General features: G+C 38.2%; 4 protein-coding genes and 1 pseudogene across 10 annotated transcripts in view; 4 read left to right on the plus strand and 1 right to left on the minus strand.

Annotated features, from left to right (window-relative positions):
• Window positions 1-11,037: 11,037 nt before the first annotated feature.
• SLC24A5 (solute carrier family 24 member 5) lies at window positions 11,038-40,174 on the plus strand. Its single transcript, XM_024567510.3, has 10 exons — window positions 11,038-11,245; window positions 20,018-20,168; window positions 20,892-21,071; window positions 32,159-32,242; window positions 32,332-32,435; window positions 32,768-32,868; window positions 34,499-34,785; window positions 37,136-37,342; window positions 39,244-39,345; window positions 39,817-40,174. The coding sequence occupies exons 2-10, from the start codon at window positions 20,048-20,050 to the stop codon at window positions 40,137-40,139; spliced, it is 1,509 nt and encodes a 502-aa protein (XP_024423278.1). The 5' UTR covers window positions 11,038-11,245; window positions 20,018-20,047; the 3' UTR covers window positions 40,140-40,174.
• Window positions 38,060-70,247, minus strand: MYEF2 (myelin expression factor 2). 2 transcript variants are annotated; one of them, XM_024567507.4, is made up of 17 exons: window positions 69,985-70,247; window positions 65,530-65,738; window positions 64,242-64,294; window positions 62,993-63,000; window positions 62,794-62,887; window positions 56,135-56,326; window positions 55,282-55,435; window positions 54,690-54,739; window positions 54,507-54,570; window positions 51,966-52,067; window positions 50,415-50,465; window positions 50,049-50,117; window positions 49,661-49,759; window positions 49,295-49,366; window positions 47,313-47,521; window positions 47,182-47,233; window positions 38,060-40,881 (listed from the first exon to the last, which is right to left on the minus strand). In XM_024567507.4, the coding sequence occupies exons 1-17, from the start codon at window positions 70,143-70,145 to the stop codon at window positions 40,718-40,720; spliced, it is 1,803 nt and encodes a 600-aa protein (XP_024423275.1). In that variant the 5' UTR covers window positions 70,146-70,247; the 3' UTR covers window positions 38,060-40,717. The 2 variants fall into 2 exon arrangements, with proteins under 2 accessions (XP_024423275.1, XP_024423277.1); XM_024567509.4 differs by lacking the exon at window positions 49,295-49,366.
• Window positions 41,083-44,055, plus strand: LOC112311220 (hsc70-interacting protein pseudogene; annotated as a pseudogene).
• Window positions 70,248-83,959: 13,712 nt separating the features above from the next.
• Window positions 83,960-92,058, plus strand: CTXN2 (cortexin 2). Of its 2 annotated transcripts, none has more exons than XM_024568401.3 (2): window positions 83,960-84,158; window positions 91,614-92,058. In XM_024568401.3, exon 2 carries the CDS (start codon window positions 91,671-91,673, stop codon window positions 91,914-91,916), a length of 246 nt encoding a protein of 81 aa, XP_024424169.2. In that variant the 5' UTR covers window positions 83,960-84,158; window positions 91,614-91,670; the 3' UTR covers window positions 91,917-92,058. The 2 variants fall into 2 exon arrangements, with proteins under 2 accessions (XP_024424169.2, XP_053784681.1); XM_053928706.2 differs by lacking the exon at window positions 83,960-84,158 and adding an exon at window positions 84,450-84,770.
• An 8,374-nt stretch (window positions 92,059-100,432) lies between these two features.
• SLC12A1 (solute carrier family 12 member 1) overlaps window positions 100,433-144,179 on the plus strand; it is an 82,255-nt gene continuing 38,508 nt past the window's right edge. Inside the window, exons 1-17 of one of the 5 annotated variants that reach the window (XM_045201630.2) lie at window positions 100,433-100,583; window positions 101,631-102,270; window positions 112,522-112,656; window positions 112,814-112,889; window positions 117,213-117,308; window positions 120,422-120,561; window positions 122,280-122,390; window positions 124,251-124,362; window positions 126,098-126,225; window positions 132,086-132,170; window positions 133,577-133,728; window positions 134,898-135,005; window positions 135,312-135,435; window positions 137,199-137,300; window positions 139,286-139,441; window positions 142,007-142,106; window positions 142,797-142,908. In XM_045201630.2, coding sequence (XP_045057565.1) covers window positions 101,854-102,270; window positions 112,522-112,656; window positions 112,814-112,889; window positions 117,213-117,308; window positions 120,422-120,561; window positions 122,280-122,390; window positions 124,251-124,362; window positions 126,098-126,225; window positions 132,086-132,170; window positions 133,577-133,728; window positions 134,898-135,005; window positions 135,312-135,435; window positions 137,199-137,300; window positions 139,286-139,441; window positions 142,007-142,106; window positions 142,797-142,908 — 2,154 coding nt within the window. In that variant the 5' untranslated portion in view covers window positions 100,433-100,583; window positions 101,631-101,853. Of the gene's footprint in view, window positions 100,584-101,630; window positions 102,271-112,521; window positions 112,657-112,813; window positions 112,890-117,212; window positions 117,309-117,834; window positions 117,931-118,457; window positions 118,554-120,421; window positions 120,562-122,279; window positions 122,391-124,250; window positions 124,363-126,097; window positions 126,226-132,085; window positions 132,171-133,576; window positions 133,729-134,897; window positions 135,006-135,311; window positions 135,436-137,198; window positions 137,301-139,285; window positions 139,442-142,006; window positions 142,107-142,796; window positions 142,909-144,179 lie in introns of all 5 variants that reach the window. The other 4 variants (XM_024568069.3, XM_024568070.3, XM_053928553.1 and 1 more) reach the window with 4 other exon arrangements.

The raw sequence follows: 144,179 nt of genomic DNA on the forward strand, positions 1-144,179 counted from the left end.
TGAAAGTGGCTTTTCCCACACAAAGGGGTTGCAAACCCCTTTAATAACCACAGTCCCTAAGCATTCAGCTTCTGGCTCCAAAATTACTAATTCTTATAAAGGGAATGTAATAGTCCAATCAATCTTTTCTTATTGCCACCGAACACAGAAGCCTATATAAACCATATGCAGCATGTTGAGGAATATTGAAGGGAAACAAGGTCTTCTAAAAAAGTGTATCTGATGAACTCAGAGCCAGTGATACTAGAGCTGGAAACGGCATTATCTTTTCATAAACCTAAGTACACCCTATAGCTCATGACATTCAGGGCTGGAGATATGTGGCCCTCAGACTTTATTCCTGCCTCCAGCACTTGGAGGATTATAAGAAACTCTGAAAATAAGGGGGGGTCCTCATTTTTCTAATGGCTTCTTCTGACATCTTCAGGGTTTATGTCCACATGGTTCCCTAAAGTCTGACTGCTCCAAAGCAGAGAACCTATCCCTGCCTTGCCTGGGTGCTCCAGTGGCCTTCACCCTTGGAAGTTTTGCCCCTCCTAGAGCACTGTTAAGAACAGGGTGTGGGCCCCTACTGCTCTCCAGATCCCTCTCAATATCCAGGATTCCCCTGCTCTTACCTTGTCCTGGAAGGTGCTCCCTCTGCACCATCTTCTCTAGCACACTCAGCTCAAGCTCTATGATGAGCTCAAGATTGTATAACACACTGGAGAAACCTTTGTTCTGTTACTTCCCTCCTGTTACCTGCATAGTAAAGTATCCACATTAAAGAAATACATCCTTGTTTCCCACTGAAACAGGAAAGGAGGAGGAAAAATAGTCCACACCAATTAGTATCTCAGTCCTTTATTCTGCCATAAACAAAGACTCTGTAAGAAAGGCACAAGCAGGATGTAGATCTCACAGGGCAGACAAGACCTTTTCAGATAAGAGCACCATGAGACCTGCAGAAAAGAAGTAAGTCTGGGTCAGAACTAGTCTAACGAAAGGTTATCTACAAGTTCCTCAGTGAGGAGGGAAAAGAGAAAAGGACAGAATCTGCTGCCTATCTTTCATTTGCATCTCAAAGTCTACGCATAAGAACAGGGAGTGGTGTTTCAATTCATTCTTCACAACACATACACCATCTTCATAAAACCAGGGCACAGAATCCTTTCTAAAAATGCTAAAAATAGACAGAAGATTTGGGTGATGCACACTTGCATACCAGAGTCAAAAAAAATGGAAAAAACCAAATAAGTAACTCCTCCTAAGAGGATTGCCTTAACCCCAGATTATTTCCTTCTGTATGTGCTAAATATGAAAATCAGTTTTTGAAAGACAATCCAGGTTTCCAGGTAAGACTCTTGCTCAGCACAAATTATTTAAAAAATAACAGATGCTTTTATCCAATTTATTATCCACTCAGTTACAAAGGAAATGGAAATTTTGGAAGATGGCCAGCCATGCTTAGTCTAAAGATGTGTGTTTTTAATAAAGAAGCGGAGATAAGCCTGGCTTATCTTTCCCATCACGGACATGGCCTAAACAGGCAGAATTTTTCCAGCCATTACATATAGTCCCCAAAATTTTATATTTTCTTTTCCTCTAGTTGTTGGCCAGTCTTGAATGGAACAACAGAAGAATCTTAAATAGGTGTGGGGAACAGGCAACCAGCTGGTCTTCACCCATGTGGGGAAATAATATATAATTTTATATTGCACAAGTAACCAGGTAATACATGTTTATTATTAAACAAAACAAAAAAAAACTAGAAATTATATAAATAAACCAATAGTATAAATTAAGAATTGGCTATTATTCTACCACCCAGTCATAACCACTATTAACATTTGGTATATATTCTGACTTCTGGCCAAGATGGGGGCATAGGTAGACGCACTGTGCCTCCTCGCACAACCAAAAGAAGAACAACAAATTTAAAAACAAAACCCAACCAGAACTGTCAGAAAATCAAACTGTATGGAAGTCCAACAAGCAAGTTAAAGAAGAAACATTCACCCAGACTGGTAGGAGGGTTGGAGACAGGCAGCTGAGCGGGGAGGACTCGCAGCAAGGTGGTGGCTGGAAGGCCAGAGCAGACAAGGCGGCAGATTGCAGAGTGGGTGGTCCCACACTCGCATGCAGATAAACTGGGAGGAACAACTGGGGAGTGAGACAGACTGTGCAACCCAGGGTTCAAGTGCAGGGAAATAAAGCCTCAAATCTCTGACTGAAAACACCTGTGGGTTGAGGCAGCAGCAGGAGAAACTTCCAGTCTCACAGGAGAGTCCATTGGAGAGACCCACAGGGTCCTAGAACATACACAAGCCCACCCACCCAGGAATCAGTACCAGAAGGGCCCAATTGCTTGTGGGTAGTGGGGGAAGTGACTGAAAACCAGCAGAGAGTGGAGCAAGCGGCATTGTTCCCTCTCGGACCCCTCCCCCACATACAGCATCATAATGCAGCCACGTGGGTTTGCCCTGCCCCGGTGAACACCTAGGGCTCCACCCCTTACAACATAACAGGTGCGCTGAGACCCCCCCCCCCCCAAAAAAATGGCCCAAATGAAAGAACAAATCAAAGCTCCAGAAAAAATACAACTAAGCAATGAAGAGATTGCTAATCTGTCAGATGCACAGTTCAAAACACTGGTAATCTGGGTGCTCACAGAATTGGTTGAATATGGTCACAAATTAGATGAAAAAATGAAGGCTATGCTAAGTGAAATAAAGGAAAATGTACAGGGAAACAACAGTGAAGGGAAGGAAACTGGGAATCAAATCAACGGTGTGGACCAGAAGGAAGAAAGAAACATTCAACCAGAACAGAATGAAGGAACAAGAATCAGAAAAATGAGGAGAGGCTTAGGAACCTCCAGGATATCTCTAAACATTCCAACATTCTAATCATAGGGATGCCACAAGGAGAAGAGGAAGAACAAAAAATTGAAAACTTATTTGAACAAATAATAAAGGAGAACTTCCCCAATCTGGCAAAGGAAATAGACTTCCAGGAAGTCCAGGAAGCTCAGAGAGTCCCAAAGAAGCTGGACCCAAGGAGAAACACATCAAGGCACATCATAATTACATTACCCAAGATTAAAGAGACAGAGAGAATCTTAAAAGCAGCAAGAGAAAAGGAGACAGTTACCTACAAAGGACTTCCCATAAGGCTGTCAGCTGATTTCTCCAAAGAGACCTTACAGGCAAGCAGGGGCTGGCAAGAAGTATTCTAAGTCATGAGAGGCAAGGACCTACATCCAAGATTACTGTATCCTGCAAAGCTATCATTTAGAATGGAAAGGCAGATAAAGTGCTTCTCAGATAAGGTCAAGTAAAGGAGTTCATCATCACCAAGCCCTTAGTATATGAAATGTTAAAGGGACTTATCTAAGAAAAAGAAGATAAAAAACGTGAACAGTAAAATGACGACAAACTCGCAGTTACTAACAACCACACCTAAAACAAAAACAAAATGAGCAAACAACTACAACAGGAACAGAATCACAGAAATGGAGATCTCATGGAGGGTTATCAGCAGGGGAGTGGATGTGGAGAGAGGGGAAAAAGGTACAGAGAATAAGTAGCATAAACGGTAGGTAGAAAATAGACAGGGGGAGGGTAAGAATAGTATAGGAAATGTAGAAGCCAAAGAACTTACATATATGACCCATGGACATGAACTAAAGCAGGGGAATGCAGGTGGGAGGGGGTGTGCAGGACAGAGGGGAATAAAGGGGAAGGAATGGGACAACTGTAATAGTATAATCAATAAAATATATTTTTTTAAAAACTTAGTATATATTCTTCCAGGCTTTTTTATACATGTGAATAATTAGACTATGTATCTAAATGTTACAAGGTTAGGGTTATTGTTCATATTATTTCATAACCTATTTTTTTCATTTAGGACTATATTTCTATATGGACAAGTAACATATTTAATTATTTTAACATCTATATAACATTCCACTGTACCATAATTATTTTATTAGAAAATACAAGTCATCTAGGTTTTTTGACATTATAAACAATACTATAATGAATAAATATATGATAGATGCATTTTTGGCCATTCCCTTAGGATAGACGCTTTAAAAAGGAATTACAGGTCAATGCTGTTCAGATTTCATAGGCTGTTTTGATGTACATCGCCAAATTGCCCTTCAGAAGAGCTGCTCCAACTTACACTCCCACCTGTGTGGTGTGAGTGAATGTTCAAAGCATTCATCTTAATGTGTGCAGTAAACTTACAGACAAATTCAACCTCTGTGGCTATAAAAATCTGAAACCTTCCCTGGCAGACAAGCACACCTAAGAAACAAAATGTCTATGCTGATAAATAATATATATGCATTCAATCAAAACAAAAATCCTCAAGAGATTCTCATTTGAGAGTAACTCCTAAATCATACTCTATTTTTAAATTTCTAGTTTAACTCAATCACCATCTGAGTCTTGGGGTCTTTATTGACTAAATGTTCTCTAAGGTCCCTTTTGTTCCAAAAATCTAAAACCATAATGAGATACCATCTCACGCCTGTCAGAATGGCTGTCATCAATAAATCAACTAACAACAAGTGCTGACAAGAATGTAGGGAAAGGGGAATACTTTTGCGCTGTTGGTGGGAATGCAGATTGGTGCAGCCACTGTGGAAAGCAGTATGGAGATACCTCAAAAAATTAAAGAGACAAACTCATAGATGGAGAGCAGATGACAGCTAGTGTGGAGTGGGAGAGGTCAGGGGAAAAGAGATTGAGCAAAAGAAAAAAGGACTCATGGACATGGACAACAGTGTGGTGATTACTGGGGGGTGGGGGGTAGAAGGGGACTAACTGATAATGGAAAAACATACAATAAAGATTAAATTTTTTAAAAAAGAACACCTATACTTCCATTCCACATAGAGAAAGAAGAAGGCCCAGCCCCCTGGCCGGCAGCAGAGGCCCTTGGCCTGGCCAGCCTTCTCTTTAGTCACCCCTCCCCCATTTCTCTGCAGGGGCATCTCATATCCCCTTGCTGTTTTCCAAGTAAGTCAGGCCAAGTGTGAATTCTGTCCTTGGGCAAGCTGTTCCTTCTATCTTAGAATACTACCATTCATTCTTTCCTCCCCTGGCAAATTCTATTCATCCATCAAGGTCCACCTTCTCTGCAAAGCTTTTTTGGATCCCCCAGCAGTGTTGCTCTTTGTTTTTCCCACATCAGCCTGTTTATGCCTCTTTTAAACCACTTATAGCACTAAGTGCAACGATCTCGTTCGTGTCTGTCTCTCCATGAGAGACCATGTGCTCTCTATTTTCTGAGTCAAGAACTGTGATGTGCTTATTAAAGACATTTTATAAGTACCTGATAAATGTGCAAGTGAGCAAATGAATGGACAGGTTATAATTTTTCTGAGTCCTTCTGTGACATCTTCAAAAATGTCAGAGACTTATTCAAACCCACAGCAACTTGAAGACTGTTATTTTGCACATTTAGGGGCCAGAGTTCCCTCTGGAACTCATCCAGACCCGGGCTCTTCTCAATAGAATGGTTTTCCCTCCTACTAGTGCTCACCTCTGGACTGGAGAGAAGGTGGTTAAACCCAGTCCATGCACACAGCGCCATGGGACTGCCAGGGACTCTCACCTACACTGCGGATGCAAAGGGAGAGACAGAAAGGCTACAGGAATTCTAGCTGAACAACAGGGGGCTGGTAGTGTAGATGGTACAGAGTCTGCAGTTCCTTCCAGCAGCGACTATAGCATGACAAGGAAAATAAACGAGAGTGGATTAAAGGGGGACATGTGTTTCCACTGCTGTCAACTTTATCATGTAGGACCCAGGCTAAGGACACAACGTGGATTTCCTTCAAACATTCGGAACATTCTGCAGGTTCATCCTGACGTAGCCCTTTAGAAGTGCTAACATTGCACAAGACAGTTCCCAAAAGCACTCCCCTCCCCACTATTTCCACACAGCAAAACAGATTCCCAGCTGTTTTTCAAATCAGTGGTAATCAAAGATATGGGGGATTTTTGCTGTGAAATTGTAGCCACGCCACACTGCAGTGGCCATAGCAAGACGGCCAGACTGAGCATCAGCGAGCAGCAAGCCCTGACTCTGGAGGCTGGAATTCCAGGAGTTGACATCCCACCTTCAAAACTGCCCTCTGGGCCTGCAGTGGAATTAGCCCAGAACGTTGAGGCAGCGAAGTTAATGGTGAAAAGTGAAAGTTCCATAGTTAGATACTCTTGGACTTGAATTCCAGCTGGGCCACTTTCTATCTGTGTGACTTTGGCAAGTTAGTTAGCCTTTTTGAGCTTTTGTTACCCCTTTTGTAAAATGACACCCACTCTCTCTGCATACCAGTCCCTTCTCCAATGTCATGTCCTCAGAGAGGTCTCCCTAGACCACCCTAGGGAGGTCTAAAATGTCTAAAATGGTTTCCTGTCACTCCCCATCCAATTGTCTAACTCTACATTCTTCCTGGCATTTATTGCTATCAATATCCTGTTAGATTCTATTTTCGTTGTCCTCCGTTAGAAGCGAAACACCAAGAAAGCAGGGTCCTTGTCTTACTCATTTTAGAAGAGCTGCCAGCACATATTAAGAACTCAGTAAACCTTTCCTGATTCTGTCAATGGGAATAGTGATTGTACCCTGTCACCAAATTGTTGTGAGGATTAAATAAAGCATGAAAATGTTTAGCATGTTGTTCAACATATTGGAAGCACACAATGTATGATAGCTAGTAGTTCTGCTACTAATAATGAACAGTCCATCCCCAGAGTCGTTTTTTAAAAATCCAACAGTGAAAATACAACTTTATATAGTCTTGTTTTATGTTCTTTAATGAATAACTGAGCTTATCCCAAGAAAGGGTTGGAGGCAGCTTACAAAATATGTAAAACTAGTGCCAACATAACCTACCACTCTGGAATATTTTTACAGTTGTTGATGAAACTTTAATGGGTTTTATTTACTTATTCATGTATTTCATGGTGAATACCATTAACAACCTTTTTCTTCTCATAATCAACATTTAATAAGACTAGTGATCAAACTTTACAGAAAGCAGCATACACTTCTCCATAACCAAATTACACGCAGTGGTCTGGTCTCGCTCCCCTGACGCAAGTGCCTTTGCTGAGTTGTACCCGTGCATCACTCTTCATCCTGCGGGCTTGGCATTTCTATCTGCAGAAAACGACTCTTATAAAATATAGTAGGTGTCTCAACTAGTGTTCTGGAACAACTTTCTCATAATGATTGCATTTAATGTACCCAGTGTATTTAATGACTCTCCAATATTGCACTGCAACACACCTCCTCTTTCCTTCCCTTTCCTGTATTTATAGCCTGTAGATTTTTGTGTCTGGTATTCCTTGGTGCTTAGGCCTACAGAGTTTCATTTGTCTTCTCATTGCATTCATTCTTCTCACTCTGCAATACCTCTGTCCTTAATTGTCATCTTGATGTCTGGTCATTATTGCGTGTGCAGTTTTTCCAAGGTTCCCAGACTCCTTAGTCATGACTTAGTTCCCTTTACACTTCTTAAATTATTTCATTACACTAATATATGCTCAAAAATGCATCCGTTTCCTTAATTAAATTAATAAACTCTCAGATAGGAGCTTTTGATTTAATTGAGAAATGATCAGAAATTCATTTACATTTTGTAAGCAATTTTGTGCCTGGTATTAAATCTAAAGTAGGCAACATATTTAACACTATATGTTGCCGATTTTCTAAGTTTAACTAAAAAAAGATTAGCTCCACAAATCCTTAGAAACACATATTATTTGTGAATGGTCATAATCTGATGAATCTTTACTATTATAAAATTTATAAAATAAAGTTGATAAAGTTTATAGAATAAGAGGCTTGCTTTTCACATGATTGCCAGAATCTTGAACCAACTGAAGTGGTGGAAAGAAAATTTCATCCAGCTGAACCTTGGGGAAACACACTTTAACATTAAATATTCAAGAGGGAAACTAGAATAGAAAAAGAAATATGAGAAGAAATCACCAAGATGAGGAAATTGGAAAAACATATTCAGATAAAGGATAAAATTATTCCTAAGAAATAGATATCATATTTTTCTTCATAATTGCTAAAGCTGAGCCTGAGCCACAAATCTGGTTGAAATAGGCAAAGCAAAGAGGAAAACCTATTTTCTTATGATACTCACAAAGCATCCATTCACTTAGGAGAGTCACAAGGTCTTCCTAGCAATGAAATCCTAAAAAATTTTCCCCTGGGTCCTAATGAAGGGAATACTCCGCGAGGGAATGAATTACTGCTTCAGCAGACTCCTGTGTTAAAGTGCCATGGAGAGCGAACAAGGAGTGCTTCTTACAGCCTCCATGGCAGCAGTAAATGTCATTACCCTTGAAGCAGCTCACAAAAGCGGTCCATGAGGAGGCAAGACAATGGTGTCCCAGGGTGCAGCTCTCAACTCAAAAGTATCTTAAAAGTTTTTAAAAGAAAGGACTTATTCACTCAGTAAACAGAGAGAGAGTACTGATGGATCCGGTACTCTGCTCAGAGTCAGGAGTGGAGACAAGCCAAATGTGGTCCCTTCTTCCCTCAGACCGTGCTTGCTCGTTGGAAAGGTAGACCACAACTGCAAGACATGGGGGTATGTGCAAAAGGAGATGGCGTCTAAACTCTGGATTTCCAGCTCCTTGACCTTCTCCTCTCCAGTTGCTTTTTCCTCCACTTTATTGTAGCTGATCCAGTCTTATTATTACACACACTGCCTTGGTATTATTACAATCAGCATCACCTCCAAATCTGTTTCTCTAACCCATAACTCCTCCCCTGTCTCCAGCTCACCAACATGATTATTTGCCCTCACTGATACCTGCTAACCATCAACCCTGTTCTGATTATCCCCAAGTAAGTTCCCTCTCCAATTTCCTTCTTATTCTATTAGAGCACGTGTCTGCAATTGTAATCGCCTCTTCGAAAATTTCCTCTCTTCCTTTCTACCTCTCTCTTCTGTCACACTTCCATGGAATAACACCCAGCCTAGCTGAGTCCCATTTATCCACATTTGCATTTAAAAAATAGATACTGGAGGAAAAGCACACAGCAAAAATATAGCTGCCCAGTTTCACTTTAAATTCAGTATCAAAAGCTCAACCTCAACATATAACACTCAACTCTCTTCTTATGTTTCCCTAGCAAGCTTTTCCAGTCTCAATGATTATTATACCTTTTTACAGTCCCATTCTTCAAACATTCTCCAAATGTGAATTAAACATGGTATTTTACATTTTTTATGCTATAAAAGTAGAAGCTATCATTGCCAGAAGGGAGGGTGGTTGGGGGACTGGTGAAAAAGGTGAAGGGATTAAGAAGCACAAACTGGTAGTTACAGCATAGTCATGGGGATGTAAAGTACAGCACAGGGAATACAGTAAACGCTATAGTAATAACTGTATAGTGCCAGGTGGGCTCTGGAAACATTGGGAGGAACATTTTATAAAGTATGTGATTGTCTAACCACTGTGCTGTATACCTGAAACTAATACAAAATAACACTGAACGTGTACTGTCATTGGAAAATAAAATTAAAAAGAAAAAAATACTGTTCAAGAGAAAAAAGTTAAAACCATCAGATAAGAATGTATCTCTCTTCCTCCCCACCAAAGCTGTAAATCTCCCATTTCTATACCTATCTCTCCATTTCTCTTGTTTCAGGGGAGGAAGCCGAGCTCCTCCACCAAAGGCCCATCTCACTATCCAGAGCTCTGGAACTGACCCCAGCACCTTCTCAAAGATTCCCTGCTCTTCGCTGTATTTTCAATCTCTTGTTTGTTATTGGATCGTTCTCATCAATGCATAAACATGCTATAGAATCTCCCATGGTAAAAACAAACAAAATACCAAATCCCTCATCTAATATTTTCCTTCAGCTGCTAATTCAATTTCTCTATTCAATTTCTCTTTCGCGAACAGAAAAGAAAAAAAAAAAAAAACCTCTGCTCTTTCCTTCTCATAGTTGACTAGCATTTTACTTCTGCCATGGGACTCCAGTGAAACTTCTCTGTTAAAGTCACCCATGACCTCTGTGCTGGCAAATATAATGGACTGTTTTGATTTCACCTTGCCCTGTTATCAATTCCCTCTTGAAAACCACCCATCTTCTACCCTGCCTATACCTCATGCCTCTGGTTTTCCTCCTACCTCAGTGACCCTTCATGAAACTCAGTTGCTGACACCTCTTCTTCCACCAGGCTGCAGCTCTGAGCTGAGTACTTGTATATTCAACTGACCACTTGACACACCAGTGTCGGAAGGACAGGGGACTGCAGAGTGGCCTCGGTGACTGACAGATGTGGTCAGAGATGGGAGAAGGAGGTGTCAAGGATGATAACCAGAGTGCTGTCATTCACTGAGATCAGGAACGGGGTTGGGGGAGAGTGGGCTCCATACAACACTTCTTCTAGAAGTTTTCCAGAAATCTGGTTTCTCCCAGCCTTTCAGAAGAATGAGGCAGCAAGCAGAGGGTTGAGGCTTATTCCCCAGCAAAAAAAATCTGATATGCAAGGATTGCCCCCCAAGAACCCTATGCTGTGACCATCTCGTTCAGCACTCTACCCCCAGTACCTGCATTGCACCTGGCACACAGCTCAGTGAATAGTTATTGAGTAACTGAAAAAGAAACAGTGGTTAGTGACTCTGTCTGAACCATGAGAGACTGAACCAGAATGGATGCCTGTTTCCTGTATAAAATGGAAATATTAGTAACCACTTTCTCTTAGTTATTAAAAATTAAGTTCAATAATACCTATAAAGGCTTAGAACCTAAGATACTGTATTGCTCATAGTACATCCTCAAAAAAGTTTTTAAAAAGTTATTGATACTCCTTTTTCTAGGGAACACCTACTCTACCATGTGAAAGAGCCAAATGACTTTTGTAATTTTTTTTCAAGAAAACCATGAGTCTGAAAGATAGAACTCTGAGACTTGGCTTGACTGCCTGGGCCTAGTCAGAGTCCCCGGCACAGAAAGACCTTTACTCCGCAAGCTGCAGTCAGCTGGGGGACTACCCTCGTGGCAGCTCCCTTCCTGTTTCTCATCATGGCCCTTCTGGAAGGAATCCATGTCTGCTGAGGGGGTGCTGAGTGAATGCTAAATGCTGCAGCTAAATTCCTTTAGAAGAGAATCGAAGGCTGCTTGTCACTTGGGAATTCCCCCGGACCAGACCTTTTGGTGACACTAGTCCCCATACAAGACAAACTGATGGCTGCACTGTCATAGGCGAAGGTAAGTACAGAGGCACAGAGAAAGAGGCTACCCTTTGAAAATTAACCTGTTGCCCCCTGTGTACTTAAGAAGAAGTCCGAAATGTCTGGATTAGAGGGACACTCCAGAGCCAAGAAATAAGCACCTGAGTACAAGAAGGACAGAAAAGACAACAAAGATGGGCTGAAATTAAAATATTCTAACTAGATGAAAATAATTCCAGCCATCATGGCGCTGCCTCATCCGGTATACGCAACCTCCCAACTTATGTGGAACCGAGCTGGCTGAGGGGGGGACGGAGAGGAGGCAGCCCAGTCGTTCATGGGACTGCAGCGTGGTGGGAAGCACAGCGTCTTCGTCAGAAGAGCAGCCACCCCGGGGTTGTCTAGAGCTCTAGAGTTGACAAAGCTCTGTAACATAGATATAAGGGGCAAAATGTTTTATAAATACTTTCCAACTCTTTTTAAAAAGTATTTCTTCTTGACTTGTGGCCACCTGCCCATGGAATCAGTGGCATTCATTGCTTCAAAGAAAGGGTACGCACAACCTGGAACAAAGGAGCCATTTCTCAACTTTGAGTTCTAAATTCCATTTGTTTTTCTATCCGTGACAACAACAGTTTAAAAGCCAAGATTTGCTAAGGGAAAAAAGTGTTTTCTAAAATCTAAAAATCACTGTTTTCACATCAAGAGTAGGCTGGGGTTCTGAGCATAAAACTCTACCGAGCAGGCTAGAGTCTCTCCCAGGTAGTGCACTTGAAGCTGTTAGTAACATGGAGTCTGGGGTGTGTGATCTTTGTTCAGGCTCAGCACCTAAGAGAGGGAAGGGAGGAAGCAGAACTAGGCAGTGAAAGAACTTGAACTTCAAGCCAGGTCCCATGAAGCCTTGGCCAAGCCAGTGGGGAACTCTGAAATGAGTTGTCTGCGTTGGGTTAAAGTGGCTGGACTTCTACACCCTGCCTTGCTTAGACATGGGCTGTGGAGTGTGATACCAGGTGAGGCACCTCTGCAGCTCAGCCAGTCCCTGAAGGCCACTGCTGGCAGCACCCCCAGTGCTGGGACAAGTTTTCCCTTGAGGGGAGTCTGGGAGGCACACGTGCAGTGAGGGCACCACAGTGACTTTCCAACTTGGGGGAGAACCACGAAAAGGGGGGAAGAAGGGCAAAAGGTGAGATATGTGTGCACTTGGGTTCTAGTAAAAAGTAATATAGCTCTGGGTCCTTGGCAATATGTAGTTAAAGACAGACAGTGGTCAGGAACCCTTTTCACAGAGACTTGTGTGGACCACGCCTTCAGGAGATTGATTCACAGAGAATGACCATAGTCTCAGTCCCCAAACAGTCATGGACTGCGTGGGCATGGTACACTGAGCTACTCGTATTGCAGTAGGTGATCATTCTGGTCAACTTCCCTACTATTGCTCCAGCTTCCGTTCCTGCAACACACACAGACAGAGCTATGACAGCCTCATCTGTTCTTGGCAAGGAAGAACTTCGAAGCATGTGAAGTCCTATGAATAGCCTGTCCCAGCACAGAGAGAATTACGAAGCACTTACTGGCCTTCTCTCTCCAGGACAAGGTTCTCTTACACTCAGTCCTAAGAGCTCTAGGACTCTTGAGTTCCTAACCTCGGGGAAAAATTCTAAGGCCAGCAAACTCTGAAGAATCCCTCTGTCCCTGTCATTCAGAGCACAGGAGGCATCATTCTCTCCACGTAGACTCAGCACCTGCACAGAGCGGACTGAGTGATGATGCAAACTCAGACCCTGAGGTGGGTTATTATGTTAAAGTCAAGACAATAAACCTCCATCCTGCAGCAGGTTGCAGTCAGGGTCCCTCCTCTTCTTGTGTCACTTGCCACCCCTTCAGAACACCTCCATGAAACAGAGCTGGAAGACAAAACAACAAAGCCGGACTGAGGTGGGTCTTTTTCCAGATCATTCAGTAAACCACCACCTACTGAAGCACTCAGAGAAGACTTGTATTTAAATTCTTAGAACAAAGACAAAGCGAAGCTAGCACAAATGAACCAGGACTAACATGATCAAAAAGCAGTCTAAAGGCAAAGGCCCATTTTTTGTTAATACAGGTATTAAAAATCCTCCCCACCCAAGCTGATGGCCTGCTCAATGCCTTCAATTTCATAGACAGCCAAGGCTCTGCCAAGTGCTGGTAACATGAAGTGTGATCACATGGAGATACAACACAGAGGGGAAAGGGATGAATATTTACGTTCTAGGTCTGTAATCACGCAGGCTAAAAAGCATGTGCTGTTATCCCCAGGTGTTGTGATCACAAAAAATGAAGGAGGGGAGATTTAACTTAGGCTTCACTAATTCTAAAATTATTTCCCCTTGAAAATGCTTTATTAAATAATATTTGATCTGCAAAACTTGAGCTCCCCTTTTGTATTCAGAAAATTGGAATATGCCCTCTAGTCAAAGGGAAAAAGTATAAATTTTGAGAAGACTGTGGAGGCTTTTTGGAAATTGAAAATATTTTGAATAATTTTCACTGAGTTGGGCCCTCACAGCCATGAATGAGACCAACCTGAACTGGGTTGAAAATGGAAAGTTTTCAGTGATACTCTAAACCTGCGCTTGACCCTGATTTTTGCTGGTAAACTCACTGAGGGTGAGGGTGAGGGAGAGCCGGCAGGTACCTTGTGAATAAATCTGTGAACCATGGAGTGGAATGCTGACCAACTCACAGGCGTGGCTGAAGCTCAAGCTAGCAACTCCTGTGACAGTTAGGCAAAGTAGGAGGGAGCTCAGGGCTCTGAGAGCACACCACGGAGTCCTGAGGATTCCCAGGTTTCTCTCCTGTGTGAGCAACCTGAGGGAGAGGCAGCGACAGAGACACTGCAGGCTCCCTACAGCAACACATTCATTCAACACTCACTTTAGCCCAGCCTTCCCAGGTTGCTCTCAACGTGGTGACAAACAAACCCTCACCTGGGTAAGGGTTACCTGTGGGATAGGACTCTGCATATTTAATTTGCAAAAGGCAGTGGCAAAATATATGCACTTTTCTGCATGTATATTATATAGTTTTATTTATTATATATTATATATCATAAAATAAAAAGGTAATATCACCCTAGCCAGTGTGGTTCCGTTGGTTGGGCATCATGCCGTGAACCAAAAGGCCTCCGGTTCAATTCCCAGTGAGGGCCTGGGCCTGGATTGTGGGTTCAGTCTCTGGCCAGGGCACATACGAAAGGCAACCAATCGATGTTTCTCTCCTCTTTCTCCCTCCTTTCCCTTCTCGCCATTAAAAAGAAGAGTAATATCAACAAGCTGGGGTCAGAGCGTGGGAAGAGCCCTAGCCATCTGCATCCTTTTCCTTCCTCTGTCTTCACAGTAACAGGGACAGTTCATGGAATCTTTCATTTCCATTTTGGGGTACAGATAAAGGCTGAGAGTGGCCAATATTCCTAGCTCTCATTCCATGAGGGAGAGTCAAAATATCTTTTCAAATGACAGATTTCACAGGGCTCCTAGTAGATTATCCCATGTTTCCTCCCACTGGAAGTTGGAAATCCCAACCTTGTGTGAAGCATCAGCAGGTGGAGCTGGAGAGCTAGTTGAACCACTTAGCAAAGGGACACTTCAGACAAATGCTCAGACAATGGAGCAGATGGCATGTTGATGGGACACAGGGACCCAGTTACAAAGGTCTTGTGTATTCCTCTGAAGTTCTGTGGATGTTGTCAAGGAAAAGTCATTGTGGAACTTCTTCTTTATTCATTTAACAATATTTATCAGAGTCCCACCATGTGCCCAGCTGGCCCTGTGTTCAACACTGGAAGTTAAGATGGGATGGTTTTGCCCTCACAAAACTTACCTTCTGAGGTGTTGGCTCAGTGGACAGGTAAGGACGTTTATGCACTTTGGCGTTAGACAGACCTTTGTCTACGTGCTGGCTCTGCTACTTAGCTGAGAATGATGTAACCTTAGATCTCAGGCAATTGACTCAATCTATTATCTGTACAGCAGGGGCAGCAATATCCACCCCAGTAGTTCTCAACCTTCCTAGAATCACCTGGAAAACTTTTTAAGTATCCGTGCCTGAGCCTCCCCCATAGATTTTGATTCAACTGGTCTGCTTAATTGCTAAACCATCAGCAATTTTAAAAGCCGCTGAGTACTTCTATTGCACAGCCAGTGAGAACCACTCCTGTATCCTCTAGGACTGATGGGATAATTACACTGAATGGCACACAGGAAGACCTCCAGTTCTGCAAACACCCAATTGTTAGCTTTGATTCCCAAGCATAACAGGTGCTGTCTAACTCAGCAGAGGTCCAGGTATCTAGGAGAAAATTATTAACCTGAAGGTTGTCAGTGAGCAAGGAAGAGCTGAAGATAATTCTGATAATGTTCTTCTTTTAAAAAATGGCCACCATTCTATTACTTGATCACAGCTTCATAACCACCTTGGCGCTCACATTAATAGGTGAGTTTACTTGGCCATTTCAAGAGATGGCTTTTTCTGGAACTTCTCTGTTTATTTTAATTTCCATTTTCAGTACAAACCACCACTTAGAGTTTAATAGTGTTTAATATTGTGCCAGTAAGGAGAAAAATTAAGACCCTATCTTAGAAGCATATCTAGCCTAGCCCTTGGCATTTTACAAATAAGAACAAGGAAGCCCTAAGAAGTGAAGTGATGTTTTGTTGCTCAGCATGAAGCTATCTAACAATTTAGCTCTATGCAACTTTACATAATAGATGAGTTTCCCACTGGTTGTATGTAAAGAAAATCTTTGTAAAGTAAAGCATTTGTTCAATGTACTAGAAGAAATTTCTAGTTATAAGAATAAAATCATGAATCCTTTTGGTTGAAAGCAAAAGGTTTTTTTCAAGATAGAGACAGTAGTGGCATGGTTTCTCAATCTTTCCAAATTTCCATGTAGAAGCAGACAAAGCAACTAGAGAGCAAATCCAAAGACCCATGGGCAGCATTTTATACATTTTTTAAACATTTTAATTATTTATTTTTTAAAGAGGGGAAGGGAGGGAGAAAGAGAGGGAGAGAAACATCAATGTGTGGCTGTCTGTCATGGGCCCCCCTCCAGGGACCTGGCCCACAACCCAGGCATGTGCCCTAGACTGAGAATTGAACTGGCAACCCTTTGATTTGCAGGCCAGCACTCAACCACTGAGACACACCAGCCAGGGCAACATTGTAAATAAAATTGTGTCAAGCTATCTCCATGAACCCCAAATACAAGTGCATGGGGACAAACCACTCTCATGACATCAAACATGCATGGTATCTCCATGCATGTGGGAGAAGGCATGGGGAAAGCATAAAAAATCTGAGAACAGCAGCTCAAACTAAAGGTTTGTCACAGTTGAACAGTTGGAGAGTACTGGGGTACCAATAAGGTCTGATGTGTATGAACCCTAAAAATTGATTAATGGGGCTCCCTTCCAGGTTGAGGCCGATGCGTAGAGATTTGAAACGGCTGCTCGTGGAATAAAAGCTAAGCAGGATGGAGACAACAGAGAGTGAGGGAAAGAGAAGTTCCCAATAAAAGTAGGAGTTGAGGACAGAGCCAGTAACTCTCAGTACAAGAAAACAATAGACGAGGGATCTCTGTGAACTGAGAAAAGCTCTACTGGAAAACACCTTCTTCTAAAAGCTCAGGAAATATAATTTGTCATGGAAGTGAGGAAAAGAAAGGTGTGGAGGTCAAGTCCTACACAAAGTTGTAAGAATAAAGGACACAAAGAGGCGGAAGAGCACCCCTTCAGATAGTGGAAGCAACCCAGTAGCAGTGAGCATCCCTGGGAGCCCAGATTCTGTGATCGTGGTCTTGATACACTTTCCAATTAAAAAATAAAGAGGCATTTTGTATAAATGGCTGGTTTCATGTATAAGATGAGTCTGGAACATCTTTCTATATCAAATAGTGAGAAAACCATCAAAACCTACTAAGATCATGGCAAAGGCCTTCAGAAGACACCCTGAAGAAGCTCCTGCCAGCTAAAGAGGAGACAATTTGTGCTTCAAAAAAGATAATTGCAATTGGAACTCATCAAATATATTAAAATATATTAATTTATAATTATTTTAAAAATCTAACATTATATTCAGAAGAAAGCAAAGAACCAACAATGTTGAGAACTGATAAATAAAAAGAATCCAGCATGTATTTTGTCATTTCTGTATAAACTGGGTGTCCCTGAATACTCAAAGCGTAGATGATAGAAATCATATCATTGTAAAATATCCCAAGTAATGAATGAAGAAGAAATTATAGAATGAGAACACCACCCTTTTACACCTCTAAAGAATGAACAGATTAAAGTAATGAGCATGAAAGCTTTTTAAGATCCTTTTGCAGCCGCTAATGTCACGAGAAGAGAGATAAGCAGACAGTGTGTGCTTCTGAGGAGACATCATACCACAGCCTATAGTCTTGCCAAAGGGACAGAACTGAGAGTGATCAAACTGCTGTATCTGGCTGCCCATTAACAAAAACATAGAAAGCAGAGGGACAGAGCGAGCTGTACTATAGGACAAAATAAAAAAAACTGGGAAACTGCAGATCAAATGCCCTGGCTTGGTTTTTTCAACAGATAAATTATAAGAAAAAGAAAAGGAAGGAGGGGAGATATATATACTAAAAAAGACTTTAAAAGGATTTTTTTAAAGGCTAAACTACACTATACTAAGGATACACCCAATTGGGGATGGACGATAAACTATTAAAAATACACACACGAAATGATTACTATGAAAGTCAGGAGTCTGGTCATTTTCAGAGGAAAGGAGGAGCTGAGATTGAGGAACATGAATGGATTTCTAAAGTGGCTGGCAAAGTTGCATTTCTTAACCTGGAGTGTTCATCATAGAAGAATAACAAAGATAATAATATAGCAATACACTATAGTTATCTTGTATGGCTTCCTTCATCTGTGTTTTATTTTACAATAAAAAGCTTTTTAAGATCCTTTTGCAATATGAAGAATAAATGCACAAAGCAAATCCAATTAATTTCCTAAATTCTCTTTTCTTGGTAAATCCTTATTTTATTACATAGTTATTCAGAGCAAGTACATGTTTGTTCTTGGTATGTATTTTTAAGAATCACTACAGTGTAATTAGTAACAAATGTTTATTAAGGATCTACTATGTGCAAGACATTGCTGTCCCATTGCAATTGGATTATATATTCAAATACTTCCTCTATTTCCTAGATTAACCTCAGGTATTTGAAGTATTCACCACGGGTTTGAGTTTTTGTGTTGTTTGTTTATAATGTTTAGTTTTATTAATTGATTGAACTACCATATTTTGGAAGAAAAAAAGACTCATGAAACACTTCCACTCAACACAAAAGGAAGTGGCCTCTTCCCCCAGTCTTAGCCACGGCTGGTACTGAGCCACAGTCCAGTGGTGGCTCAGGATGCTTCCTCCTGTGGTGTCGGCATCAGGCACTCTGCTTACAGAGCATCCACTCTGTTACTGGGCTACACTTCAGTGACTCATCATCCCAGCCTCATAACCACACCACGCATCTGGAAAGCCAGTTCCTCGAAATGACAGTTTCAGAGAGGTTTATAGTAGGTACCAATTCCCAGCAAAACTAAAGGGTGTTTGAGAATTGTTACCCCAACTGACATCACAAACATCCAGAAGCAACTGTTTTCCAGAAAAACTGATTTTCTAAATCTAAAAGTTAGCAGGCATCTGCTTTTTCTGAAAAGCTAAGGATCTGTGAGAATCGCAAAGCTATAAAATTGCTTTAAGGCCAAGAAGCTTCTACCTCAATCAAGAGTTATATGATGATGATGATGATGATGATGATGATGATACTAATAATATAGATCAATGATAGAGAGATAACATTGACCACGTGGAAGAGGCTGTTCTGAGCAGAGTGCATGCATTCATTTATGCAATTTTCACCACAACCCAAATAGACGTGGTACTGTAACATTCCCATTTTATAGCTAATAGAACCAAGGAGCACAGAGGTTAAATAACCTGACCAAGGTCACATAGCTAGTAAGTAGCAATGCTAGGACTCAAACCAAGTGGTCTGGCAGCAGAGCCTGTAATACCGCCACAAGTCCTTAATGCCTTGGCAAGCCCAGTAAATAATAGGTAAGGGAAGATAATGGTCTCTATTTGAACACTCCTTGCCTTGTTGAATTTGCACTTTAGATAACAATTCTGGCACAGAACACAGCCAATCAATGATCAAATAGCATCCACTCTGTCTCCTTAATAATTCTTGAAGCTGTCAATTCCTCTCCATCCCCATTACTGCTGCTTGGGGTTCAAACCACTATCATAGCTCCACCAAAGCCACCTTCCTGCCTCCAGCCCTAATCAGAGATAAGGATGAATGGCAAAAACAGAAATATAGAAGGTGCCACTAAGCTAGCCAAAGAATACACGTATGCCAGCCCCCAAAATATCTAGAATCAAGAGCTGGAGAGAAGTGGAAGTGGTTGCAAAAATCAGATCCTTACAAATCTAGAGAAAGAGGAAGGCAGAGCCCGTATGAAGACGTTAAATAAAATAACATGCAAGCCTCTGGGATCTGCTTTCAGGGACTAGGGCACAGAGCAGCTGTAGATGAGGATTGTCTGCTTTCCTCCTGCCTCTTCCAGCCTCTCTGGGGCTTGGGCCTCCTGATCAGAGAAGCTTGGCTGGCTCCAATCACCCTCCCTCCTATGCTGGCCTTGCTGAAATGTGCCCTGGGCAGGGCATTGGGCAGGAAAGAGACTCCTCACATGATCCCGCTTAATCCTCCTTTCCTCTCTTCCTCAAGCTACACACTGCAGTTAAGAGCACAGCAGAAATGCAGACAAAAGGGAGTCTACGGTGGACAAGGAGGGCCCTGCTCCTCGGCATCCTCTGGGCTACTGCACACCTGCCTCCCCCAGGTGCTTCCCTGACCCAGCGTGCCCCAAGGGCCACAGGTAGGTGGACACTGGGATCAGCTACCCCTGCTGCTACCGCTGCCACATGTAGATAAAGGGACAAAGAGAGGGAAATTCTCATTCGACTCTCTTTTGCTTATGCTTCCTTCTGTATTTGCTCTGATTTTTAGCATTTGGAAGGATTTGAAACACTTTTGATGCCTCAAATAAGTTCTCAAAGACAGCGCTGAAATAATTCATAGATATCATGAAGCAGGAGAGCCTCCAGTTTTTATTGTTGGAGACTTCATGAAAAAAACCTTTCATCCCAGAAATTCACTCTACCCACAGTAGATGATTCTTTGCTGGCCTGTGAACAACTTGGGCTCTGAAATGGGAAAATGAAATTGTGCAGACACCAGAAATCTTTATAATCGGGAATATAGTTTCCACTGGAGGAGGAAGAGGGGTTCAGAACTCCCTTTTAGAAATTAAGCAGACAGGAGAGAGTGATTTCATGATTTCCTCTTTTTAATTCTCCTACTATCATCAGCTTAGTTCATTAAAGTACCTCTTTCGGGTCCCAAAAAGGCTAATCTTTTTTTTTCTTTGAGGATCCACAGCTATATCATATTCAAAAGTACTTTATACATTTTCACGAGGGTTCTTAAAATTCCACCAAGGAACCCCCCACTTTACAGTTTTCTTAAGCAGTTTCCCTGTGTGGGCTTGGAATGTGTGACTCCAACATCCTTCAAATTTTCACCTCCTTTTCCTTACCAGCAAATAGCACCCAGTGTGTTATTTCTCCATCATCGGAGTTTCCAGAAGGGTTTTTCACAAAACAGGAGCGTGCAGATGGAGGCATCGTAATCTACTTCCTAATTATCCTTTACATGTTCATGGCCGTGTCTATTGTCTGTGATGAGTACTTCCTACCCTCCTTGGAAATCATCAGTGAATGTAAGTGACTGGACATCTCCCCCGTGACCTTCCAGAATAGCTGTGCCACATACATAGAGGCCTATCTTTGAAATAGCTCAGCACAATCACCGCTCAACTGGTTGCAGCATTTCACTATTAGAAATTAAGCTCCCAGGTTACTGGTTACTGGTTTCTGAAAATACGATCTACCAGTTCAAGCCCATTGGTTATATCCCTTCGGTCACGGATATCACCCAGGATTCTGAGCACAGGTATTTCACTGGTGCCCTGGTCCCAAAAATCAAGGTATTAATGGTGTTTTCTGCCACATAATCAAACATACCAAGTAGGAGTCTCCATCTCCTACTTGGTTAGTGTCATTATTTGAGCAGGCTCCCCTCAGAGGAAGTCAAAATTAAGGGTTAGGTTGCCTGTTAGACAGAAACAGCATCCCCCACCCCACCCAAACAGCTAGCATTTCTTCACCGAGGGGAAGAGCAGGAACACAAACTCTCCTTTACCCATGGCCCCAGCCCCACCCCCACTGAAATTCACGGCAGGTTTTCTTCTCTCTTATTCACTACGGTACAGCAGTATCCTCAGGACCCAAGACAAGGCCTGGAGATAGTGAGGACACTCAACACATTTAACAACAACAAAATTATAGACTAAGTCAGCATAAGTGTATTATAATTATTATTTAACTGAGTAGACATAAATGTGTACATTTTTACACCAATGTTATTTTACATTTCCGCCACCCAGAGGCCCCCAGTTACCCTTTGGTGTGTGTGCTTTCAGTCTTGTGGATCTTGCTACCAATAGAGTTTAAGGTCTTTTCTTTTTTGTCCTATAATATTGTGTACATTTTCCCATATTATTAAGTGTTCTTCAAAAGCATGATTTTTAATGGTAGCATGACAGTTTAGGGTTCTGTAAATGATTGGACCACCTAATTCTGATTTTATATACATAGTAGGCACCATAGAGAAATTTGTAATTGTTTAAATTATTCACTTAGTGAGACATTTGTTTTTTAATTTTGTTTGTTTTAAATAATGTTGTGCCTCCACTAGTACAAAATCTTTGCAGACTTTTCTGGTCATGTCCTGATAAAGACGCGGAGCCATGCGTATTTTAAGCTTTATCTTACACATTGTCAAAAGCATTTCACAAGGGGGAGTGAACTTCAACCTCCAGGATGTGTGGTAGCTTCCAGTCCAGGAAACCATGAACAATATCATTCTCAATGTCTTCGCTGATTGATTTTAAAGTGGAACTTCATTTGATAAAATTTGCATTTACTGTTTACCTTCTTCGTGAAGTTGAACTTTTTATAATTTTATTGGAATTTTGATTTTTTCTTTTGTATCTTACTGCCCATGTTCTAATTGGGGTGGTGGGTATAATTTGTATTTTTCTTATTGATCTCCAGGGCTTTTTTAAAATATAGGGACATTAACCCTTTTTATAATATATTTTTACATGATTTTTTTTGTATTTTGTGTATTTATCATGTTGCAATTTTACATGTTTTAAGTAAATTTATAGATAGTTTATGATTCTCCTTTTGGTTATATACTCAGACTTTTTTATCCCTAGGTCAGAAAAATTGTCATATTTTATTTACTTATAGTTGTTTTTTACATTTATTTATTTCTTCCCCTAAGAATTAGTTTTGCTATAGGATACAATGACTTTGTCTCAAAATTTGATCCATCTTTATATACTAAATTCTTATATATATGTATGTTTCTATACTCTCAACTCTGTTGTAGTAATTGCATTTTTTCATCCTCATTTGTTAATCTTATTTGTAGTAATCTTATTTGTCCATCCTTGTGGAAAGAACCATACTTTTAAATAGAGAACCTAAAATAGATCATGTTAATTATATAAATCCAAGAAACTTAAAATTCAAGGTATGATATCCCACCTAGAATCTTTCTCTTTCAGGAAAGTAAAATAATCACTTTGTAAAAACTTTTTGCTTTCACATTTCCAAATAATGACGTGGCTGAAAAACTAAATACATCAAAAAATGTTCATAAAAAAATTTCCTTCAGAGTTGTAAATAAATAAATACCTTGTCCAGCCCTGCAGAAAGACACTACTACATTAAAGTCGAGATTGCTACTCGAAAACAACCCTCACTAAGCGACTTCACAGCATATCTATAGCAATCACTTCTACCGTGCCACTTGGGCAACTACTCCGAAACATCGCCGACAGCACGCACTTCTCAAGTGCACTGACTCTGGCTCTGAAACAGAACACAGTAGCTGTTACGGATGCGTGGCTGATGGATGTCACGCCACGGCCAATCTTCCTCAACCACTGAGACTGACCTGGTCTTCAGTACTGAAAATACCGGCAACAAAGTGAGATAGAAATAGTGCGAGCTCAATTCATTTCTAAATATCTGTCAATACTGTCATTTCTCTTTTCGAGGAAGGTCTAGCATGGCCTCATCCAAATGAGAACATGAGCAATAACAAACAACCTCCCTGGAATTTATTTATATCCACAGAAAAGTCTGCAAATGCTTTACATTTCTCCATGGTTGTTTGCTGAGCACTGAGTTACAATAGTTCCGCCCACCCTGTCAACGGATAAATAGCATTTCAAAACAGTTTACTGAAGCATTCCACAGAGTACTGGAGTGTTATTTATTTATTCATTTGTTAGTTATCCTAGAAACAATTATGGAAGACAAAGCAGGGTTCTAAATTACATATATATGATTTTATTTAGTCTTCACAAAAAAATATATATGAAGTAGGGACTATCAGATGGTTTTCCTCAAGAGAAAACTGAGTTGAGAAGATATGTAATTTTCCAAGGCTTCGCTGTCAGTATACGGCAAAGCTCTGCTCTCTCTAGTGGCAAAGCGCAAGAATGTTCTCAATTGCAATATGATATAATTTTACACATCCTTGTTTGAGATTAGTTGCCATAACATGATTGTTTCAGAAGAACTTTTCTATATGAACAATCTTAAAAGATGTTTTCTTCCCAAGGGCATTGAAAATTTTGACCACCCCCAAAACCCTACCCAATACCCACTGTGATGATAAAGGAAATATTCTACAAAATGAAGATAATCCACTTAAAAAATAAGCTTAGTGTTTTAGCAACCTATTGGAGGCTGTAAACTAATGTAATAAACATTTGCCCAGAATAATGAAACCCTGAGGTCTACATTTGTGTGTAGGATGTGCAGGAGAGCACAGTATATCAAATGATCAGGGATGATGCAATGGCTTTCTTTGCCGTGCATGTTAAGTGTCCCATCCTACAATACAATGGTAGAATTGGCAGGCTCCTGGCCCACCCCAGCCCCATCACCCCATTACCCCTCTTCAAATCACCAGCAGAAGGGGCCTCAGCAAGATGAAGACTAGAAGAGGCTCAGGAGTGGGATCTCTAAGCAGGGGACAGAGGAAGTGGAGAGCAGAGCCTCTTGCTGACACCCTGGCCCAGCACCAGCTCAGGCAAGCAAGTGCTCTTTGTCTGTAGCTGTCTATGCTGGAATGGCAATTTCCCCCAGGGCTGCCACAACCTGAGGCTTCCAACAAGGATCTTTCCCTTCTCCTTGTTCTACTCCTAATCAGAAAAGGCACACAACCTCTCTTCCCCGACTTGACCCTGGAAAAGCAAGCACATACCTGTGTTGGACAGCCTGAGACATTGTGCTGTCATCCTAACAAAATGCTATTGCTATACCCCCTTCCTCTAGTCCTATTGCTTTTTTGTCCATTTAGCTTCTACAGAAAAAGAGGCTAATGATGATTTTTTGAGCACAGAAGGCTGAAGTTAAATTAATCCACATTATTAGAGGAAATAAAAAAAGTCACATTCTAGCTGTCCAGGGCATATTACCTTTGCAGATAAAACCTGGTTTCTGTAGTGGGAAGGTGGTCAGGGGTTCATGAAAAGGGGTTAAAAGATGTCATCGGAGTGGGAATATTACCTGAGAGATGTTAGAGCACAGGGTAGTGGGGTAAGGAAAATAGTTAAGGAGAGCTCCCTCATTCCCATCAGCTGTGCTGCTCCAGGCTGCTGCTTGGGCGGATGCTCTCTGGATTGTGTGCCTGTGTGTGTGTGTGTGTGTGCATGAGAGACAGAGAGATAGACAAAGAGACAGAATCAGAGAGGATTCCAAACAACAACAAGGAAGAAAGGGGAGCCTCGGTGGTTTCTGGTCATCCATGTAAGCCTGACTTATGAAACTTTGTCTGAATTCCCATGCTGGGTTTGTGAAGTTTGTGAAGGTAATCCTTGTGCTCGTATCTGGTTTCCTTTGCTTGGGGCTTTGCCCACTTTGCTCCCTATCTCTATGCTATACTTTCCAATGGGTCTCCGACAGTGCTAAGAATCTTTGGAGGTGCTGGAGGGGAGAATGCTGTTCCATGCTATAGGGCCATGTATTGAGATGGTTGAAAGTGTCCACCCTGGAGCCTGACACAGCTTGGTTCAAATCGCAGCCCCACCATTTGCTAGATCTGACTTTGGGCAAAGTGCTGAATGTCTCGCTGCCCAAGCCATCTCAGTTGTGCAGCAAGGATAACTAGAGCTCTAAGTTCACAGAGCTGTGTGCCAAGCACACGAGGAAATACAACTGCTCACACAAGGACCAGGTGCGCGGCAGGCACTCACTAAATGTTCGTGGTTACTTAAGAACAAACTACCAAGATTAGAATCCGTTACCCAGGAAAGATGAAGGTGAAGAAGGTGAATGATCAAAGTCAATATAAGTATGGTTGGGGCACATACCAAATCTAGGGTGCGTATGCTACAACTTGGAAACTAAGTTTAAGGTAAAAAAAAAAAAAAAAAAAAAAGCAACTACTGCTTCACAAGGTAGGAAGTAGGTTTATGATATCCATTCTTTGATCTGATCCAATAACCCATTGGGCAACTTTAATGATACCTTAAACATCTCTAGGATATTGTTTAGAGTTCCTTTTACTTCTTTTACATTAAATCCATGCCACTTTATTCCATCTTTAGCAATCTTTTATTGCTTAAAGAATATTTTATAGTATATTTAATTTAAATATAAATCAACCTAAAAATATAATATAAACTATGTTAACTTATAGCCCAAATAGGAATATTATCTCTCAGATCATTTTTAGAAACACAAAAGTTTAGTATAAAGCCAAAAAAATCCTTTTTACATATTTTTTTATTTGTAATGGGGACCTCTTAGAATTACTAAAACACTGTTCAGAGTAGCCTTTCTTGAAACTATTTCCTATGAAACTTCGTTTTATTTATTTTTTACTTTATTTAATCTTTATTGTATTTTTCCATTACCATTTAGTCCCCTTATACCCACCTCCACCCAGCAATCACCCCACTGTCGTCCATGCCCGTGAGTCCTTTTTCCTTTCTGCTCATTTTAAACGTTACACTGATATACTACTCAATTGGAAATTCTAATCCCTCCACCATACTGATCCTTTGAGGAATAACACATTTTAAGTGAAAATGACCTTAATAAGGTATGGAGAAACATAATTAAATATTTACTTTTGTATTACAAATTTTGCTTATTCACTCTGCTTTGAACTAACATTTGCCCATGTTCTACGTTATGTTTCAGAAATAGAAAATAAGAAAGGAATGCAAGTGGTAATTCCAGGTAGATTTGGTTCTAAATGATAGGATTTAAAAGGAGTCGAGTAATTCTGTGAGTACGGAATTCGGCCAGCCTACAGTTTCAGGGACTGTTTGACTCTTAGTCCTCAGGAAACTTACCGAGGCACCGCCGCCCCACAGAACAAGGAATCGAGGAGCAGTGCTTCCTCCCTGCCACGCTGGCACTCGTCCTCCTCTCAAGGGCATTTTCATCCTCTTTGTTTGGCCTTTCTCTCTGCTCTAAATTGTGGCCCCCTTGGATTGCATCTAAATCTCACCCAGGTGCAGGGATCTAAACAAGCATCAAGTCATCCGGATATTACCAAGATGCTACCGCAGGAACAGGTGGTGGTGATGATGATGATGATACAGTTATGTATTAACCTCCTCACTTTACCTACATGGACAACTGAGAGAGCAGCTTTTTAAGGTAAAAAAGATCTAGGGGCCCATCCCATCTCTACAATTATTATGTGACCTTGGCAAATTGTGGAGCTTAAACTCAGGTAATCGTGAGGTTTGGTGATAAATGCCTTGCACGTGCATTATGTGACAGGCTTAGGGCAGGCGGACATTCATTGTAGTATCACAGCTATTAGGTTGCGGGTTAGGAGAGTTCTTTTTTCAGTGGAATCAGGCATTTAAAACCATTGTACAGGGTTTCAGAATTATTCCATCCCAGCTCGGGTAAAATAGAAGGTGGTAACTGTAAAGTTCTCAGAATGGTTTTACTTATTGGTAAGAACGGTGAATATGCTCATAGAGCATACACATGCAGTTGTGCACTAAGAGGCAGGCATTCATTCCAATGATGTTACATTTGCTCAAAATTTTCTTAAAAATTTTGAAATTAACATCAGACCAACTTTTGCAAAGCATAAAAAACTTTGGTTTGCTGTCACACTTCATTCTGCTCTCTAAATAGAATTACTCAGCATGACTACCCTCCCGGTCACTAGAGTTGGATCTGAATGACTTTTGATTGCTTCCAAAATTTGAATTCATTCACAAAGCATGAAAGTTTGCAATTGTTGAGGACTTTTAAAAGTCATGCCAGAGGATACCCAATTGCATACAGCCTATAGTTGTTACCTCCATTAAAATCTGAAAAGAACTGGAAATACATTAAAATGATACCTGTGGTTAAATACTACGTAAGAGTATAAGTGACTCCTCCCCCTCTATTTTCCTCCATCACCTAAATTTTCAAAAACATAAGGTTTTTTTCTTTTATTACAGTAAAGGAGTTTATTTAACATGAAAACTGGTGCAGAGTCAAGAGCGTAGAATCTATACTCGAAATTTTGAGTAAAAATTTATAAAAGAATTAGAAGATACCTTAAAGACTGTGTAGTCCAGCCCTGTCCCCGCAATGTACAGATGGCAAAGCGCAAGCCTTGCCTGAACGACTTGTCTGAAACCTCGTATTAAGGTCCTTACTGGCAGGGCCAGCATCCGGGTCTCCATTTGAGTTCAAACCTCTTCCTACTATATTTCCAGAAGCGGATTTTTATTTATATATTTATTTATTTATTTTTCATTCTTTAAATTATTTTATTGTTGTTCAGTTACAGTTGTCTGCATTTTCTCCCCATCCCTCTACCAGCACCCCCAGCCAAACCCACCTCCCTCCCCTGCTTCCACCCTCCCCCTTGGTTTTGTCCATGTGTCCTTTATAGTAGTTCCTGAAAACCCGTCTCCCCACTGTCCCTTCCCCACTCCCCTCTGGCTATTGTTAGATTGTTCTTAACTTCAATGTCTCTTTTATTTTTAAATCTGTTATAAACTTCCCAACATAGATCCCAGAAGAGAACACACCTAAGAAAAAGTGTGACGAGTTTTAATAATCCGGTCACTATCATAAAGGTTCACTCTATATAAACAATGTGATGGTATCTAAACTTATAAAGCAAACCCACCTTAGACATTCCTACTCTATCCTGATGGGAAATGTGATTATTCATTTAGAATAATAGAGAGGAAAGAAAGTAATAGCTCTAGGGAACATAAAAACCTGAACAATTTATCTTTAATAATAAACTATAGCAGAGAGAAATGCTACCCAAAGGTCAGCAAAGACAAAACCAGTCTATTCTAAAGTTCAGATGTATAAACTATTTCCACAAAATATGCTTATAACCTTAAGATATAACTTGTTAAAATATCTTTGAAGGTTTACACATCCATCGATATGAAGGGTTCTTTTCCTTTCATAACTCAGTTAGAGCCCGTGAACAGCAACATGCTTTACTGTTACTGCCCTTCGCCCGTGAGAGTGTTCGAAAGGGCCCCCCACGTCCCCACCTGGCAGCAACCCAGTGGGTCACACTTGAGGCTGATCTTTTCGAGTGAAGCATCTTCAGCTAAACGAAGATGTGTCATTAACTCTTCAGCTGCACCGAGTTTGGACATTAACTTCGAGATAAAGCATTTTATTCTGTCCCAATTTCCTCCATATATTATCTAGCCCCGATTTGATTTGAGAATTCATGAAAAATATTACTAAAATATTTTTAGTAATATTTAGTAATATTACTATTATCCAATATTACTAAATTCATACGTTCTCTGGAATGAGCTGGGAAACTTCCAAAGTGTCCCTGACTCCAAGTAACTATTGTTTCCCCCAAGGAATGAGCAGGGGGCATTTATGTGCCAGTGCCATGAGGCAGAGAAGCTAACGGCTCCGTCAGGTTCCAGTTGGCCCGCCTAACTGCCAGTCTTATATTCGGTTTCTGTCATGACACTGAAATAGCACCGGACTTAGGGCCAATATACCATACTTGGGGCTTATGTAGGAACCTCTCACATTTAAGATCCTTGCTATCCATGGAACTTCGAGTTGCTTAACCTCCTGAACCTATTTCTTTATCTGTAAAATGGAAATACCACCACTCATATTTGAAGACGGTTTAGATTAATAAATTATGTGAGAGTGAACTGCATACCATCAATGTAATTTATTATGTATTTCACACCTCAAATGAGAAAAAGTTAATCACAGAGTAATAATCTTTATCTTGTTCCATTTTGCTTTAGGGTCAATTGATCTTAGAGTTGTAAAGAAAGAGTATGCATATATGTATAAATTATATATCAAATTATATAATTGTCATATGTTACATAGAGTGATACATATCACTCTAACCAGTAAAAGAAATGCTATGAAATATAACCTTCATAAGTCATTACTTCTCTCCATTCATTAGCCACTGAGGGTACATGTTCACCCAATGATACTACCAAGGGCAAAGAGTGAGGAACAGGACAGAGGGCCTGGACCGGATCATCCCGGCTATCCTCAGAGGGCTGTCCACAAGGCTTAGCAGTAAACCCCTAAGTCCTTACTAGGATCCACAAGGCCTTACATGATCTGGCCACCTACTACCTTTGACCTTGTCATCTACTGCTCTCCACTCACACACTTAATTCCAGACAAGCTAGCCTTCTGTTTCTTTAATACATAAGCTAGCTTCCACACCAGAACCTTGGCACACGCTCCTTCTGCCTGGAACTCTTACCGCACGTATACATATGGCTGGCTCCCTCCCTTCGAAGTCTTTGTTAAGTCACCATATCTTAGCAAAGTCCTTCCTGGTAGCCCTGTCTAAAATTACAATCTTTCCATCATGGAATTTCATATTCCTCCTCTGTGAATTTGTCCCTTGCTATTTCTAACATAACAGTGTGTTATCTTGCCTGTTTTCTCTCACTAGCACTAAAGCTCCACAAAAACAGAAACATTGTTACATTACTGCCATATTCCCAGCACATGAAAAAGCATCTGACATAATAGGTTGTCAGTAAATGCAACAAATAAATGAACAATAGCCAGGAGTTCCTATTATCCAGGGATGCTTAACAGAACACCCCCAAAATGGGTCCAGCTAGGTGGTTCTTGCTCAAGGTCAGAGGAGAGGGTGGGATCATCTGAAATTCCCTCCCTAGCATGGCGGGTGCCTGGGATGGGGAAGATTCAAAACAGCGGGGGTTCCTCAAGCATCTCTGCTTCTTTAAGGGCTCTTCAGGAGGTCTCTCCAGTATGGGGGGTCCAAGGCAGATGTTTTATGGGAGACTTATGGTTCTAAAGCAAGTGCTCTTAGAGAGAAAACACAGGGAAGTTGGTCACCTTTTGTCCTAGCCTTACAAATATTACAGCACTGCCATATTCTGTTAGTCAAAGCATTAATCACAAAGGCTCGTCTGGGTCCAGGAGGAGACATAAACTGCCCCCCTGCCTTTTTTGATAGGGAGTGTAAAGGTTCTGGGAAATCATGTGGGCAGAAATATTGTAGGCATTTTTGTAAAATACAACCTACCACACCAAGAAAAAAAAATCAGTAAAGTCAAAGGCAGATGTCCCAGCAGGGAAGTAGAACATGTGGAAGACCTGAGAATGAGCAACATATAATGGTCCCCGCAGGCAAGAATGAGGAAAAATTGACCCCAAGTGACAGAGACTCAACCAAGCACACCAGAATTTAAGGGGCCCAGAAGACTGAAGAGTCAAGAATCAATATTTATAATAAACAATAAACATCAGCAAAGGATTGCTATCAAGAGCCTTGCAAACCTGAATTTTAGTCCTGACTTTGCGACCTAGGGTAAACAAAACCCACTCTGCTACCTCCATCAGCTATTTTCTTTATTCTACCAGGAAAGCCTCAAGGGGGGTTTCTGATACAATGTCGACTCAGCCTTCTCAAAGCAGGGTGGTTTCTTCAACTGGGCTCTCTTTCCTTCCCATAGTAGACCCCTTAGCTCCAAAATGTAAGGGATAAAAAATGTTGAGACTCTCATCGCATCCATCACCGAGGATAGTGGATTTGCATGCTTGTGAACGTGGGGGACACACATTAATTTGAACAGTGGTATTTTCTTGTATTTCCTACTCTAGAGCAGTTTTCTCATGGCTCCATGATTTAAATCAATAGTTATTACACAATAGTCAATCCTGCTTATAGTTAATTTTCTCTCATTTGTATTTAGAAAAGGTTCAAATTGCCAAGTTGCAAATGTGCTCCTTAATACACTTCATTTATAGATCTTAAAAACTACCAATATTCACTTTCTCTTCTTCCAAGTTGGATTAGGATTCCTGAATTCCCTTGATTTTTCTCAGCTATGGGAGCATTGAAGTTTTCTAAGTCATACTGTTGCTGCACACCTGAAAAAGCAAGCAACCTTTTACGGATCCCAAACATCCCACCCTTTGCACACAGAATACTGAGCGGCAGCGTAGTTTCAATATATTTCTGGCCTTACCTCCCTTTACTTTTACAGAAGCTTTTAAGTCATTAAGTTATAAAGAAAGCAAGACACTGGATTCCTCTATTTCTTAACCTGCATATTCCACTTTTCTAGTTGCAGTCAGTATTAGTTCTTTTCTGTGAAGCTGTGGCCCTGAGTACCTACGTAGTTATAGACACACTCTTCACTTGCCACTTTCCCAGGCATAACATAATTGCTCTTGTCTCCAGCCCTTGGACTGTCTCAGGACGTGGCAGGTGCGACTTTCATGGCAGCCGGCAGTTCAGCTCCGGAATTAGTTACTGCTTTCCTAGGTAAACACCTCACCTCATATTTCTTGCTAACCCAGTGTGATTTTATCTATTTCAAATCAACTCCAACTTACCTCCTACCTTGCTCACAGGTGCATTTGTCACAAAGGGAGATATTGGCATTAGCACCATTCTCGGGTCTGCACTTTATAATCTGCTGGGAATCAGTGCTGCCTGTGGCTTGCTGTCTAACAGGGTATGTACCAGGACTGTATTCAACAGAATGTATTGTCTCAACAAATTAAAGAACTGTTTACAGTTTAGAACAAACAAGGCACGCGGAATGTGTTCAAATTTATTAATCAGTAGAAAAACCAGCAAGTACTCAATTTTAAGTTAACCAACAAATAGCTCTTGGTCAAACTTATGAAAATCAGTGTTTTAGAAACAATTTTCCTTAAAAGTTCCTTTTTCTCTAAGCAATATGCAAAAGATCCTATTTCGCTATAAATACACAAACAATTTTCTTACATCAAGCTTGCACGGGAAGTCACAGTGTAACAGAAGCGGTGAATTGCCATCTTACAGGCGTCGACACTGCCGTGCTGGCCCCTCCTCAGAGACTGTGCGGCGTATGCGGTTAGTGCAGCGGCGGTCCTTGGCATAATACTCGACAACCGAGTGTACTGGTGAGCTCGAAGGAATCATTACTCTTATGTAAAACACAATTACAGAGACTTTATGAAATTCTAATGGTTCTTTCAAAAAGTTACTTCAGTCACTTCTCAAATATCTGCCACTTTCACCCCATTTTCCAGTGGGCTTCTGACCTAAAGCTCATCATAATTGGTGGTTGCATTTTTCTCCCTTCTTTGCAATTCTTCCTTCTCCACTGACTTAACTCCCAACTTTTGTTGTCCCTTAAAGTCCTAACAGTTGGTGTTTTCATCTACTGGGTTATTCACCTTACCGCAGAAGTGGTCATGGTCACCAGATTGGAGAGAGAGGACGCTGGCAGAAGTACAAGTCCCTCTGAATCCCTGCAACTTTCTCTGGTGTTACTTTGGAAGAGGAACTATATATAGCCTTCTTCCTCTAAGATTCCAAAATATTTAGGTTTCAATGTTAAAAATTGCTTGCTTTCTTTATAATCTCCCTATGCCTTTCTGTTCCAATTTAAAAAAAGGGGGGGAGTAGCATAGTGGACAGATAACTTTTTCAGCTAACATGCATCAGGTATCTACTGGGTATTTATCAGTACGCTAGGAATCATAAGGGATAAGCAAATATAAAGCCCACAGCTGCACAGGTTGTGACTTACACATGGCCAGAGGACACCAGAAAGAAAGAAAGAAAGAAAAAAAAAAACAGTATAAATGGCTTCCCCCTGCAGTTTAACAGTTCTGTGTAATACCTGCTATCAAGAAACTTAAAATCTAGCAGGGAGCAAAATTTCTCAATAAATTATTCTGAAATCTAGTCTGACTCCCAAAGAAAAACTATGGGGTACAGTTGGGCTCTTTCTGGGACACAGGCACTGTCTATAAGGGCACAACGACTGTGGGAGCACCCCTGCACGAGAGAAATCAAGGCCCCAGTGCTTTCGGCTGTAGCAGCGGTTCACTAGCTATAAAACAAAAGGTAAATGCAAGGTATGCGAAGGTATTCTTTAAATAGGAAGCCACAGTGTAGGGAAATATAGTTCTCAGTGTCTACATTACAATTTTATTTTTGAGACTATCTCGTTTTCTTGTTAATTCAGTTACATTAATACTACATTTTAAACCCTTGTATAGGAAACAGTGTTTCCTATACGTTTTGTTAGGCTTTGGCTGGGAAAAGCCCCAGCCAAAGCCTAACATATTCCAAATATTTTACACAAAGTTCTTATATCAGCGAATTTGAACACAGTAAAATGAACTAACACATGCTATATTCTTTTATAATTATTATGTATTTTCGGGAATGGTTTCTGCCAATGAACTGAGAGATGAAGAATGCCCATTACTATCCATTAGCTTTAATTTTGAGAATCTGTAATTATTATTTTCTAAGCATTTCTATGCCTACTATCTTGAAGGAATCTATAAATGAAGGTCAATTTTCCAATCTTTTTTCAATGTAAAAGACATTTAAGATGCTATCAATAAATTTATAACCATGCTTTAACACATCCACAAAACCAAAATATATCTAGATATATTTGATTGCTCTATTGCTGCATTAAAAATTAAGCAGATACTGCCCAAAAGCTATTAACTCTCAAATAACTTTCATTGTTTATTTAAACATGCACACACAAATTTCTCTAATTTACAGGTATGAAGGAACTTTACTCCTCTTGATATACGGATTGTATGTTTTGGTGCTCTGCTTTGACAGTAAAGTGAGCCACTACATTACAAATAAGTGCAGTCCTTGCTGTGCCCGTCTTGCCAAAGCAATGGAGGAGAGAGACGAACAGCAGTCACTGACGATGGGCTGGGAAGATGAGGCCCAACCATTCATCCGGAGGCAGTCAAGAAACGACAGTGGAATATTCCATGAAGATTCTGGTTACTCGCAGCTTTCTATGAATCTACATGGTCTTAATCAGGTTTCTGAAGGTAACAACCACATCCTGCCCCCTATTAAAGTCGATTCACTAATGAAACTTAACCTCATCTCAACCCAGCAAGTATCATACACTTATTATATAAAAGACACTGGAGATTCAGAGATGAAGAGGTTAGGCCATATCCTTAAGAAGCTTCCAATACTGTAAGAAAATAAAAAACCAAAATAGCTAAAATATGAAGGTTTAAGTACTTAGAGAAAGAAAGTGTAACTGTGTTTCCTTAAATGGGATAGATGATTGAAAATTTGATGGGGATGGTTAGATCGAAAGAACCACCACACATGGGATTTACACTGAGCCTTGGAGCATAGGTTAAGATTTTAATTGATGACCTGATTTGAAACCAGTAAGTAACAGCTACTGAAGTCTTCATTAGGTAATGATGCAGAGGTAAGAATAAAGTATATTCCATGGATGGACACCAAGGAAATACATGAGCTTGTTCAAGAACTAGTGTAACTGAGCGCAAAACGTGCATGGTAAGAAAGAGGAAAGGTGGATAGAAAGGAACGGGGTATAAGAGACTTAAGTGTTTGTTTAAGCGTCTTTGCAAGTTTGTGAGCAGGTAAACCATTAGAACTGAAAACATGTGCCAGAAGACACGGAAGTCTGTTAGAGGCTACTAAAGCAGCTGATGTGTTTTTTTTTTAATTTTTTATTGTTATTCAATTACAGTTGTGTGCCTTTTAATAGATGACTAGACAGAGCAGAGGCCTTGGGAATGAAACAGAACAGACGTGAGACCATGCAGAGAAAGCATCACAAAGGCGAGGCAATTAAAGGGCTATATGGGGCCAGAAAAGGGAGCAGAGAAATTCTGAAGCTTTGACCATAATTGACTAAGAAAAGGGAACACTGCTTACAAAAACTAGGAATTTAAGGAAAAGGGCTGGTGAGAAAAGGAAAAAAGCAGTTGAGTTTTAAATACGTCACTTGAAGCAGTAACAAAACATTTGGGTACAAATGTTTAGGAGAAAGTCAAATTCAATTATGGTCAGAAACATAAAAGTATGGGTTATGTTTTTATAAAATGGTTGTATACAACAGAGTCTAAATTTAATTTAGTACATTAGGAAGGGAACTTATCCTAACTTACTATCTAAAAAAGTTACAACATGACTTCCTCTTTTACAAAAATTAGTTTCTAGTCTTTCAAGTAAAGAGTTATAGATTTCTAAGTTAAATTTTATAACAAGAAGTCAAAAGAATCAGTCCCAAATCACTATTACAGCCCTGGCCGGTTGGCTCCGTGGTTGAAGCATCACCCCATAACTGAAGGGTTGTGGGTTCGATTCCTGGTCAGGGCACACGCCTAGGTTGCAGGCTCATCACCAGCACGTGCCACCCCCAGTCCTGACACGTACAGTCCCCAGTCCCGGGTGTGTGCAAAGGCAACCAGTCAATGCTTCTCATGCATCAATGTTTCTCTCCAAAAAAGCAAATGAAAATGTCCTCATGTGAGGATTAAAAAAATGTTATAGTTATTATTACACCAAAATTATATCTAATATTAGTGGCTCATTGGCTTAGGCGTGGCAAATTTTTTATGAGTTATTTTACCAGCAGTAGTTGTAATGTGATTTGATCAAACATATGGGTATATTATTTTGTAAATGCCATACAAATTTTAGACAATTTTAAAGTGAATTCTCATTTTTATCCAATATATTATTTATTGTCAACTGACTTCATAAAAAAATTGAATAAAGAACATATTCAAGTTTTATAAATGATACTGTATGTTCTATACAAGTTCCTATTTTCTTAAGGTTCTTTCTACAAATTATGGTGAATTCTGAAGTTAGTAATAAAAAAATGAAATAAGCCACTCAAAAATCACTTACAATGAGAATTAGATCAGAATATTCAACTTAATAAAGATTATGTTCTAATTATTTTATAATCCCTAAGTATACACTGTCTGACACAGAGGGCAGGGCTGCGGCATCATCAGTTTGGGAAGTGGAGGCAACTAGAATAGCTAAGGCAGAAGCCAGGTTAATCCCCTAGGGAGAAAACAATTACTGAAGACCATCCACACTGTAGAAAACCGAGAGATGTTAACTGCACTTCCTAAGCGTTATTTCTAACACATTTAGTGAACTATGGGTGTAAGGCCCCGAACTGAGAAATGCTGAGTGTTGCATTTTACAGTCTGCCCTACAGTCTCAATTAGTGTCTTTTTTGCCAGCAGTATCAGTAATGAGGTATTCAAATGTTTTAAATAGCCTTTTAAACCTAATACAGCTAATTTATTTCAATATAGCTTTCTAAATGGACATTTCTAACTTAATTGGCCATTTGAGAAAACTCACAACCATTTACTTTTTCCTCAACAGATCCACCAAGTGTTTTCAACATGCCTGAAGCAGATTTAAAACGAATTTTTTGGGTACTCTCCCTTCCTATTATTACATTACTTTTTCTAACCACACCAGATTGTAGAAGAAAGTTTTGGAAAAATTATTTTGTGATAACCTTTTTAATGTCAGCACTATGGATATCTGCATTTACATATATCCTGGTTTGGATGGTCACGATAACTGGTATGTATCTTAAGTACAAGAGCACAGTTTTAAAAGCAAATAATCAGTTTCACATAAGAACTGCATATATTCACTAAAGGTAATCCAGCTAAGGAGAAAATTTCTTTTTCAGCGAAGATTGAAGAATGCTGTTTACCAAAATATTAATATACCAATCATCCAGGTGTTGTGAGTTGCATATTACTTATCAGCTATAGTCTCACAGTTATACAGCCCAGAGATAAGAAAAGGGATCATCTTATAAATGAAATCAAATTCACAGGATGACTTTCTATAAGGCTAATAATTAAATCACATCACATGGGGTCCATAATACACTGTTTATATTGAGTTCAATTACATAATAAAAAGAAATAGCAAGATGCCAGTGTTCTGGGAAGACAATGGGTGCTCACTGTTTAACTGGAATACATTTTATTTTGCTCATTACTATGGCAATACAAACATACTATGAAATGAGTAAAAAGGATATAAAATAAAGTTTCGTTTTAGGTTTCTACTACCTTCATGATTGAGATTTAATTATTACTGCTTGGCCGGAATCAGCTCTAGTCCTACAGTATTCCTAGTCCAGAAGGAGAAACTGAATATAAACACAGAACAAAAAATTCAGAAATTTCTCCCCAGAGGTTAACCTAAATGAACTAGTTTCAGAGGTGAGCAAACAACCTCCCGTGTGCACAAAATCACTGGGCCTCCTGTTTTTGCTAAATGAGGTCCATTTACTTACATCAAACCTATGGATATTTTCATACTACATTGGCAGAGCTGAAGAATTGCCACAGAGACCATAGTCTGCAAAGCCTAAAATCATTACTATCTGGCCCTTTATAAAATAGTTTGCTGATCTCTAACTTTTTCCAAATTAATATATGACTTAGAATAGTACGCTAGCAAAAAGCAGAATATTTCTTTTTCTTTTTTTAATGAAGAAGATGAAAAAGTCCAATTAGCTTGCAAAGTAAATCTCTCCAAACTTTCTCAGCCAGAACATATTTGACATTAGGAAAACAAGAAAAGAGCAAATCACGTAACAGATCAGAGCCCCGCACCCCCAGAGTGATAAATATTAGTGTTATGTATGTACATACAAACTCTGGCCAATCAGTAACAAAAACTATCCATCAATAACAATTCCAGTATCAATATATAAGCATGCAATAAATAGACTAAAGTTTTTTTTTTTAATTGCTACTTGAAAGAAAGAAAGAAGAATGATTTTAAAGCAAGTTTTCAATTATAACGATAAAACAGTTACATGTACTTTTTTTTAAATTCCCACTGGTTCTGTTTCCTGAAATGAATACATTTCTGAAAAATGTGGAGCTGACATCAAATTTAACAGAAGCTTAATAAATTGGGACTATGATGTTAGAAAGACTCAAAAAGAACCCTATTTTGTTTTCCTCAGATTTACGGTACTTTCTCAAAGAAAACACTAAAGTAAGGTGTATCACTAAAGTTTGACTTAAAAATATATACCATGTTAACACATTTAAAATTTAAAAGTAGCTATAAATAATTTGCTTGACACTGAGTACATTAAGAAAATGCTTTTAAAGAGAAAAAAACAACCAATCTCAGCATACGTTAAGCACAGCCTTGATGACATAAAACAGTGATGACATCCAAAACTTCTGTAAACACACTGGAGAGGAGATTACTCCTCGGTAGAACTTTGTCTACTAAATATCTGTCATGAAACATCTGTCCTACCCAGGCACTCAGTTTACCAATCTTATCCAAGTGTTCTGTCAGCTAAAATCTAAGTACATACATACTGACTCTGAAATCTAAGTGTGTCATTTTCTTTTTGTTCACAAAGGAAATACCTGAAATATCGGCAGAGGATGGTTAGTGCACCTATGAGGTTTGTAACTCACGATGTCTATGTTTCACAGGGGAGACACTGGAAATCCCAGACACAGTAATGGGCCTTACTTTACTAGCAGCAGGAACGAGCACACCAGACACGATTGCAAGTGTCCTGGTTGCAAGAAAAGGTAAGAATTAGGTCCCTCAGCTGCAATGCCCATTCTTCAAGCCTGGCTGACCACTAAGCAAAGTTACCTTTAAAAATATTTATTTCCTCAGTAACATACTGAAAAAAAATAACTCAAGAGGAAGGATTTACTGTTTAATAACAGATTAATTTCATTAAATCTAATTTCCCAAATAAAATTCATCTGAAATGAGCATTACATTGTAATTAAACATGTTAAATTAGAATGAAAAGAAGTGATCTACACCTTATTGAAAAATGGTTTAATAGAGATAACTATTAGATAAATAAATGTTAATACTTTAAATACTAAACTCACAAAATTACAAAATACAAATTCAGTAAGACTTTTGCTCTAATACACTCTTCCAAACCCAACAAACAAAAACAGTATCCAGTGTCTTTTCTTTGAAGCTCATTAAGAAAATACAGTATTGGTATGCACATTTTAACCACAGGGTTTGTTTTGCAGGCAAAGGAGATATGGCTATGTCTAACATCGTGGGGTCGAACGTGTTTGACGTGCTGTGCCTAGGTGTTCCGTGGTTGATTAAAACTGTCTTTATAAATACATCAGCTCCTGTAGAAGTGAACAGCAGAGGACTAACTTACACAACCATCTCTCTCAACATTTCAATTATTTTTCTTTTTTTATCAGCCCACTTCAATGGCTGGAAACTAGACAAAAAGTTGGGCCTAGCCTGCCTATTACTATACTTGGGGCTTGCTACATTATCAGTTCTATATGAACTTGGAATTGTTGGAAATAACAAAGTAAGTGGCTGTGGAGATTAATATTAATAGCGATAGGTAGAAAATGTGAATGACAGAAAGGGGCAGAGAAGAAGTACTCCATTTCTTCATTTAAGCCAAATAAAAAACATCCTGAACTTTAGACTCTAAAACTTACTCAGAGTAATTCTTTATCACCGAAGAAAACTAATTTAAAAATCAACCAAAATCACATCTTAATTTGTCTTGAGTCCTTTCTTATCAAGAACAATTACACAGAGATAACAGAAGTTTGAAAAAAGATCTATGCTTTACCTCACAATAAATAAGTTGATAAAAGCTGGAGAAACCTGAACAAATCCCACTATGTAGTACTGAAAATAACAAGGAAATGGCTTATTTTATTAAAAAACAGTATAACCATTCATTTAAACTGAATGACCAGACTTGCTGTCTTTAAAAACCCAAACTTGAGATTAACAAAAATCACAGTATATTTAACACTATACTGTTAAAAGCTGGTGGAAGTTTCAAAAGTTCATATTTACAGCTTTTTTAAGCATACAGTGTTACTTTTAAAATGACTTTCACTAGAAGATTCAGCAAAACAGATACAGGAATGTTCCGACCGTGGTTTGAAATTATGCATTACGATCCAAGCGAACATCAATTTCTCTGCCACTGATTTTTATGCCATTCATTATTCTGCAGGCTTTTTCGGCTGATTCTGGGGAGTCAAATCTGACCGTTCCACAGCCTTTTGACTTTCCGTTCTCCATTTTAATTTCTGCAAACATTACATGACCTGTGAAAGAAAAATTATAGAATTACTACACCAGCCTGTTTAAATAGGTTCCATATTTCACTACACAGGTTTGAAATTTCTCATTGCCAATGAAGCAATTAGTAACTTGACTAAAAATATCAACATCAATGATTGAAAAATAATATATACAAGCATTTTTCACATTTTATATTCTGAATATAATGCAATTCATATAAAATAATGAACATACAGGTAAGAATATACAAAGCTGGACTCAAATTTGCTTAAGATTTACTATTTTAATAGAACAAAAATTTTACTTATGTTAAACCCTTAGTTTCTGAAGTAAATTTTATAGCAGTAAGGCAAGCTAGCACAAAATGCCACTACGTCATCATGCCCGATGACAAACTACAAATTAAAACAAAATTACTTTTAGACAAAATTGTTGCTTTCTTCCCAATCCTCTCTTCCTTCCCTTTTATCCTCCATTTTAATCCTTCATCCCTGAAAATAGTAGCAAGTGCCCCCAAATTTAATTTTTGCCAGGTCCCAAAGGGCTAGTTCTGCTTTGCAACCATAGTGCCAAAGTCATTTATTCAATATCACAATCTGAACTCCAACCTAAGAAAAGAATGGCACCGAACATGTTACGGAAATAGGCACAGGAGGGACAGTGCAGATGTAAATCAATGAAGGTAAAAGCAGTTACTATCAGAGCACAAAGAACTTCAGAGAAGTCTCCAGAAAGAGGAGAAAACTAGACAGTTATTCCATATACAGTTAATATCACTGCTGACCCTAGAGACTGATATTTGAAGTAGATAGATGATAATTTGTTAAAATACAAAGAGGCCATAAAAACCTGTGACCCAAACCAGAGCTATTGATCATTACATCCATGTAACGTATGTAAAGTGGGCCTATTCCCAGGCACACCCGGAGGTATGATCACTGGATGCACAAAGATTTAAGTGGGAGGTGTGTGACTACTTCCCATAATATTTCCCTCCCCTTGAAATATTGTAGTTTCCAGATCACTGTGGGCTAATTTTAGTCTGGCAACAAAATCAGAGTGCCAAGCATACTTAGTTCACATTTCATTCTTTAAAGGGAGAAAAAGGAAGAATGGGGGAGGTAAAAGCAAAGAGCTTGGCAAAAATTTCCACAAGCTCTTTTCAGGCAATGGGAACAATTTTTAATGTCAATGCATGAGTAAGATTTTTTTCTTTTTAAATACTGATCTGATTGATTTCCTATCTAAAACATCCTGGACTAGTTTTCTACTGTTTTTCCATCTATCCTCCCTCCTGTATGTATTTTTTTTTAAACTGATATGGGTCTATCACTCACTCAAAACCAATTAAATGGTCCAAGTTAATAAATGTCATGTTGAGCTAAAACCATGATTTTATAACCCAGACCAGGAAATCTTTAACTGTTCTCCAAAAATTATAAAACAGGCTAATTCCCAGAGAAATTACAATGGTTAAAATAAACCCAAACAATATTCACCCTACAAGTGGTTAAAAAACACACACACACAGAGACACAGGGACACACAGAGGAACCACATTTTCTAATATTTCATAAAATAAAACTGGAAAATTTTAGAAAAAATTTAAAGATAGATACAGAGCAATTTCCAGAGTCTTCTTACTATCTTGAATGCTGGGATCTGAAAAAAAGCAAGTTTAATTAAAGAAACATACCTTGGTAAATGGCAACACTTTACATTTATTTTAAAGGGAACTGTGGGTAATTTTGAAGGGCTTTTAAGGTTAAAAGTTCATCCTTATTCTAATTTTACCTAAAAACTTAGGGTTTTTCTTAACATTAAGTGTCCCATCATAGGTGTATTAGCAATAGTCAAGCAAGTAATTTTTAAAATTTCAAAGGAAAATAAGTAATTATCTCTTGCAAAATCTGTCTCTCAGTCATTCAGGACAAGTTTCTATTTTGTTTTCCTCTTAAATTTTGTCTCTCGGTTCAGGGACCATCACTCAGAACCCCAAATTGCTGAGCTCACAATGATCTCAAGGATTTTCTAGCTGACAGGGTCTCTTAGCAAAGATACAACATACAGACAGACGAGCCATCAAGTGAGGAAAGTGATCTAGAACCTGACAATGAGGGTGTGACTGAAGCAGACACTAACACCCCTCAGGAACTAGGATGAAAATGTAGAGATAACTGAGATGATGGATCAGGCAAACGATAAAAAAGTGGCTGCCATTGATGCCCTAAATTATGGTGAACGACAGAAAAGCCATTGAATTGTTCACAGATGCCATCAAGCTGAATTCTTGCTTGGCCATTCTGTATGCCAAGAGAGCCAGTGTCTTCATCAAATTACAGAAGCCAAATACTGCCATCCGAGATTGTGACAGAGCTATTGAAATAAACCCTGATTCAGCTCAGCCTTATAAATGGCGAGGGAAAGCACACAGACTTCTGGGCCATTGGGAAGAAGGAGCCCATGATCTTGCCCTTGAACGTAAACTGGATTATGATGAAGATGCTAGTGCAATGCCGAAAGAAGTTCAACCAAGGGCCCAGAAAATTGCGGAACATCAGAGAAAGTATGAGCGGAAACATGAAGAGCGAGAGATCAAAGAAAGAATGGGAAGGGTTAAGGCGGCTCGTGAAGAACCTGAGAGCCCAGAGGGAAGAAGCCAGACAATCAGGAGCTCAGTATGGCTCTTCTCCAGGTGGCTTTCCTAGGAGAATGCTTGGTAATTTTCCTGGAGGAATGCCTGGACTGGCAGGAATGCCTGGGCTCAGTGAAATTCTCAGTGATCCAGAGGTTCTTGCAGCCATGCAGGATCCAGAAGTTATGGCGGCCTTCCAGGATGTGGCTCAAAACCCGGCAAATATGTCAAAATATCAAAACAACCCAAAGGTTATGAATCTAATCAGTAAATTTTCGGCCAAATTTGGAGGAAAAGCATAATGCCCTTCTGACAGATAAAGCCCTTGCTGAAGGAAAAGCAACTTGGATCACCCAATGGATGTCACAGTAACACAAACCAGTGTACCTCTGACCTTCTCGTGAAGAAAGCTGGGGTATGTTGAAGAGAATCCCTCCCCCTCTGCCCCACATGCAGCTGTAACATGTGACAGCATTTGTCATTATGGTATTCTTTCAGACAATGTTTTCCTACTAGGAATTACCAAGTTTAAACACTTTTAAATCTTAAAAATATTTAAAAACAAATTAAAAGGGTGTGTTAAACCCTACGTTTTTCTTTACTAATCAAAAAAAAAAAAAAAAAAAAAAAGAGTGGGCACTGTAGTTCTAAAATGTTATGGCCCTGCATCACACTAAGCCAGAAAGCCAGAGTACAGCTAAAGTGTGTAGACAAAAACGGAGCAAATTTAAAGGACTATGCCCATTTGACTTCATTAGTACAACCTGAATTATTCTGGGGTCCAACTCCAAATGGGTCAGTTAATTTACTTCCTCAGCTTTCTTAAAAATTCATGTCAATGCGGAATTACATAAGGCAGGATAAAAGACCTATTTAATTATACTCACTTATTACTTACCCTTTTATATTTGGGGATATATGAAATCCTTTTTTTCTAAATTATAAAGGCTGAGAAAGTGTTGGTTGTATTGAGGGTAATATAACCAACCCATAATACATTTCTTAGCCTTTGTAATTATCCCACCAAGGACAATTAACCACTGTAGAAATGTAACAACCAGAAGGCTTGCTGGCAGGCCATTTCCTGGCACATAATGTCTGGGGGAGGTACATGGAGTACCACTAGACTCTTACTAGGAAGCAACCAAGAGAAAACAGGGTCCGGCAGAAGTTAACACCTGCTTGAGTGTGGTTGGTAGGGTAATAATATGGGTGTAATAATTTATAGTTTTAATTTGAACATTTCACCTAAAATGTTACATGGTGTACTTGAATGTGATATTTTTATGTTACAGAATTTCATGTTTACAATTTTATAAAAATGGGGAGTTATCTATGCCGAACCCTGCATACTTACACACCCTGGGCTCAGGAGGCAAAACAAACAAAACAAAACCTTGCCTTTACTGCAAAAGAAGTTACTGCTGCTGGCCTGTAGCAGGTTAAAAAGAAATTTCCCATACTAAGAAAGAAAAACTCTTAAGATTTAATAACAAAATGATGGGGCAGAAAAATAAATGGTTCAGTTCATACAAACCAGGTAATTTCAACAGTTGTCAACTGCTGGCCACAATTCTCTATTACTATATAACTTATTTTCTTTCCCATCAATGCAGTTCAAGATTGAAAACAGGAAGATGGTAGGCAATTATTTAAGTATGTTATTACCTTAATATAAATCTAAAAGCCAGAAGCTTTTACAATTAGAATTGAAAAACAAAACAAAACAAAACAAAAATCATTACTCTTGTGATAAGAGTATAGACTGATCAAAAAGGGACATGAGAATAGAGCTAAAATAACAAAGAATAATTTAACCACTTTTTATTGTCTAAAATGCTGTATAAATTTTTTAAATGTAGATTTGGATACTAATATTTCCTTTCAGAAAATGTCTTTGAATTGCTGATGTCCTTCTGTGAAAACGATACCACTCCAGCTAGACACCCACCAAAAAACCCTCAAATTTGTTGCAAGTCTTGTTCACACCAGACATCAAAAAAAAAAAAAAATCTGCCTACATAGGATAAAGAACAGTCAACTCAATATTAGTCACATTTTCATTAATGCCATTTTTGTTTGCCTTGCTCTGTTCTTTTTATCTTATTTCATTTCTACCTTTTAAAGTAATATATCATATCTGGAGATTTCTTTTTTCACTGAAACTGCAACAGAGATTATCTATACTTGCTGCCATTGCTCCTCATTTTATGTACTGCAGTAAGGCCCTAATGTGTCCATTCCTCTGTAATCTATGGCTGGCCCGATGCTGCTTACTCATTCTGGTAGATACTCTTACTCCTACTGAAGACTACCAACACCTCAAAACAACTTTATAATGCTGCCTTCTTAGTGGTAACTGTTTACTAGTTGACTCACTTTCAACACATTTTTTTTATCAAAGTAAAGGATGAGTTTCTCTTCTTTGAATAAAACATTTTAAAAAGATAATCAACAAAAGAGGACAAAAGAACATAATGGTAACAAACTGCCAAAATACAGTATTAGTAGATTTAATGAATGAGTAAATAAATAAAGATCTGCTCAGAATGTTTAACTCACCCAAAAGTATTTAATAAACTCTTACTATATATGTATCAAGGCAATAAAAGGTGCTATGATAAAAGACAGTTCTCACCCTCAACAGCCTCCATCTAGGAGGGGAAAAAACACGTGAACAGTTTATTTCAATAGAGTTTCATGTAAAGGACTCTGAGAACACAGTAGATAATAGATTCCACAGTGACCACTTTGATCATAAATGATCTATCACTTTTTGATAAGAGGCTACATAGGCTACTTTTGTGGGAGAACATTAGATTTAGCCTCTTTATGATCTCAAAAAATTAAAGATATATTCCAAATGCTCCTAACTTTTCATTAACTCTCAAAGATTGAATGTACCATTTTTAGCCCCTTTTCAACATTATATGCCACCCATATAGCTTACTTGGTGATTATAGTCTCTGGGACATCACCCAATAGCAGAAAAATACTAGCAGGAAACCTGTTATTTTGTTCCACTCACACTAATTCTCTCATCATCATACACAGAAAAAGGGTCCTTTTTTTAAAAGGACTAAAACACCTAATCTTCTACAGACCTAATAAATATATTAAGGTAGTATCATTATAGCCAAGAATAGTTTACAAAAGAATCAGAAGGGCCAGCAGAATGTACCTACATCTACAGAGTTCCGGGCAGGGGGCGCTATGCTAGTAGGTTAGCTTCCTGTGCTGTGTAGGCAATGGGGTATATAGAATGGGGTCATCTATTAACTCCACATCATTTGGAGTTAATATCATTGGGTCATGCTGACAATGTACTGCACTATATTAGGAACAAGGAACTAAACATACCAATTTTAGTACTTCCCAGAAGAAAAAGAATATTTTTAAATATGAACAATCATGACATTATCAACCTTTTAATAATCAGATAGTAGACCAAGCATATTCTTTAGCACCAGTAGACAATGACAGGCTCCACACTACATCATGTTATTTAGTAGTAATTTGCACTGCTCTTGGTCAGAAAAATAATTCATTTATTTGAAGTAAAATTAGACCTGTCATACAGCTCAGGAATAAGCATCTGGACAGGTAAAGGTCCAAAGACAATCTTAAAAAGTTTAAATTTTCCCTCCAAAATCACTATTAACATATCTGCAATAATTGGCATACTCACCACACTGACTGAATTTCTCTTTTAGTTTCTGCCAAGTCAAGTCAAAAGGCAGCTAGAATGAAAAAAGGTATTAGTAACAGATACAGGAGGCAAAAAATAACTTTAAGTACCCTTTACATTTAGTTGCTTACATTTCTGACAAATATCTGGTTGCCTTTGGAGCCTATTCTGTCTCTCATTCCGCTTCCCATCGGACCCGATAAAAATCCTCGATCCATATCGATGCTCCTTTCCAGTATAGCTCCTATACCTGGTCCCATTCTATCAAAGCTGGAACTCATCCGATCCAGTCCCATCCCCATTCCTCCAGTCACACTGTTCATGCCACCCATTCCACCACCTGGATTTTCAGGAAGGGACAAGAGGGTTTGGGAGTTTGGTGTTTTTGTTTTAAAAGCAGGAAAAGGAGAAGGAAGAAAAAAGGGATAAAGAGGAGGGATAATCATTTTTGAGAAAGAAAGGGAGAGAAAAATTAATTCATTTATGTAATTAGATTATATGTAAGCATAAAATTAATTTCATACATGCAATATAACAACCTTCCAAGGAACAGAATTTAATTTGATATACATTTGGTTAGTTGAATGTTAATGGCTAACTGAATGTTAATTTTAGCCACTATATAACACATTATATACATATACTTCTATAAAATCTCACTCTAATCATAATACCCATCATATATGTTATATAAATCTTCTACCAATTACTTTATCCAATAATGTTAAGAGTAGTTTTTATCCTCACTTTTATTTTCTAATAACACACTAACCTTAATAATTGCTACAGCAAAGGTATGTGGGGCAAATTCAAATTATTACAATAACAGTACACCAACTGTTGCTCTCATCCTACTCTCCTACATAATATTCTTTTCCTAGCTTCCCTTTTACCTGTGTCTTCTGTGTCACATATAATTTCTCTTTTTGTGTAAGTTCAATTTTCAATAACCACAGAAACACAAGTAAGTTTAACCTCAGTGTTATCCAAAACTTGCAAAGGTAGTAACAACAAATGAACTCACAACCCTTTGGCCAGAGCTTGAGAACTTATCTCAGAGAGCACATCCACTTCATTCCAATCCTACTCATTCCCAACATGTATGCTTTTTTCTCATACCTAAAACCCTCAGACATAGAAATCCTAAAAATTAACATTACCCTCAAGTTGGCTTTCTGTGAGTAACAAATATAAAATCAGGGAAACAGAAGTGTAAACTCTGAGGTGAAAAATGAAAGGAAGGGAAGTTACCATCAATAGGAAAAATGGCCAAGACTGGAAAAGATGATGAAAAGAAGGAATAAAATGAGAGGCAAGGAACAATGGAAAGAGGGTATCTTCAGCTGACAGGATTTTTTAATTCATTCTTAGAATAGTTCAAATAGATTGTGTTTCCTACTTGTGAGATTTCAATCGATTTAAGGAAGTCAATAAAGTATGGAGAACTCAGAGAGACATGGCTGAGGAAGGAACAGAGGTCAATAACTAAGCCATGTGTTAAGCCTTTAGGCCTAAAATGTGGTAGTGGAAACAGGTGGAAGAGATTCAGCATTCCCCAGTGTTTCAGCTACTCTTGATTCTATCAGAGGAAAGGTTAAAAAGGAAATAAACATCTCCTTCAACCTAGCCCTCAACCTCAGGAGGTCTCTTTAGAAGTGTGTATCTGGGGCAATTCACCTGAACCTTCCAAAAGGTATTCACAGATGAAATAAGCTAGTAGCCAATAACAGTTGGAAACAAAGCTGGTGCTAATGCAAAAGTTGTTCTTCTTTTTATTTTTACATTTTTACTCTTTATGCAAAAGTTGTTCTGAACACATGATCAGAGAAATCCCCAGATTTCTTAGTTGGAAAGGAGATTCTTGGACTGGCTGACAGTTAACACATACTCTTGTATTAGTTTAGAAATATCAAAAAAGTAAAATTCAAAGTTAGTTTAGAAATTTCAGTGATCACACAGAAAAGCTCAATAACTATGGAAGTTTCTGTACATTATAACATGACATTATTAACATATAAGAACAAAGTATTGCTATACTACAATAACTACTCTTGCAAGTCTTTTGCAAGCACACAAATATTACTGAATAAATTCTAGTAAAATTTAAACCTACTTATTCCAGATCCCACTGGACCCATGTTAGAAGCTCCTATTCTTCCTGCAAACCCTCCAATCATTGCACTGCCTAAACAAGGATGGAGAGATAATATACTAATTAATTTAAATAATCATACTTTAAAAGTCCCAACGTACGATGCTCTCAAAAGATGTACAGTAACTGAAAAGTACAGTCTTCAAGAAATAGGGTTCACATATTTACTGCAAAAGACAGCTAGTACATTAAAAATTATAAAGTGTTTTCTTCTAGTAAAAAATTTAGTGAAACATTACAAATTTCCAATTTTTCACACAAAAAGGAGAGAAACAAACTTGGAAAAATATAACCTGTGAAAAGAAAAGAAGTATGTAGCCAGCCTACCAAGTCTACCAAAGGAATCGCCAAAGCCTCGATTTATTCCAATATCACCACGTCCAAAATCTCTCTCCATGCTACTAGTCATCGCACCACGGTATAGCTCTGAAAAAGTTATGCAATAAATTAGCCCTTTTTCAAGTGTTTCAGTACACAGGAATCCATTTAGGAACATGTTGAAACTAAAGAGATAGCCAAAGTCACAAATACAAAAAAGGTCTGTTATTTACCCAACCTCATATGCCACATATATACCAATTCACCATGCCTGTCCCTAACACCAAGTGCCCACACTCTAAAGACCTCTACAGTCACATCCCTAAGTAGGGGGAACATTTTACATATAAGGTAAACTAAATGTAGCATACACGTCCCGCTACATACATTTACCTACCTCCCATTCGACCAACTCCTCCAAATCCTCCCATGCTATTAATTGCTTCCAGACCACCAAACCCAATGCCTATGAAATAAAGATTAATTTTGAGATTTGACTGTCCATTGTATAGCTGAAAGGTACATTTTATAAACGTTGAGTCTCACCAGTAAGCTCTTCATCTACCCTACCTCACGCAGCTGCTTCTTAACATATCACCTTCCATATTTCTTATGTACCAGACTCAATTTCTGCTAGCATCTTTCAGGAAGTGAGCCAACAAAAAAAATCCATGACTTGTTTGCCCTTGGAACTGTCCATACAGTTCCTCATTTACTAAAAATGGCGGTGGGTACACACAAAAAAACAAGTGCTTATACATACCTCCTCCAATTCTATTCATTCCTCCAAAACCTGGACCATCCATTCCCATACCTCAAATAAAAACACAGTATACACTTTGAGTAAATCTTATTTTTATGACTAAAGAACAACAAAACACAAAACAGCAAACAGATACTGTTGGGTTAGTCACAATGGGACACTAGAGAAGCAGGGGGCACAGGTGGAATGGTTCAAAGCACTATGCCACACCTATGGTCTAATCACGAATATTCAAAAAGGCTTCACTGAATAATTATTAGACAAGGAAAGTCACTGGTCACACTCACATTCTGTTAGAAAATATCTAGGACAAGAAAATCATTCTTTTTTTTCAGAGCAGACATAAAATACCACTCTCACTGATTTCTTTTTCAGACAAACAGGAGTATCACCATAGCAGATCTGAACATCAGGTGAGAAAGTTAAAGAGCATGTCATCACTCTACACATGACAGCCGAGAGAGTAGCGAGAAGTTAAAGAATAAAAACAGTATATGTTTAGGAGGATAGAGGGTCTAAGAGTAAGGAAGAAAATCTCCTTTTGTTTGGATCAGAATGATTACAATAACTACCCTCATAATTTAAAGTGTAGCTTAGCATCTCAAAAAAAGTAAAAATCCGATCACATTTATTAATCCATCAATTAAAACAGTTCTCAAAGTGTGGTCTTGGGGACCCTTGAGGATCCAATAGGTCAAAACTATTTCATTCATACTAATGACTGTTTTACTCTCATTCTCTGAGTTACAATGTGGAATTTTCCATAAACCACTACACGATGTGTGATAGTGTAACAAATTAAAAGCTGAAGATACAACAGCATCGCTGTCTTGCATTAAGCCAAACATTAAAGAGATGTACCAAAAGGTAAAACAATGCCGCCCTTCTTCTCACTAATTCTTTTGTATGGAAAATATAATTTATTTTGTAAACAGTATATTTATGTTAACACAATGGGCTTACTCTTTTTAAATAAATTTATAAATATGTTTCAAATTCTAATATAGTGAATACTGATAAAGATAACCATACAAACAAAAGTATTTTGGAGTCCTCAACATATTTTAAGAGTATAAAAGGGTTCTGAAACCAAAAAGTTTTAAAAAACCAGTATTAAAAAAATAAACTAAGTTAGGTCTAGGTGAAGAGCCAAACAGCTACCTAAAAATACTACTACCCATGTAGATATGCAAATTTAAACTGCTCATGATACGGTGGCCTTTCAGCCATCCCACAAATACCATACATCCATGATACACAAGGGGCCGTGTTGAACGTTCCCCTTCTGTCACAAAGCCATTCCGAAAGCCCACAGAGCTAACAGGCTAGCTGCAGCACGGCTGGCCTCAGAGGGACCCTCCTCACGTTTGCCCATTCCCTTTCATGTTCTCTGCTCTCCGAGACTTCATTCCTTTTTCTAACTGAACTGACATCCTAAATACCCAACTATAAAATGCAGTCCTTTAAACATTATTACAAACTACTCAATGTGAATTTTATGACCTAGCAAATGTATCATTTAAAAAGAAATAAGCAAGTTATAATGCTCACCACTTGGACCTAAATTTCCCATTACACCACCTATGTTCAACTGACTGGCACTGATAGGCTGTCCACCTGGACCGAGTCCCATTCCAATGCCTCCAAGACCACCTGAAACACAAATAATAATATTACCAACCCATATATGATTACATAACTGGCACTACAATTTTTTAAGCTATAAACCTACAGTAGTATCTCTACAATTTTGCATATATCTAAATGAGACCACTGGTTCTTGTTTTCATTGGGTGCAGCACACTGAACCTTCAGTACAATATCATTTATAAGTAATGAGAACTGTCTTATAAAGCAGATCCATCTTATATTCCAGTTAAAGGCATATTGAGAAGGACTAATAAAATACTAAGAGGATTTTAAAAATTGTATCACCTTATAAATGGCATAAGTATCTGAAAATGAGACTTTCTCAAATTTGTAGAACCACTTAAAATCTAAGAACTACTTTTAAAGTGGTTCAAATCAAACTAAAAAGTCAACTACCATGAAAACAATACTAAATAAAGCAAATATTGCATTACCTACTTTTATCATAAATATTTATTTATATTTACATGGTACCTTAAGTGTTTTCACATATATTATCCATAGACAAGGAAATTTTTGAGACCTGAAGTTATTTGCACAATGCCATTTAACTATGAGATTAAGACTAGAATTTAAGTTTTCTGTCTCTAAATCCAATATTCTTATTACTTCTCTTAAAATAGACTTCAAGAAGATAATCTGATGACCTTAAAGGCAGAACTAATTAATATTTGAATAGATATTGTTTTATTCTACTTTTAAAGTTCTTGCTAGTTAATGTATCAATTAGAGGCTAAAAAAAACCTATATGTCTGTGTGTGTGTGTTTGTGTGTGTGTGTGTGTGTGTGTGTTTTAAAGGTAGAATAGAAGCATGTTGTGTTAAATCAGAAAGAGGAATGTGACCTGGTAAAGGAAATATCTTTTCTCAGCTCAGTCCCTAAAAATGGTCCAACTGAAAGCAGCAGCATGTTTGTACATCAACAATGCTCATGTCTACACTTAGCACTATCATTCTTCACGAACGGAACTGGGATTCCCTGAAAGTGGGTCAGTTCTTTGTATTCAAACAGAAAAAATCTTCATGGTTCTGGGAAATCCTGTTTCTACCAAAAAGAATATCAGAGACATGAGAAATGAGGAGGCTCCCACATGCCAAGTTATAATTTGAGCAAAGAAAGGGAGGGAAGGAGAAGAAATATGGGGAGGTTAAAAATAATTAGCATAACTACAACAAACTGATTCTGTCAAAGTCTATGAGATCATATATCAATACATCAATAGAGAAGAGTATATAAAAATGAAAATCTTAAAAGCAACATAATATAAAGTAAAAATGTAATATAAGATTTACTTTGTATCTAAATAAATAAAAGATTACTAATAGTTGAAAGTAAACTGGGATAGCCTGCATAATAAGGCCAGGATCTTGAAGGATGACTCTCTGAGTAATAAGGTAAACTTGGTGGAGAAAGAACTGCTCTATAAAAGAAGAGGCAATATCGAAAGACACACGTGCTGAGAATATTCTATTTTATCCTTAAAAAATGAGTATCCAGATTATGAAAGTCCAACCAATAGTAATTCACACTCATGCTGTAGTAAAACTGCACACCAAAGACAAAGATCTTAAAATTAGCGACATAAAGAACACAGCCTACCTATAAAAAAAAAAAAAAAGCAATTCAACAAATAGCTGACTTAATATCAACAATGGAAGCCAGACAACTCTGGAATATTTTCAAAGTGCCAAGAGAAAAGAAGCCTCCATCTTAAACTATATAACCAGTGAAACTACCGTATCTTTCAAGATATAAAAAAACCACAGTTGAGAGAATTTACAAACAACAGGTCCTCCTGAGAGAACTTTTAAAATATATGCTTCAGCCCTGGCTGATATGGCTCTACTTTAAGGAAATAACCAAAAACATAGCAAAGATTTGTATACAAAAGGACATGAACTACTCTGGTGGTGATTAAAGGGAAAAAAGAACACCTAAATATACATAACAGTGAAATAGTTATGGAGCATCCATATAAGACTATTATATAACCAATGAACATATTTGAAAAGAATTTTCAACACAGATAATACTTATATTCTATGTTAAATAAAAAGAAATAAAATTATTATATGGTAATTCTCAACTATGTAAAATATATTATGTAGGAGGCAAGACTGGAAAAAATACCAAAAAAGTGTTATAATGGAGGTTACTTGTGGTAAAATTACAAAGACTTTTTCTCCCCTCACCAAAATTTTTCTAATGGGGAAATTTTTAGTATACGTTTTTATAATGGGGAAAACCTACCAAAAGGAGAAAAAATGGCACATTTATCTTCTCAATCATCCTAATCCATCATGATAAACTATCTCTGTAACTCCAAACTAACTCCAAACTTTGGGCAACTTGGGCTACAGGCACGAAAACAAAAAGTTCTGCTTAGCACACAGTGAGGCGGAAACACAATGCCCTGCACTGTTTCTGAAGGCTTTTACTTACGTGGCAACTGTGGCGTTTTACTGTCATGTGAACGGTAGTCTTCGTGAGGGACAGACTTGTCATCCTAATTGCAAAAAAGTTTATTATAAGCTTAATATATAACTAAAAAGATCTGTAACGTAGAGGAGAGCAGAGAAAAGATTTAAAACGTTTGGAGAGATGAAGTGATACAGAGGAACTCACCATTTTCACATGCATAGGTCTATCAAACAAAAACTGCCCATTGAACATAGCTGTTGGTTCAGTCAAGGAAAGCCAGTTACGACAACTATAAAATTACACTTGAATACAAACACATTTTTAATAACCTTAGAGTCAGACTATCCTTACTATTTTAATCATCTTTAATATTTTACTTATTTGTATTAGTTTCTTCCAATACTCAAAGAGAAACTTTCATTCTTTGCTTTGTAGTTTGATTTTATGTATAAAATGTAAGCTTTTAATTCAACCACTGAATAAAGAAAATTAACAAAGACTTTATTTGAAGCAATTGTAATACATAATTGGATTTTATAACTTTCAGGAGCATGTATACATACAATTAATTGTGGCAGGAAGAGAAAGTAGAAAAAGGTTCATACCAGGCCTGTACAATGGCCAATTCAAGTTTTAAGAGTGACTTTAGTACTTGGACAGAAAAGGCTTTATGTGCTGGAGACTAAAGTCTAACACACATTTCAAAGCCAGGCAATCTTAAATTCCGGAACTTTCACAAAATGATAATAAGCTTCTTCACCCCTATTAAATAATCCTAACGTGTTAATGAGGATACAAATTGCTTGAACTGCTTCAATTGCTTGTTCAAAAGTGACAGTGCCCATTCCTCTGCTCTTGCCATCTTTGTCTTCTTTAATATCTGCCCGCTTTACAGTTCCAGCTATGCTGAACACTTCCTTTAGCTTCTTCCAACCAACTTTGAAATCAAGCTTAACATAAAATTATATAAAGTTATGTACCTAATAACCCCTCCCCCATTTAACAAATCCCATTTGTAAACAAATCTTTTATAAACTCTCAAAGCTATAAAGAACTATTATTCTTGTTAAATAGTGTATCAAATAATATTCAAATAAAATATTAGGTTGTCTGAAATTAGTTAAGCTACATCTGCATTACTCCTTATCCCTAATTTTTTAAAAGTTCACAAAATAGTCTCTCACCAATTCAATCCTGTTTTGTACATTTGAAACTTGCACACCTATTTTTTACTAGGAGAAATTCAGACTTTGTCAATTATTGTTGACATCACTGATTTTCAAAAGCTAAGAACAAATGACAAACCAACTATAACATGCAAATTCACAAATATCAAATATTAAAGCTAAAGAAATCCATTTACCAATATAAAAAATCACATAAAATAAAAGTAAATAATTCCAAGAACAGCTAAGTGTTTATAAATTCCACAGTTCTTTTTTTGAAAAATTCGAAATACTTGTATATACACTCTAACCTTATATATGAAAACTTAAATTAGGTTTGAGTTTAAAATAATTTATCTTTGGCTTACTTTAGTTAAAAATAAAATGTTCTATAAACTTATAACCCATTTATCTAATCAAATAATCTCATAATTAGAACTAGTTATCTGAATGACAAAATTTTAGACTAAAGCTTAAACTTACATTAGCAACAAAAATTGTGGAACCAAGTCTACCAGCCTGCAAATTACTGATAACTTCAGGAGGAATGTTGGGATTATTGAGAATGGAAGGTGGTAAATTCATCAGCCCTGATCCCATATCAGGTACATGTCCTCCTGGAAATGATCCTCCTGTTCGTTGCAACGCCCTACGAGCATTTTCTCCATCAGGATCCTATAACACACATTGAATGTTAAATGCCACTAGATACATTAGAAAGTCTATATAATTAAAACAACAACTTCATGTTCTACAGTAGGTATCCCATCTGGGTCAAATTATTGGCTCTGTTGAAGAGTGAGCTTTTTTCTTCACCCAGAAAATTCACTCCCATAAAAACCTGTGGACAAACAAAAGATTAGTCTCCAGGGATGTCAAATAAAAATACCTCTTTCCAATCACTAAAGTCACTTAAGAACTTGAAATTAATTTACTTTTGCCCTTGGACTAGTGTACAAGTATATGGAACATGCACACACATACACACAACTCAAAGAGGAACAAAATACTTACTGCAACTCTTCTGTTTCCCAAATGCACTAATAGTGAATTGTCACTACTAGATGACCAATGCAAGGCCAGATTAAGACTAATTCAAAGCTTTTAACAGCAGAACAGATTGTTAAAAACCCAGAATACTGGGTGAGAGGAGAATATAATAATGTGTAAATTTCATTCCTGAACAAACAAAATATAATTATCCACCTTCCAACTTCTTTCTGTCCTCAATATAATTATGATCTAAGATTGGAGGGAGGGCAAGAATAAAGAGTGTCCAAATGAAGACTGATACTAAACATTGCTTTATTTCTTTAGTTCATTAACTTCATAAATATTCTATTTTTAAACCAAAGAAAAGCAAGTTTAAATGTACTTCTCACTCATCTCACTAGGTGGAATGCAAAAAACAAACAAAAAAACCCCACATAAACACAGTAATAGCCTATCATCTGCAATACCAAATAATTAGGATATATGTAACCATAAACTCTACTCCACTGGCCTGTCTAGGAATACCAAAAAAAAAAAAGAGAGAGAGAAAACTTGGTAACTTTAATAAATTCTCTAGGAAGGCTGGGAGAATAGAAGGTAAAGAAGTGAATGCAAGGATAAAAGCATTCTGGCTTCCAATGTATTTCTTTACCATGAAGAATAAAAAGAAATAAGAAGAAATCAATGTTTCTAAAGAATGCTATAAAATCATAAAGGCTTCAGGTCTAACGTTTCAGAATCCTGCACAAATATAAAATTTAGGATTGTGGTCACCTATGGAGGAGGACACAGTAGAATAAATGCTTCATGAACTATTAAGATAGGTTGTCTGTTCTTACCTTAACATTAATAAAGCATAGTACTATGTTTTGATTTGTATTTTACATACATGACATACATAAATATATCTAAAACATATACACAATTTATATAACACAAATTATGTACTACATAATATTGGTTTTATTTCTCTTTTTCCTTTGGATGTCAGACTGCCAGGCATTGCCAGCTATTGCTATTAGAGAGCCTATAATAAGTTTACAACAGCTATTAACGCCCCCCCCCCCCCCGCAATTACATGAAAAAGTGCAACTCTGATATCTGTAAAGGAACATTGGAAATAAACTTTTCCTTAGACTCTCACTAGTACTTCTCTGCACTAACCCCAGCCATCCATTTGTAAATCAGATATTCCCAGAAAAGGGACCTTTAGTGATAGTAATCCAAAAGAGTTAATTGAATAAAGAACATCTCATCATTTAGTTAGGTCAAACTATAACATTTTTTTCATCTTAAAGAGGTTAAAAATGGAAGTATCCTATATCAGTATGGATCATATAACTTTATCCTAGGGTATCTAAAATATTAATGAGGATTACAATGTGCTAAAGCTTAAAAAAACCCACAAAAACATGGACCTGGCCTTTATCACTCAAAAAATCTTTTTCCAATTAGAAATGAAAACACTGAGAATCTGTAACACTTGTCTTTTGAAGAAGAGGAAGAAACATCACAAAACAGCAAATCATAATCCTCAAAGTAATAATTTCCCAGAAGGGTGGTTATTCTACAAATGCTACCTTTATGGGATATTATTTAGGATCTCAACACACTTCTGGAACACTGGTCCTGGCTTACACATAAAAACCACTAAATATTGAGTTGGCCAAAAAGTTTATTTGGCTTTTTCTGTCAGATGGCTCTAGAAGTGCTCAGTTGTCTTTAACTTCATTCAAAACAATTTTGTTGGATGGTATTGTCACAGCTGTCATAACAGCATGCCTTTAAAAAATAATTATAATTGGTGAATTTTTGTGTAGCCATTTTAATATTGAAGATGGAGGAAAATATGCAACATTTTTGGCATATTATGCTTTATTATTTCAAAAAAGGTAAAAATGCAACTGAAATGCAAAAGAAGATTTGTGCAGTGTATGGAGAAGATGCTGTGACTGATCAAACATGTCAAAAGTGGTCTGTGAAGTTTCGTGCTGGAGATTTCTTGTCAGATGATGTTCCATGGTCAGGTAGACCAGTTGAAGTTGATAGTTCATTGATCTATCACTGATTGAGAACAGTCAAAATTATACCACATGGGAGAGATAGCTGACATACTCAAAATATCCAAATCAATAGTTTCTGGTGAAAATGAAAAATGTGTCTTTTTTTAATATATTTATTGATTATGATATTACAGTTGTCCCATTTCCACCCCTTCACTCAACTCCATCCTGCCCACCCCCTCCCTCCCACATTCCCCCCCAATAGTTCATGTCCATGGGTCATACTTATAAGTTCTTTGGCTTCTACATTTCCTACACTATTCTTACCCTCCCCCTGTCTATTTTCCACCTATCATCTATGCTACTTATTCTCTGTACCTTTACCCCCCTCTCCCCCTCCCACTCCCCTATTGACAACCCTCCATGTGATCTCCATCTCTATGGTTCTGTTCCTGTTCTAGTTGTTTGCCTAGTTTGCTCTTGTTTTTGTTTTAGGTGTGGTCATTAATAACTGTGAGTTTGCTGTCATTTTTACTGTTCCTATTTTTTATCTTCTTTTTCTTAGGTAACTCCCTTTAACATTTCATATAATAAGGGCTTGGTGATGATGAACTTCTTTAACTTGACCTTATCTGAGAAGCACTTTATCTTCCCCTCCATTCTAAATGATAGCTTTGCTGGATACAGTAATCTTGGATGTAGGTCCTTGCCTCTCATGACTTAGAATACTTCTTGCCAGCCCCTTCTTGCCTGTAAGGTCTCTTTGGAGAAATCAGCTGACAGTCTTATGGGAAGTCCTTTGTAGGTAACTGTCTCCTTTTCACTTGCTGCTTCTAAGATTCTCTCCTTCTGTTTCATCTTGGCTAATGTAATTATGATGTGCCTTGGTGTGTTCCTCCTTGGGTCCAGCTTCTTTGGGACTCTCTGAGCTTCCTGGACTTCCCGGAAGTCTATTTCCTTTGCCAGATTAGGGAAGTTCTCCTTCGTTATTTGTTCAAATAAGTTTTCAATTTTTTGTTCTTCCTCTTCTCCTTCTGGCACCCCTATAATTCGGATGTTGGAACGTTTCAAGATGTCCTGGAGGTTCCTAAGCCTCTCCTCATTTTTCCGAATTCTTGTTTCTTCATTCTTTTCTGGTTGGATGTTTCTTTCTTCCTTCTGGTCCACACCGTTGATTTGAGTCCCAGTTTCCTTCGCATCACTATTGGTTCCCTGTACATTTTCCTTTGTTTCTCTTAGCATAGGCTTCATTTTTTCATCTGGTTTTCGAACAGATTCAACCAATGCTGTGAGCATCTTGATAACCAGTGTTTTGAACTGTGCATCCTATAGGCTGGCTATCTCTTCCTCGCTTAGTTGTATTTTTTCTGGAGCTTTGAAGTGTTCCATCATTTGGGCCTTTTCTTTTTTTTTTTGTCTCGGTGCGTCTGTTACTTTAAGGGGCAGAGCCTTAGATGTTCCCCAGGGCGGGGTAATGCCGGTCACTGCGCTGTGACACTGTACGTGAGGGAGGGGCTGAGAGGGAGCAATGGCGCTGGCTCCCCTCTCCACCAGATTTCAGTCTTTCACTCCGCTACCCACAATCAAACTGGGCCCCTCTGGTGCTGGTTCCCGAGTGGGTGGGCTTGTGCACGCCCTTGGCCCCTGTGGGTCTCTCCAAGGACCTCTCCTGTGAGACTGGGAGTCTCTCCTGCTGCCGCCCCAACCCCCACGGGCTCTTTCAATCAGAGGTTTGAGGCTTTATTTCCCCCATGCTGGAGCCCTGGGTTAAGCTGTCTGCTTTGCTCCCCGCCGTTTGTCCGTTTTATCTGTGTGCGAATGTGGGGCCGCGGGGTGCTACCCACTGGTCTTCCTCCCCCTCTCTCCGCCACTCTGAGTCCGGCCTTCTCAGTTTATCTCCGAGAACGTGGGGCTACGGGGTCTGCCAGTGGTCAGACTACCTGCCCTGTTGGTCCCACACTCCGCCAGTCTTGGTCGCGCCACGGCAACGCGAGTCCTCTCCGCCCTGGTGCCCGTCTCCACCCCTCTTACCGGTCTGGATGAATGTTTATTTTTTATTTCCTTGGTGTCAGACTTCCTTGCCGTTGGATTTTCTGTTAGTTCTGGTTGTGCGAGGAGGCGCAGTGTGTCTACCTATGCCGCCATCTTGGTTCTCTCCCTCGTGTCTTTTATTTTAAGGAAAAAAAGCATATAGACCTTTTGACCAACCCAATAAAAGGCTTGCACAGACCATAAGGGTCTAAATTTTCTCTACAAATTCTCCACTTCCCAGTCAGAAAAATAAACAAACAAGCAAGCAAACAAACAACCCTCAGGGTCAAACAGGAGTAGAGGAATTGAGAAGCTAACATAAATAAAGGGACTTGAGATACTTGTATATGTTGGTAGCATGGCCTTTCATTTGAAGCTAGAGCAGTTCCTGCTTATCCACGGTTTCACTTCCCTGGCTTCAGTTACCCATGGCTAATCAACATCTGAAAATATTAAGTGAAGAATTCCAGAAATAAACAATTCATAAGTTTTAAATTGTGTGCCCACCTGGGTAGTGTGATGATTTCATCACACCGTCCTGCCTAGGACATGAATCATCCCTTTGTCCAGTGTCGTCCGCACTGTACACTACCACCCTTTAGTCACTTGGTAGACATCTTGGTTATCAGGTCAGCTGTCATGGTATCACAGGTCTTGTGTTCAAGTAGCCCTTACTTTACTTAATGGTGCCAATGTGCAAGAGTACTGATGCTGGCAATTCAAATATGCCAAAGAGAAGCTGAACAGTGCTTCCTTTAAGTGAAAAGGTATATATGTATAGGGAAAAGCATAGTATATTTAGAGTTCAGTACTCTCCTTGGTTTCAGGCATCCACCAGGGGTCCCGGAATGTAGCCCTTGTTATTACAGCTAACATTACAGCTTATTATTACAGCTAACATTTATTATGTAATTATAATATTTTGCACACTATGCTAAATATATATCACAGTTATAACAAATAGCTAACATTTATTAAATGTTTTATATATTTTAACTCTTTGACTCCTTATAACACTATCACTATTCCCATTTTAGTGATTAAACAAAAAAGGAAATAAGTTATGTAATTTGCCCTGGGTCATACAGATTCTCATAGGCCACAGACTGAGTTCTTTACCATGTACCTCATTTAATCCCCATAAAAAACCTATTAGGTGAGTATTACCTGTAGTACCATTATCATTACTAAGGGCTAGAGAATAAGTAAATGCCTACTCACACAGCTAGAAAATTGTAGAGCTGGGAATCAAATCACGACTATATATACTGAGTTAAACTGTCACTGACAGTACTGCTCTATTACCAGTGACTAACATCCGTGCTAGTGGAGGCTCTTCAGGTTCCCAAAGTTACAGCCTCTATCCTTTTTTAATACAGACTTTAGCAAGGATGTATATATAACTGATTTGTGATCAAACTATTCAGATAAGATTAACAATATCAACTAAAGGAAGATGATTGCTATTCAAGCAAATTATTTATAAGTTCAATTACACCTATCAACAGTTTTTTAATGTATCTTCTGATCAATCTTCTATCAAAATATTTTTACTGCAACAATTCCATACAATGGGAACATCTCCATTTTAGGGTTTCCAAGCTTCTAGTTATAAATTTTGCTAATAAACATAGCTTTTCTTAAATTTTAATCTGGTACAATTTCAGGTTAACTTTATTGAAAGTGAACATGAATTTTATTCAAATCCATAAGGTATTTACACTATTAAGCAAACTTTGATTATTAACTACAAAAATATCTAGTATACTTCTCAAGTTAAACAACACAACCTAAAAACTGAGTATGTATACACTAAATAAAGTCAGCACCAAAAGTGTGTCATCTTTAAATTGCTGGGTCCTGAAATGTCTTTAAATCATGTACGTCTGCGTAAAATAATTTGGAGCAAATCAAATATATATGATAACTGTTTAAGAGCAGATAGAAAATTATGTACAAGGAAGCAAAACTACCATCAATATAAATGTTTTAAAAAGCATTTATGCTAAAAAAAAATGTTGTAGTCAGATAAATACAGTACCAAAGATGAAAATCCAGAGAAAACATATCCTTATATTCAAATATTTAAATTATTCCAAATACAAGAAATCTTACCTCTTTAATATTCAGGGGTCTTCCACTAAGATCATATTTGTTCATGGTTTCTAGCGCTTTCTTTACAAATTCTTCATCTTTAAATTCGACCACACTTAATTGGGGAAAAAAATGGGAGGGGGGATTTTTATGTACTAAGATTATTTTTTTACAATCAGAAGTTTAAATTTCACTTAAGGTACTTAAAAAAAATTCTTACCCACAACCCTATATCCAGGTAGATTTGTCAATATATGCAAAAGAAAAAAATGTTGTATCAGTAGATGAAGTTAAAGGTAGAGTAAGACATTTAAGTCATTAAAAGCAATCAATTAATACAGTCATTTTTATTGTCTTTATACCTCCAGAACATAAAAGGCAAGTGACCACAAATTTTCTGTGTATCTTTAAACATGTCTATTTAAGAGAGTAGGATCTAGTATAACAAGCTTGAAGCACAATTTAGATGACTCTTTCTTAAAACTAATGTAATGTCATGGTACAAATTCAATCAAAAGTAATTCAAAGGAGTAACTGAAGCCTCCACGGCACCTCTCTTCACATTGTCCTTAGATAGTTACAAGTATTTTCAAAAGCTGCATTGCGCACAAATAGTTTTTAATGTATACTTTAAATTTTATTAAAATCAAAATAGAAAAAATTAATCTCACTTTTAACAAAGTTCTCTGGGGAAACTGGCTGCACACAGTTTAATAGCATTCAGTTTTAAGAAGTTTAAAAAAAAAAGTCACCTGTGTTAAAGAAACAAATTTGTAGTAGTATCATTTTAAAAATAATAACTTGTCATTGTTACTGTTCAAAGTGCCACTAAATGTTAATGACAAAATTTTTATTTTTCATGCACCCAAGTGGTTTTTGCTAATAAAATTAAACACTGTTAAGAGTTATCCATTGTATTCTTCAGTGTATTGTTTCTTGTTGCTAAAAATCAAAATCGACTATCACCCAATTCCTTCTACGTCAATTTAATCATCAATGTCATTCAAACCAATTGGTCAGAGCACTGCCTCTTATGTCATCCTGTGGGCTCCCAAATTAAGTGTTTTCAGTATAAATTTCAAACATACATTCTGAATTGACACGTTTAAGCTATATGCCTCTCTTAGAACTCTTAGGGAATATTATCAATTCAGTGACTTTAAAAATATCCTCAAAGACATCAAAACACAACAAAAAAAAGTCCTATATTAAATTCTGTTGTCTAAGAAGCATTACCTTAGAGTATTAGAAAAGTGAGTGCCCTTTATGAGCATTTACAAAACCCTTCCCTTTCAGGCAGCTAGCTTGATTTGTATAGTCAGTCTTGCTGGTATAAAGCCTCAAATCTTGCATAATAAAGTAAAACAAAATGAAACTTAAGTTTCCAAAAACTGGTACAAGTATTATACAAAAAGTAAACTGCTGAGGAACTTTTAAACCTCAAGCAGATTACTGCCCACAGCACTTACCCTTGATTTTCCTTCCGCATCCTTAAAGAGCTCCACGTATGTAACCTCACCAACTACATAAGACATACAAAAGGAAGATACCAAGAAACAATACATTTAAACACCAATATCTTGCTTTACTGCACACCTGTGCACAACTCTACAGAAAAGCACCTATTATTCACCAACAATCAAAACCAGACCAACATACCTCCTGTCAATGGCTATGTAAATTTAACTAATTTTCAGAAATGTACATCATCCACATTCTCTAAAAAAGCTAACAACCATATTAACCTAATTCATACTACAGATCATATTTTGGCCCGCATGATATAGTTGGTGAACAAATGCACATATACATACAAATGTTCCCTTAGCCTATCATATTAAAAACATCAACATTAGCACGTTTCAAATAACTTTAGTCGCCTACACACAACAGCTGTTTTAAGGTGACTTCCTACCTGAATGTCTTCAATCATGTTTGCCATCAAACTAAATTTACAAGTCATGCTTCACAGCAAGCCACACACTTTCTAAATAAAGTCAATGAATAAAACCAATCAAATAGTTGTCACCTTACAACAGATACACCAATGCAATTTTTAAAAATTTATTAGAAGAGATGAGCCTCAAAGCCAAGTACATAGTTAGCAGGACTGTTAAAACTCAATTTTTCAAGAGATAACAAAACTAACTTTTACAAAATCAAGTATTAAAATTATTTTTCCCCAAAACCAACCGTACATATAAAATGAAGGTTTTCCGGTTATTCTGAAAACAAAACTGCAACAGCAGGAGCACAGTTTTAATACAGAACTGCAGAGACAGCATCATCGCAGTCATGACAATGCAAACAAAATGCTTCCACAGCCAGATCCCAGACTCCACCAAGATAGTAACAAAGCAGCTTTTGGAAAAAAAATTAATCAGACCTTATTAGTCATACTTTAACAGCTAAATGTATTGCTTAACTAATGCAATAGTCCTTTAAAAATCTATAAAAACTTCAACTAAACAAAGCAATCACTTTAACAAAATTCTTGGTGGCATGCATATGCTGGCTCACTACTATCCCACTGAAATAACAAAAAGAACATTTTTTAAAAATCTGTATTTATCCATACTACCTTGTAATGAAATAGTGTCAAGTGAAAGAGGAGGAAAAGATTAATTCATGTGTCCAGAAATACACAAAAGCCAATTTTTTTGAATCTGTGTGGCTCAGAGGTATTCAAAAAGTTTGCTTAGTTCCCTCCCCGTATATAAGAAGATTAACAAACAGTGGACTTTCAAAGATGTTTACCTTTTTCTCTCATTAAATCTTTAATAGCTTGCCATTTCATGTCATACGGGATGTTGCTAATGAAAACTCTGTTACGGTTCGGACCCTTCTTTTCCCCACTGCCCGAATTCTTGTCTTTTGAATAAGGATGAAATCTATGGGCCTTCTTATTTCCTGCTGATTTTTCTTTTAATTCAGATTTCTCCTCTTTTACTGATTCATCATTCTCCCTATGAATTAAAAACAAAACAGAAGTCTATATTAAATATTCAATATTTACCACTTCACTTCACAAAACCCTCCACTAAGTTAGATTTCAGCAAAGCAGCTGGAGAGTCAGACCGCTGGCTTTGAAGTTACCCAGTGCTATTTCAAAGCAGAGATTTGGGCATATTACCAAAATTCTCATTCCACAATCCTTTTTTTCCATATTAAGCAGCTGCAGCATCCAAACAATCACCCAATTTTTCCCCATCATAGTACATAATAAATGTTATTAGCACTTAAGAGGGAAAATGGGTGATTTTATTCCTACAGTATGTAAAACTGCCACCTGTAATGGAGAATTAACTTCCTGGGCCTTGTTACAAACACTTAAAAAACTAATTTGCAAAATGATACCCTGAAAAAGTTCATTTCTTAAAGATTAATAGTTTCTTCCCAGAACTTTTTTCCTCTGTTGCTTAAAAACAGTTAAAATGCATAGTTATAACTATACCTGTATTATATACTCCAATATGACTCAATTTTTCCTATTTTCAGTTTTGATCAACATAGAAAACTAATAAGGTATCCTAATTTTTCATACTCAATATTTTCTGTGTTTTAACCTATAAACTAGGATAGGGTACTTCATAGAATCATATCATTTTTATTAGTATTATCTATAACTGGAGATGGGGTGGAAAAGGAAAGCAGTACTTAAAATGTAACACCAACCAGAATTTTATAAAATCTATGTGGCAAAGCAAGTTTGGCCCTAATGTCTCCTAATTTTAGCATTTTCTGTGGCAGAAAAACTTATCTTCTAAGCCAAGCAATCATGCAGTGCCCCCCACACACCTCTTATTCTAGTCGCTCATTCCATGATATATAGACATTTTCACACATTACTTTTCTGAGCAGTTAACAACACAGCCATAAATATCAAGCTAAAACTCTACAAGAACAAAAACTATCTGCGTTGGTATCAGCAGCATCTAGCATGGTGACCGCACATAACATGCGCTCAACAAATAATAATTCTTGAATGAGCAAACAAGTCAGATGGTGCTGATGTCTGCCAGAAAAACTACTAACATCAGGAGACATTAGGGCCAAACTTGCTTTGCCACTTTTTCAGACCCTGACAGGGACATCTGCACTGTCAAACACTGTCCTTCATCAGAAGTGGCACAGCCTGCAAGTGACCATCTCACCTGTCCGAGGCTAGCCAAGTACTACTTGCCCATGCAGCTGCAGTACTGAAAATGGCTACTGCTCATCTACAATGCGCAAATTAAGACTGTCTATGGAAGGCAGCTCACTGAGAGCTAGAGATCCGGTCTGATTAAGAAACTAGGCTGTAATTACTCAATTTCCAAACTCTTTCTATGTCCTAAACACATGATGGAAGACACAGTAAGAACACATGTAAAAACTCTTAAGGAAAAAATGCTATACAATATCAAAATGGCACTATATCCAGAATTCCATGTAGTAATTCCCAAACTATTCATTTAGGCAAACACTTCTCTTAATGTACTTGAAATACAGATTGTGATATTATTTCCTTATTTTTATTGAATTTACTGGGGTGACATTGGTTGTTAAAATTATATAGGTTTCAAGTGTACAATTCTGTAGTACATCATCTATATATTGCATTGTATGTTCACCAGCCAAAGTCAAGGGTCTTCCTGTCGCCATTTATCTCCACTCTACCCTCTTCTATCCCCCTCTCCCTCTGGTAATCACCATACTGTTGTACAGACAATGACTACTCTAAGTCACAAAAATGGTATCTACTCTTAAGAGTGATTTATGCCTACCCAAATTATAACATAAATTTCTGAAAAATCAATATTTAACATCAAATGAGAAAAATAGTTTTAAGGATTTTAAAAACATAAAGCTATAGTATAAGATCCAAAATTAAGCCCAGTTCCATTCTTTACTAACAGGACATAAAACACTACTGTACTTCAATAGGATATAAAATACTACTCTATTTCTACCTTACTCCAATGCTTAATATTTTGTACTAGACTAATGTAACTCTTAATGTCCACATATTCCAAGGTGTTACTTAATCACACTTGAATAATGAGGAGTTATAACAATACTGTTTTTCCTCCTATTCACTTAAGAAAAGAAAAGCCAATATACCATTTGGCACAAAGAAAAACACTACACCTAAGGAAACACCTTTAATTTTTTGTCAAAAGATGTGAACATGACCACTAAAATCCCAGGCCCTTAAAGCCTACAAAGATGAGAGGTTTCCATCCTCAATGACTATGGACTGATTTCAGCAAAAGTCATTTCAATCTTGATAACAAGCAGCACTGTGTTCACTTCTAAGCAATATAGATTTTTAAAGCAATATTTGGTCATTTTTATCATCTCTATGCATTCTAAGCATTAAAAACATATGGAAATCAACAGAAATTTATGTGTTGGGTTGTTAACTCCTCCCACTGGGTCACAGGGTCAAAAAAAGATTGTTAGGTAACTGTCCCTAGTTATTCAATGTAAGTGACCCATGCTGAACCATTATATGTTTTTGTGGACTAGACAGTACAAGAAACCCCTGAGAGTAAATTGGCCTCTTCACTCAACTTCTTAGAAAATATGATAGGAGAGAGATGAATTATAAGCAATATGAAAAGGATCTACATTTGAGTTTACTAGTAACATTTCTTAATTTCTTCACCTTCCATTTTCCTTTTCCTCAATTCCCACCCCTCTCCTCTCCTGTACAGCTAAACCACCAAGAAACTTTAAAAGGGGCAGAGACATTCAGATTTGATGGAGGTTTAGATGCCAGCTTTACTGGCTCTAGCAATATTGCTGCGCTGATCATATGCAAGTGTAGAAGGGCTTCTCTCCGTAATTCAAGGCTATACTTTCTGTTCAGAAAAAATGGGTGGCAGACCCATGTTTATATATTTTTAAAGCACATTTTAAATTTATCATTTCACTGGTTTTCATTCATATTCATGATGCCAAAGCCCTGAAAGCCCACATATTGATAAACATGGTGGAAGTGCTTCAGTCACTTTTGGTTCCGCAGTTACTGAGGTGCACCATATTCTACCTACCAACAAACTCCTAGGAAACAGTCTCTTACACCCTCACCTGTATTCTGCCTAACGATACTGCCTATCCTATTCAAACCCAATTGAGAGCACGAGTGTCATAAACAACCCAGCTGGCAGAGATACCTTATCTTCAATCAACCCTTAGAAAGACTGGTCCAGATTTACTACACCATTTCAAATACTTTCATACAAACGAAAAGGACATTTCCATGGTCTGTTTTAGTGTGAGTGCATGTTCACTGCGTTCTACCCAAACAATTGAGAGAAGGAAAACGATGTTTTCACTAAATAACAACATACTTCAACTTTAGGTTTAAAGAGCTGGGCATATGCAAATAAATGCCTGACTTCATATCCCCCCATATAACTACAGAGGGAGGCGTAACATTTCCTTATAATAACTAAATTATTATGAACTTGAGTTAATTAAATTCTTTATAGGCTCTAATGATAGCTGCAGCCTTAAAAGCAGTGGATTTCCTTCAATTAAAAAAAAAATCTTACTTCACCATTAGGAACCTACCATCACAAACTGTCTCTAAATAACAGCCTGCAGGGTTGACAAACATCTAGGGGCGGTAAGGGTGAGGGAGCAAGGCACGTTTCCCTTTTTAAAGTGACTCTTCCAAGTCAAGGATAACAATGGATTCAGCCTAACAGCACATTATTAAACTCCCTATTGGTGTATATCTGCTCAGAAATGATTACCTACTTTAGAAAACAACTGAATTTATAAAGCTCAGCATGAGGCCGTGGAGATACGGAGATATTTCTATGAAATACGTTCTAGGTGGTTAGGAGGAAATGCCCGATGATGTCATCCCTAGATACTCCCTAGTGATGAACACTAACTACTAGCCTTTAAAGGGGGACCGTTTTCAGGCAGCCCGTGGCTTTGCTCAAAGATTCTCCAGCCAAAGTCAGGGAAGAGGGGGTGAGCCGAGGTCTCCCGCTGCAAAGGGAAAGGGGACACCGGCCCCCCTTGGCCTGCACTCCAGCTCGCCCGGCCCGTGGTGGGCGGGTTGGGCCTGGGAGCGGCCGGGCTGCACCTGCTCCTCCCGTAGCTTAAGGCCCGAAGGCCGTTGTCCTCCGACGCCCAGCCCGGCCTCCAGCACCCCCCAGGCCGACTTCCCGCCTCCCACCTCGTCCCGGTCCCCGGAGGAAAAGACAGTACATTTTAACGCCATTGGAGCTGCTGCTGTGCGGAGGAGGCTGTTTCTCGTTTTCAGGCGAGTGCGGTTCTCGCCGCGGCTCTCCTGGCGGCTCTGCGGGCTGTGGATGCGGGCTGTCGTCGCCAGGGGCCCCGGACACCTCGGACTTGTCGGCGTCCGCCATCCCGCCGCCACTGCCTCCGCCTCGGCCGCCTGCGTACAGAGGCTCCGAGCGTGACAATGGCGGCGGCCGGGGAAGCGGTAACGGATCCCGATTTGAAAAGGCCCCGAGCGCTCAGTGGCCCAGATCTCGCGAGAACCAGTGGGGGCCCGGAGACTGGGAGATAGTGTGCGCGGGCGGTGGGGGGTGGGAGTGCGGGGTGGGGGAAGGGCAGGGATGGGCTGGCAGGTTAGGGACGCCATTGCTGCAGTCGGCCCTGCTACCAGGCCGAGGAGGGCTTGACCTGGCCAGAGTCCCCTGGTGGGGCTCTGTTCTGCCCACCAGTCGGCCTGTCGCTTGGCACCCAGTGGGGTCTTCGCTCAAAAGTCGGTTCTGGGGTTAGAAACCTCTAGAGCTCTGTTCAATTCATACTACTCGGTTCATTTCAAGTGGGAGCTGTTCAAATTAGAGCAGCACACACCACTTTGCATCTTCAAAAGACATCTACAAATCTTCAGATTCCCCTTAGAAATCCTTGGAATAATGCAGATAAATCACTTGGCACTTTAATGCCTAGGCACCCTGTGGATATACAATAAATAGTAATTGATGACTGGTTTCAATTCACCAAAATAAATGGCTTTGAATTTCTTGTGAGTTCTGGTTCTTCTTAACAAGGAGGTTTTCCTTGGAACTCAGCTATAAATTTATAAAACGAAGACTGAAATTGTTCAATTCTCTGGGCAGCAATCAATAGGGAGAACAAATAATTTTTATAAGAAATCTACTAGATTGGCTAATAATAGCCATTTTGGGTTTGGGTTGTGTGTTTATTATATACTGATGGAAACTATATTTGAAGCAGTTATAGGCTCTCAAACAAGTTTAATTACGATATGGAGTTTTAAAATATAGTCATAGATTTTTCCCCTAAGTATGAAAAAGAAACCCATTAAGCTTAACTCCTAATTCTTTAGTACTTTAATTTCTCATTGAATAACCTTTTTCAGCTGAAAAGTTCAAAGACCTTCCCAAATATTTCTTTTCATAAAGAAGCAAACTTGTATGATTTACATACTTTGCAGAATTTCACACACATTAGTGGTAAAGTAGTAGTTAGAAACATACTCAAGTATTACATAATTTCCCCTGTTCTTTGATATTTCAATATGCAGTTTTCTGCACTTAATCATAAAACATTTGTTTTATGGCTCTAGCATAAAACATTATGCTAGAAGAGTTAATTTATGTCATCATACATGCACACATAAAAATCAGAACAATTTTAATCATTAATGAGTGCACTTGGTAAAATATTGCTGTTTAAGGTGTCACTCAGTCAATCCTAAAATTTAGTGTAAAGAAGAAGGGAATGGGATTTTGACACAGAATCCCAGCTCTGCCACTTTCTGCTTGTAACTCCTTGGGCAAGTCACTTAACCTCTCCATTTCTCCATAATAAATAGGAATGATAATACTGACCTTGCAGGACTGAGAGGAGGATTAAAAGAAAGCGCTTTATGTAGGGTGAAGTACTATAGGAATGTAAAGTAGTATTACAATCCCCTATTTCTCCAGACTGGTCAGGGTTTTAGTCCTAGAGTAGTCAATATTCCCAAGAACTGAATCATAAGTACTTTCAAAACATTCATCATTCTCTTATTCTTTTGTTAGAGTTGAATTTAATGATGAAAACATAACCCCAGAGTCCCTAGTATATTCTTGCAAATTCCTTCAATAGATCCAATTTAATATTTTTAGGAGGCCTTTATGCTTAAAACAGAGCAGTAGTTGCATGAAGAATACAAAAATGAATATGGACCTGTTGAGAGAGGATGTTTATAAAAAGCACTATTTGAGTTCGGTAATAAAGATTAAAGCAAAGTATAATTAAAAATTTATTTACAAAAACAGGAGACCTGCCTGCATGCTGTAGTGTGGTGATTAAAATATTCCATTAAAATATTTATCTTGATTATTGAGCTCTTTAGTCACCTTTAAAATTCTGTGCCTAAGACAAATGCCTTATTCACTGTATCTCACTCACTGTACCTTGGTCCTGCTTCTATAAATGCAAAAAGAGCAGAGGTTAGTTCCTAAAGGGAGATCCAGGAGATCTTCACAGAGGAGCTGGATCTTAAAAGACAAAAAAAAAAAAAAACTGGGGGCAGCTTCTGAACAGAAAATGGTTAATCCTTACCACTCCATCTGACTGCTCTATAGAGGGATCTTTCCTCCCTCTTTTGCTATTAAAATTGTCCTTTTCTTAGCTAAATCTGTTTAAAAAATAAAGAAAAAAATCTTATTAATATCCTATTACTACATTCCATTTCTATAGTTTCCTTTTTTCCTTTACTTTTCTAAGTCCATGTATACATACCATAAAATAATTGAGTAATGCTTTAGTTTTTGTCTTCTTACAGTTCCCATTACAAATGTCATCCTTTGCAATCACACAAAATAGGTTAATAATAAAACTTCACATAACCACTTAGTTTTTTCTTACAAATTGAAATGTGTGTGTGTGAGAGAGAGAAAGAGAAGCCATTGTACGGGTCTAGAAATTTAACCCTAAATCCCAAAATATTTTCAATTAATATGTATATCATTTAGGAATTGTGTTCATCTGCTAGTAACAGAGGCTAGAAATAAAATAATCGTGTCTGAAACAAGATAGAAGTTATTGCTTCCTTGAGAAAAAGCAGAGCAGAGGGAGGCATCCCAGAGCAGAAATGGTAGCTCCTCAGTCATCCTGGACTCGGATTCTTTCTATCTTAATCTTACACTACCCTAGCATGAGGCTTCCACACTTAGGTTTCCCAATGGCCCAACGTGGCTGCTGGAGATCTGGGTATCTCGTCAACACTGGAGTCCAGGAAAGAAGGATTGTACTTCCACTCATGAGTCAGAACTTAGTCACATGACACACCCAGCTGTAGGGAAGGTTGACAAGTAACTTTTCATTTGGGTTCACTGACCAGAGTTCTACCTCCAAACGAGAGACTCTAGTGGCAACTAGAATGTGATCATTCTTTTCTCTTTGCATTTGTTGTGCATACATACAATGGAATATCACTCAGCCATTAAAAAGAATGAAATCTTGCCACTTGCAATGACATAGATGGACCTAGCAGATATTATGCTAAATGATATTTCAGACAAAGAAAAATATCATATGATTTCACTAAAAAGCAAAATAAACAAGCAAACAAAATAAATTTAAGGATATAAGCAGAACAAATTGATGGTTGCCAAATGGGAAGGACATTAGGGAAATAGGTGAAAAAGGTGAAGGGATTAAAAAGTACAAAGTGCCAGCTACAAAAACAGTCACAGAGGCGTAAAGTAGAGCACAGGGAATATAGTCAATAATACTGTAACAACTGTGTGTGGTGTCAGGTGGGTCCTACACTTCTTACAGTGATCACTCCCTAAGTAACACAAATGCCTAATCACTCTATTGTACACCTGAAATTAATATAACATTGTATGTCAATGTAATTGAAAAATTTTTTAAAAATTTAAATTAGAATCAAAGACAAAAACTTGAAATCAAACAAAGTATAATATCGTTTTTAAGGCAATTTGCTTGACTTAATAAAATTAAATGGTTAAACTGGGAGCTATTGCATTTCAAACTTCAGAGAATTAAAACTTAAAAAGGAATTTATAACTTTAAAAAATACTACAGGTTCTATTTGAAGTCCATATGCAGTTTCCTTTTGCATCATAGAAGTTCATTCTGTGATAAAAAGTGGATGTCGGTTATTGTCACTAGGAAGAAAAGTATAGCCTTATTCTGACAATCAACTATTTACTACTCCTCTGTCCCCCCACCCCCATTGCTCTGCGTAGTGTAGGAATCTATGTTTTAGCATTTAGCATTCTAAAAATACATACTGAAGACAGGTCTCTACCAAACAAGTGAAGTTTAGAAATAGGCCAATTATGTGAATAATTCAGGCTGAAGTTCTACTTTCACCTCAATTATTCAAATAATTCATATAAAAGCAAGGGTTTTGGTTGAATTCCTTAGATAACTGTTACATTTTTCAACACAGCACAATGCTGGGGTTATTGCCCAATAACAGATTTACTTTTGATTTTTGTAGGAAATACTGGGACTCTTTTTGAAGACTAAAGATTCCTTTAATTCCTATTATTTATTTAAGTCTCCATATTTATTCATTTTTTAATTTCTTAATTTAATTTTTAAATTAAATTTCCTAATTTTTAAGATTTTCTGCAACCTCACCCCAGTAACTCTGTTAAATGGAGGGTCAGCAGAGTGAGTTTTCAAGAACACGGCCCTACTTCTCTCCCTGGGCCGTTACTTCCTCCTCTTTAGTTTTTCCATGAATTGGGTTTTCTCTGTCCAAAGCCATGGCTCATATATAGTACTATTTTCTAATTATTTAAAAGGATTTTATTTATTTATTCTCTTAGAGAGAGGGAAAAGGAGGGAGAATGAGAGAGAGAGAAACTTTGATGTAAGGGAGAAACATCGACTGGTTGCCTTTCACAGACTGGGGACAGAACTCACAACCCAGGCATGTGTCCTGATCAGGAATCAAACCAACAACCGTTTGCTTTGTGGAATGATGCCCAACTGAATGAGCCACACCACTCAAGGTATACAGTAATATTTAATATTCTAAGGTTGATATCCTTACCCCAAAACTCAGTAGTTCCCACTTATCTACAAGGGATATGTTCTCTGACTCCCCAGTGGATGCCTGAACTTGCAGATAGTACTAAACTTTGTACAGACTATGTTTTTTCTTATACATTCATACCTAAAATAAAGTTTAATTTATAAAGTAGACACAGTTAGAAGATTAACAAAAATAATAATAAAATAGAACAGTTATAACAATATACTGCCATGAAAGTTACATGAATGGCTTTGGGGCCATCCTTAAGTAAAATAGAGGTCACTTGGACACAAGGATGGAGATAATATGACAATTGATATGATACCTGAGAAGGCAACTAAGCGACTAAGGGGCAGGTAGGGGTAGATTGTATGGTGTGGATACTCTGGACCAAGGGGTGATTAACGGTCTCTGATGGCTATGAAGCCACACAGTAGCAATACCCATATTCCTACCTCAAACTTGTTTTCAAGAATAGGAAATAAATGTCTATCCTGATTAAACTGACACTATTTAGACTCTTTCTATTATTCATAGTTGAACCTAATCCCGATGATCATTATTTTTTTATTGAAATAACTGATTTGCTTCAATAGTTTCTTCTACTTTGTGGCCACACAAACACTACTACTTTAAACATTTTTCTTTGAAAACCTCAATTACATTGGCTTTCGTGTGTCCCTTTGTTTTATTGCTACAGAACACTGCAGGTTTCCTATCTGATATCCATTCTCCCTTTTGTCCGTATTGACAGAAGCACAATTTTATTTAGAGTAGCAATGTGCACAGCTGAAATATGAGGCCACAGGACAGAAGTCTAGCTGAGAAGTCATAAGAAGAAAGACGCTATGGGCCCTAGAAGTGTCTTTCCTAGTAAGTTCTTTGCTTTCCTTCTCTCCTGTGACACTAGAGTGTGTAATATTCCTCTTGAAACCATAAGGCAACAGTTCTGGGGACAAAAGCGACAGGCTAAGGATGACAGATCCGTAGTTCAGCAGACTGCAACACTCATGACCTCACAGAAGCATTACATAAGCCCTAGATTGCCTACACCCAAACTTCTCGTTCTGAGAGAAAAATAGCCCCTACTGCCTTTGGGCATTGCCATTGGATTTCTGTTACCTCACTTTCATGAAACTAGAGAGAATCCAAGAATTCTACCCTTCTGCAGCCCATTTTTCACAAGGGCCACACCATTCCTGATGGTTGCCTATGAACCTAACTTGTTAGAAGCAATGATTTTTTTCAGTAGTAAACAACGGTGATACGTTCTTCATGGTGTACTGTAGAATGGTAGGCCGAAATGATTTCAGATCTTTACATTTCAATCCACAAATTGTTTAAACATGTTGGAATATATGTGTATATATATGCACATACATACACACAAATATGTACTTAAGCAAACTTGGTTAGATGTATTTCCATAGTTTTTATGTCTTACTTTATTTGGCAATCAACCATGAAAAGAAATAAAGCTTTGAATTAAGTCAAACTGTATAAATATTTGATGTAGGATTAAATGCACAAAGACTTAGAGGGTTAATACAATAATTAGTAGGACTGGGAGAAGCAAAGGTCCGGGAGTAACTGCTAGAATTTGAAAAATTAAGAAGGGCAGGAGGCATGGGGAACCGTCAACATGATCCTTGTTGCCTGTGGTGGCAAGCCTCAGATTTTTCTTATACCAGAAAGCTACTGGCATAACATCTCATCTCATCAGCCACTTGCTGATACCTGTGAGGTTACTGTTGCTGAGCTGAATGATTTCTCTTTCTCTTCCTTCTCTAAATTTTACACCATTGCCTCTCATTGGTAGAGTTCAAGTTGGAATGTGGCTGGCAACAGAGTCTGCAAAATGCTTTATACAAGGGGGCACTTCAACAGATAAGGATAATGCAGAGCATCATAAGTAATATTTGGCACAATTTCTAAGCCATGTGGCATATGTTCTCAGGTACCCAAATACAAAGAAAAGAATTCCTATACTCATTCGTTCATTCATTTGTCTGTTAGATTTAAGAATTCTTGTACTTCTAAATAAGATTAAGTATGTAAAAACACTTACAAGTTACGTTATTCTCTTGACTCCACTGACAAATCTCAATTTTGAGTTCATCTAGATACCCTTCAGATTACTAAGATAACTGCAGGGCAGTACTGTCAAGGCAGACGTCCTGACGTCCCAGAGTTATTGAGGAGATGTAAGCTTGCATAAGCATCTGTTTACTTCCCCCTATATTTCTGCTCCTGGCCTCCTAATATTTCTGGAAATTAGTGTCAAAAACATTTCTGCAAAAGCAGACCTTATTCTTCCCAATTGCTCGTTGTTTCACACATCACCTAAGTTTCTGGGGCAGTCATACAAGAACAACTGTGTACTGTATATAAAATACTATGCAAAAAATTGTCCTCAGAACATTGTTTATACTTTCTCCTTAAAATCGTTTACATATTCTTTTATAAAATAGCCACTAACTTCAACTTATGTTATACTGACTGTCAGGTAGCACTGAGAGATAAGGCCTCCTGGTAGGCCTTGCTAATTGTCTTCAAGAGTTGCCAAAAGTGACTTTATATCTTACTAAATAGTCATTCAGTTTTGTTTTGCTTAAAATATGAGGGGTGCGAGTTTTATTTGGCTACCTCAGTGTTAGAAATCTGATATCAAACATGCAAGTGTTTCTTCTTTAACAATGCATGCATTCATGAAAAAAACACCTTATGTTCTACAAAATCATGCACTAAAAATAACCATCAACCTAAGAAAATGAATAGAAGCTCCAGCTGAGATAAAATCCTTGCAAAACACATGTCTGAAACAGGACATATATCCAAAATATACAAAGAACTCTTAAAACTCAATGATAAGAAAACAAATCACCCAATTAAAAAGTGGGGAAAGATCTGAATAGACACCTCACCAAAGAAGATATGCAAATAGATAAGCATAAGATGTTTACTATCTTATGCCATTAGAAAATCAAATATAAAAAACAACAACGAGATATTTCTATATAGCTATTAGAATGGCGAAAATCCAAAGCACTGAGAACACCAAATGCTGATGAGGAATGTGAAGCAACAGAAATTCTCATTTCTCACTGGTAGGAGTGCAAAATGGTACAGCCACTCTGAAACACAGTATTTCAGTTTCTTACAAAGCCTAACATACTTTTACCACTTAATCCAGCAATCATACTGTTAGTTGTTTACAAAAATGAGTTGAAAACTTCTGTTCACACAAAAACCTGCACATAAATGTTTAGAGCATCTTTAGTCATAATTTTAAAAAATTAGATGCAACTAAGATATGCTTGAATAGGTTAATGGCTAAGCAAACTATGGTACAGCCATATAATGGAATGGTAGTAAGCAACAAAAAGAAATAAGCTGAAAAGGCATGAAAAGTCATGGAGGAAACTTAAATACACACTGCTAAGTGAAAAAATGCCAGTCTGAGAAGGTAACAGAGTCTATATGACTCTATACATACATTCTAGAAAAGACAAAACTACAACTACAGTAAAAGGATCAATGGTTTCCAGAGGGTCACCAGGGCAGTTGGAGGCAGGGGGAATGAATAAGTGGAGCACAGGAGATATTTAGGTAAGTGAAACTATTCTGTTATGATATATAAGGGTAGGTTCACAACATTATGCGTTTGTTAAAACCCATAGAACTAAACAGCACAAAGAGTGAACTCTAATGTAAACTATGGACTTTACTTAATAATCAGGTATCAATATTGATTCATCAATTGTTACATATGTATCATAAATGCAAGATGTTAATAACAGATGAGATTGTGGGGCAAGAGAAAGGAGGTGTATGGGAACTTTCTGAACTTTCTGCTGAGTTTTCCATAATCCTAAAGCTGCTGTAATAAATAAAATTCATTCAATTAAAAAAGTAACTGGCAAGATTTAGGGAAATAATCATGTTGAGGAAAAATCCAACGTAACTCCCCCCAATTTCACAACCACAGCACTACAAAAACCTAATGAAATACTGGCACAGTTAGAAATAAAATTTCAAGACATACATTAGAGTATATAGAACTTCACAAAAAAAATTACTTCGGAATGATGCAAAAGTATAAGGAAAGGGTGATTTATGAAAATAAGGGCAAATGCACAAGAATCCAGAAGAACTGTTCAAAATGCCCTTTAAGAGTGAGCAGGTGGCAAAACTGAGCCAAGAGGAAGAAGTACTGGTGAGTGGGCATAATGTATAGGACTGCTTTCCACCACAGCTTACTCCATTCAGCTGTGTTGGTGGAGTTAGAGGTAAGCTGCTTTTACTTGGTAGTCAAAACACTAATGTACTGGAGAAAGTCATGTATAAACCAGTTGATTTCCATATTTTATTGACATCCCCACTTGCCAATAACTATTCATATTACAAAAACATAGACCATAGCAGAATAAACTGCTTTTGTTCCCCTGTTTCTTTACACCAGCAAAATAACTTAAGTCAATTAAATATTCTGTAGTTATGGCTCATACATCCATGCAGATTGTGCTCAAGATGCCTTGTTGTACTCATTAGATTCAACACTAAATATCATAGAAAGTTTGAAGCACACTTTACACGAATCAATGTAAGGCTTATGGGCAATAAAACTAAAACCAAGTAAATAAAACTTCATACATTACTCTAAATTGAAATATTTAGAGCATTTTTCTTTGTAAAAAAGCTTACCGGCAAAACATAACATCTCGTTTTCAGTGGGACTCATCAAATAGACACTTCTCAAAGAGTCACCATGCTCAATTCACTTAAGAGTCCACTTACTTAGCTAATTTCTTCACTGTTGACAAAACTCCCACAGCCATTTTCTAATCACATTTAATCATCCTGTTACTGCACCCTTTCATCCTATTTCACCACATTGGCTACTTTCTAGAGATCAGATGGTAAAGTGACCCCTTCTGGTTTCCAAAGAAATCTAAGGGAAAAAAAAAACAGAAAACTAATGGAATTAGGGGGTGGGGGCAGGGCAGATCACACACATGCCCCCCCCATACACACACACAAAAAAAACCCACACCAAAAAAACCCCACATAGGTCTTTAAGTCAGAATACTTAGTTGCAAAACTGAGAATGAGACCATAGATTATTTATTTATAGCAAAAAATTTAAAATCTCTTCTTGCATTACTTTGATATTATAAAAGTTGATTTCCCAGGGTCCATGAATGCCTTGAGTTGTGGGCAAAATGATCTGTATCTGTGTATTTTTTAGGTAGAGTGTATATATTTCTTATTTCAAAATCATTTTTGATTCTCCAAAAATATTAAAGCCACTTATGCAGGAAAAAAGTATGGGTAGCTTCAAATGACACTCAAATATGTAGAAAATCATTTAAAAAAAAATAAACAGTTGACTTTTGGATCTAGCTTATTACCTAATACCATCTAAAGCCAAATAAGTATTGGATTAGTTGTGTACATGTTTATAAGAAAAGTAATTCGTATTTGTCTTTAATCATTTTTAACTTTTTATTTGAAAGTTTTAATATCTAACATTTGAGTAAATAACAACAAAAAGGCACAGCAACACTAAAACATTTTAGCTCAGAAAGAAAAATCAAATTTCATCCAGAATGATTTCCTTAAAAAGGTAACAGGTTGATCCAATCAGTTCAAGAAATGATCCCACTATAATAAATGAGAAGTCCAGTTAACTGGAGCTAGGGTGCCAAGTACTCATTGCAAGCAAAATTTTCTGTTGAAAAGAACACTGAGCTGACATGTTAGAGGAAATTTCTTGCTCTCGGTTTCTTTGTGACACCTTCATTCTACAGTATATTCATTAGGGCTGAGCTGTCATGTACTTTAAATTTCTATAGTTACCATGTCTTCTAACAAGGTAGATAATTAACATTTCTACTCTCTGACATAACAAAAAGTCCTAGTCTTATAAGGCACACTATTTATAGTGTATGGAAGGAGAAAAAAAGGAAATAAAGTGTTTAGGAATAAAGCTGATCTGTAGCTATATAAGTTGAAATTTTCTTCTGGTAGCTAAACAGTTATTATTTAGTCATACTAAATTAGATTTTTAAATTCACAGCAAACTAGATGATCTTTTTTCTATATTTTAGTACCTTATTAAAAACAAATTTATAAAGCAAACATATGTATCCACCCAGTAGTCAAAATTTTTCACCAAAAACTAGAGAAATAAATGTGTTCATTTACTTATTTTTTATTTACTAACTCCATTGCTGATTTCATGAGGAAATTTACATGAGGCTATACATTAAAACATAATTTAAAGAAAATAATGTACCAATATCTGGGGAAACAAAATTGCATCAGTGAGAGCAATAGAGAAAAAATGCAAATATAAAGGCCTTACAGTCTTGTAGCATTACTAATCTGTAGCTTTGAATTTGACTCTGACATCCCTGGTAACTAAAAGTAAAAGCAAATGTGATCAATTATATGATATAATACATTTTATATAAGAAGAGAATACATGACTTACCTTGGGATGGTTTCAGTGGTGAGGAGTGGTGTAAGAGTCCAATTCATGAAATTGACATTAAAAGAAATGTTTCTGAAGGGATGTCATAAAGGAATAGAAAGTGATATGTTGTATAAGCTTTTAGTAACAATTTTATGGTTGACATAGAGCAGGTTGTGTAAGCAGAGGGTTGTTTTATATAGAATATTTGTGTATAAGCTGAAAGTGTAATGTCAAAGCATAGTAAAGGCAACTTTGCTTGGGAAGATCTAAATCATGCTACCCACATATTTACCTTTACAATAATTTGGATTGTTCTGAAAATATATCATGGACTATCCAGTGTCGTAGGCTAACCACATGTCCTTTAGAAGAGCATTCAAATACTTCATATCTTTCAACAATTTTTAAAAAATTAAAGTTGGGTCACAGACATTTGTAAGAATCTAAAATACAGGCATGATGGGTTTTATTCTATTCTTCATTACTTCTTTGGCAATAAAGAATAAAATATAAATTACTAATCTCTGTGCTTCTATAGAACTTTGTAGAAATTGCCAAGTTGTTGTGCATTGTATCTCATCAAGCACAAAGACCAAATCTCACCTATCTTTGCATTCCGGCATCTAGCAAAGAAGGGAACATAGTGGGCTTTTAATCCATTATTATTTCCTGAATGAGCCATTTTTCAGACTTTTCAGAACATCACCTTTGTTCAAATAGCTGGAAAAAGGTCAAAATTATGCACCAACACCAAGAAATCTAATTTCTAGTCAAAACTTTTCTTTGGCATCAATTCAAAATCATTAACTAAAAGCACTGTATCAACTGAGGTAGATATGAATTTTTTAAAACACCAGATAACAATTCAAAGGAACCTTCAAAATCTAACTATATTTGTATTATGTCAGTGACATGACAGGTCAGCATTCACTCACATGATCAATGAGACAATGGCCACATCCCACCTTCTAAACTGGGTGAGAATTATGCCAGTAACATCCAGACTTTTGAAATCAGTGACATGAGCATTTACTATTGAGCCATATTTAAAGTCATAATTTTACAAGTCAAGTTCTCTAATTATAATAAATCCTTTGAGTTGGGACCATACATCAACAGTAGAATCATGCAACTTAGTCCCGCTTCCCTGAGCTGGGCTTGAAAAGAGAAGAGTGATAGCAGATCATAATATGGAAATATAGAGTGGAGTAAGCTATGGAGTGTGTCCAGACAATGTCAAAATCAAAATCAAATGATCAAATTCATAAAGTTTGTTAATATTGTGCAAATAAAAGTTAACCCCTGCACTTAATATGAATACAATATTCTTACAACAGGCTGGAAACATATGTAGAATAATAGGGGAAATAAAACGATCTCCTTCCCATATGCTATAGGTGACTGCATTGCCAGAATACAATATTTCTAACATCTTGCTGCTTGAAGTGTGGTTTGGAGAGTAGCAACCTCTAGCATCACCTTGGATATTGTTAGAAATGCGAAAGCTGAGGTCCAACCTCCCATTTACTGAATGAGAACATTCATATTAGTAAGATCCTTATAACCGAGTTTGGAGAACAAGATTGCTAATAAGGGTAAGGTGAGATGTTTTTGCTGTTTTTGTTTTTGTTTTGCTTTCAATGTGGTTGAAGCTTGGATTACATATATTTAACACTTAGGGGATTTATGTACATATTAAATTTCAGGAGGCACTGTTTTAGTTCCTAGCACAAAAAAAAAGATGTTAGTGAGCTTTAAAAATGTCAATAAGACCATGGCTATAACTGGAAGAAGATACTTCCATTATTTTTCATTTGGTGGGAAGTTAATTCACCCATATTATAAGGTGCTTACTAGTTTTAAATGAAAAAGAATAACCTTTTTGTTTCTAGTAAAATCATGTATGAATTCCAAGTTATATATTGCCCATTTTTGTAAGACCGTGAAATTTTCTAAATTAGTAAATACTCTAAATGACCACAAAGTTTAACTTCACTTTATTATTAAACTATAACCCGATTTTACAGTTTTATTTTTACACGAACAATGACCCAATTCTGTATTTACACTTCCCCAATCGATGACAATTTAATAATTCATAAGGTCAATAATTAAGTTTTGAGGAAATCTACAGGTGTTTGCAACTTGTAGGTTCTGGATATTGTATCCAAACATGAATAGAATTCGAACCTTTTAACTGAGTTTGGAGAACAAGACCCCTAAGTAAGAATGAGGTGAGAGGCTTTTACTGTTTTCACTTTGTTTTCCTTTCAATGTGGTTTAGGCTTTGATTCTATGTATTTAACACTGTTTAGAACACATGCCTCGCAACTGCATACGGGCTTTACCGGAGCGTCCCTTGCCTGGTGTCACCCAGCTCCTGTGTTGGAGCTGGGTCTTACTACGCAATGTTTCAGCACTACGGACAGCGCCTAGGCACCTACTCCTGCAAAAGGGAGGGGATCCGGTTGGGTTTGCGTAGAGGAGAAAAGGTGGAGCAGGGGAAAATAACCGAAATGCCGCATACAGTCCCCAGTTAAACCTTTCACTCTGTCTTTCCTGTATCGGAGAAAAACGACATAAGAATTTAGAGCCCTCCCAAACACGCGCGCGCGCAAATATTTACACACTGCTACATCGAAGTAATCTATGCACATTTTCCTGCAAATACACTCGTGCGCGCACACGTACTTCGTGGGCGCCCACGTCCTCTTCCTCTCACTGACAGATACAGACATTTACACACGTAGGCCAGGAAAGCGCTAACCACGGTCCTGTGACTCCACGCAGGTTCCCAGGACACGCCTTTTACATTATTACTGAACCGATCAACGAACACAGACAAACCTGCCAGCACTTAAGTCTACTCGCTGGATTTCATCTCCATGGCAACAAGCATGGAAGGTGAGACAACCCTGCCTAAGAAGTAACTTTCTCCCCCTACCCTGCGCATTAACTGAAGGGTTCCAGGGCAGATCCAGATGAGAAGCATGTCCTCATTCTCTTGTATTTATGAAGCTAGGAAGAGGGAAAGGAGGTGGGAGAGTGGGGGGCAGGAGCCTGAAGGTCTGGTGAGTTCAAATTCTAAAGGAGAAAGAGCACAAATGTTTCTGTTGCTGCTGCTGCTGCTGCCGCTGCTGCTGCCAGAAAAGCAAAACAAAACAAAGAGCATGTGTGTGTGCAGTTCGCTGATGCTTCTCCCATGTTTTGCAGGAGGTTTCTATGCTTCTTCAGTTTCATACGTCCAAAGAGAACTGCAGACAGACAAGGCAGAATGATAATGATAGTCTAGGCTCCTCTAGCGAGACATTTTGAGAATTTACAGAGAAGGTTTCCAGTGCTTTGAGAGGAACGAATATCAGAGTCCTTGAGGAGTCATCCAAAGATTCTCTTAAGAAGGAAATTCTCTTAAGGTTGAAATCTGAAAGGTTGGGGGATGGATTTTGGCAGACCCCAAGGTTTTGCATCCCTGGAAGGCCTGAAATTTATGCACTTCATCATGATGAAGACATCTGGGTTTGTAATTTAGGGTTTTCTTTTGATTCCAACACATTCCGGTCCTAATGATTAACTAGCTCTGTGCAGATGTGGCCTCAATAATATTTCTTTTCCCTCTATTTTTAATGAGATTTAATAACTTTGATATATGGTGTGGAAGTATATGTGTGTATGGGAGGATTCATTATTTTTAAGCTTGGGTTTTCTTATATGTCTCATTTTGTGAAATTATAAATGTACACATTATTAGCATTTGAGATTATTGTATCTAATGACCAATATCAAAATACTTTCCATCCAGAACATCATACTACACTATAATAGTTGTTATTTCCAATTTACTGTTTGGAATATTATTAATAGAAGAACAAATGGGATAAAACCTGTTGATTAAAATAAAATATAGGAGGTTCTTTATCTTCAATGGGCAATATTTTCAATATTGGTTCTCCAATTGCACATTGCTGCATACAAATTAAATAACTATGTTTCTGAAAAATGAATTTTTATATCTCCAATCAGTAAACATATCATAGAAAAACAAACATCACACATAACATTCATGTTTATAAAGGGTTATATATCAGGTATAAAAAATACTATCTTTGCTTGACTACCCACAATGGTGTGATTTGTAAAACTTAGCATGGAAAGATTTTATTTATTGGTTAATAACTACAGTGAGATTTGGGCCTTTTGGTGTCTGTAGGTATAACCTTGGCTCAATCCCATGACTTGTCAAGACTTAGAGATCCCAGATTTTAACAATTGTCATGTAGGAAACGATATATTTTTAACTCAATTATTTATTTCTAGAAGTATCTAAATATTTATGTCAGTGAATATGGCTCAGGGCAGTATCTTTTTTGCAGTAGTACTACAAAAATGTACTTAAATGCTTTCATCATAATAAATATAGACCCTGATAGTTAAACTGTACAGTGTTGATAATTTTATCCACTTTTTGTTGTGCAGTATTTTAAAAACAAATTTTACCCCGCAACTTTATATTCTACTCTTTTTTGGACATTGTATTTTTAACTATTTTTTCTCATAGATGTTTATTTATTTATGGTTTTGTAACTTCATGGTCTAGGTTTCTCTCATTTACTGTTTCCCAGTGAATGGGATGTTAAGATGATGGTTTCCCTCTGAGGTAGGCATTAAAGGGTCCGTTGTGCAGGAAGAACCTGCTGATTTTTTTTTCTTTTTTTGCTTTCCCATCTATCCAGGGATTAGAGAAACTGAAAATGTATCATTTATCCACAGCTGTAGAATAATTTGGGATATTTATTAATTATGAAGAAATCAGTGTTGTAACTGAAGACTTCTATTTATTGTTAACAGTATCTTATTATTGACATTGCTTTTATATCATGTTATCCTCTTCACCAATATAAAGGTGCAAAGGTCAGCACACTTAGCTGTATATTCTCAAACACATTAGACTCTGCGTTGAAATGAAACAAGTTGTTCATTTCACAGAGCAAGAAAAATGGAGAGTTTGAGCAAAAGTTTAGGAAATTTAGGCCTGAAAATACTGGTATTTCAATTTCTATGTATATGGCTTAAATTACCAAGAGCATCTATTTGCTGCAGATATTGTTAGGCGATTGCTTAACTTTTTATTTATCTTCTTGTATAGAAACAGCCTACAGAAATAGCCAGACTTTCTTCAACCTTGAATACTACCCTCTCAGTTATTCTCCTTGACCTGTATTTTGTTTTTATTTTTAATAGAAGGTAGAATTTTAAGATTACTATAAAAGTCTAAGGTCTTTCTTTTAAGATACTAACAAAACACCTGTTCTCTTTTACCCCAAATTTTTGTTAAAAATTGAAATTTCATAGTTCTTTTGAAACCCAAATGAATTTACTCAGCTCTACTTTTAAAAACAATATATAGTCATGTTCTTATTATTTAAAGTTCTTAGTCTAATGATCTCAACTTCTGCACTTTTAACTTTTGTGCAAATAAAACTTCTTTTCTGTCAAGTTTCCTTTACCACCTGACTCCATGTTCTCTATAACCTTCACTCCCAAACCCTCTTCATTTGAGTGTCTCTCTTGGACTTTCAACTGAAATTTTTAAATGATGTAAAAATTCTGAATGGCAATGCTCTATTTTTCAGTGTTTAGTTCCAATTACCACTGATGAATTTGACACTGTTTACCCACACTTTTTAGACACTCTAGCCTCCTTTGTTCCAGGTGAGCTTCCTACTATGGTTTTACTCATAGTAGGATCACTCCTTATACAACTCCACGAGCAGATCCTATTTCCTTCTATTTTTTCTCATTTTTCTTTTTTTTAATTACTTTATTGTTGTTCAATTACAGCTGTCTGCATTTTCTCCCAACCACTCCCCCCCCCCCGACACCCCAGCCAAAAGAAACATTCATTGAGGCTCATTCCTAGGTTTCTTTCATCCTCAATCCTTTCTAGCACATGCAAATAGAACCGTAATGGAATTACAACAAATTGCCTCTGGATCAATTCATAAGAAGTAGATCTGACTTCCTATAGTATCACTCTTCAAATATTTGGATGCAACTATCATCTTCCTTGATCTTCCCTTTCCTAGTCAAAACTCGGCAGTTCTTTCCATCTCTTAAATTTTGATCTGCAAAATTTTGATGCTTGTATGTATTGGGTACTCCATCTGGAATACATTCTTCTACACAAACTTTATTTGACAATATACCCTTAAGATATTCTCCCCACCAGCAATTTTATGCTGGACAAAATTATGTGGATTAATTTATTGAAAACTGCCTATTAAAGTGTCTGCTATGATCCACTAATTCACTAAGTCTGGCACAGAACTCTTCATTTCTTTTATAAGTTTATACTTTGCTCATTTTTCCTCTATTTTGGTTAATGAAAACACTGTTTTTGCACTTGTCCAGTCTTCACAGAGTGGAGTCACCTTTGATGTCTCTCTCTTCATGTCCCACTATGTTAGTTGCTACATCCTATCCTTCATATCTTCATAAATATCTTTCAAACCCATGCAATCTTCCACACATTCACTTCGTAGTCCAGGCCCTCATTGCTTCTCACCTGGACCATTTCTTTTCCATGATGCTTCTTTCCTGACATCTATGTCTACTTCAGTCTCGTCATTAAACCACTTGACCTTTAGGCAAATAACTTTCAAACTCAGCCTGACAGTCAAGATATTTCACATTTTGGATTATACCTACTTTTCCTAATACCTAATGGTTTGTTTCGATTACTCTCCTTTGCTTGGGCAAAATTGCTCACTGTCCTCTGAACAAATCCAGAACTTTTTACTATCATATTTACTGTCATGCTCTTTCCTTCTACACATATCTAAATCTTCTGTGTTTCAAGACTCGGTCAAATACAGTCCTTTACAAGAAAAACTTTCCTCATCCCTAAATGGGTGAAATCTCTATTCCCTCTAATTTCTTTATCTTCTTTGAATCTCTTTTTTCATTAAGACGCTGAGGATAATATCAACTCTGTATCATTATTTTAGAGATTAAATACACAGCCTATGTTAAATACAGGTTTCTTTCCTTTGTAGAAGCCTATACTGTTTCATTCTTGTTTGTGCATGGGTCCCCTCCCTTACGAGTTGAGTAATCTCTTTGAATAGAGAGGGCCATGTCTACTAGAATATATTAGTAGAAACTTAGTAAATATTTTTACATGATATCTTCATGATTTTTTTAAAAATCAAACAAAAGTTTTCTTGTTCTTTTTACTTTAAGCGTATTTTTAAGGTTCTGGATGTTTAAAACTTAGATACTTTAAAACCAGAACTTTATTCATCAATTATTATATTTTTCAATACATTTAATTCAATTCGAATATTTATTGAGTACTTGCAGTATACTAAGAACCGTGGCCATGACTTAAGAAGTAGTTATTTTTCCATTAAAAATGATAAGTAATTTATAGACTGTCTAAGACTCTAAAAACAAAGCATTCTCTGATACATGTTAGATAAATTGTAATGTAAAATATAAGGGTGTTTGTATCTCTGACTAGGAAGATACCTTTTTTAAAGTACTATTCACATTCAATATTATTCATGTTTTACATTAGTTTTAGGTGTACAGCACAGTGGTTAGACAATCATGCACTTTACAAAGTGTTTCCCCTGATATTTCCAGTACCCACCTGGTGCCATAAATAGTCATTACAATATGATTGACTATATTTCCTGTGCTGAACTTTGTATCTTCATGACTACTTTGTAACTACCTATTCGTAGGAAGATACCTTGTTCTAATTTAATGGTGACAGATTAGTTGTGTTTTATTGCCATAGCTAGAAAACATGTTTTTTATTTGTTTACTTATTTGGTCATTTAGTAGACTTTAATAAGAAAAATAGAGTCTAGTTGATTAATCACTGGCTAGGAGCCAACTTAACAACTCTCGTAATGATCAACGACATGTCACCCTATATCTGTGTCTGCTTTATGATTTTTAAAAACACAAATAAATTTAGCTAATAGCATAATTATACTCAATTTAGGCTATTTCTACATGATGGTGAGATGAACTAGCTGAAAAATGTACAGATCACTGAAATTGCTAGGTGTTTTAACTTTTGTAATACAAGTTATTGCAGGTTGGTGTCCTCAGAAACCAGATTCAGAGGCAGAGTTTAGCATGCAGGATGCTTATTAAATAATGCCCTTGGGCTCAACCCTGTGGAAGAGTGTGAATTAAGCAGGAGTGGACAGGAGTTGACCTGTGATTGGAAACAACAACAGCCTCGGTGTATCCCATGTGAAACTCTAGAACTAGAATTGTCCTCCAGAATTGCGCCTCTTTGTGTCAAGATAGCCAGGTCTTTTTATTCTTACAGCAACTGGCCATTGCAAATGGTCTTCCTTAGGAAGTGTCCTGACCTTGGCGAGGCAGCTCTCTGCTACTGAGGCCACCTGTGAATGGGGCTGACGGTTGAACGCCAGCTGCTGGCAGCACTCCCAGCTGCTGGGCAGTAAGTCACTCAGTGAAGGCAGTCTGCTGGGCACACCACCGTGTTCACCAGTACACCAAGGTTCCTGCCTCCTCTTACCCACATGTGTCCTGAAATGGTCTAATGGTATAGCCTAGAAAGGTCATGGCTTTAGTGCAAAGACAATTCAAACAAGTTACTTGGCTGAATCAGTCAGTTATATGACAAATGTTGGGTCCAGCATCTCCAAGTAGAAAACATAGTGCTTTTCAGTTTCTCCACCATTAAACAAAAAAATCCAGAGCATGTATAGATTTCAACAAAATACCCTCAATTGACAAAAGCAATAAAATTAGAGATTAAGACGGAAAAAAACTTCTAGTTTAGTCCCAAGGTCATTAGATATTCAGTACCATCTCCTGTGCCTTCTACAGGGTAAATTATACAAGAACTCAACTTCAGAAAAAACATTCTGAGCCACTGTAAGTGATTCTAATTTTTTTAAGTATATTCACTATATCATACTTATTAGGACATAAAATGATTTGATGGAAAGAAATTCAACAAAAGGATTAAAACAATATTTTTCCTTTTATTAAACAAAACGTCAAATAACCAGCCCATTCCAAAATGTATTGTAATCCAAGTCATTATAAAATAAAATGTTGTTTGATATTAACTGGTGTATTAGTTGGTAAGTAATTTTAAAAGCTACAAGGCTTGTTTTTATTAATTACTTCCCCTCTCCACTCCTTAACATTCATCCAAAAAACAAAAACAAAAAAAACCCTGAAGGGCCAGTCATTTTAATGAACATAGTTCTTAAAAATTATCAGAAGAAGCAGCAACCAAACCCAGAAACAAAACTTCAAAATGACAACAAACAAAAATGAAAACACTAACAATCTGTAGTCCTCAGTTACTCCATGACAAAATATTTGGTGACAGTCCTCTCAAGAAGGGTAGCTGTGGGTTAGTAACCATTGATTTAATTAACTGATTCAAACTGGAATCAATTTAATTAACTCTAAGACATCAAATGGGAAAAATTTTGGCTTCAATTTGACACACACTTTCCCAACACTTCTGCAGTGATTTTAGAATCCCACTATAGTAGGAACTTCGGAATGGGGAAGTTCCCTTGGGGAGAGGACTGAGGAGTTGCCTTGAAGCTGCATTTTTATAGAAAACATGTGTTTAATTTGGACTTTGTGTTTACTTAGGGTGTTCTGAAAGCTAATGGAGATGGTGGAGAGATGCTTAATGGTCCACAGCTACTGTAGTGTGTTACTTGCAAGCTGCTATGTTGGGTACTGCACTGATAAACAAATTTTTAAAAATACAATTTCTCTCTTTAACAAACTGAGATTTAGTGTATGGAATAGTTGTAGAAAATACATAGATATAAGTCTAAAGGCTAAGGAGTGAAAGAGAGAGAAGACATGAAAAGGATAAGAATCTGTACCAGACAAAGGGGCAATGGAGATAGACCTTGCAACGTGGACTTTAGAGAATTTGACCAGCTGACACCCTGTAATTATTTATTTATAGTAGTATCTACACATGCTAAATTAGATGATAATTCAGGCCAAAAAAGCAGTGGCTTAACTACCTCACAATGCTTTTGATTAAAAGTTTTTAGGGTTAATTATTTAAATATTTACCTTCATACTTGATTTTATATTTAACATATATAGGTACTGTTTTATGTGTCCACAAAGGCAATTACTACAATAGGAGTATCTTCTCCAATGGTCATGATTTGATCATAATTTGATCATTATTCATATCTAACGGTGTTTGCAAACATCTTTTGTGAGTTAGGTCAAGAGGGTTTGAAAACTGCCAGATTTTATAAAACAATTACCTGCTCAGTACCACACACAGATAAAACTAACTGATTCCAATTTTATGTCTAGGCCAAGAGGTTGCTCCAGCTGGAATTCTGAAGAGCCACAACGATGTGACAGAGAATAATGAGTAGTACCTACTGTGGCAACTCTTCAACTAAGATGAGTGTCAACGAAGTATCAGCTTTCTCATTGACTTTGGAGCAAAAAACTGGCTTTGCTTTTGTTGGGATTTTATGTATTTTCTTGGGACTTCTCATTATCAGATGCTTCAAAATCCTGTTAGACCCATATAGTAGCATGCCTTCCTCTACATGGGAAGATGAAGTGGAAGAATTTGACAAAGGGACATTTGAATACGCACTCGCATGACAGTTGCAGCTTTATGGCTTTTAGTGCTATGCCACTGGGATGCGTGGTGGTTACAGTCGTAACTACCTTGAGAGTGCTGGAGACAGGCTCATGTCACTCACTACATTCAATAAACATGTGTTGTTAATTTATCCACTGTGCTGTGTAAGTCATAGACCACTGCCGGTTTCCTAACTTTCCGCTGTCCCCCAATATTATGGTTTCCAATGAATAGAGTAGAAGGATTATTCCAGCCATATATGCTACAAAACTAACACACAAACTTACAAAGGCCCTAAAGATCCCCAAATCTTACAGTGTCCTGACCCTTCTAATTATTCTTCTAGAATATCTCGCAATAAACCACCCCCTAGCTAGAGAGTCAAACCAGACCTGCTTCACGTCGATGCTTCCTCCACCTCCCCCTTTCTAAATTAGATTTATTGGGGTGACATTTGTGAATAAAATTATATAGGTTTCAAGTGTACAATTCTATGATATATAATCTGTATGTTACATTGTGTTCCCACCACCCAAAATCAAATTTCCTTGATGTCACCACACACTTAACCCCCTCTACTCCTCACTACCCTCTTTTCTTCCTGGTAACTACTGTACTGTTGTCTGTGTCTTTGAGTTTCTTGGGGTCTTTTAGTTTGTCTTGTTTGTCCATTTGTTGCTTTCAGTTTTATATCCCACATATGAGGGAAATCATATGGTGCTTTACTTTATCTGTCTGACTTATTTCTCTTAGCATGAAATGGTATATACATATATACAACGGAATACTGATCAGCCATAAGAAAAGATGAAATACTGCCATTTGTGACAACATAGATGAATCTTGAGAGTGCTCTTCTCTCCTTTTATAAACAGCACAGAATGGAGAGTTTCCAGTGTAACCTGGTGGGAGGAACACTGTTCCAGAAACAAGAAGTCCAGTTTCTGCCCTGCTGCCATTGCAGCTATGTGAACATGGTCAAGCCAACTAATCTCCGTGTACTTCCGTGAGGAAGCTAGCTAGAGGGTTGTTAACAGCCCTTTAACTCCTAGAGTCCTGTGAACTCTACAAACAAGCCTGGAAACCCAAAGATCTGAGATGAATGAGGACTTAAGATGTGATGAAAACTTTTTTTAGTTTAGGAGCTTAAACTCAGAGATATGAATTTTCATGTTGGCCCAGCTAAGAACAAGTTTTATGATCTAGAAATTTACTTACAAGAGACTTATTTTCCACATCTGCAAAGCAAGGATAAAGAAACCCATCCTACACGTCTTACAAGGTTGCTGAGGGGACTAAGAGACACAATAAATGTGAAAGGAACTTGAAAACCATAAAACCCTGTTTACACATAACTTACTATCATTATTATCCTCATTGGTAATAATTATAGAAGTTCTTAAATTGAAAAAGCACTAATTTAGTGTAAATTATTCAACCTCTTCAGTTTTCAATCTCTTTGATAAGTAAAAAGATATAACTATATAATTCCACATTCTTTAAAGCTATAAAATTCTGACTCTCTGTGATCACTGAATGGAGGATTAACAGGAATAAACAAATACAAAAATATTTGTGTCACTTGAGAACACAGAACTGCTAAACATACCTAAAAAGAATGACTAATATTTACCAAGAGTGAATACTAAATTAGGTGCTTTTTATTAATTATGTGATATGATACTCTTATCAATCCTTTGAGTTCAGTACTACTATTTCCATTTTATTATCTCAGTTTCACAGATGAGAAACTGAAGTTGAGAGATACTGATTTCCCAACGTCACCAAGCTACAGAGTGGCTGCATTTGAAATTGAACTTGAGCAATCTAATGTCAGAGTCCTTGTTTGTAAGCATCTTGCTGTACTCCACATTGTCCTCATACTTCTACATATCTTATAAATATGGTCACCACTCAGGTCTACGGCATTACAAAACCAGCGTCCTCAGTGAGATTCCCAGACCCTTTCTATCTCCTAGTAGATTTATTTTTTTGTTATATACATTTTATTTTATTTATTTTTAATATATTTATTGATTATGCTATTATGGTTGTCCCATTTCCTCCCCCCTCACTCCACTCCATCCTGCCCACCCTCTCCCTCCCACATTCCCCCCTATAGTTCATGTCCATGGGTCATACTTATAAGTTTTTTGGCTTCTACATTTCCTACACTATTCTTACCCTCTCCCAGTCTATTTTACACCTATCATTTATGCTACTTATTCTCTGTACCTTCCCCCCCTTTCCCCCTCTCACTCCCCTGTTGATAACCCTCCATGTGATCTCCATTTCTGTGGTTCCGTTCCTGTTCTAGTTGTTTGCTTAGTTTGCTTTTGTTTTTGTGTTTAGTGTGGTTGTTAATAACTGTGAGTTTGCTGTCATTTTTACTGTTCATATTTTTTATCTTCTTTTTCTTAGATAAGTCCCTTTAACATTTCATATAATAAGGGCTTGGTGATGATGAACTCCTTTAACTTGACCTTATCTGAGAAGCACTTTAGCTTTGCTGGATAGAGCAATCTTAGATGTAGGTCCTTGCCTTTCATGACTTCAAATACTTCTTTCCAGCCCCTTCTTGCCTGTAAGATCTCTTTGGAGAAATCAGCTGACAGTCTTATGGGAACCCCTTTGTAGGTAACTGTGTCCTTATCCCTTGCTGCTTCTAAGATTCTCTCCTTCTGTTTCATCTTGGCTAATGTAATTATGATGTGCCTTGGTGTGTTCCTCCTTGGGTCCAGCTTCCTTGGGACTCTCTGAGCTTCCTGGACTTCCTGGAAGTCTATTTTCTTTGCCAGATTAGGGAAGTTCTCCTTCATTATTTGTTCAAGTAAGTTTTCAATTTTTTGTTCTTCCTCTTCTCCTTCTTGCACCCCTATAATTCAGATGTTGGAACGTTTCAAGATGTCCTGGAGGTTCCTAAGCCTCTCCTCATTTTTCCGAATTCTTGTTTCTTCATTCTTTTCTGGTTGGATGTTTGTTTCTTCCTCATGGTCCACACTGTTGATTTGAGTCCCAGTTTCCTTCGCATCACTATTGGTTCCCTGTACATTTTCCTTTGTCTCTCTTAGCATAGCCTTCATTTTTTCATCTAGTTTTCAACCAAATTCAACCAATTCTGTGAGCTTCTTGATTACCAGTGTTTTGAACTGTGCATCTGATAGGTTGGCTATGTGTTCGCTATTTAGTTGAATTATTTCTGGAGCTTTGAAGTGTTCTGTCATTTGGGCCATTTTTTTTTGTCTTGGTGCTTCTGTTACTTAAAGGCGCGAAGCTTTAGGTGTTCCCCGGGTTGGGGTAACGCTGGTCGCTGTGATGCTGTACGTGTGGGAGGGGCCAAGAGGGAGTAGTGGCACCCGCTCCACTGTCTGCTGGATTTCAGTCTCTCCCTCCGCTACCCACAATCAAACTGGGCCCCTCTGGTGCTGGTTCCCGAGTGGGTGGGCTTTTGCACGCTCTAGGCCCCTGTGGGTCTCTCCAATGACCTCTCCAGTGAGGCTGGGAGTTTCTCCTGCTGCCGCCCCACTTTTCAATCAGAGGTTTGAGGCTTTATTTCCCCCGTGCTGGAGCCCTGGGTTGTGCAGTCTGCTTTCCTCCCCGCCATTCATCCGGTTTATCTGTGCGTGAGTGTGGGGCCGTGGGGTCTGCTCATGGTCAGACTGCCTGCCCCATTCATCCCACACTCCTCCAGTCTCGGTCCCGCCATGGCAACGCAAGTCCTCTCCACCCTGGCTGTCCCTCTCTGCCCCTCCTACCAGTCTGGATGAATGTTTATTTTTTATCTCCTTGGTGTCGGACTTCTTTGCCGTTCGATTTTCTGTCAGTTCTGGTTGTGCGAGGAGGCGCAGTGTGTCTACCTATGCCGCCATCTTGGTTCTCCTCTATCTCCTAGTAGATTTAGAACACATCTTGGTTGGCTATGGATCTTCCTGAATAAACCCATACCTCTACAAGGTTCTTTGAACCCTAATAGGTACAGGAGTGTCAGCCTGAGACATCTTGTAATCAAAAAGTAACTTGGTCCAAGAACACCTTATTGAGCCATGTCAGCTGGACACACTGAAGTTGTATTTACCAGGACACTTGGCATCTTCTCTGTGACCCAGGCTTTTAAAGTACTCACCAGGATATGTGTCTAAGTACCAGATGCTCCATTTGTCTTCCAGGGAAGACAGCTACTAAGTCCCTTTATTTTGGTGACTAGAACATAAGGCTAGATCTTTATTTCAGAAAGAAAATAGTCCCCAAACCGAAAGAAAAGGAAATTTGATGAAGTATGAGCATTATTTTGGAAAGTTCAACATCCACAAGCTTTTTCAGATATCATCAATTTCACCATAATATTATTTCAATCCCTCTGAAGAGAAATTATTTTAACCAGAAGTGCCTTCAGCTATGGGATATATCCATGGCCTATTGTGCACCTGAGACATTTTGTGGAGAGAGAAGAAGAGAGGTCAGCCTCTGTAGTTTCACAGCAAGAAACAATTTAAAAGACATAAAAGTCTGGTTCTAGTATGAACACAACATAGAGACTTCTTGAAATGTTAACCGTTCTAGAGCTAGATGTCCAATGTCATAGCCAGATCATCCCCTAGCTGCCCTTTCCCAAGAGCCCTGCCAGGGAGGACAGGAAGAGAGATAGAACAGCACACTGCCAGACGCTTTTCCCTTGGTACCTTACCACCAGTCTGAAATACCTAAATCGGGTTTATCTTTCAAGGTTGGATTTATGGTTGGCTTCATTCATATCCTCCAAACTATCTCTCCAGCTCCAGGATATCCAAATCCCTTTAACAGACAACAAAGACTTTTATTTTATAGTTAGAGATAAAAGTCAGAATTTCAATGTCTGAGACCAAAACTAAAACTAATTCACACTACCCTGTAGTCAAGCAGTCAGCAAGAAAAAAGGAAATTGACCACTATCAAAGGCATTCACAGTCTGATGTAGAGTAAAAAAGTTTATGAAATAAATAGGTGGATCATATGGTATTCTATTTTTTATTAAAGTATAGTTGCATACAATATTATACGTTTCAGGTGTACAACATAGTGATTCTACATTTACATATCTTATAATGTGATCACCAAGATATGCTTAGTAACCATCTGTCACCATATAAAGTTATTATAATATTATTGGCTGTATTCTCCAGCTGTGTATATTATTTTATAGCTGGAAGTTTATATCTCTTATTTCCCTTCACTTTTTTCACCCATATACACATGGCTCTCCTCTGGCAACCATGAGCTCATCTTTTTCTGAGTATACACACCAAGGAATTTAAAACAGGGTACCCAAGTGATATTTGGACACCCACATTCATAGCAGCATTCCTCACAATAGCTAAAATGCAGAAGCCAGGAAAGTGCCCATCAATGGATAATAATTGTAGTCTAAACATACAACAGAGTATTATTCAGCTTTGAAAAAGAAGGAAATTCTGCAATGTGCTACAACATGAATGAACCTAAAGACATTATGCAAAGTGAAATAAGCCAGTTACAAAAAGAAAAATACTGTATGATTCCATTTATATGATGTTCTTAAAGTAGTAAAAATCATAAAAACAGATTGGGGAATGGGAAGGAAAGAATGAGGAGTTATTGTTTAATCAGCATAGAAGTTTTCTTAACACAATATAAAGAGTTATAGGGATAGATGGTGGTGATGGTTACACAACAATGTGAATGTATTTGGTATCAGTGACCTGTACACTTAAAAATGGTTAAGGCAATACATTTTATAAATGTATTTTACCACAGTGAAAATGCAAAAGCAAAAATACAACAACAAACCTGCCCAGCACCATATCTCAGACAGGGAATATAATAAGTGTTCGTTCTATCTCCCTCCTCCAAAAAAATAAAAAGAAAGAGAGAAATAGGTAGACTCCTGAAAGAGGGCAGGTGTTGGGGGAACAGTTAAAGGAAGGGAGACTAGAGGTGGCAGAAGTAACTGCAAGTAAGTGCACAGCTCCTGTTCAGGCCAGTGAATAGGACTTGTTTTGGGTTTCAGCCTCCTCTCAGCTGACTTAAATAACCAGCCCCACCTAGCTGAATCTGAAATGTGACTAATTCCTATGCCTGACTACCTTCTATGTGGCAAGTTAGAATCCTTCGTAGAACAGGTAAATGCCTTATCCCAGTGGCCTTTAGGATCAGAAGAAGTTATAGGCACATTCTTGTAATTTTCTCTCTCCATATATATATGTGTATATAGTCTGTCCAAAGGAAGTCCAGCCATTGTTAATATAATGAGAATGTTTGCACAACACAGTGTAACCTGGCAGCCAAGGAGAGTGGACTGGAATGCACATGCATGAACAATGGCGACTTCACTATACTAGTCAGTGGGGGCAGCAGATGCCATTGAGTGAGTGTGTGCACTGTGTGGCCATCATATTCCAAATGACTGAACTAGTAGAGCAATAAATCTGCATCAAATTTTTTTCGTTTTTTAAATTTTTTCACATTGTTTTATTGTAGTTCAACCACAGTTGTCCCCATTTTCCCCTCACTACTCCCCCCAACACCAGCCATCCCCACTTCCCCCCCCCCGTTCCTACTCCCCTTTGATTTTGTACATGGGCCCTTTATACGTGTTCCTGAAAACCCTTCTCCTTTTCCCCCCATTATCCCCTCCCACCTCTCCTCTGGTTACTATCAGTTTGTTCTTTATTTCAATATTTCTGGTTATATTTTGCTTGCTTGTTTGTTTTGTTGATTAAGTTCCACTTATAGGTGAGATCATATGGTATTTGTCTTTCACCCCCTGGCTTCTTTCACTTAGCATAATGCTCTCCAGATCCATCCATGCTGTTGCAAACTGTAGGAGCTCCTTCTTTCTTTCTACTGCGTAGTGTTCCATCATGTAAATGTACCATAGGCATCAAATTTTGCATTAAGCTTGAAGATTCCTCCATGGAAACTATTAGGATGATTCAGAGGGCCACAGCTATGGGCAACTGGTGATTGGAAGCTTCATCATGATAACACATCCACTTATGCATCACATCTCGTGCAGAGATGTTTGGTGAAACATCGAATCACCCAGACAGCTCAGCCCCACTACAGCCCAGATTTGGTGCCCTGCGAATCTTGGCTTTTGCCAAAACTAAAATCACCTTTGAAAGGGAAGAGATTTCAGACCATCAGTGAGATTCAGGAAAATATGACAGGGCAGCTGATGGTGATTGGGAGAACGATGTGAGGTCCCAAGGTGCCTACTTTGAGGAGACTGAGGTATCATTGTACAATGTACCATGTTTCTTGTATCTTGTATCTTCTTCAATAAATGTCTCTATTTTTCATATTACATGGCTGGATACCTTCTGGACAGACCTTGATATGATACAGCCTCATGATGCTGGCCTGAGTAGCAAGACAATTACCTGACCAAGAGCATCTGAGAGGTTTTCCTTAGGTAACTCCTAGCCCCTTTCTACAGTCTTATTCTGTTCACCAACCTACATTTTCTCCTATTTTAATAGACATAGTACCTATTCCAGTCTCTAATGATTCACCCCAGAATCTTGGATGTGACTAAGTAAAAGTCACTAATTGTTAAGTATTGCTAAAATAGTAAAAGCAAGTGCTAAGTATAAACACAAATTGACTTGCTTAATCCTCACAATAACTCTACAACTATTATCCACAACTGCATTTTACAGATGAGAAAATTAAGGCAGAGAGAGACTGAGGAACTTGCCAAAGATCACAGAGATAGGAAGTGGCAGGGTCAGGATGGGAATGGAGCAGTCTGACTCCGGAGACTTGCTCCTAACCCTGTATCACACCACAGCCATGCTACTCAGGCAACTGGAACTTAGATGGATAGTTTCTTATAAAACACAAGGAGGACTCATTCAATCATTGTAATCAGGAACCATGACGGAACCTGCATGTAGGAGTTGTTTGTGCTATCTTCATAATCACCACCATCTTAATAATCACCGCAGCACAGAAGTGAGCCAAACTTTTCCCTCCACAAAACTCAAAAAACAGGTTTGATAAAAATGTTTCCCAAAGGGAGGCAGAAAGGTCATTTAGCACTGCCACTGGAAAACTTATCCACCATTTGATTTCTTCTTGAAACCATCTTCCCAGTAGGTAGAAATATTTTCAATAAATCATTGATTGTGCTCTCAATCTGGTCATTTCTCCTGCAGAGAAGAGTCGGGGTAATATGTACTATAAGCAAGATAAAATGATCTCAAATATCATTTTGTAGTTCCAAAGTATAGAAATTATCTCTGGAGGACTGTATTTTCTGTACATGCTGAAAAATAGGAGGTCACTAAGAATCATGGGAAATAAGAAGACAGGATTCAATTTATTTAGTTCCAAACAACTAAAGCACTGCTCGCATATTATTGGCGATTGCTGTTGAATACAGCAACTTCCCTTATGCATTAAAGGAAATTTATTTTACTTTCTGTCTAAAAGGATTAATGGTTTACTACTAGTTACTAGTTGATGTAGTACTTAAGGTTCCCCAGGGCTAATGACTGGGCAGGACATACAGTATTATTGCAGACCAACCATTGCTCAGTCATCTCTCTCAAGGAAGATTCTAACCAATAAGAAGAAGCCTAAGGTTATGAGCTGAAAGCTAAGTGCCCCATATATGCCTGGGTGATGCTGAAGCAGGTTACGCTTTTTTCAGAAGGCAGCTTCGGGTGGTAAGTTAAACATTTCTGGGCAGGGTGAAAATTATACTTAATATTATGTCATGAAGGAAATTCTGAAGAGTAGAGTAAAGGCAAGGATATCAAGGACTATAAAGAGAAGTGGGATATTCCATAAAAACTAAAGAGATAACAGATTCACTTGAGATTTCCCCAGAAAAGTTTACTTAGGGTTGAAGTTGAATTTTTTTTAATTCAAATACTTTTAGTAATTTCTAAGGAGAGGCAATAGAACTTTCTTTGAAAAGACAAATTTTAAGTTATAAATAAAATGATTATTTTAATAAAATAAGGCTCTAAGATGGGATTATACCATAGATTTTGAAAATGATTACATAGTCTGTTTATCTGAAAGTCAAATATAAATTTCTCAGTGAAGACTGAGAATATTTCATTAAAGAGAATCAGTGGAACATTATTATTTAACCTACATATTGCATATGACTTTATTGAGGACTGTGATTTATATCCTTGCCCTGAATACTCATATGTTATTTTAAAGATTTTATAATAGCATTTGTAAAACAGACAAATTTATGAGCAAATCAAACATTTTGAAAGCAAGTGAAATATCTGGTAATTTAGAGAGAGACATTGTCTTGACAAGCCATTTTTATAAACTAACAAGAATTATTTTTAGAAGATTAAATATTTTAACATTTTACTTATCACTTAATGTATATAGATATCAATCATGAAACACTTCTCAGTTTCAACATTTAGAACTGTGTTTCGGGCTAAGAATATTCTCATCGGCTCTTACTGTACTAAATTGGTAGTTATATTTTTTCTAAAATCATATTGAATCCGACTACACGGGATCTAAGCAAATACTACAAACACAGGTAACATTTTAATGACTCTGTTGGAAATTCTGTTTGCTGAAATAGGTCCCCAGATATTTATTATGAGATTTAATTGCTCAGGTGGTTAGGGTTCCTGGACATGTAATTTTTAATGAAATGAATTTTTAAATTGTAAGTCTTGTGAAAGAACACTGTTCCCTCACATCCCCATTCCTATTTAAATATCTTTGAACAGGTTTAATTTTCTTTGTCAATCACAGCTTTGAAGAACAATGTGAAGATTGTATAGGAGGCAATACATCAAGAATCTACTTCTTGAGTTCTTCTAAAACAAAAGCCAGGAGCTCCCTAATGTAAACACATTAGTGTTTACTTTGAGGAGGAAATATATAGATTGAAAGCAACCACCACCACCATTAAGTAAATAGCTGAGTCCAAAAAAAATATCTACTTGGAAGATGTCAGTGAACAATTCTTCCAACGTGTTTCTGGACTCAGTGCCCAGTAATACCAATCGCTTTCAAGTTAATGTCATAAACGAGAGCCATGAGGGCAGTGCTGCGGCGGATAACGCCGACCCTCCACATTATGAGGAAACCTCTTTTGGGGAGGAAGCCCAGAACAGATTCAGAATCAGCTTTAGGCCTGGGAAACAGGAATGCTATGATAATTTCCTTCAAAATGGAGAAACCGCTAAAACAGATGCTAGTTTTCATGCTTATGATTCTCACACAAACACATACTACCTGCAAACCTTTGGCCACAACACGGTGGATGCCGTTCCCAAGATCGAGTACTATCGCAACACGGGCAGCGTCAGTGGGCCCAAGGTCAACCGACCCAGCCTGCTGGAGATTCACGAGCAACTTGCAAAGGTAAGCTTAAGGGCACCAGCAGGGAGCCTCCCTTCCTCCTTCAGGTGATTTCCTGATCTCGAACAACACTGTATTTATAGAAATATAAAAGGGCCCAATGAAGAGGTCTATTCCAAACCGTCTATCTTATTTACTCTACTGTCCCTGGTTTCCAATAAACAGAAAATACACAAAAGTGTCTCACAAATGTTTACTGACTGAGGACAGAGAACTAGAGAATTGACTCTGAAAGTCAGGCAGTATGTCGTAGCTTGTTTACAATTGTAGTCTACTCAATTCACACTTGGTTAAACACGTCAAACGGAATACTAAGCTGATTTCTCCCTAGGACTAATGCCTCCACAACAGCTGTCAAAAAAAAAAAAAAAGAGAGAGAGAGAGAGAGAGAGAGAGAAAGAAGGAAATCCTGATGCTTGCCGTAGTTAATACTGTGGTGCCAGCCTTTATTGCACAGGGGTATTTTTTCCATTCTTTAAAGAGACAGCAGAGATTTATAAGATTCAGCATTTTATCCCTCCCTCTTCAAAGCTTTGCCTGAAGCTCCAGAGTGCACTTAAGCATTTAAAAGTAACTAAATTAAAGTACAGAAGCAGCAGATGTGGCTAAACTTCTTTTTATTTAAAGAATATAGTTAAGGTTCCCAAATCTGCCAAAAACATGAGACAGCACTTTTTCTAATCTGGTAGCAAATCACTTCCAAGCTTCACAGATTTTTTCTTCCACAACTTGCTCTAAAATACCTTGATGTACTTTATCTTCCTGTTCTTCTGGAACACAGTTGGGAATTAATATACTTCTTTATGGATATAATTAATTGCTAAGAAGAATAATTAGCTGTCACATATCCAAATATAGTTTACTCTTGCCCAAGTTCTGAGATAAGAAAAAATTTATTGGAACAATCTCTTTCAAATTCATTCATTCATTCAACAATTTTTAAATCAAATGATTATCTACTCTCAGGATTCTAGGAATACTGATCTCGTGAAAGATGCTAATAAAGGTGAAAATCTCCTTTTGGCTTCTGCTCATCCTTCTTTTCATGAGGAAACCCAGTTCCAAAACTTGTTCCCCTTAGCTTTTTAAGGTCCCTGACTCTGGGTTCCACCCGTGGAGACAGGAGGCGCCAGCACTCTGAACTTCGCCCTGTGCCCCCGCCCCCGGCAGACCTGACTGTTTCGTGTGCTATATCGGCAGCCCTCTGCTGCACAGCCGGTTTCTTTATAGACATGAGATTTAGACTTTATCTGGGATGTTTGATACTGTAATCAAAAGAAGTTAGTAATGTGGCAAGGTTGAACCAACTGACAGCCCCCATGAATATTTTTGAGAAGGGGGGCAATTTGAAGCTCCTGAACTCAGGCTACTCAGGCTGAGGTGTCACTTTCGTTTTCTATTTGAGGGAAGAGGAATGAAGAAAAGAGAAAAAAAGGAGAAGAAAGAAAGATGGAAAAGAAGGCTGAGCGAAGAGGGTACAAGGAATTTCCAAGATTTGTGGGGGGACAGAAAGAGACATTTAGGGTATTATAAAGAGATTTCAATTTGCTCCAAAGAAGTGAAATGAGCCTATGTCCTCTTTAAAAAGACCTGAAATTCTATTCCATCATATTCCACATCAGTACACGTTTTTAGAGCTACATGTTTCATAAAATTGTGATTCAAATTTCAACATTCTTATTCACCCCCTTCCCCAACTTACAACAAAAGAAAATAAAATTTTAACTCCATTAATAAGGGAATGGAGTAAACTCACATTGTCCTTGGGACTGATATTCTGGAGAGAGAAGAGTAGCTTATGTACACTTTCTAAAGCCATAGCATGTAAATCTTTATACATGGGGAGAAAAACTCTGAGGGAACATTGTTAAAAGTCATCTGATTCAGTACCAATGCAATAGCTATGCTTGACAGATGTGATAGCTGTTTGGAATTCAGATTATTTTTAAAAGATAAAATGAGACTGGGGACTTAACTTTGACTTTTAGCATTTTTTTCTCAGATACAAAAGCATAGCAAGTTAAATAAATTAAAAATTAAGTTTATGTCCTATGCCCTGAAAAATCATTCTGAATTAGTATAGTAATAAGTTATTCTTTTTATGAACTTGATCCTTATTATCTAAGGTACTTCATTTTGATTGAATCACACAGAAGTATCCACATAGCCAACATGTGAGTAGAATTCAAATACAGCCACAGAATCTACAATAGGCACGTTCCTATAGCCAGGGCCATTGTAGTGTCACTAAAGTTGGAGGGACAAGTCTTTCTCTTTATGTTCCACCCTGTGATAGCCTTTGGCTGCAGACATTAACAGTTGTACCTTCTTCAGTTCAGCTCTTTCTTCCATGACAGCGAATTTGCCACTACTATTCCCTCAGCTTTTCACTGCCCACACCCCCAAATAAAAGATGAAGACCTGCCCCTAATGTAACTGTACTGCCACCGTCCTGGGGCCCTCGACATTTTTATGACAGTTTCTCAAATCACAACTAGAGCAAACATTACATGATAATATAAAGATATGTCACAGATTTTGTGTGCAAAAAATTGTGAGTGATAAAGTTTACTTAATTTAAAAGTAGAAAGTAGTTGACATACTACGTTTGGTGATCTTTTTTGTATCCATGATTACATTGCTTTAAAAAGCCACATAGGAACAGTACATTTATACTAAACGGCAGAATATATATAGTAAGAAACCAATTAGAATTTGTGCAAACTGTGGTTGTAATTTCCAAGTCAGAAAAAAATTACATGACGAATTTGTCCTAATAGATAAAATAGAAAATAAGTTTGAAAGATATTAAGTTTCTATCTTAAGTGAAACTCTAGCAGTGATAGATACTGACAGAATTTGTGATCCTAAAGATCTGACATCATAGTCGAAGAAATCCTTTTCATTATCTATGTTCTAAAGAGTTAAATGCCTATACTGGTGACTACGAATTAAGGATTTCGGAAAACTCTAATTAAAAACAGAAAAGCAGTACTTCATCCCTTACTTGCTCTACCGTTATACAAGCTACATAACTTCAAATGATCTTGCAAGATGCTTGTGAATACTAATGTTTTTATATGACTGTAAAGTCTAGCATATTGCCTCCAATGGATAGAAACTCAATAATGTTTGTTGGTAATGATGATGACATTTTTTATACTAGCTAATTTTTATTTAAAATATTATTTAAAAAGTAAAATATATATCAATCCAATATTTAACAAGTACTAATATATATATAGTGAAATATCTCTTACATAATGTAAATATTTAGTTATTCTCTTCAAGGGACTCATTACTGAGGATTTCTTAAAAATCCCTCCTGAAATTTTCTACGCCTACACAAATACACACACACACACACACACATACATATATACATACATTAGTGTAGGGCAATATTGCCCATTGTCCTATGCTCAGCTGTTTTCACTTAACAATATACTTTGGAGATCTTTGCATATCAAAACATGTATAATGATTATTATATATCTGGCAAATATTAATCTAGTATTTTTACTGTGTAAAACTAATCCCATTTTTAGTATCCAGCCTAATTCTTATAGCTACCTTTCCATGGAATTCCTTTTCAGCCTTACTAACAACCATTGTTGTTAGCATTTCAGAAAAGATATAATTTCAAGGGAATCAAGAAAATATATAGCCTTTCTATCAAAGTCAGTGTTCTGATGTCATTGAAATAAATTGTGAAAAGTATGAAATATTAAAAAAATTAAAATGGAAATACTATCTTGGGAAGCCAAGTGTTTACAAATTGATTCAAAAGAAAAAACAGTAGAATGACTTCACATTTGGGTCATTAGCTTGTTAACAACTAAAGGAAATTTATGAATAAAAGCATTAAGTATGACTCTGTTATATATAATAAACTATATATGTATCAGGCATGATGCTCGCACTTTGCAAAATCTCATTCAATCCTTTTAACATTTTTTCAAGTTAGGTACTTCTATTATTTTTATTATATAGATGGTGAAAGTTTTATAAAATCCTGTGGACGTTAGAAGAGAAAACAATCATTTAGAGGACTCAAACTTCCAAGGTCAAGAAGCAAAGGTCACATGGTTAATAAGTTGAACCTATGCTTACATGACTCCAGAGTCCATGCCCTTTATAACCTACTTCATCCTCAGCCTGTTCTCCCGTAGTTCTTTGCCTCAGCTCATTCCGTGGTGATAGAAAATCGCACAAAGAAGAAGACTCACCTCAGTCATGGTGGGTTGAGCAGGAGATCCCAATTCCTTCCTTACTTTGGGACTGTGTCAAGAGATTGTGGTCCTTTCCCTACAAAATTCAGTAGGTCTCAATTTTCATTGTCATCATCAAAAGCATTTATTAGCAATTTATTTACAAGAGGTACTATAGAAAGTGAGTTAAAGAGTTTGGCCTCTACTCTCTAAAATTTTATTTTATAAGTCAAATTTCATTACTATGGGTAGAAATAAAGGATATGTAGTCAAAAAACATTAAACCACATAAGTCAATGTAGAAATGCTTATTTTCTATAAAAGGACAAATAAAGTGTATGAATATGTTCTCTAGAAAGTAATTTTTTTCTAAACTGTTTCAAAGTTCAGATTTGAAACTTTAGCCTTCAAATTGGGGCTATTAGGAATATCACCAAGGCAAACAAAATAGACATTAAAATTGAGACAGTAAATTCCTTGAAGGCCAGCAATGACCAAAAGCTACCCCTAAAATATTTGTAGGCGTGAAACTCCGCAACTTAGCCCTCATTCTCATACCTGCTCAAGTTTTTAGTGCCCAAGGCCACATTTGGGAGCTCTTGCTATTAAAATACTCCGTGAAAACAAACAAGAAAGATTCATTTCCCACTATAAATAGTTTAGTGGTAGATGGTGAGTAGAGTGGGAGTTCCCCTAAAGCATACTTTGAAAATGTTAAGAATCATTTAATTTCATTTTCTCATTCGGATTTATCATGGTTTATCACATATAGCTACCTTATGGCCCAAGTTATCAAAAACATAAGTCACTTTGCATGTAAGCCATGTGTTTTCGGGTGTAGTAAAAATACTGTGACTATAAACTATAATATTGGTATGAGTTAGAGGCATAGTTTATAATAACTTTTAAAACAAGAAAAAAGCCCTCTTATTTCCTTTTTAAAATTTTATTTTTATTTATAGCTGACTATATTACTTTAGAGTGTGCAACATAGTGAGTAGGTATTTCTATACCTTAAAAGTCGGTCACCAGGATGTCACCATACAGTTATTATGACATTCTTGACTGTATATACTCTGATATTACACACCCACAACTAATTTTACAACTAGCAGTTTGTACTTCTTAATCCCTTCACCTTTTCACCCACCCCCTCCCCCTCCCCCCCGCAACCATCAGTCTGTTCTCTGTATCTGTGAGTCTGTTTCTGTTTTGTTTTATTTTCATAGTTTAAAATGCTCCCCTTTATCACAAGGGCTAGAAATGTACAAACATAATAATATTGATCATGAAGATATGAAATATGAGTAGAATTATACTTTTTTTCTGAAATGAACCTTAAGAACTATCTGTTCCTTCCTGGAATTAGTTTTAAAACAATCCAGGGGCAGCAGTCTGAGAGGCGCAGGGGGAGTAATGCTGGCCACCTGTGGGTAATTGTTGGCGCGGAGTGATGGGTCGCTGAGATGCATTACTCTTCCTACTGTTGCATAGGCTTAAGTATTTCAATAATAAAAGAGAGTGTAAAACAATGAGGAAGGTACCATGTAGGCCTAAATATTTATGAAACTACTTAGTAGTGGTCTTAAATTTCTGCTTTCCCTAGATGACAGGCTAAAAACTTGAAAACATGTATTTAATTAGAACTTAAAAGATAAATATGTTCATTTTTTTCATTTACCCCTTAATCTGTATGTGACTGAAGCTTTACTAGTTTATCAGTATTAGTGGAGCAAAGATTTTTACCAAATGGTCTTTCTTTTCTTTCCTTTTTTCTTTCCGAGTCACTTTATTTTATCTTCTCTGAATACTTCATGCTCAGGTAAAAACTCTCAGTAAATAAATAATCATTCCCTAAAGCGATGCAATTTAAAATGCATTTATGAAAGGTTGTGGGTCATCATTTATGATAATGGAGTGTGAACAAACAAATTAATTCAAAGCATAAAGGAAAAAAACTGGTTTCAGGCAGCAATCATAAAACTTTTATTAGTCTCCCAGACTTTGGTCCCAAGAACATGCAGCAGCCAGGAGTCTGCCTGCCACTGGCTACAGCTCACAGCCACTGAGTCCCCACAAAGCCTCCACCTGCAGCCTTGTTCAGTACTTTGATGATAAGGTGACTTTATAATTGCTCTTGGGGCTTGTAAAAGAGGCTTTTATTAAGAAGTGATACCAAGTTTTGCTTTGCCATGTTGGAACAGGAAGATGGCAAACAGAAAAATGACTTTGCCGTAGAGTAAACTACTTCAAAGTAAGATTTTCAGAAAACCCAGCGAATTTATCCTCATTTGCAGTATCCAGAAAAATGTTAAATAACTTGCTGGAGGACACACCCTGAATTAATTGCACAGCCAAAACCCGATTCCAAGTCTTCTAGTGTACGTGGGGCAGAGGCGGTGCAGCTCCCACATGAGAGTGAGCAATGGAACGCATTCTGTACTCGTAAGTTTACTCTCACACCTTCACACTCAATAGAAGAAATCTACGCATGCGAGTTTTTCCCCTCTAAGGTACAAATATATTTAAAACTTTGAAACTGTAGCAGGTTGGACACATTTACCTAAGGGAGGATTAGATATCTTACACTGACGCTATTTTTGAAGAGTTAAGAAAATATCGCCTCACTAATTTCCATACATGATTATTTCCCTGACATGCCCTAGAGAGCACTCTTTTTGCATTATACTATGATGTCTTAGCGATAAATTGAAGAACTGTTAAACATTAATGGAAGGATATCAATCAGATAGAGATGTTCATTTAAAGGGTAATGTTAAGTATGTTAGTCATCCTTCAGCCTACTTTGTGAGATGTTTTTCGCAGGAATTGGCACTCTCATTAATCCAGATCTGAGGGTCACAGTTACCCTCAGAGTTCATCAGAGAGCAGAGCAATTTCCTGGACCAAACCTTCAAGTTCAGGTTTAATCATAAAACATGGGTTTTATTCCCAGGACAGCTTTTATAAAGCAAGTGATTAAAGCTTTGTCTTGTGGGATCCCCAATTAATGCAGGGAAAGGAAATTGCCTTCTCCCTGATTGACTAGCTGCCGCTGGTCTGGCCATGGATCTTTTCTTTCCCCCCAGCATATTAACATTTAAATAACAATTTTTAAATTAATTCACTTTCCAATTATAGTGACATGCAATATTATATTAGTTTCAGTGTACAATATAGCGATCAGACATGTATATACCTTATGAAGTGATCGCCCGTCTGACACCACATACAGTTATTACAATTTTATTACTATCTTCCTCCTGCCATGCTCTATGACCCCATGACTACTGTTATAATTGGCAATTTGTCCTTCTTAATCTGGTCATGAGATCCTGATTAACTAGAGTACTGACAAGTTTTAAAGTTTTTCTCATGATAAGTCAATAAGTGAATCTCCTGACCAAATAAGCTCTTCAACATTCATGGACATTTTAACACATTTCTCAATTCCCTGCTCTCACTGATTTTCCAGCTATGGAAAATGAAAGTTACATTTGACACACTCAGCCACCTTACATGTGTAGAATTTTCTTAGAGAAAAGTTGAGTTTGTAATTGACTGGAAAACAATCTTAACTGTTTCATCCATCTCTGATTGGCTGTATGATACCGACATGTGTCATCCAACAAGCTAGCCGCAGGTCGCCTGTGGCCGCTGAGCTCTGCAATGTGGCTGGTTCAAACGGAGATTTGCTGTCGGCACAAGATACATGCCAGGTCTCCAAGACACAGCGTGAAAAAGGAATGTAAACGACCTCATTGCTACCTCTATATCAACTATATGTTGAAATGATAATATTTTGTATAGATTCTATTAAGTAAATTGTATTATTAAGATGGTCTGTGATTCAGGCTCCTCCTACCAGGTGGGGTGCTATAACTGTTCATGAATACTTACATTGCAAATATTAAAAATATAATAGTCTACAGAAATTAAATATATTTTTTAAATTTAAGGATCCATATTGGAACCCACGCTATTTTACTAGTTTCTTTTTACTTTTTAAAAAGGAATTACTGAAAAATTGTGAATTACATATGTAACTTGCATTTGGGGCTAGTACAGAGCACTAGGTTCTGCCCTGTTAGTTCAGCCTCCATTTCCATGGACTTTGTTCATTCATATCTTACACTGATGTGGATATACGATGTCAGCTTTCAATTATCTGTGCAAATTGGGACTTAAGGATGCTTACTTAAGATACTTTGGGTAATTCAGAACTAAATTTTAACTATCAAGTTGTGTCCTTTGTCATTCATCTTTTATCCCTAATGCTGTTGTTAAGATAATAAAATAATCTGGCTTTGCATTTTTTTCCTTTCCTTTTCCTCTTTTAATGTGACCTGCACAAAGAAAACAGTGAGAAATGGAATGCCCAATAGGGAAGGAAGAGAAAAGAAGTAGAAAGCAAGAATGGATAAGAAACTAAGTTATCAGCTCTTAAGAGATGGAGATCAGGTGGCCTTCAAGTTCACTTTATGGATTCAGTGCTGTTTATCAACGGCCTACTGGATGAGGCCTTGACTGGCACTGAGGAGAAGTAACCCGCATCACCACCTTCCTTCACTTCCGCTGACATAGAATGAGTCATTGCATTGTATTACATTGGCTTCCCCCTTCACATTAGTATCATGAAGAAAGCCTTACAGGAGAACAAAGTTGGGAGAAATCCTTATGCACAGACAGAGGTAAAAAACAAATGCTGGGAGGAGACATAAAGTAAAAGTCAATTGGAGTAAACAGCCTAAATTAGGGTCAGTTTACAGTGAGGAGGCTAATAATACACCAAAGCCCAAAGCAGCAAGAGTCCGTGAGCAGGGCAAGGGCAAGACCTTTAATCACCCCCAAATGAGGTTCCTATAATAAATACTGAGTATTTATTTCATACCAGTTCCATTTTAGAGGGGAAAAAATGCCCTTGACTAAGACCTATTAGCTAGTAGTATCAGAACACATCATTCTGGGCTTAAATCATTTAGAACATTTAAACAGAATAAAATTGTTCTTTAATAATGGTAATTAAGTGCCAAATTACAAGTCTTCCCCAATTGTCTCAAAACCCTTCCTGGGAAGATTGCTTTGGGGAGTACTCTGGGGTGTGGTCTAACCATTAATGAGTCAGATAAGTGTCAGAAAGGCTAAATCCAGTGGATGCATCTGAAATAAATAAAGGTCATGCCTAAAAGAGGAATTAGGGAGCTGGTCTTGAGGGAAACCCAGCTGCTTTCTCTCCCGCTGGATTTATAGACTACCTACTGACGAGGAAGGTCTTTTTCAAAATTAGGCCCAGGGAAAATGAACAAGTACATAAAGGTTTAACCTTTTTTATACTACTTCTTATTTCTACTCAGCCTCTCTTTCTAATCGTGAGACTAGAGACTTCTAGTGAGACTTCTCTCCTTCTGCACAATACTAGTAGCACAGCCAACAGTTCTCAGGCAAAGGCATGTTGCATCTGGAAGACGTTGTCCCTGCAGAAATAGCATCCTTGTAGCCATGTGGTGCCTTCAAACATTTTTCTTAAAAATAAAATAAAGTAAAAAGTCTACATTCTTTCATTGAATCTTCTGAAAGATATTCTGACCTGAGTAGAGAAGTTTTGTCATCGTTACTTCAGATGAGTAAAATGAAGCCCATGGATGGTAATGGGAGGAAGGCCAGGACCTCCATAACACAAGGAAGGTTAACTTTCTGGCCCTCTTCTCAAAGGCCCTCATTCACTTATGATAGGCTTTCCCCTCTTTATTGCACCCCTTCTTTTCTCTTTTTTCCTTCTGTGTTCTAAAGAAATCCAAATCTGGCCATTTATTCAATGATAATATTCTTACCAGTAGAACTGCCCGGGTTCCTTTACCACACCTGCAATCTTGGTTCCTAAAATCACTCAGCTTCCCAGAGTAAAAATTAATTATCTTATTTAAAAGTCTACGGTTTGTTTGTCTAAAAGTGTATGTCCACTGCTTTGATTGGCTCTGAAATGTGTATGGAACCGGGTGTTTATTGACCGTATCCTGTGTTTTCGCTGTCTGTAAAAATGCAGAATGTGGCAGTGGCCCCAGGTTCGGCTGACAGGGTGGCTAACGGTGATGGGATGCCTGGAGATGATCAAGCTGAAAACAAAGAAGAAGACGATAAATCCGGTGCCGTGAAGTTCGGATGGGTGAAAGGTGTGCTGGTGAGAAAGCTCCTCTGTTTACAAATGAAAGTTATCCATCCATTCAGTGTTTTACTAGACGGAGTATTAGCAAGGCCTGAACGCCAGACTTACAAAGACCTGGGTTTTGCCCCTCTCTCACTTCTCATGTCCCTTTCAATGTGCCTTCGGTTCACAGGTAAGATGCATGCTGAATATCTGGGGTGTCATGCTCTTCATTCGCCTCTCCTGGATTGTTGGAGAAGCCGGAATTGGTAAGCACTTTTGCCTCTCCTCTATAATTTCTGATGTAAATTATAAGCTCAATAAGCAATTTGTGTTCACCATGAATGCTGAATATGAGTTGAAGGTCACAGAAGAGCTTTGGAGCTCTTTTACTTTTTCTCTTAGACCATGTTTGTCAGAGAGGAAAGGTGAAGTGTTAACCCCTGGGAGACTGGAATTTTCCAGCGTGCCAACCGGATAAATGCTGACTGAAATATTTCAGTATTTTCACAGAGTTTTAGGTGACAGGTATATAGATACACATTCATTTTAAATAATAGTATTCATATTTGGGGACATACTGACATTTATCAGAGTATCCATCTCCCTTATGATTGTTGGCAAAATTTCACTAAGTAAAAATAACTGGTGGAAAACAAGGTGAAAATGTGGCCTGACTAATAAAAATGCTGAATTGTTGAACATTTTCCAAAGAAAATAATTGTGTTACTTTTAGCAGTAAGAAAAAAAGGTTAACAAAATATTGCCAGATAGAAGCTTCGAGTCATAGATAAAATGACTGAGACAATGTATATAACTTGGTAATTTTTTCCAAATGAAAAATTGATGATGTTGAAATTATTATGAGTAATTATTTAATGTTTTCAAATATTATCTTCTATTTAAAGTATTAGTTCCTATGGCAAATCTTTTTATTGAGGTTATATTAATAAAATTTTTTTTTAAAATTTATTTGAATTTTATCAAAGTTCCTGACTTACTGTGATAAAAAACTAATGGCATTCTCCTCTATGTATGGAAAATACATTATGACCTTACTCTTGGAGAAGACTTGTAAATCATTAGCATCAAAAACATACAGGTTTGGATGTGTTTTCAGATTCTCCTCCAGAATGTATCTCAATTCACATTTAAAAGGTACTTGGTCATTATTTATTGCCTTTGCTCTTCAAAACACATTTCAGAATCATCAGAAGACTAACTCAGAAAAAGAGAGGGCTGGGTTGTAAATTGAAAAACTGGAACCAGTTCCCATAGTTTCTCCATGTTTCATGTTTGGCAACTGCTAGGTTCCTGACAAAGGGCTGCTTGCTGGCTTTATGATGCATAGCCAATGAATGCTTGCAGCCACGGGTCCAAAATAAGTGTATGCCGGTCCATGGAAAATCTGCATCTTAATATTGCCAAGTTTTGCTCCAGGGTTTCATGCAAAATTAGGTTTTTAAGGGCAGTTTAGTAACTTATTGAGATCATCAAAAAACATTACTTTGTTTGGAGGTGTGAGCATAGCCAAGGGCAAGAGTAATTCTTTTTAATGCAACTTATTTAACATCCATATGTTTGTGCAATAATCTGAACTTTAATCAGATCTTACATTACTCTTCACAGGCAATCCGTTTCATGTTTACTGCAAAACCATAAAATCTGAAGAATCCTATCTTCTGCTAAACGGTTTATTATGCTTTCAGACGTCAGTGTTGTTTTAATAAGGACCTTTTATTTAAGTAGTTCAGTCCTACCTTAGAAGAGAGTAGAGTTCTGACTAAATGGGTGTTAAGTTTTGCACTATCCTTTCCTTTGAATAGCAGATCTTTTTCTTTTAATTCTCATAAAATAGACTTTAGTGAGTAGTAGAAACTTATTGCCACTCTTACTCAGTTTTACTGGCCTTTGCTCTTAAGCTTAAAGCTGAACAAGTTCATCAAGGCACCACCTGGGTCTTGTTGGCGCCTCCTTTAATGGGCAAGGAAAGCAACAATACAAGTAGTTTCTTTTTGCTTTTGGAATAATTTGGGTTTTCCCATAAATGTAACCATCAGGTAGGGAAGAAGCGTGTGAAAAGCATGTATGACCTGAAGCAAGTTATTTATACTTTGTGAGCTTTATTTTCTCATCTACAAATTAGGGAGCTGGATTAATTGTTTCCCAATTAATTCTTTGAAGATAATGCTAAAGAATCTTGCTGAATAGGCAGACACACATTGAGATAGGCTGAGGATAGTGCAATGGTTTTTCAGACTGTGCAGCCCATAAGAACTACCTGGAAAGTTAAGTTGTAAAACTGCAGAATCCAGAGACTGACTTTGAAAGATCCAAACTCAGTAGGTCTGGCATTTTTAATGAACACCCCAGGCATTTCCTGAAGCAGGCAGTTAAAGGACTGCGCTTTGAGAAAATCATGAATGGAATGGTCTCTAGGCTGCCTTTTACACTGGGATTTTACATTTGTGAGAAAGAAGCAAATTTCTCGCTGTTTAAGGGTGTAAAATTTGTTTCAGGTTTTAATATGGTTAACCAAAATGTATGCAATGCCAAAGGATAAATTAAGAATTGTTGAAAAAATAGAGGCAAGAGTAGGGAAATAATAAAATCAGAGTTGGTTTAATGCCCTGAAATGCAAACTGTATGCTTCTGTACAATTGATAGGATGAGCTAAACATTTGATATCAAATTTACTCAAAACAAAGTCGAGAGCAAAATGATGTGCAAAAGATCGTAAAAGTCACTTTTATTGGGTACAAAGAACTGAGGTCACATAGTGTTGAACAGGTGATGCTCACCCCAGGATTCCTGCAATAGATGTGAAGAATTTAGTGCAACTATTTCTTTCATCACCAAACTTTTGAGAGCGTACAGGGCCAAAGCAATATGGTCCAAATATGCATCTTGTGCCCACACTTAGCCTCTTGCTACTGCACTTTAACCAGTAAGTAGCCTAGAGACTTCTGCTAGAGCCAGGATATAGCTGAGAGCATCAGAAGGGCCACCCTCCAGTCCTCCTTCCCATTTCTATCCTTAACCTCCTTAGACTTCCCTTTCTCCCAGGGAATTTCCAGAGAGATCACAGCCTCTCTTGGCTGATTACCTTTGTAATCATCCTTGGAACAAGAGAGACTGCCAAGAATTATGGAGCATCCATCTTATGTCGGGGGTCATACAAAACAGGCCCAGGCAAAAACATTCTGGCTGGAGCCAGTGTGATGTCAGTGCCTATGACCCCTGAATCCTCCCTGAATTCTCCCTGAATTCTCCCTGAATTCTGGGTCAACCTTCACTGAGGAGGACATTATAGCAAAAGGAAACTGTTTTCCCTCTACTGATGTTAGGCTCGTTGGCTAGAGCTCTGTAAATGAGACTGACAAAAGACAGATTAACAAGGGAAAAACAATCAGAAGTTTACTGACATGCGCAGTGTATATACACATGAGAAGACTCAGCAATGGGTAACAAAGTGGTGGGTAGATGTTGGGCTTGTACAGTATCTTAAGAGAATGATACATTTTTAGAGAAGTGACAAGACAAAGGGAAAGTGCTGAGTTTCTAGGGTGGCAAACTGTGGGAAGGCAAATATAAGGAGGAACTAATGAAAGATAAGTAAAGTTTGTTATGTTCCTCTGATATCAATTCCAGCTCATAAGGGTCTAGAATGGTCTCTGGTGTCTTTACAAATTTATGTCTTGTTTTTAGGCAAATAAATGGAGGTATTTACTTCTCAATTGCCTTTAGCTCAAAATAATCCTTAGCTAAAGGCACCCGTGCCTTCCTTTAAATTCTGGCTCACCACTCTCTCCCTCTCATAATCATTGACTTCTGCTCCATAAGCTGATTGAGGGGAGCTTTTATCATTTTATTTGCTCCTTGTACTTCTCGTGTTACCTAACATATAGCTGGATATACAGTTGGCTTTTCATAAACAATAGTTGTTATGACTGCTGGGCTCTGATCAAAAAGCAGTGCCACTGACTGTGACCTGTGTGCCACGCACTATGCTAGCCACTTACCCACGCATCCCTTCTGACTGTATTGCCACTTTTGACTCAGAAAATAAGTAACTTGTCAGAGGTCACATAGCTGGTGAGTGAAAGTACTTCAATTTGATTCTTTCCACATTGCTTCCCTGCCAGATGAACAATCTGCTACACTGTACGTAACTTTCCACTCCTACACAACCAAATGTACATAAAAAGATAGGTACCCGGAAAGGTGAACATTCACTCTTTAGTTAAATGAACAGCTTAGTATTGTGTAGACCAATTATCATGTTTATAGGTGCCCTTAGAACTTCGTCATCATAAGTGGGGTTCACGTTAAATTTTGACCAGCCATAGTCGCTTAGTTGTGTGCATCTTCACACTCCAGGTCCTAGCTCTGGAGTCTCCAGGGCCTGGGCTGCTGTGTAGGCAGGAGACCTTAAAGCTGAGCACTTCCCCGGTGGTGACTGTCAGGCCAGCGTGGTAACTCAAGTGTGGTCCTGTGGTGAAGTGTGACCCTAGACTTGCTCGCATCTATGTAAACGATCGAATGGATTGTTCCGCCGATTAATTGCCTTTATTTTTCCTCTCTCAACTGAGGTCTTGGTGTGATTATCATCGGCTTAGCCGTGACAGTGACTGCTATCACTGGTTTATCCACCTCTGCTATTGCCACAAATGGATATGTCAGAGGAGGTAATTAAACCTGTGACCCGCACGGTCATTTGTAAGGTAAAGGCAACACAGGCCCAAATAGTTCACCAGTGACCTTTCTGGAGTGTTTTTAAAGGTAATCCAAGTTGGTTCCTTACTCCCCCCACCCTTCAGGCAAGAGAGAGGCAAGAAGAATGGTGAAGGATTTAACCTTTGTCAACCCCTCAACTTTCTCACTCAGGTTCCTTTCAAGCAAGAGAGAAGGTCAAATGCCATGTTTTCTCTTCACAGCCAGGGTGGTTTCTCTCCCAGGACGCCAGCACAAATCAACTTTTCCTTTCCAGGGCTGCAGCCCACACTTTTACTTCTGGACACCATCCTTCATCCTAATGAGCAGCTCTCTGACGTGATCTGTATGCCAGGCAAGCCAGTTTCTCTGCAGCACAAAGGAACTCCGCTGGGGCCCAAGACTCGGACATAAAAAATTAAAGGCAGTGTAGTTTGTGGCAACAGGGAATCCACAGAAGACAAGTAAAATATAATATCTTTTATCTTTTGTTGCTGACAGGTCTTGGAGTTCTCATAATTCTTCTTTCCACCATGGTAACTTCTATTACTGGGTTATCAACTTCTGCAATAGCAACTAACGGGTTTGTTCGTGGAGGTAAAATTTCTAAGATATCTAATGCTCTCATCACTTGCTACGGGTAGGCAAAAACTTTATATATTTTTTTTTTTTGACGGGAACAAGAAAGTAGCCCAATGTTCTTGAAGCCTGGCTAACTCTTTGGATGAGCTGGATGCCGAAGGAAACGTAAGGTACTGTGAGTGCAGTCCCGGTTCACTCTGGTCAGCAGCGGCCTCCTTTCTAACGGGCCCCTCCAGCAGGGTGCAGGTCCTGGTGTGCAGGTCTTCACATTCCTTGGGTAAATGTTTAATTTTTCAGGCAAGTCTGCATTCCTCCTGCTGGTGTTTCTTGGAAAATGATCCCTGGACATGGCTTCAGTTTTAAAGTTTAGTACATTTCAGGTGGTTCCTAGACCTTCGTGGAATGGGACTCTTTAGAACGTTCCAGGTTTTTTTCATGGGGAGGCGGATCCTTCCGTGACAAGAGTCAGGCTGCTGCCTCCCGAAGTACTGAGGACTTCAGGAAGTCCTGGAGCCAAACGCTTCTCTTGGGCGATTTTGCAGGTCTTGGAGTCATCATCATTGGCCTGAGTGTGGTAGTGACAACACTCACAGGTATTTCTATGTCTGCCATTTGCACAAATGGAGTAGTTAGAGGAGGTAAGCCAATTCATTTACTTATGACTGCAAGCCTTGTGACATGGTAATGTCTAGAGTTGGTTTAATGTTGGAAATGAAATTTGTATATTGATAATTAGTCTCCAAAGCTTCAAAATAAAAGAACCCAAAATGTAAGGAGTAAGGCAAAATTCTAACTAATATTAAGAGATCTCCAGAAAAGACTTCTTCAACCCATTTCCAGTGAGTAAACATGTTTGTAAAGTAGACAGTGGCCAGGTGTCTAGAAAGAAGGCAACCCTTCCTGCCTTGGACAGCCCTGCCGGCCATCTCCCAGGTCCCCCCAGTGAGGCTCTTCCCCAGGGCCCCGGCTAACACTGCTGATACTTCCCAGTCAGTCAGTCCTCAGAGCTCACCCCAACACTCTGCTTCCAGTGGCCAACAGCTGTGAAAGATCTTTAAAAAGAAAAGAAAAACAAACAAAACAAAGAGTTTCTTTCAGATCATCCAGGAACAAGCAGGCCTAAGCAGAAAATGAAGTGGGTAAAGTTGATCCATGTTCTAAATTCCTTTCTTCTCCCTTCACATTCTGCTTTGGTCCTTCAGGGTCTCTACTTGGGTATCGTCTCCAGGTCTCCCCCCTAACGCCTGCAAAGCACCATCGTACCCACAACATACCTCCTCTCACAATTTCTGCCTGGCTCTCATTTCGACCAAGCCTAAGGAACTGGCTACCGATTTATTTAATGTAATCTGACAAAGGAAATAAGGGGGATTTGCCCCACTTAGATAATAGGTTACACTTGTAGAGAGGGCTTTGACCCCTCAATCTGTAACAGTTACTACAGTGGAGGAAATTCCTCTTCAGTAAAAGATTGGGGGTTTTTTATTATTTTTATTATTTTATTTAATATTTATTGTAATTTTTTCTATTACCATTTAGTCCCCTTAGACCCTCCTCTTCCCAATAGTCACCACGCTGCTGTCCATGTCCATGACTCCTTTTTCCTTTTTGCCCAATCCCTCCACCCCTCAACACCCCCCACCGCTAGCTGTAGATATGTTTGTTCAATGTCATTTCCTTACCAGTTCTGTCTACCTCAAAGACTAGCTTGGTATAGGAAGCTATTAATTTACTATGTCTGTGCTAACACCTAGTTATCCAGGCCTCCCAATGTCTGGTCCTTTTTCTGTCAGTGACACGCTCTCAGTGCCCTATAAGCAGTTCACCAGCCCAGCTCAGTCTTTCACGTGCACAGAAACACAGCCGTATGTAGCGTTACCTTTTGAAGGTCCAAGGCAGAAGCAATTGTTCCAAGTTCTCCTCCCCTTTCTTCTCATTCGTCACCTCCATACACATCGTGCCTTTTTGAGCTAAAAACATTTTTTAAAAAGTCTGGTTTATAGAGTGGATAATATAGAGCACTATACAGATACCTTTTTTATACAGCAAGTATGTATCAGAAAATTATAACAGAAAGGAATTTAGAATAACAATGATAAACTTCACTCACTTCATTGTTTGCCTAGGCCTGCCTGTTCTTGGGAATTTCAGATATAAAATTTTACTTCAATTACATTCAATAATGTAACTGAACTCTCCAATGAACTTTTGTAGAAGGCAAAGCACTGTCGGTAAAGTTTACCGCATTCTTTTTTGTAACATTTGTGTATAATTAGGTTTCAATAAATTAAATCAGGATAGTTCTAATGTAGGCTATGTACAGAGTGCAAGGAAGGGTTAAGCTATTCATTAAGGTAAAACGAGATTCCCAAAATTATTAGGAAATTATCATCTTTTATTAGAATCATTAATATTTCATATGTTCTCAGTGTTCAAAGTTACTTTGTCATATAAACTAAGTCCCTTAGCAGTTTCTCAAATTAAAGCATATTCATTTTTGTTTCAGGAGGAGCCTACTATCTTATTTCTAGAAGCTTAGGGCCTGAATTCGGTGGGTCGATAGGCTTGATCTTTGCTTTTGCCAATGCAGTGGCTGTTGCTATGTACGTGGTGGGATTTGCTGAGACTGTGGTAGACCTTCTTAAGGTAAGTAAAAGCTTCTCTTCAGCCAAGCAACATAATTTTGTTCAATTTGCCTTTTCAGGGCACTAGATCATATTATGGTATTATGGCAAGATGAGAAGAAATAGATGTATTCTGCAGAATATAGAAATTGAATATAGTTGAAGGAGCCCTAGGTCTGGCATCAAAGCTGGCTTAAAATCCTGGGTCTCACATTTACCAGCTGAGAGACTTTGGACCAGTCCCTCTATTCATCTGAACTTTGTTTTCCAAATGGTTAATATGGGCTAATATTGTTTTATACATTTTACATAAGTGTGGTACAGATCATGAGATAATGTACATAAAATACTGAATAAAATACAAACCATCAGATAAATAACGGGTGTTATTACCAGCAGCAATACAGGAGTCCCATTCCATTCACTGAGGATATGCTCTAAGACCTCCAGCGGATACCTAAGTCTGTGGGTATTACTGAGCCTTATAAATACTATGTTTTTCCTAGACATATTTATGATAAAGTTTATAAATTAAGCACACTAAGAGATTGACAATAACTCATAAGAAAATAGTACAATCGGAAGAATATGCTATAATAAAAGTTGTATGAATATGACCTCTCTCAAAATACCTCATGGTACTGCGCTCACTTTTTCACTTAAATGAAGCACTGTATAACTTTGGCCTACCCGAATTGCCAGCACACCTCCTTAGCACTTTGAAATCATTAAATAAAACAAGGTTACTTGAAGGTTACCAAGATAGCACGATAATTGATCTGATAACCCAGATGGCTACTAAGTAACAGGCAGGCGGGTAGCTTCTACAGCGTGGACACCCCGGACAAAGAGGTCATTCACATCCAGTTAGGACAGAGCAGGACAGCCCAAGATTTCATCACACTGCTCAGAATGGCAGTTAATTTAAAGTGTATGAGCTGTTTATTTCTGAAAGACTCCCTTTACTATTTTTGGACCATGGTTGACTGTGGGTAACTGAAACCATGGATAGAGAAACCGCCAATATAGGGAAAACTACTATATTACTATTATGAGTATGGATTTCCAAACAGAAGAAAGTTCAAACATTAGGATAACTCACTGCGGAAAACCAGGCATTTCCTAGTTTAGGTGCCCCATCTATATATAGTAGATGGTGCATGTGGGAGAAGGTGAATTAGCTGGCGTATGAACTAACTAATGTCTGTCACTGAACTTAGCTGCTAACAGTACCTCCACTGAAAAACTAGATGAATGAATGAGCGGGATGTGTAGTTCGTAAGGCATGCTATCTTCAAGAGATGCATTATCTGCTGTGTGTAGTTTGTCCTTTAATTGAATAACACTTACTTTCCAATATTCACATTGGAAACTACTCATTTTTATTCTTCTAGGATATCCCTGACACACAAAAATAACTAGTCATTCTGAAACAAAACATGATATGTGTATGTGCACTTATTTTTACCTAGTGCTATAATAGCTTCTAAAGCTGTGACTAGAATGAATCTCTAAAATTTCCATCTCCTAACTTTGGCTATCAAAGGCCTATTATCACAGGAAAAAATTAACGTTAAGTTCTTTATCTTCTCAAGTTTATGAGCACTTCATTTTTCTATTATCATGTATGGTCCCAGACATTAGTATATTAGTATTCATCTAACTGTTAAATGATACAATAAAATATGCAACAGAAAAAAGAAAAAGCTCCAACTCTAACCGTTGCTGTGATTTCCCCAGGAGAGCAACTCAATGATGGTGGATCCCACCAACGACATCCGGATCATAGGCTCAATCACAGTGGTGATTCTTTTAGGAATTTCGGTGGCTGGAATGGAGTGGGAAGCAAAGGTGAATTTCTCAAAATGAGGTTTCCAACAACTGCTGGTCAGGCCCTGGATAAATTGCAGGGATAGACAGAACCCCTGTTTAGAAAGAAGTACTGTTATTACTTGCCATGGAAAAGTTGCGGGTTAGCACTCGGCAGAACACCAAGCCCTTGGAGCCCAAGTGCAAGCATTCTGGACTCACAGCACCTGTGTGACATGATGAGACCTGCACTTTGTCCCTCTCTATGTTCTCATCGTCGTGACAGAGCCACCAAAGTTGGTGTCATCTTTATGCCCAGGCCAAGTTCTGATCACAGCAACAGCACATTCTGGAAGCCTGTGTCTCCCAGTCACACCCTTGTTAACTCCTTTCAAGTGGCTGTGGGTGCCGAAACCAAAAGCCAGGGAAAGTACGTTGAGAGAAGGTAATAGAGGCAGAAACTATCATTCTCTGAAATCCAGTTCTTCAGCAGAAAATTGGAGGACAACACGGCCTTGGAACTAGCAAATATCTGTATTTAAATAGTAATACAACAGTTAGTAATTTCTAAATGACAAGAAACATGTTTTTTTGCATGCTTTCTAACTCTGTACAGTGACCAGTACAATTGAAAATGAATCTGTATGGCTGGAGAAGGCACCAACAATGGAAAGATGGTGTAAGCCTTCCACCTGCATGAGGCAATAGGAGACATTCCTGCACAGCACTTATCTACGGATTATGCATTCACACATTAAACAAAAATGGATTAGGTGCTTACATGTGCTGGGGATTCTGCTAGGCACTGGCTATTCCCTTATGAAAGAAACAGGCACAATTTCTACCCCAGCTGAGTACATGCTCTATGAGGGTATGAGTAATAATCAAGGAGATAACAAGTACACATAAAATGGTGAATTGTAAAAGTGCTAGAGCAGCAATAAACAGGGCACTGAGATGGAAAATAATGGGGACTGTACTTTCAATGACTTTGTTCCCTGAGGGAGGCAGTGCAGTCTCACGGAGCACAGGGTAAAATTTAAAGCTTCAGCTTTGCTCTTGGAATACCTGGATTTGAATCTAGTTTATATCCATATGACCTCTAGTAAATTGCTTAACTTATCTGTGCCTCAGTTTCTTTATCTTTAAATGATGACAACATTACCTACTGGTCAAGTTAAATCTGCAGCTGTTATATTGAAAGCCCTTGGTGAACGTTGGCTGCTATTTAGATTCAGTGATCAAGAAAGGCCTGTCTGAGGAGGTAACTAAGACTGAAAGGATGAGAAGAAGGAAACAGTTCTGCAAAAAGCAGAAGTTCCTTCTTAGCAAATGAACAGCACATGGAACTGCCAAGCCAATGAATAGCTCTAAATGTATAGGGAACTGAAAAGGCAATTTGGCTGGTCAGCCTTGCACACTGCTTGTGCTGGGCACATAATGGCAGCCCAACACCAAATGCACTAAGCATCAGCGGAACTCTGCGAGTCATTCTGTGTTCTCATACTCCTGCAGTTAGCATGGGGAATGGGAGGAATCCATGGTGCTCTGCCTGAAAAGGAAATAAAGTCTATCAGTGTTAAAGCTTTGGGATCCATTTATATTCCTGAGGACACTGCAGTAAGGTACCTGCCTAGTACTTAGAATGTTCTTGTAATGTCAACTTCAAGTGCCCGATCACATGCTCCCATTGAAAATGTGATATCTATAGTCAGGCCACACAAGGCTCACTAAGATGTCATTCTGTAAGGGTCCACTTATCACTTAATCTGGGTAGTAGAGTCTTAACTGGAATAACCAGATAGAGTCTTTCTTCAGTGGACACATAATTTTCATGATTATGTAAAAAATTGTCAAATAAATGTAATTTGGCTTTTTTTTTTTTTTACTTTGCCATTCCAGGCTCAAGTGATCCTTCTGGTCATTCTTCTTATTGCTATTGCAAACTTCTTCATTGGAACCGTCATTCCATCCAACAATGAGAAGAGGTCCAGAGGTTTCTTTAATTATCAAGGTATGTGCAAAAAATGAGTTGCTTTGCAATAAATGGCCCTCCATTGCTCTCCTCCATCACTCACCTCCATCACCATCCCTGTGACCCTCACTCCAGCCCTGTGATCCACGGAAGAGCCAGAGGTTGGGTTCAGGAGCCAGAGTGAGTTGCAACCCTGCTGCTTACCAGCTAGATGGCTCACTAACCCGTTTGGGTCTCAGATTTTCCTGGTCAGGTGTGAATGATAATCACAACTTCCTGTTGGGATTTTTAAAAAGCAAATAATATAGTGGGTATAAAAGTATTTTGAAAACCTTAAAGTACAAGACAACTTGTTGCTGTCAAAAGACTAGGGAAATAGTGCACGTGCAAGGAAAGAGAAGGAAGCTCAGACCATTTGTTCAACCATTGGGAGCACTAAAGTCAGACAGTCATTTTTTTCCACTAGCCTTTTTTGCACCTTGCTGTAATAGCATTTCCTAGTTAAGCAGCACAGGTTTTCTAGGATTAACAACTGTAGGAGGTACTTAGGGCAGCATCCTGTGATACCGTCGCTGAGCGTGGAATTTGACTTCTCTCCCCTCTTCTACTTCCCCGTCTACTCTTTCCTAACTTTCCACTCTAGCTTACTCCAGAATCCACGGCTAAGATTTTTTAAATATTCCCCTTCATATGCTTGGTTGTCAGTATTCATTTCCTCTTTATATCACATCATCTCTTTCTCTCTGATTATTTTTCTCTATAAAGATCATCTTGTTTGCTGTGTATGCTAACATCCTTTTGCTTTTTATTCTTTTTCTCCTTCCATCTCCTGCTGTATTTTTTTTCTGATGCTATAAATCTTCTTTCCTTGTTTTTGCATTATTCTAGTTTCTTTTGCTCACATTTATCTTGCTTTACTTGCTCTCTTTCCCTTTCTGTTTTTTTTCTTCTAGATAATTTTTTTCACTTAAGTAATTTGGTGACAACCTGCGGGATGGTATTATTTTATTATCAAAGCTCCTCACAATATTATTCTCCCATATGTGAGAAATTGACATAAGAATTTAAAAATCAATCTCAGCAGGTGGTGAGTAAGTTAGAATATTAAGAGCAAAACTCTAAGGTAGCACCCCAGCTATTGTGACTCAGTGGACTGAGTGCTGGCCTGGGAACCAAGGGGTTGCCAGTTCGATTCCCAGTCAGGGCACATGCCTGGGTTGCCAGTCCCTGGTGGGAGCCACGTGACAGGCAACCACACATTGATGTTTCTCTCCTTCTTTCTCCCTCCCTTCCCCTCTTTCTAAAAATAAATAAAGTCTTTTAAAAAACTGTAAGGTAGCCTCACCCACAGGTTTCTGCAATTTTTTAAAAAGAGATGGAAAAGCAGGGTGTTGATTAAGGTATTTATGCATATGAGAATGTAGTTGTACATGTGTAGGACAGTGCATATGTGTGGTATATTTGTGAATACGCCTGTAACACCATGAGAGAATTCTTTGTTTTCAGTCTTCTAGACTCAAAGAATTCAGATGTCTCTGTTGGCACAAAATGGATTGATTTCTCGGGGCTGTGTTCTAGAGATCTAAAATCTTGTGATATATGTTGGCCTTTGCAAATATCAACATGAGGTTTATCAGGAGTACACCAACATCTTTGGGTTTCATTGAGATTATAGGAACTCATTTGCATTTAGGGCTATAGAAGCCAAAGATAACTTTATCTCCTACTCTGTGAAGCACATCTACATGATAATTTCTCATTATTTGTGTTGCAGCATCAATATTTGCAGAAAACTTTGGGCCAAGCTTCACAAAAGGCGAAGGCTTCTTCTCTGTCTTTGCCATTTTTTTCCCAGCAGCTACTGGGATTCTTGCAGGTGCCAATATCTCGGGAGATTTGGAGGTATGTTTTTTTCTCTGCTTTTGTAGTCCTGGGAGGTGGCAGTGCAGCTGGTGGGCAGCCCAAAGAGCTGTAGGGACCAACAGTGGCCATGTTTCTCTACATCTTTCAAATCATAAAATTTCCATAAGGATTCCTCATTATTCAAAAACCCTATTTTAATTTCAAACTCTCCTATTTCTGTTAGTCCTTCCACAAGTCTTATTCAGTGATATCAGAATGGCAGAGTATGACAGGGTATCACATTGCCAACAAAATAAATACTATTCAATGAAACAAATAGCAGAACCACCACTTTCTCTTTTAAACATATGATGTGTAAAAACATGGAATATTTAAGAAAAAAAACAAAGATAAATTACTTTATTGCTAAATGCTGATAACAAATTCAGGGACACATTCACTCATTTAGTAGATATTTATATAACACTCATTCATATTATTTTGTATAAGTACTATAAAGAGGATTGTATTAGTTAGGATATTGGTTTAAGCATTTTATAAAAGACCAGTAATTTTGACCTAAACAAGACAGGAGTTTTTCTAGTGGATAAAAATTCATGGTCATAGCCACCCAGTGAAATAAGAAAGATCTGCTCCAAAAGGTAGCCCAGGGACCCAGATAACCTCCCTTGTTTTACCATTCCCTTGGGGATTGCCCTCATCTGCGAGGTCAAAGATGACTGATCATGTCCAAGATCACATTCCAGTCCATAGAAAGGGGAACAAGGAAGCAGAGGACAAGCAGTTCCTGGACCTTCAATGACTTCCTGGACTTCTGCTGACATTCCATTGGCCAGAATTTAGTCCGAGGCCTTACATAGTTGTACAGAAGGCTGGAAAATGTTGTGTCTAGCTCGGTTGCCATGTGTCCAGATAAAATTTTATAGGATTCTAATAGTAAAAGGAAGAGGGTAAGAAAGAATATTAGGAGGCAATAAACAGTGTCTACCACACCCACACACACACGCGCGCGCACACACACACACAAAGTAGAAAGCACAAGTTTTACATCAATAAATCTATGATTACTTTGGAAGACAAGAAATATTTATAAGAGCCATCAAGAGATTTGTATACAAAGAGCTTATATGCATCACCCATGGACATGAACTAAGGGAGGAGAGAGTGGGGGTGCTGGGTGGAAGTGGCCAAAGGGGGGACAATCGGGAATAATAGCATAATCAATAAAATATATTTAAAAAGAGAGATATGTATAAATTAAAACCATTTGTATTGTCCAGATGGATTGTGAGATAAAAATAATGAACAATTAAGTTAAGGATGATATCTGCATGGCAGTAACATTCAAGTGTGAACTGAAAGCAAAGGCTAAGTACTGACTATTAGAGTGAGAATGTATTGCAGGCAGAGAAGACAAGGAACAGTCAGGCATGGGAACAACTAGGGACAGGAAGCGTCTCTGACAGTTTAACTGGAGAAGCCCTCATGAGTCTGGATAACCTTATAAGGTGAGCAGAAACAGGTGTCAGTGCTGGAGACACCTGAGCCAGAGGTGCTTACTCTGGAATATAATTCATGAAAGTGGAACCTTTGCCTCCAGTTTTGTTCATTGCTATATCCTCTGAGCCAGTAAAGCTTCAATTGTTACTGAGTGAATGAATAAAGGCTTTTGCATTTGTTATATTAAGAACCACAGTGCCACAGTAAATTCCTGAGCAGAGATATGGCACAAGAAAAGATTAGGCTGAGGCTCAGGAAAACTAAGTAATTTGTTCGAAATGATTTAAGTAGTAAGTATCACTGCTTAGTGAAATTTAGCTACATATGTTGAGCTTCCAGTTTCTCAGATTCGGAAAAGTATCACATGTCACTGACTTAAGTTTCTACAGGGTACACATTTGAAATAAAGAACACTGTGCTTCTCTTAGACTCCTTAAATACAATTTTGTATGAGATGCTTACTAGGCAGTTCAGCTCAACCAACACTTACACCAGGCACTGGCGTGGAAGAACTACACCAGTCCCTCCCTTCGAGAGCTCAGGGTCTAGTGGAGAGACAGACTTACTGTAATGGAGTCAGAAAAAGCAAAAACAGATCACGTGCAGGGTAAAGAAGAAACAATAATTGCTGTCCCTAAAGAAGTAAGGGAAGGCTTTCAGAGGAGGGACACTCCATCCAGATTCATCAATAGAACGAAGAAGAGAGGGATGTTTGGAACAGAAGAAATGGATGTAAGAAGGCACAGAGATAGATGCTGCTGATGGAAATGATTTTACATGTGGAGTGAGGCACACAAGTAAAGTCTTTTCATCAATATATTAATAAACATATTTATAAAGGAACTTATCTGTGTCCTGGGCACTCTAGGAGTAAGCAATGAACTAAAAAATATCACTATCTAAAGAAGCAAAACTTACAATATCTTTCTCCCAGGCTAAATGCTAACTCGAGTTAGGGATGCTATATTATATATATTAGTACAAATGTTTACTTACCTACCAATCTGTACTGAGAAATCTCTGTTTAGATCTTACACGTGAAGAATACGCAAAGGGTATCCCATCATGATTTTCAGGGCACGAGCACTTGCAGCTGTGCTGTAAAAAGTTTTTTCCTTTCCATTTAAAAATATTTGGTTATTTTACAATTAAGCTTAACGTTCAGCATATACCCTCATTTATACTATTAAATAAAACTCAGAGGTTCTTTGAACCAGAGACAATGGAGTTTGAATGTATCCCAAAACTACCTAGAGACACTAAGGAGGTTAGATCAAGATACATGTTTTAGAGAGAGCTTGCTAGCTGACTGTGAAGGATGGATTGTGTGTGTGTGTGTGTGTGTGTGTTGTGGGGTTGTTTGGGGGTGGTGATAGGTAGGGAAACCAGAGGCAAAAAGATCAATTAGAAGATATAACAGAAGTCTGGTCACGAAGATACACCATGGGCTTGAATTAAGGCTGTGGCAGGGGAAATGGATCAAAATGGTCAGCTTTTGTTAGATGAGGAAGTGAAAAGGATTTTTTATTTTACTATGATTTGCAATAAGAAAATGTACATCACAACCAACTGTACACATACAAAATTTTCCCCAAATAGTTCTTACTAGAAATGATGTCTTCTGATTATTTTCACATCAGTTCTATCCTTTTGTATTCGTTTCATGCTGGTTGCAACCCACTGAATTAATTCCAGGGTGTAATAAGTGAGGAAAAATAAGCTCACATTTGGCCACTGAGACATGCAGAAAGACATCAAGGTGGAGGTGGCTAGGCGTGTAGCTAGACTTACGAGTCTGGAGCTCTGGAAAGGAGCTAGAGCAAGACCAGAAGGCATGGTGTGCATGAGTCCATCCAGGGCTGTGCAAAGGGAAGTACTGATGGTGGAAAAGGAGTCCTTGAAGAAGAAAGAGAAAAGGCTGCCTACAATGTAGGAGAACCCAAGACAGAGTGGGGTTCTGAAAGCCGAGGGAGAATACTTTGAGAAGTAATACTTTATGATCAAAAGCCAGAGTCGTGAAGCATGTTATGGACTGAGGGACGGCTGTGTATTGGGAAGTGGTAAGGAAACTTCAGTACGTATTTCTTTCTGAGAGAGAAACTAAATAAGGAAAACATAATGGCTTCAGTTCAACTTAGTAAACATTCATTTTTTACACACTGTGGGAATATGCAAGATGCTGCCTCTGCTCACAACCCAGCATTCTTCTGAAGATGGCAGTCAGTAAGAGTTAGCATAAACAGAGTTCCATCCTGAAACTCCTATTTGCTAACATGTTTATTGAGAACCTGTAAGTATGTGCCTGGGAGAAGATTTGGGAGATACTCCAGTCAAGTCAAGAGAGTTAGGATGCAGTTTCAGAGACACAAGATTAGCATATGGCTGATATACTCCAAAAGCAGCAATCTAATAAAATGCTTGTGTTCTGTGTATATACATATGTAATATTTAATGAATAAAGGTGAAGAGAAGTGATATTGGGGTTTACTGCTTGGGGGAGGATGGAAACTAACATTTAGAATGAAAACTAAGCATTTGTCGAAGTCCTGAGCCCTGTCTAGGAGAAACGTAGCCAGACCAGACAATAGGAACATATGATCATACACTAAGATATTGGCATTCGGGTCAAGTTTGACCCTCGCATAAGTTCTAAATAAGCAATCTTAGAGCTTATAACAGGCTGTGATAAATAAAAACTAAGTTTTTGTGTTTTAAGTACAAGGCTGCTTTCCATCTTTATACATCTTAATACTTACATATATTTCCTTTCTTCCCACTTAAATCAGGTCTTCACATTTCACTTAGATCCCAAGAAATCCTTAATCAATAAAATAAATGTTGAAACATAACGTGAAGTAGGACACTGACTGGGGCCCATTTCAGCTACAACGGTCTTCTTCTTCCTTCTACATGCTTCTCAACTGCACACACTTGCCACGCTCACTTTTGGAGACCAGAGCTTGGGAGGGAGAGGCTGCATATGCATGTACGAGACCAGCGATTCTCAGCCGGAGTGCTGCAAGAATTTTTAAAGCATGTGATACCTGACTATTTAGTCAGGGGCACTGACTTCTTTTCCCATAGATTGTCAAATTAAAAAACGACAATAGCCCATACAACAATACTGGATCCAATACTGGATTCAGCCATCCAGTATGAACAAATCAAAAGTATAGCTATTTTTTGTCAGATAGGCAAGTATATTTTTTGTGCGCCACAGAATTTTAGTAATATGTCTATGTGTGCCATGAGATGAAAAAGTTGAAAATCATTGTATTAGACAAGGCATGTGTGGAGATATTCCTAACGAGTAGGAAAGAATTCACAGAATGACTCCACAGGGACGGTCACTCCTATGAGGGGACAGATTTGCTTGACTCTGCAGCTGTCAGGCTGAGTATACATTCACCATGAGTTTACCTTTCTGATGGATTTGGTCAGCAGATTTAAGCTAAAAAAATAATAAACAAAAAGCAACTTCATACTTTAACTGCATTGATTGCTTATTCATATTGATGAGTCTCATGTCCTCTGGTGGAGGGAGCAATGCCCACTGAGACCGTGCTTCCTTCAATTCAATATTCATTGACTCCTACTACATGCCAGGCACTGTCCTGTATAGTCAATAAATGCATTAAAATATCTATTTAATAATCCCTGTTAAGTTGAATTCAATTATTTAGAAGTTATGCTGCTTGAAATTGATTATGATATGATTTAGTCCCCCAAATAGGATATAAGAAGGTATATTATATATTATTCATTCAGCTGAGTGAATTCATATACAATTGTAAGCAAGAGAAAAAGCCCATTTTGGGGTGTAAGTTTAAATTTGCCTCTTTTTTTTCTGCCTGCTTATGGAAATTAAATATCCCCCACTGCAGTCATTGCTGAACAAGACTCCAAATGGGAAATTTGAGAGACTGGAGAATTTACATAGGATCCTTCTTGCTCAGTCAAAAGTGATTTTTTTTTAAGGCAAGCTTAAGCTTAGTACAAAACACACGCACAGATGTCATCCATGGGCCAGGTATGGTTGGACATTTCTCCTAATCATTTAAGGTTTAATAAATCAGCATGAAATTCTCAGGAGATAAAGGAGAGAGAGGCGTTAGTGAGTGAACTAACTAGTCTACTTTTCTATAAAAACTCCTTCCTGGACAGTTAGAGATCTCTTCTGTTCAGTGCAAAATCCTACAGATTTCTTTATTCACTCTAAGCACTTTGTCTTTATCCCCAAAGAATTTGAGCTTACCATTTTGCTATTAGCTTAATCTTTTCTTTAGAACTTGCCTCAGGAAGAGTAGCCTAAAAGTTTGAAAACACAGAAATAACTCCAAGTGACCTCCATTTCTGATTCCACCCTGTCTCCTTGTTCTTCCATGTTATTATTTGAAAGGATCCCCAAGATGCCATCCCCAGAGGAACCATGCTGGCCATTTTCATCACCACCGTCGCCTACATAGGAGTTGCTATCTGTGTAGGTAAGTAGTATGTCTCTGGTGCTGGAATGCCAGACTTACAAGGGGGTTGATGGATTTTTGTGTCCAGTGGACTTGCAGTGGAACATAAGCAGAACATTTTTTTAAAAGGCAACAATTTTAATTCCATTCTTAGATGCTCTAGGGTTTGAATGAAATTAAACTGTAACACAGGTGTCTCTGGTTCAGGTATGGAGTAATCAGGCCACCTCTCAGGGCTTTAGGAAAAAAATTTCTGCACTGACTATTTTAAGTAGTTCTTTCAACTTGAAGATTCTATGATTCTTAAGTCTTTCCCAGATTTAAAGAATATGAATTCATGGCTAAAATTAAGGGCTCTCATTAGTACCTAACTATCACTGTTAGTACACTATCAATCACTCTTACAGTGAGAGTTAGACACTACCAATTATTAGCAAAGAGGGAGAACTCACCCTGGCTGGAGTTTGAAAGCAAAATAAGCAGTTTTATTGGTTGGCATTGGTTTGTCAAGTATTTATCCTTCAGGTAGTTCAGAAAAGTTTATATATATTTCACACTTATGTTCACATATTTCAATAATCCTACTAAATGCATAATGTCAGAGATTACAGTTAGAAAAATTCATCAGGAATGTAGATGATTAAAATATATATCAAGGATCTTTTAAAAGTTGATAACTCCATTTCTGGGAATCTATCCTAGAGAGATACTTTGAAACACAGGGAAAAATGTATGCACAAAGATGTTCACAGAATATTTATAATAGAAAATAACAGAAACACCTAAATGCATGAAAAAATTGAATAAACTGAGGCAAACATTTCATAGAATATTATTTGAGCATTAATATTACTTAATAAATCATAATATTTTATCCCAAAATATTTTATTTATTATTTCAACTATTAAAATTGTATGGCGAGTAGAATTACAACTGTTTAAAAATTATGCAAGGACTATCATTAGTTGAAAGAAAGGGCTTGGTTCTCTTAATTACTCAAATTCAATAATGCCATCTCTTGGTTCTCTCATAGATGAGACAATAAATCCCGCTGGAAAAACACTGAATCAGTAGCACTAAATCCGAAGTCTGAATTGAGTACTGTGAAATCTGAATTGTATGTGCATTTTAGGAGATAAGAAAGTAAGGTATTTGTAACATCCAAGTGTCTCACAGAAGCAGGTGAGAACTAGGAATAAACCCCTCCAAGACAGTAGAAGTGGCAGCCTGTTAGACACAAGGGATGCTCCCAGGCTTCCGAGGATAGGAGCCTCCAGGCCCCAGGCCCCAGGAAGCATTGACAGTGAAGACAGAGAGTCAGTGGACCTGCTCAGACTCCAAGTAAACCAAGGGTGTTTTCAGAAGAAACCCCTAAGGGAATAGAATTCTTCATATAAAGAAATGACGAGCCATGTTGTTTCCCCAGGGGCCTGTGTGGTCCGAGATGCCACTGGGAACTTGAATGACACCGTCATTTCCGGGATGAACTGCAATGGCTCAGCAGCCTGTGGGTTGGGCTATGACTTCTCAAGATGTCGACACGAGCCATGTCAGTATGGGCTGATGAACAATTTCCAGGTTTGAACTGCAGTAATTATAATGATGCTTATTGCCATTGTTTCCATTTTTGTAACATCGTGTATAAAGAAACTTCTGATGCTGCGACTGATTAGGTTATTGACTGATTTGAATTCGGCACGGAACACATGGTGGGGAGGGAAGGGCCTTGCACACCCATGAAGTCGTGGCGAATGCTGTGGTTGCGTTTAATGTGGTGAGGAGAGAACAGGCACTTGTATGACTTGCTCTACCAGGGAAGGATCACCACCCAACATTGTGTCTTCCAATCATTGTGCAAGATTTCATGGAGGGGAGGGGAGACTTAGGGATTAGTTAGCATTGGAATACGTTTCACTCATGGGCCTCAGCTTAGGAGCAGCGGTGGCCCTGGAATGCCTGGAACACAAGGCCAAGAGGGAGATTTGAGTGGTAGATGGGGGCATAAGTAAGGGGAAAAGAATAGTGAAGTTGGGAATACTGTAGGACTTGAAACATACTAATTTGTCTGAACTATTGGTGAGCAGAGGGAGGGGCAAGTTTGTTTTGAAAGCTTCATTCATCTATTTTAACAACCAACAAAGAGAAATTAACTCAGCTGAAGCCATTATTCCAAAATATGACTTAAATGGATAGAATCTCATCATGTCTCAGATCTAAGATTATGTTTAATGAGTACAGGAAAAACAAAGGTTTGAAAAGCCTCTATGTGCCAGAAGAACAAGAAAATCTAATGCTTTTTAAAAAACTGGTAAACAGCTGAGTCCTCCCCCAAACCTTATTAAAATACCGCTTGCTGTAAGATAGAATTTCCCATTATGAAAGAGACATATACTCACAAAGGACAGAGGGAGACATGTCAAAATCTCTTACTTTATTCTTTGAAGTCTCTTACTTTATTCTTTCCAGTACCTTCAGAACATATTGTGTTGAGCATTGATTATTTTTATAATCAACGAACAGGCCATTTCCATTTAAAAAAAAAAAAGCTCTTAAGAACTCAAGAATGAAAGGGCTGGAGGAAAGGGGAGGCGGGGATTCTAGTTAGAAGCAATTAGCTTATAAAGGAGATCCCAAATCACAAAAAGTGGAAAGAGAAGCATTTGAATAAAAACTTGGGTCTTTTTATTTGTTTGTTTGTTTTTACTGTCTGTTGGATGAGTTTCCTTACCTGAACCTCTCTTCTCAAGGTCATGAGCATGGTGTCAGGATTCGGCCCCCTCATCACGGCTGGCATCTTCTCTGCAACGCTCTCCTCCGCCCTGGCCTCCCTCGTCAGTGCTCCCAAAGTGTTCCAGGTGATCCCGGCTGCTCCCTCCTGCTGTTGCCACTGAACGTGGATCAAGCTGAAATATTCATGCTCGCCGGCAATCATTTTCCATCATTTTCTGAAACAGTTTAATGTGTGCATCTGGCTCAAATGCTATGTCTGCCACATAGTCAAGATTGATTCAAATAATATAAAGAATGATGAACTGCAGTGTAAACTTGTGCCTCGTATTGTGTATCACTCCATCTTTCGCCATATCCTCTTGTTTGAATCACCCAGGGAAATGATCATACATAGATATAAATGACGAAACTCTCCTCTTTCTCCCCGTTAGGCGCTGTGCAAGGACAACATCTACAAAGCCCTGCAGTTCTTTGCAAAAGGATATGGGAAAAACAATGAGCCGCTGAGAGGATACATTCTCACTTTCGTTATAGCCATGGCATTCATTCTTATTGGTTCGTAGAGTCCTTGTTCTCATCAAAAGCCAAGTAATTCTTCTGATACTCATAAGTTTTCCTTTTAGCTTGAGAAGTTACCTGTTTTATGCTTAATATTCCATTTGGGAATATTGGAGTCTATCTAAGAAGGAAATGAGAAATCCTTGTACCAACCGGGCCTTTGAAGACTTGAGGTGGACTTTGGACTTGAAGCTCCTCTTTGAATCTGAGTTGGAAATCCATCCAACCAAATGTAACTGAATCCATCCTCCAGACTGCCCGTTCTCGTCTCATCCCAGAGTCTCCCCCAGCTGCCACTGGTCTTTACATCTCCTAGCCTGGCAGGCAGCAGGAGAGTTGAAGTGTCTGTTCTCCAAATGCGGTCTGTTGACCACCTGTGTCAGAATCAGAACCATCTTGGGGTATGTAGAGTGCAGATTTTTTAGGCACAACCCAAGAGTTACAATCAGAATCTCTGGTGACAAGGAATCTGCATTTTTACAAGTTCCTCAAGAGATTCATACATCACTAAAATTCGAGAACCACTTCCTAGAACTTAACCTCCTCTCCTTCTCCCTAAACAATATAGAAACAACTACTTAATCTTGGAGAGGCACATGCATCAATGTAGCCTGCACATTCCTCACTGCTCCCCGTGGCTTCGACTTTGCTGGGGGGCATAGTAGAGGAAAAGGAGCAAGAGGTAAGGATGGTGGCAACTATGTAGGGATGCACAGGGCCTTCCTCAGCACCAAGGTGCCGAACAATGAGGGCTCCTCCTCTTCACATTAACTCAGGAAGGGACTGTAATTCGTGAATCCTCATAAGATCTCCACAAGGTTGAAGGTATTTGTTACAGCTAATAAGTTTTCTTAGGTTTTTTTAAAATTATGCAAAAAAGTGATTCTGTATAGATGTTTCAATTATGTACTTTTAAGACTTCAGATCACTGCCCTATATTGCATTTAAGTGATCAAATATACAAAGTTTTAAAAATGGCATAAATTAAATAATATCCATAAAAATCATTCTCGCAGAACAGCACAGGGCAGCTTCGCGGCAGCTGTTTTGTCTGCTTCCTCGCTGGTCTCCATGTTCTAGAATCACACACAGCTGCCACCGCATTTGCATCACCGAGGTTGATAGACACCTGACATTCAAAGAAGTAGGACTATCTCTAAATTGTTACTTCCATCACAAAGTACACAATTCAGCTGGAATTAAATCATGCTGGGTACTTAGCTACTGCAGTAAAACATCTCTGACGAATCTCGACAGGTAGAACTCTCTAGAGAGGTGGAAAAGTACAAATGACTAACTAGAGTTCTAAAAGCTAGAGAAAGCAAGTTGGGTATACGCAGAGAGACTTCCGAGCAGGCATTTCTGGTGCACTGGAGCTTCACTACTCTGTCACCCCGCAGAGCCTTGGTATGCGGAGCAGACAAAGAACACAGGGTTTGGTGCCTACAGGGGAGTTGATCATCTGCCCGTTCCTCAAACCCTCTATCCATTCCCACAAAAATGTTTTTGCGGGTAGAGGTCATGATGCCTATTTCCTGAATGGTAGGTTTTCTTAGTTGTTTATGGAAAAGAAACCCTGTCTAAGAATAGGTTTTAAAATGAATGCAGCCCCAAAGAAAAATCACTAACTTCTTAAACTTTGACAGATGCTAGCTATGTTTTCAATTTCCAAATGAAGTCAAGCTTCCAGACTGCAACAGCTGTTTCAGCCCCTGGGCTCATCGCTCATATGTACTTGCTCAATTCTGCTTTGTTCACAGCGGAACTGAACACCATCGCTCCCATCATCTCCAACTTTTTCCTGGCCTCATACGCGCTTATTAATTTCTCCTGCTTCCACGCCTCTTATGCCAAATCTCCAGGTAAGTTGACTTTTCAAAACTAAAATAAGCCTAAGCCAACAGTTAGTGTCAATACAACAAAATAAGTCAGGGGAAGTGCTTAATTTGTGTTTATCTGGGTTTTCATGTCCTAGTGGGCAGTGTAATCCACTTTGTTTTGGTGAGTTGGGGGATGACTTCTGAAATGGAAAAAGAATCATTTGAGCAATGGCCTTTTTGACCAACCGTAAAGTCAATTTTCTCCTGCAGCAATAAATTATTCATTGCAAGAGAAACCACATTTATTTCAGCAGTAGAAAAACACCACTGTTTATTTCCAGGGTGAAAGTGACCACAGAAGTGGAATAAATGTATATATTTGAAACTTCCTTACTATCAATTTGTTTCCTGCCCATGGTGCAGAGCAGAAGGATGAGTAGCTCCCATAATTACCTGCTGAGTGTAGTCCATGCAGATTCACAGTGGAGCTGCTCACATCCCTGCCCTCTCAGACTGTGGTTTAAAGTGGTGTAAAATTTCACACCAAAGAACCTTCCCCGTGTCTAGGCATCCCTCACCTCTTCTTTGCTTCCACTGGCCAATAGAATTTCTTCTGCCTTTTCACCAGAAGAGAGACTAGTCTTTATCGACCTTCAGAAAGTCCTTCACCCTGAGGACTTTGATCAGGGATACAAACACATTTCCGCTTTTTAGGGTCTGCCACAATTGAACCTCCTTTGGAAAAGCTGCTGCCAATAAAAAAAAAGGGTAGATTAAAAAAAGAGGGAAACTTCATTCCCCCCAAGGCCACTAGGCTCCAGAAAACACTGAGGAAATTCTGTTTCTGTTTTGTTGTCTTCTTTTAAGCAGAAAATGGAAAGTTCTAGTCAGAGAATGTAACAAGTCATACAAATGTGTACCTCCATGCCATGTTATGCTCACTTTTGAAAAAAAAGGGGAAGTAACACAGATGGGGAGGAGAAAGATTAAAAAGGGAGGGAAAGAGGAAGAGAGAAAAAGAGAAGAAAACAGGAAAGCACATAGACGGGACACATGGATATGCAGACCCAGAACCTGAGACTCTCCCCCCGTCCCCACCATGGCCTCCTATCGTTTCACACACACGTGCACACAGGCTCACATGCGTGCAGCCGGCCTCAGAAAAATAAGGGCATTTCCAGGGACGCTCTCAAAGTGCTGTATCCATCTTGTAGCCATTCAGGAATTTGCTCTAGCAGACTTTGAAAGCTCTGTTGTGTTTTGGCAACTCCAAATTTAAAATGGACTTTATCCATAGACCAAATGTACCCTTCAAATCAGAGTTACCCCGTCCTGGTCATACTGTCTCCCAGCTTCTTTAATTTCAGGAAATGAATAAAACATGGGAAAACCCCCTTGCATACATGAATTGTGAGAAATATTTTTATTGCAAATGCAAAACATGTTAATGCATCAGGTTTAAGAAGACTTGCAGACAAATTTCTCCCTCTTGTCCCATCAATGGTTATTTCTGAAAGGGCAAGTGCTGTCCCCTTTGGGTAAAGGAAGAGCTACCAGGAAGTTAATGGATTGACTTTTGACGACTGCTCTGCCTTCTTCATGGGAATAAAGCCATTGTCTTAGCCTTCTCTTTCTTGGTCCACCAAGCAATTCCTCCCTCCCCCCCGAAAGACCCCACTTTTCCATTCCTCCTGTCTCCTTTAAACTCCTAATGGCACAGATATCAGACGCTCAAGGTTCCATAGTTTGAGAGGACAATCAGGGGCGTGTGGAAGAGTGGAGGGGCCGTAAGAAACACACTTTTCTGTACTTCGCAGCATCCTTATTTGGTACAATTGCACCTTCATAGGCCAAGGATCCAAGATCACAGAAAACAAATAACAGAAACATGACCTAAAAGCTCTGATTTTTATGCTAGGAAAAAACATGTTCCCTGTACTCTAATAATACGCAGTGGTGTGATGGTGAGAGCGTGGAAGTTTTCCTTCTGCACACACACTTGGTTGTTGTTGTTCTTTCACTTTCAGGATGGAGACCCGCATACAGAATTTACAACATGTGGGTATCTCTTTTCGGGGCTGTTTTGTGCTGTGCAGTCATGTTTGTCATCAACTGGTGGGCAGCTGTCATCACCTATGTCATTGAGTTCTTCCTGTACATCTACGTGACCTATAAGAAGCCAGGTAAGATAAGAAGGACCGTGTAGGAATGGGTTTACAAAGCAGCCTATAACTCCCCACTTATTCAACAAAGTATTATTGAGCAGCTCCTATGTTCTTAGGTGTGTATGTGTATGGTAGACATTAATAATATAATGTATGTATGTATGATGTATATTATAATGTATAATGCATAATATAATGTATACATTAATAATATAATGTATAATGTAATACAAAGTTAACTTTGTTGAGCACCTACTATGTATCGTGCACTCATTTAATCCTCACGATAATGCTGTATAGTATTATTAGACCTACTTTACTAATGAAGAAACTGGAGTTCAAAGAGTTGACCACTTGCCAAGGTAACAGTCAGAATCTGATGGAGCTGACATTTTAACTACAGTGCATATTATGTTCCTGGAAGCCTATTTCCTTTGCCGGATTAGGGAAGTTCTCCTTCATTATTTGTTCAAATAAGTTTTCAATTTCTTGCTCTTCCTCTTCTCCTTCTGGCATCCCTATTGTTCGGATGCTGGAACATTTAAAGATGTCCTGGAGGTTCCTAAGCCTCTCCTCATTTTTTTGAATCTTGTTTCTTCATTCTGTTCTGGTTGAATGTTCACTTCTTCCTTCTGCTCCAAACTGTTGATTTGAGTCCCGGTTTCCTTCTCTCCATTGTTGGTTCCCTGTATATTTTCCTTTATTTCACTTTGCATAGCCTTCACTTTTTCCTCTCTTTTGCAACAATACTCAACCAATTCTGTGAGCATCCTGATTACCAGTGTTTTGAACTGTGTATCTGATAGGTTGGCTATCTCTTCATCACTTAGTTGTATTTTTTCTGGAGCTTTGATCTGTTCTTTCATTTGGGCCATATTTTTTTGGTCTCAGTGCACCTGTTATGCAGTAAGGGGTAGAGTCTTAGGTATTCACTGGATGGGGTAACCCTCTCGCTGCATTGTAGGGCTGAATGTGGGAGAGGGGTCCGAGAAGGAACAATGCCACTTGCTTGGCTCTCAGTAGGCTTTCAGTCACTTCCTCTGCTACCCACGAGCAAATTGGACTGATTGCTGGATGGGTGGGTTTGTATACATTCTAGCACCCTGTGGGTCTCTCCAATGATCTCTCCTATAAGTCTGGAAATTTCTCCCACTGCCACAACCCCCACAGGTTTTTTCAATCAGTGGTTTTGAGGCTTTATTTCCCACACTGGAACCCTGGGTTGTGCAGTCTGTCTCGCTCCCCAGTTGTTCCTCCTGGTTTATCTGAACACAGATGTGGGACCCCCCCACTCTGCCAGCTGCCACCTCACCTGGTCCTCCAGCCACTGCCTTGCAGCAAGTCCTCTCCATCCGGCTGCCCATCTCTGCCCCTCCTACCAGTCTCAATGAATGTTTCTTTAACTCCTTAGTTGTTGGACTTCCATACAGTTCGATTCTGGCAGTTCTGGTTGTTTTAGTTTTTTAATTTGTTGTTGTCCTTCTTTTGGGAGTGCAAATAGGCAAAGTGTATCTACTTACACCTCCATCTTGGCCGTCTTTTTATTTTTCTTATAGTTTGTTTTGAAAAGTAGACAGTTTTAATTTCTATAAAATCTAATTTATCAATTTCTTTTATGGTTTGGCTTTTTGCTTCTAATCAAGATATCCTTTCCCAATTTAAGGTCACAAACTTCTACAGGTTTAATGCTTTAGATTTTAAACATATGTTTATTATCCATTTTGAATTATTATTTGTATATAATGTGAGTAATGCTTCAAGGTTTATTTTTTTACATATAAAAATCCAATTAACTAGTAGAGTTTTTATTAGAAGAAATTAACTCAAAGTATGCTAAATGACTGAAGTCTAGTCAACACTTAATCAGTTTTAATCTTCTTTATCTCAAGATAATGATCCCCCACCATTTCCCTCACTCTTCTAAACAAGGCTGGGGAGATGGCCCTGTCTGCCATCTGGGGTGAATCTGTACATTCCCATCAGGAACTTTCTCTTATAAAATTTAGAAAATCCATCTAACATTTAATTTGTTCCAAAAAAGGCAAAGTATGATAGTGCTTACCTCCCTTATTAAGAAGATTAGGTCCTAAAAGATCAAACTAAAATGCTTAATCATGATTGACCCTACTCATGGACACCCAGAAGTAAGAATTACTGAGCTGTTCAGCTTTACGATTCCAAATATAAAGATTGCTACACACTATCTGTGTATACAAATACTTCTTTTTTTTCATTTAAGAATTTTAAAAGAACCCTTGAATCTATTCAGGGGCTGATCATTTTCCCAGGTGTATTGCCTGCTGTTTGGTTATCACCCAGCCTCTCCCCAGGCCTCTCTGGGGCTGCAGCTTTCAAGTCTGATCTTTACCTGGAAAGAGAGGTCTCACTTCTAAGAATTCACAAAGTGTTCCTAGAAGAACAATGCTCTTTCTAGGCAATACATTATATGTTCTCTGATCTGGGCACTCATCACTGCCGACATAGCCAGGGAAAATCACAGAAGGTAACCGCTTATAAGAATTATTCACAATATACAGAGGGAAGGTCAATACTTTTTATGCCATATTCCTCTTTTGTCCACAGATGTGAACTGGGGCTCCTCCACCCAGGCTCTTTCCTACGTGAGTGCTTTAGACAATGCTCTGCAATTAACCACAGTGGAAGACCATGTAAAAAATTTCAGGTAAAATTGGCTTCTCAGGAATCCTGGTATTTTTCTAAATTAGAAGTTGCTCTTCTCTATGGGGGACAAATGGTCTATGGGTGTAGTCTAGGGCTAGGCAGTCATACAAACCACCCCAATTTCATGATAGCGCCTCCTGTAAATAAGTGCTTCAACTCTTCCCCTCTGAGCTATGCCCGCCTCCCAATATGAACCCTCCTAGTGCCGAGGATCACTTTCCATGCATGGGGACAAAGAGGTGATCTGAGTGACATGATTTTAGAGAGATGTCAACAAATGCCCACCAACCTTAATCCTTGGTGCTGTCTCCATTCAACTGAATGCTTTGTGGCTTACTGAATTCTCTTAGAAGTAAAATATTAAGATCTTTATTATATCTTACTTTGATTTGGACCCTAAAAGCAAGTTTTGCAAGGAGGATGAAGGAAAATACTGGGTAGAAAAGGATAGGCTATAGTGGGATTCGGAATATGATAGTGTCCAGAGGAAAAAAGACAGGGAGAACCCAAGACCACTTTGTCTTGCTTTACATTTTGGCTGTCACTAACTAAACTAAGAAGGCAAAGATGGCAAGATGGACAGGCAGGATGACTCAAAACTTCTGGTGAGAAACCTGAGAAATAAGTTCTGAGCTCATAGGCTTATTGCGATGGTCAGTTTTCACATCTTCTTTCTTTTTTCCACTTCCAGACCCCAGTGCATTGTGTTAACAGGGGGACCCATGACAAGACCTGCTCTTTTGGACATAACTCACGCCTTTACCAAGAACAGTGGTCTTTGCATATGCTGCGAAGTCTTTGTGGTAAGAACCACTTCATCCCAGCAAAGCCCTTTTCCCTCCCCGCTCAGCTTGTGTTATTTCAGGTGAGCCAAATGGGTACAGGCAGTGATAGGAGAATGTAAATCAGAGACCAACTAAAAGCGATAAACATTTGCAAATGATGGCCTTTGAGTCAGGAATGACAAGGCAGTTTGGACAAGAGCCCTTTTCCTTGATTCATATAGCAAGAACTAGCAAGAGCCTGTGGTTCTGAATTTAAATGAGCAGAAAATATGTTTCTGATTTCATCCGAGACCAACTAAAAGTGATAAGTATTTCCAAATGATGGCTTTTTGGCTCAGAAATAAATAAATAAAATGAAGGCATTTGGGGTCATAACTGCCCACAGAAATATGAAAGGCTGAAATGAGCCAGATGGTGCTCGCATAGAGATTACCTGATGAGGGCAGAACCAGACATCATGGCCCTAAATGAGAGCACATAGAATTTAGATTAAATATTTGGATAACCTTGATGACACCATAGAAATCTAGGGAGTTAAACCAAGTTTTCCATGTCTTAGATAAATATTCAGAGCTGAATGAATTCCTTTTTATTCTGGAAGTATGTGGTAAACTAATGACAACTTGAGTGGTTTTTCCCAAGAGGTATCAAAGTAGATGCTAAAAACTTAACCATAATTATTGCCTGATAACCAATTTCTCAAGTGAGGATAAAGCATTAAAATTATAGCAAAATAACAAATCTAAGTTGTCCAAACCAGTCTACCTCTACCTGTAGCTTATGTTTCCATAACACACACTCTCTCTCATACACACTCAAAATTCTTAGCTACTTCCATGCATTGTTATAATAGTTACCTATGCTTCAAAGCATTTTCCTACAGTCTTTATTTGATCTACATAACAGCCTAGTGAGGCAGAAAGGAAAAGAAGCCTTGTTCTCACTTTACTAATTGGAAAAGTGAGATTCAGGAAGTAAGTTATTGCTCAGGGTCAAATGACAGGAAAGCAACAGAGCCAGGATGTCAGTCCAGGCCACCCAATTGTGCTTTGTGTTAGTTACATCATGAGGAGAAAGCTGTAGCAGACTTGTATCCCGACAGTGTTATTGGAATCAGGCACCACTACCTAAACACCCAATACCTGCCAGAGAATAATAGGGCCAATCAGGAAGCTGTGTAACCCTGGAGCTAGTCAGCTGTGCCGTCATCAGGGCTTAATCTGTCACATCATCATGACCAGCAAGCACTTAAGCATCTTTTTATACTTGGCCATACTCTGAATGCTATA

The sequence above is a fragment of the Desmodus rotundus genome, chromosome 7 (assembly GCF_022682495.2).
Source record: "Desmodus rotundus isolate HL8 chromosome 7, HLdesRot8A.1, whole genome shotgun sequence".
NCBI lineage: Eukaryota > Metazoa > Chordata > Mammalia > Chiroptera > Phyllostomidae > Desmodus > Desmodus rotundus.

Bases quoted from the DNA above. Each gene is read 5' to 3' on its own strand.
- SLC24A5 (XM_024567510.3), top strand. From the start codon at position 20,048: ATGCAGACAAAAGGGAGTCTACGGTGGACAAGGAGGGCCCTGCTCCTC. The intron at 20,169-20,891 runs GTAGGTGGACAC...TTTCCTTACCAG, and splicing joins GCGTGCCCCAAGGGCCACAG to CAAATAGCACCCAGTGTGTT. The intron at 34,786-37,135 runs GTAACAACCACA...TTTCCTCAACAG, and splicing joins TCTTAATCAGGTTTCTGAAG to ATCCACCAAGTGTTTTCAAC.
- MYEF2 (XM_024567507.4), bottom strand. From the start codon at position 70,145: ATGGCGGACGCCGACAAGTCCGAGGTGTCCGGGGCCCCTGGCGACGAC. The intron at 56,327-62,793 runs GTAAGATTTCTT...TGTGTGTTATAG, and splicing joins GACCCCTGAATATTAAAGAG to GATCCTGATGGAGAAAATGC. The intron at 54,571-54,689 runs GTGAGTTCCTCT...TTTTGCAATTAG, and splicing joins GACCTATGCATGTGAAAATG to GATGACAAGTCTGTCCCTCA.
- CTXN2 (XM_024568401.3), top strand. From the start codon at position 91,671: ATGAGTAGTACCTACTGTGGCAACTCTTCAACTAAGATGAGTGTCAAC.